The 138252-nt window shown below is 41.3% G+C and overlaps 16 protein-coding genes and 1 non-coding gene across 29 annotated transcripts in view; 8 read left to right on the top strand and 9 right to left on the bottom strand.

Moving 5' to 3' along the window:
• Positions 1–38359: 38359 nt before the first annotated feature.
• kif23 (kinesin family member 23) lies at positions 38360–49392 on the bottom strand. Of its 4 annotated transcripts, XM_034535097.1 has the most exons (24): positions 49085–49392; positions 48787–48850; positions 48121–48249; positions 47329–47434; positions 47052–47188; positions 46827–46936; positions 46486–46656; positions 46236–46280; positions 45267–45379; positions 44880–45001; positions 44681–44783; positions 44522–44601; positions 44320–44439; positions 44058–44217; positions 43570–43731; positions 42774–42940; positions 42510–42683; positions 42129–42332; positions 40976–41314; positions 40515–40748; positions 39782–39870; positions 39609–39687; positions 38880–38950; positions 38360–38797 (listed from the first exon to the last, which is right to left on the bottom strand). In XM_034535097.1, the coding sequence occupies exons 1-24, from the start codon at positions 49096–49098 to the stop codon at positions 38782–38784; spliced, it is 3009 nt and encodes a 1002-aa protein (XP_034390988.1). In that variant the 5' UTR covers positions 49099–49392; the 3' UTR covers positions 38360–38781. The 4 variants fall into 4 exon arrangements, with proteins under 4 accessions (XP_034390988.1, XP_034390989.1, XP_034390990.1 ...); XM_034535098.1 differs by lacking the exon at positions 46236–46280 and having other exon boundaries at positions 49085–49368; XM_034535099.1 differs by lacking the exon at positions 40976–41314 and having other exon boundaries at positions 49085–49207.
• On the bottom strand, positions 45096–45192 carry LOC117732930. Its single transcript, XR_004609664.1, has one exon. It is a non-coding gene; the product is annotated as a Z30 small nucleolar RNA (small nucleolar RNA).
• ddb2 (damage-specific DNA binding protein 2) lies at positions 49282–53563 on the top strand. 3 transcript variants are annotated; one of them, XM_034535102.1, is made up of 11 exons: positions 49282–49316; positions 50035–50158; positions 50236–50342; positions 50487–50678; positions 51143–51309; positions 51745–51844; positions 52117–52294; positions 52458–52603; positions 52852–53007; positions 53091–53136; positions 53246–53563. In XM_034535102.1, the coding sequence occupies exons 2-11, from the start codon at positions 50044–50046 to the stop codon at positions 53488–53490; spliced, it is 1452 nt and encodes a 483-aa protein (XP_034390993.1). In that variant the 5' UTR covers positions 49282–49316; positions 50035–50043; the 3' UTR covers positions 53491–53563. The 3 variants fall into 3 exon arrangements, with proteins under 3 accessions (XP_034390993.1, XP_034390992.1, XP_034390994.1); XM_034535101.1 differs by lacking the exon at positions 49282–49316 and adding an exon at positions 49849–49964; XM_034535103.1 differs by lacking the exons at positions 49282–49316; positions 51143–51309 and adding an exon at positions 50838–50983 and having other exon boundaries at positions 49849–50158.
• A 127-nt stretch (positions 53564–53690) lies between these two features.
• On the bottom strand, positions 53691–54443 carry LOC117732868 (protein FAM180B). Its single transcript, XM_034536095.1, has 3 exons — positions 54377–54443; positions 54138–54211; positions 53691–54041 (listed from the first exon to the last, which is right to left on the bottom strand). Exons 1-3 carry the CDS (start codon positions 54441–54443, stop codon positions 53691–53693), a joined length of 492 nt encoding a protein of 163 aa, XP_034391986.1.
• Positions 54444–55428: 985 nt separating this feature from the next.
• On the top strand, positions 55429–58866 carry kbtbd4 (kelch repeat and BTB (POZ) domain containing 4). Its single transcript, XM_034536021.1, has 5 exons — positions 55429–55516; positions 56366–56840; positions 56922–57063; positions 57239–57345; positions 57435–58866. Exons 2-5 carry the CDS (start codon positions 56379–56381, stop codon positions 58293–58295), a joined length of 1572 nt encoding a protein of 523 aa, XP_034391912.1. The 5' UTR covers positions 55429–55516; positions 56366–56378; the 3' UTR covers positions 58296–58866.
• Positions 58867–59166: 300 nt separating this feature from the next.
• Positions 59167–66814, top strand: rapsn (receptor-associated protein of the synapse, 43kD). Of its 2 annotated transcripts, XM_034535245.1 has the most exons (8): positions 59167–60331; positions 60975–61313; positions 62167–62325; positions 63164–63262; positions 63425–63547; positions 63645–63698; positions 64327–64526; positions 64710–66814. In XM_034535245.1, the coding sequence occupies exons 1-8, from the start codon at positions 60107–60109 to the stop codon at positions 64780–64782; spliced, it is 1272 nt and encodes a 423-aa protein (XP_034391136.1). In that variant the 5' UTR covers positions 59167–60106; the 3' UTR covers positions 64783–66814. The 2 variants fall into 2 exon arrangements, with proteins under 2 accessions (XP_034391136.1, XP_034391137.1); XM_034535246.1 differs by lacking the exons at positions 63425–63547; positions 63645–63698.
• A 273-nt stretch (positions 66815–67087) lies between these two features.
• LOC117732530 (zinc-binding protein A33-like) lies at positions 67088–69601 on the top strand. The gene is made up of 6 exons (XM_034535533.1): positions 67088–67515; positions 67918–68013; positions 68210–68440; positions 68664–68686; positions 68764–68882; positions 68963–69601. Exons 1-6 carry the CDS (start codon positions 67126–67128, stop codon positions 69511–69513), a joined length of 1410 nt encoding a protein of 469 aa, XP_034391424.1. The 5' UTR covers positions 67088–67125; the 3' UTR covers positions 69514–69601.
• A 110-nt stretch (positions 69602–69711) lies between these two features.
• Positions 69712–75965, bottom strand: ighmbp2 (immunoglobulin mu DNA binding protein 2). Of its 3 annotated transcripts, XM_034535531.1 has the most exons (17): positions 75757–75965; positions 75158–75240; positions 74837–75006; positions 74549–74744; positions 74363–74460; positions 74047–74210; positions 73719–73919; positions 73484–73631; positions 73220–73394; positions 72503–72685; positions 72286–72404; positions 72111–72205; positions 71796–71919; positions 71036–71712; positions 70777–70984; positions 70484–70683; positions 69712–69983 (listed from the first exon to the last, which is right to left on the bottom strand). In XM_034535531.1, exons 2-17 carry the CDS (start codon positions 75232–75234, stop codon positions 69786–69788), a joined length of 3033 nt encoding a protein of 1010 aa, XP_034391422.1. In that variant the 5' UTR covers positions 75235–75240; positions 75757–75965; the 3' UTR covers positions 69712–69785. The 3 variants fall into 3 exon arrangements, with proteins under 3 accessions (XP_034391422.1, XP_034391421.1, XP_034391423.1); XM_034535530.1 differs by having other exon boundaries at positions 70777–71712; XM_034535532.1 differs by lacking the exons at positions 74837–75006; positions 75158–75240; positions 75757–75965 and having other exon boundaries at positions 74047–74169; positions 74549–74666.
• Positions 75966–76025: 60 nt separating this feature from the next.
• chid1 (chitinase domain containing 1) lies at positions 76026–80228 on the top strand. Its single transcript, XM_034535810.1, has 12 exons — positions 76026–76408; positions 76617–76760; positions 77473–77605; positions 77690–77734; positions 77839–77945; positions 78022–78083; positions 78205–78294; positions 78395–78496; positions 78633–78782; positions 79072–79152; positions 79241–79283; positions 79382–80228. Exons 1-12 carry the CDS (start codon positions 76301–76303, stop codon positions 79478–79480), a joined length of 1164 nt encoding a protein of 387 aa, XP_034391701.1. The 5' UTR covers positions 76026–76300; the 3' UTR covers positions 79481–80228.
• On the bottom strand, positions 79754–81809 carry gatd1 (glutamine amidotransferase like class 1 domain containing 1). The gene is made up of 7 exons (XM_034535811.1): positions 81649–81809; positions 81310–81386; positions 81010–81115; positions 80813–80920; positions 80638–80729; positions 80453–80546; positions 79754–80364 (listed from the first exon to the last, which is right to left on the bottom strand). Exons 1-7 carry the CDS (start codon positions 81695–81697, stop codon positions 80249–80251), a joined length of 642 nt encoding a protein of 213 aa, XP_034391702.1. The 5' UTR covers positions 81698–81809; the 3' UTR covers positions 79754–80248.
• Positions 81810–81983: 174 nt separating this feature from the next.
• cd151 (CD151 molecule) lies at positions 81984–86372 on the bottom strand. Its single transcript, XM_034535370.1, has 8 exons — positions 86265–86372; positions 85358–85442; positions 84684–84875; positions 83939–84013; positions 83029–83133; positions 82643–82798; positions 82474–82560; positions 81984–82331 (listed from the first exon to the last, which is right to left on the bottom strand). Exons 2-8 carry the CDS (start codon positions 85439–85441, stop codon positions 82272–82274), a joined length of 759 nt encoding a protein of 252 aa, XP_034391261.1. The 5' UTR covers position 85442; positions 86265–86372; the 3' UTR covers positions 81984–82271.
• A 265-nt stretch (positions 86373–86637) lies between these two features.
• On the bottom strand, positions 86638–96619 carry cracr2b (calcium release activated channel regulator 2B). 3 transcript variants are annotated; one of them, XM_034536097.1, is made up of 18 exons: positions 96508–96619; positions 92978–93261; positions 92787–92898; positions 92541–92685; positions 91546–91692; positions 91332–91422; positions 91148–91240; positions 90894–91072; positions 90014–90085; positions 89887–89941; positions 88851–88930; positions 88638–88755; positions 88308–88434; positions 88135–88216; positions 87857–87971; positions 87534–87641; positions 87324–87400; positions 86638–86817 (listed from the first exon to the last, which is right to left on the bottom strand). In XM_034536097.1, the coding sequence occupies exons 2-18, from the start codon at positions 93257–93259 to the stop codon at positions 86733–86735; spliced, it is 1968 nt and encodes a 655-aa protein (XP_034391988.1). In that variant the 5' UTR covers positions 93260–93261; positions 96508–96619; the 3' UTR covers positions 86638–86732. The 3 variants fall into 3 exon arrangements, 2 of the variants coding, with proteins under 2 accessions (XP_034391988.1, XP_034391989.1); XM_034536098.1 differs by having other exon boundaries at positions 87534–87635; XR_004609641.1 differs by lacking the exons at positions 86638–86817; positions 87324–87400 and having other exon boundaries at positions 87857–87997.
• Positions 96620–96905: 286 nt separating this feature from the next.
• On the top strand, positions 96906–99912 carry tmem138 (transmembrane protein 138). 3 transcript variants are annotated; one of them, XM_034536001.1, is made up of 6 exons: positions 96906–97041; positions 97584–97806; positions 97927–98123; positions 98826–98997; positions 99131–99206; positions 99288–99912. In XM_034536001.1, exons 3-6 carry the CDS (start codon positions 97996–97998, stop codon positions 99398–99400), a joined length of 489 nt encoding a protein of 162 aa, XP_034391892.1. In that variant the 5' UTR covers positions 96906–97041; positions 97584–97806; positions 97927–97995; the 3' UTR covers positions 99401–99912. The 3 variants fall into 3 exon arrangements, with proteins under 3 accessions (XP_034391892.1, XP_034391891.1, XP_034391893.1); XM_034536002.1 differs by having other exon boundaries at positions 96932–97041; positions 97584–97722; positions 97856–98123; XM_034536000.1 differs by having other exon boundaries at positions 97584–98123.
• A 184-nt stretch (positions 99913–100096) lies between these two features.
• Positions 100097–101758, bottom strand: tmem258 (transmembrane protein 258). Its single transcript, XM_034536003.1, has 4 exons — positions 101642–101758; positions 101205–101314; positions 100416–100544; positions 100097–100327 (listed from the first exon to the last, which is right to left on the bottom strand). Exons 1-3 carry the CDS (start codon positions 101642–101644, stop codon positions 100418–100420), a joined length of 240 nt encoding a protein of 79 aa, XP_034391894.1. The 5' UTR covers positions 101645–101758; the 3' UTR covers positions 100097–100327; positions 100416–100417.
• Positions 101759–104252: 2494 nt separating this feature from the next.
• Positions 104253–122816, bottom strand: myrf (myelin regulatory factor). Its single transcript, XM_034535371.1, has 27 exons — positions 122581–122816; positions 113852–113942; positions 113356–113721; positions 112772–112833; positions 111825–112047; positions 111613–111713; positions 111334–111448; positions 110390–110585; positions 110224–110300; positions 110023–110133; positions 109828–109933; positions 108713–108913; positions 108326–108434; positions 107728–107837; positions 107488–107648; positions 107289–107361; positions 107116–107198; positions 106942–107010; positions 106751–106834; positions 106480–106547; positions 106296–106361; positions 105988–106218; positions 105717–105810; positions 105223–105285; positions 104656–104761; positions 104418–104492; positions 104253–104333 (listed from the first exon to the last, which is right to left on the bottom strand). The coding sequence occupies exons 1-27, from the start codon at positions 122624–122626 to the stop codon at positions 104253–104255; spliced, it is 3168 nt and encodes a 1055-aa protein (XP_034391262.1). The 5' UTR covers positions 122627–122816.
• Positions 122817–125608: 2792 nt separating this feature from the next.
• Positions 125609–128363, top strand: si:rp71-1d10.5 (transmembrane protein 216). Its single transcript, XM_034535529.1, has 6 exons — positions 125609–125652; positions 125890–125906; positions 125981–126074; positions 126163–126255; positions 127148–127349; positions 128045–128363. Exons 1-6 carry the CDS (start codon positions 125634–125636, stop codon positions 128052–128054), a joined length of 435 nt encoding a protein of 144 aa, XP_034391420.1. The 5' UTR covers positions 125609–125633; the 3' UTR covers positions 128055–128363.
• A 1477-nt stretch (positions 128364–129840) lies between these two features.
• The window catches only part of eps8l2 (EPS8 like 2), a 25240-nt gene continuing 16828 nt past the window's right edge, over positions 129841–138252 (top strand). Inside the window, exons 1-3 of the mRNA XM_034535276.1 lie at positions 129841–130051; positions 133220–133270; positions 133739–133785. Coding sequence (XP_034391167.1) covers positions 133236–133270; positions 133739–133785 — 82 coding nt within the window. The 5' untranslated portion in view covers positions 129841–130051; positions 133220–133235. The remainder of the gene's footprint in view (positions 130052–133219; positions 133271–133738; positions 133786–138252) is intronic.

Below are 138252 nucleotides of genomic sequence, written 5' to 3'. Positions count from 1 at the left end.
CATCCATAACTCCCAGTGCTCCATTCATCACCACACAAAGCTATATGTGAAAACAGACACAGATAAGGACAACAAGATGTTCAGACGTCATTCAGAGCACATCATAAATTAGTTACATTGAGATGAGGTTATAGGAAACTGATATTTGCTGATATTGATTTGTTAAAGGTTAGTCATTACTTTCATTACTCACAAAAATAGTTACGGCTGTTCTGATCACAAGTAGAATAAAGTGTAACACAACAAGTTCCATTTGCTTAGATCCCATCAGGAAGTAGTAAGGTGTACATATTGTATATAATAATGTATAATGTGGTCCAGCACAGCAGCCCTGCAGTACTGGGGTTCAGTGTTGGCTCAGGTCTGTGGAAAGGAAACTGTAACTGGTTATTTGCATGTTCAGAAGCAAAGTTGTGATTCAAGGGATCATTTAGATACATTCTCAATGCGTTGTGCTAATTTGTGTCAGTCTGGACACAAGACACTACGTCTGCAGAGGGCCAAAGATGTGATACTGTACCTTCAGAAAGGCAGCTTACGTTCACGGCTTCTTCTGGTCATTTGCATTTATGAGGACAGAAAATCACTTTGTGTTTGTCTTACTGACTGTAAATGAGAAGCAGTGACAGGTCAGACTGTGTGTTGACTCAGGCTAATCCGTCTAATGGCTTTGACTTTCACTCATAATCCAGTTAGTAAAACCTGACACCTCTGTTGGAACAGTTTTATGGGTCCTGTGTTTCGCCTTTCTGCAACTTTATTCAGTTTAGTGAGCCAACTCACAGCCCTCCTTATTGCCACAAAAAGACAAAGCGCTGCATGTTTTCTGATCCAATGCACACAAATCACTCCCATACTCATTAACTGTGAATAAATAGTATAAAGTAATAGTTTGATTGAGGCATTAAATCATCCATAGAAACCAGCCTTCCCTGAAAGTCTGAGTTCATACGAGTTATTGGATATTTAAGGAGGAGGACATGGTTGTGTGGTAGCAAAAAGACTAATAATAAAATATTTACAGCGTACTAGCAGTAACTATTGCAATAACTACTTCCTGGGGAGTGCACATACATACACACTGAAATAGACATGCCAGCTATTTTCTTCGCTTACAACTAAGCCAAAGGACACACTAAACAAATGATGTTGAAGCTGGAGAGATACTTTTAGTCAAACATCAATATCTTTGCAAAATATAAGTTCAATGGCAGTGTTTTTTTTATCAATACAAGTTTGCTTATAATAAACATCTCACTTCCTGCAATACCTGCACAACTACAATGTGGTTAGTTTAGGGAAGACTTATTCTTATGGTAAATGAAAGAGGCTTTAGGCTGCAAAACACTTCAAGGGAGGGAAAGTCAGGTGGTTCCAGTAACTTTGACAGGTGGCAAACAATATAGACCCCTTTTCTGTTTAGATATGATGACGTATTTCTGTGGGTGGAGGCAAAATAATTCTCTGAATACATTAACGCTGGCGAGCAGGTTTTGTTGGCTTTTTCTTTTCTTTTTTTTAAAAAAATGGCTGAAAGTACAATTCTCCGGGCTGTGATATGCATATGTCGTAGCTTGCTGGAGCCTAGAATCACAGTTTCTAATCTCAAATGCATGACATATCATTTCTGGCACTGAACCATTCAGCAGGATGACATCTTTGATGGGTAACTTCAGCCCACTACTCTGAAATAATTATTGTTTGCCTCCAGTCTCTCCTTTGTTTTGCCTCCAGCCCCATTGCCAGATCACTGCTCGTTGTAAAAAACCACAAAACAATTACATGTGCCATAGAAAACACGTCATATGCATACAACGCTTCATTTCTGCATCAAATAACCAAACAAAAAATGTTAAATAAATAGGATGTGGGTATTATAGTACATGTGAACTAACTGAATGACTGCAATGACTCCATTGGGCCGAGAGAAACGGCACAAGACATGGAACAGTAAGTTTACTCAATGAAGTAAAGGAGACCCCAAACTAAGGAAAAGTGAACTACTGCTGTAACCTTTTTTATGGTTTGTGTCTTTGGACACGTACATTATTCAAAACTTCTCAGAATTATTTTCTCATCAAGAGATCCTGGATTTTTAGTTTTCTCAGTTTGTGAAACAATACATTGATTTGCAGTGGACGTAGATGAACTGCATTAGTGCCCTCGTAGGAGAATTAGTTTGTGCCCTTCTGCTTGTATTTGATTCTGGTTTATTGCATTGATGGCAGCTTTCAATTTTCCTCAGTTCCCTTTGGTTTCAGAACTAAGCTGCGTAAAAAAGGATTAAGATTATGCTTTGAACGAGTCATCACTTTAAACTACAGATGGAGTTTACAGTTCAAAGGGGATTATAAATATTAAAAAGGCCTTTTTTTGTTGCTTTCAAATGATTGGGTTTTGCTCCAGTGCATTGCTGAATCACACAGCATACACACATTCAAAGGATTAACATAAATCTTCAAGGTATCTCTTATGACGAGGTATGTATTTGAATTACCGCTGAATAATATCCAATTAAATAATTCATTGTTTCTGAGACAAACAGTCCTGTCACAGAGGCTGAGAGGGGGAAGTCCACAGATAATCGTTGTGCTTTGATTTGCAGAGAGCTTCATCTGATCAAACGGCCCGGGACCTTTTTGTTGTTTTTTGTGAGATTTGAAGTACAGGCTGTTGAACAAAAGCCTCATTTCCAGTGACATCATCTCCACAATAGTAAAGTGCCCAGTTAGATGTGTTTCTTTTTGTAAACATTGTAGAACGTTGCACATTGGTAGGAACTTGGGATGAAAGTTTAGGTGGAAACTCAGAATGAGGGACTTTTATTTTGACAATGTTATTTTCTGTAATACACCTTTTCCAAAGCACTGGCGTGATTAATAACATTAATCAATAACACCACTTGCATAACCATAAGCTTTGTAGGTGGGCCTTTGTATTTGTAGCCCCAAAGCTTTGAACAAGTTGCCTCTGCATGTTGGGTAAGCCCCTACACTGCCTATCTTTAAATCCCATCTTAAAACACATATTTCTTCCAATTGGCTCGCCTTATTGCTTTTATTGTTTGGTTGTCCTTTTGTCTTTTAAGATGGTATTTGTTTGTTTTGTTATGTTTTATGGTTTTAGTTTTTGATTGAACAGCACTTTGCTCAATTGTTTTGTTTTTTAATGTGCTTTATAAATGATTTCGGAATTTGGATTGGATAATCACAACTTGTCTTTTTCAATTTTCATCTTTTGTATGGATTAACAAAACAACATATAAAGTTATTTTGTGAGTTTTAGGGGTGCTGCCAAGCTAGCTCTTCCCTGTGTTTCTAGTCTTTATGCTAAGCTAAGGTAATCACCTGCTGGGCGTAGTGAGATTTTCTCAACAACTGGCAAATACTTATGTTGGATCATGGCCTCAGACGTATTTAGATTGTATTGAATCACTGAAGCCTCAGCTTGAGGTGAGTGTAAAGGTACACACCATCATGAAATAGAAACCTCATATCTCAAATCTGTTTGGGAGCAAATTACTGGCCGGGTCGATGACTAGTAAGCACATGAATGGATCAATATCTTCACTCTGAGGGAACAATCTTCACTTATAATGACAATGTATTGACTTTTTAATAACCGCTCATGTTTCAGCACTGCTAATCATTTTGCTTCCCCTGAAAATGGATCCTTAACTCCCTCTCTGTCTGTCTGTCTGTCTGTCTGTGTGTGTGTGTGTGTGTGTGTGTGTGTGTGTGTGTGTGTGTGTGTGTGTGTGTGTGTGTGTGTGTGCATGCATGCATGCATAACAGGCAGCATGTACCTGTTGTGTGTGTCACATCTGTCTGAGGCTGAATGGATAAGTACAAGTGTGTGCATGTGTGTCAACATGTGTCTGGGTCCCATTTATGGAATAAGTCGAACGTGAGACGACTAATTGCCCCATTCTAGCTGTCAAATATCTTACCAGCTGCTTCAATTAAACAGCTTGCGGCTGTAAAACGAGATGCTTCTGTTAATTGAGAGCCACAGGTCACTGTGACTGTTCAGGTATTATGATCCTTGAACCGGCTGTTCGCTGGTCCTGAGCTGCAGGTTTGGAGGTACAGTGGCCAACATGAGCCATCCTGTTCTGACAGACTGCCCCCTATGAATAAATGATGGAGTGTGTGCGCAACGGTCAATGACTGAAATAGCAGCACTGCTGACGTGCTGCTGCATTCATCTCTCGCCTTGTTTCAACAGCTGGGAGGAGCCGGCTGCTCAAACAATTTCACTTAGACAAGATCTTTTGTTAGAGGTTTACAGAACAATCAATACAGCAGCTAGTTGGAGGATTTACGACATATGTTATCAAGTGTAAGGTTATTTTTTTCAGCTTTGTCTTACCATTGGTATTTCTGTGTGTGTGTGTGTGTCTGTTTTTTAAGTGAAAGAAATACATCTATTTTAAAACATTGGCACGTTTTTACTCACAGAAATGTATCCGTCAGTCAGATGGTCTGTTGGTCCACCACTTTGGCTCGGGCTAAATTATCTCATCATCCAAGATTTGTAGCAATAACTAAATTACTGCATGTTGTAGATGTCCCAGAACATTGTTTTGTATGCTATCCACGTAATCTATAATGTTACACGTGTTGCCGACTTTCGTAGGAATACACATAAATGAGGAGTAACTTTCCATAAGATATTCTAACCGTTCTATGAGGATACGTGGACTAGATGGATTGGTGTTATGCACAGGCACTCATGGTCCCCAGAGGAACAATCATCCAGACGTTGGTGATCCCCTGACTTTACCTCTAGTGCACACATGAAGTTGAACTTTGTGGATATTTTGTGAAATTTTATGTGAAATGTCTTTTAGCTATTAAGTATTAATTCATGTCCACCTATTAAATATTAACTCATGTCCCCCTCATGATGATTTATTAAAAACATTGGTGATCCCTTTCTATAGATCAACATTCAACATTTTAATATGTCCAACACCGAATATCTGCACAACTAATGCAGTCAGCTGTACTTTGTGTTAAGTGCTAATAAGCAAGTGTCCCCATGCTAACACGCTAAACTAAGACGGTGAACATTGTAAACATTTTATACAACGAGTGTTGACATTATTTGTATTTTGTTTTTTCAGAATTATTTCAAGGATTCTATAATGACAAAACACACTACACATAATTGCTTTGAATTTCCTTTTTATTGACAGGTCAAAAATTATATTTGGATCTTTTTGTGCATGTTTTTTATCGACAGTTCATGAACATAAAATAGAGGTACAAGATGTTTGAAAGCTGTGACCTTATTATGTTGTCATGGGAGGAAGGAAAGGAGGAATTACTAAACTGCATACATCCCTCACACTGTGTTTCTCATCATTATTGGGAGGATAGTTTGTGTCATGAGGCAGGGGTGGTGTTTTTTTGCATGAAAATCTAATCATTTCAATTTTGAATGAGGTACATAGATAAGTAGTGCTGCTTTGTTATCTAGCTTTAGGAGCTGTCCATCTGCCTCTTACACTGGTGTCTAAGCCTTGAAGGTTTCGCACTATAATAGAAGAGAAGAATTCATCTGATTTGAATGTGACAACAACTAAGCAGGCATTTGTCTGAGAGGCTCTGAAATTTCTAGACGTATAAACTAAATGTTTGAATAGATTCCTGCGTAGGCTTGAAAGTACCGGCCTAATCTCACTTGCAAATTTGGAGAACTCATTCCTTCCGAAATCAAAAATCATTCGCTCTGAGTATTTACACAGAAAGCAAACAACCTTTTGTAATTTAGAAAGTGTTACACCACTCTCCATTTTATCTTCTAAGTGTAACCTGAGTGACGGATGGATTTGTACATATAGGTGAAAAGCAAATACAACACAAAGGGCAATTTTCCTTTCCACTTGTGTCTTCCTCATTGAGGCATTCCGAGAGAGGAGAGGAGAGAGAGGCTCTGTGTTAAGTGTCTTATTAGTGGGAAATGACTGCAGTGTCAGACGAACCCAGGCTGTCACAGTGCAGCCGTCATTAGAATAAGCACCAGAAGCTCTTGTCGGGGATGGAATCGTATTTTAATCCCCACCACATTATTACTGTGGTGAGGAAGGTCAGCACTCAGGCACATTTAAGCTGGAATAAACCCCCTTGAGAGCTTATGATAATGTCTTCCCTCAATGGGAAATATTGGTCATATTTTAGTTTCAAGCTTTTTGTAGAATACGGCACGGCTAATGAAGAGCCTAATGTAATGCAGCTGTGCGGGCCGCCATGGTAACCATGAATAATTCAGCCTACTTGTTCTTTGGTTTCCTGGTCTCAGGAGGGTTCTGCCTATATTGTCCATTATGACAGGCCATTATCCAGCCTTCAGCCTGCTAGCTCTCAGATGGTGCGCACAGCCCATTTGTTACCCCTCTTGCCCCTGGTAACCTTCAACCAGCTGGAGAGAATGATTGAGACTATACTGTTATATAAACATGAGAGCAAGAGGTGCAAGAGGCAAGCAAACCAAGAGACCCCTCCACACCAGGGAATTCAAGGAGGCCTTTCCATTTCATTACAAGTGCATATTACATCTGCCTCCAAAGCCATCAGTTACTCTTTGAATACAAATTGCACCAACAGGCCACTGGGATATATTAATGTGCATTGTGCATTTCTTATATTGAGCAGTGGTGGAATACATATTCAGATGCTTTACATAAGTAAAAGTAGCAATACTGCTCTTCAAACAAGTGAAAGTCCTGTGTTTAAGTGTCAGAAGTAAATATACTCATAGTGAAGAATGTCTTCCGTCAATGTTAACATTTTAAAATATAATTGATTTGTTAAAAGCAGAGATTGAAAGGGGAACACTGGTTTTGCACATCAAAGTCTGTTTACAGGTTTGGCAAGTACATGTGTCTTTTGTGGCGCCGCAAAATCTGACAGGTTTGAAGACAACACGTTTGAATATTAAAAAGAAGTGAGCTTACCAGAGCTCTGTAGGATGCGCCTCATCTCTGCTTGATGCTAGCGGCTTGAGACCACATTAGACACTAGCATAACCCAACTGGCAGTGGTTGAGATGTATTGTGGGTAATATCGGTGGCAGGTTTGAATAAAGAAAAATTAAGATATTTAAGTAAATAGCAAGGTTAATAATAATAATAATAATAATACAACGATATACTACAAGGAAATACTTAAGTACAAGCAATTCAAAATTGTCCTGAAATACATTACTTAGTTACTGTTCTTGTGCCACTGGTTCTGAGCTGTTTTTTTTCTAGCAGTGTGACTGTCATTTCATTCTTGGAGAATATCAATGATCAAATCACTTCCTATGGATTAAAGTGAAGAAGGAGCCACGAATAATTTCAGTAGTCTAAAAGGGAATTAGATGGGTGATTGTATTTGGTCTGGAATGTTGTCAGTATTGGACCGGCCAGTTGAGGAGGTGTGATGCATTTGATCTAGTCATTAAGACGGGCAGGGGGCTCTGCGCCTGGTACCTCAGCCATTTCAAATCAATGCCTGTGGCGGGTCTTAAATCAATGAGCGTGTTGCATCTCAGAGACTCATCAGTGGGCAGTCCCCAGAGAGAGATTGGATAGCAAGGAGGAAGGAGAGGGAGATAGACAATGGGAAAGAGGAGGGAGGGAGGGGGTACACTCTTAGCTACTGACCTCCGTAATTATCCTGTGCTACTCCCTGAATCCAAATGTGACCCGATTGAGATAATTGCCTCGTGGAAACACCATTGAACCTCACTCCAGTCACAGCTCTCGCTGATCTCTGCCTGGACAATCCTGAACCTGTGTCATGCTGTGGCCGAGCTGCCGCTGTGCTAAAGCCTGATATTTAGCAGAGGAGTAAATTGAGACTGATGTTTGTGTTCTTGTGATTCCAGCCCAGCCATTGTCCCAAGGGCAGGGCAGTGTAATCAGGGCCGTGATAGCATCTCTTGGGGAAAAGGAGGAGGAAGTAGGGCCTGTGGGCTGATCCAGAGGGCAGATATATTTATCTAGGTAATGAGAGCCCAAACACTGTGGCTCTGTGGGGAGGGCCGGGGACATGGCCTAGTGCGCTGAGAGACCCGCCAATGCCATGGCGGCGCGGTCCCCGTGCTGCTCATTAAACTTCCATCAGCGTGTGGTCACCATGTTCCTGCCAGGCCTCCAAAGTGCCCGTTATTAATTCATGAAAGCACACTGCACATGTGATTGAGTCTGGCGAGCAGTGAAGCATTGAAGCATGAGAGATGGGGGAAATATTGTCTGTGTCTGAACACCCAACCCTCCAACAAGCCCCTCCCACACTTTCCCTCTGGCAGTGTGCCCTTGAAAAAAAAAAAAAATCAGACAGAGACACAAATACACTATGTTGTGAAACATTAATAGTCACTGCTGCAGTTTGCCTACAGCTGGAAAGAGAGCAATGCAGGTGTGTGTGTGTGTGTGTGTGTGTGTGTGTGTGTGTGTGTGTGTGTGTGTGTGTGTGTGTGTGTGTGTGTGTGTGCGTATGTGTGCGTGTGTGTGTGTGTATGTGAATGTATATGCGTCAGGGTGTGCATGCATGTTTTGTGCCCATTTGCTTTAGTGTTTTATAAATGTGGGGGAGGTGGTTGTTTTTTTGTCAAGACATTCTGTGTGAATATATTATCAACAGACGCAGTATTGTTATGGGACGGGACGCTTGTCTATATGGTGAGCCAGACGCTTTTATCTTCGCTCCACAGACGTGCTCTCAAAGCTTGCGTTGGGAGGGCTGCCTTTTAAAAAGGAGACCGTAAATTGGCCTGGATATGGATTGTTGCAATTGAATTTAAAACATTAGCTCCAGGATAATAAGGGTTGCTATAGAGAAAATCTAGGAAATGCATTTGGTCGTTAGAGCATGGAGGGATGGGGCTAATGGTGCACGGGGGTGGGCTGGGGGTGGAGGCAAAAAAAAGAGAACGATGAAAACCACTTTTAGGATGAATGGGTTATTTCAGGGAGACAGCGAGAAAGACAGGGAGGGAGTGGAAGGGAAATAGAATAGGGGAGACGAGGGAGACGAGGGAGACGAGGGAGACAAGGGAGACGAGGGAGACAGCGAGAGAGAGAGGGGTGCTACATGATTTCAAATTAACCATTATTGTAGGCTGTGACATGTATTATGTCTCCTGAGGCTTTGGATCTTGAGCTCATTTTCACGGAAAAGAGGAGAATAAGAGTCCACTGTCACAGTTTGAACGTGTACAGCTGGCTTGAGCGCCTCATCTTAATGCCAATTATAGCTCCTCTCTTCCAAATCCTTCACCCAGCTCTCCAAGGCAAATCTCACCATGCATAGCTTATTGTTAGCCTCACTCGATGTCCAATTAACAGAATGTTCCTCTCACTTCCTCCCGCCCCCCTGCAGTGGAAAATAAGACATGGCAAAGCTGTGTTAAGCTGCAGCACTCTTCATCAATATAATGATAAGATAGTAGCAGTGGGAATATTGAAATGGTATTATGTCAAAGTAAGGAGGAAAACATTCTAATTGTATAATAATTTCTTGATATAGACATGCTGTTGCTATTACAAGTGGGAAGTTATTAACACTGTTCTTGTTCTGTTTGCATCATAATTAAATTTACAGATGAGAGACTATATAGTATACCTTTTATCAACACAGGCAGTATGTGAATGAAAATAGTATCACTTTTGAATGACTTCTCATGAATCAACAGTTCATATCTGCTTTTTCTGTCAGTATTGAGCCCTTCTCTGTGGTATGAGCCTCAAGTTATGCATCTACGTTAGCTCATCGCATCATTGACGTTGTGAGCGACAGAAGAATTAGACAGAAAATGAAATTGACCTTGTCCTAGCCTTCGAGGAAGATGAAAATACCTCTGCATCAGCTTACCTTACATGGAGAAAAGACACAATGGCAACTGTCCAGAGAGAGACCAATAGTCACTGCATTACATGAGTGTGTGTTTAAGGTCTTGAAATGGGAAAGGCAGTGGTACTAATGTGCTGCTGTCCAGCCCAGGAGCATCTCTGTCCGAATTCATCAGAGTGCATTTAATAAGAGAGGCGGAAGAAGCTCTTCTCGTATTAATAGCTGCATTAGACTCCAGTGTGATATCATTAGACCAGTATGTGGTGTCATTACCAGATGGGTGGAAAATGTAGCACTACATAAATACATAGAGATTTCAGTCTAGTGTGAAACAAGCTATACTTACGACATTAATTTCATTACAGACCTAATCAGCTATTCTTAGTTGTTTATCTGTGACATTAATTGCATTTGGATGTTGTTTCATGGTTTCTTCAAGCACATCAGCACCAAGGACCTTGCCCCCTTGTTTTCCACTCTGGTTAGCCAGTTATAGATACAAGAATACAGCATCGAAGCCAAAACAGTGTGCCGTGATTAGACGCCCATATCTCTAATTTAACTGCTCATGTGACCTACAAATGTGGTAAAAAATGACAGGGCAAATCCTTCTAGCAGAGCCAGGGTCACGGTGTTGTGAAGTGATAACTAGGATTTCTAACGGTGATTATGAGCTTTTTTTTCAATCGTAGATCAAGATGACACTAGCAGGCTAAGGGATGTTGTCCATTCACCCCCCAGATGTATTTGTTTATTTTATTTTGCAATATAATCATGAGAAACAGAAGACATTGTGACGCGAAAGTCTTTCTGACTTTATCTTGGTAAACTAATCTCAGCTACATTTGAGTTGGTAAATCAATGCCAGCAAGTACAATTGATAAATGTTTGATTTCTTGGTTAATGTGAGTGTAAAATGCTTGTTCCGGGATCCCAATATCTCCAAGTCCCTTAAAGTGTACCAGGAAAATGTCTTGCTACTGTCAAACATGTTTCACTCTCATTAACTTGGAAATTGACACATTTACATCCTTTCCACAATTATTGACCAATGAGCAGAACTGGAAACTAAGCTAGATGTGACAAACATCAGCGTGTTGTTGTAATGTCTACGTTGTAGATAATGATCATAGTTTTGCACCGTCATAAAAACAACTTATTTCCAGTTTATTTTCAAAAGGCCTCGATGTTGTTCAGGCTCAAGCAAACCAGTCCCTGCTTTAGCAGTATTTGTGAAGCCGATATCTATTTATAGCCCAAAAGAGATGCAAAAAAAGGTGCATGTTTTCTACAGTAGTGGGTGTGAGCCTCAGGGTTTGGGACCTCGACAAGTAAAAATCAGTTTCTAACATCTTTCTTATGGAATATTGTAGAACTTTATCTTCAGGCATCGGAACATCCTGAAATCAAACAAAATTAAATCTCCAAGATTGAACTGCTTCCAGACATGCAACGCTCTGAGCCAAATTTTTAATTTGGGATATTGGGCTATACAAATTGAATTGAATTGAATTGAACCTGTGACAGGGCAAGTTGATACAGCTACATAATAATGGGTCAAGGGCACAAAGGTTCCTCAGTACAGGTTCTGAGATATTTGGAAGTCAACTTGAGACCCAGAACCACTGCTGGGTGAAACATCTGGGGTGTTCTCAGTCAATTTTTTAGGCTTTTTTATTTTTATTGCAGAATGACTTATTTCCAAGACACGTCTCTGGTATACAGAGTAAAAATTAGAGTGATGGGTTTCTTTTCAGCTTGGAGAGAAGCGTTGACTTCTGCCCTGCCTGTCTGCCACCAGAGCTGCTGCCCAACAGGAGCCTTAGTGGTCCTCTCTGCGACGCTGTCGCCGCTCTCTGTGGACATCGTCGTCCTTTTAGGTTAACGCTCATTATGAAGTAAGAAGTATATTTTATATGTTGCGGTGCTGTACAAACATGTTAATGACGGCGAAGCATCCTGTTGTTATTTTAGCTTTCAAAGTGCTCCTCCAGACAGTCTGCTAAGTTGCTAGGAAGCAGGACTTCCTGCAGCAGAAGGACATTGGTGTTATATGTGTCAGAAATGTGTTAGTTATGTAGTTGTCGCAAGAGGCGCTGTGGAGGAACAAGTCCCACTGGGAGACAGATGGCAGTGGCCACAGAAGTACGAGGCGTGCGCTGGCTCTGCACATTCACTGTAGGGCCAGATCTCAACACCTCACCCTTTCCGATTAATCAAGCCTGTCGTGGTTATTTAAGGCCCCCGATTAATCATGCGGGATAACTGAGTTGATAGATTAGGGTTAAAGGAAAGTTTTGGGGGATTTGAAAATAAAAGGGTTTATTCAGGGTTAGCCTGGCACTGCAGCCAGCAATCATTTGACTGAGAGGGTGCAATTAAGGTATGAAGACCTTTTCGTGCGGTGAGTTTATGTATCCATCACTGAGACAAATTCTCTTCAGTCATCATTAGTAATATGATAATTTCACTCAGTGAGCTGTGTCAGTGATGTATGTCCATACGATCGAGGTCACCGACCACAGGATTCACTTAGGTTACCTCTCTTTCTTTGCAAAATGGGAATGATACTGCCGGGGGGAGAGGTGTTAATATGGGGGAGTGCCCTTTTCAAATTCATTATGAAGAAATTCTGTAAACCTTCCTTAAATTCGTTTTTTTTTTTTTTAATCAGAGGTGACATGAGTGTCATTCTAATAGGGAAGTGAGGCAGCAAAGCTTGAGAGCACAGCTCTTCAAGCTTCTTCACTGGTAATGTAACTGCAGTATGTGAGAGGATATGCATACATCAACACTCAACACCTCAACACTTGCGATTGGCGGGGACTCGGGGTATGTGTGTCTTTCTGCAGCTCAGCAGAACGTTGGCATTGAATCTGCACCAGGAGCCCTCAGAATAACATTTCAGTCCCTGACTTCGTTAATGATAGCTGATGTTAAGAATTGAGAAATCAAGATTGCAATTTGAAAATGTGTTTCATGCCTCCTTTTAAGCAGCAGGCCTGTCAGTGTAATCACAGCATTAGGTTGTAGTGAATAATGTATTCTTCCCTATGCACTGCAATAACAAGTCCTTGGTTTGCTAATAAGCGTCTAAAGTCTGGTGTGCTGTTAAATGGCAGGGAGAGCTGCGAGGATCTTATTCTAACACTTAAAGCTGACTTGATCTTCTGTCTTTACTCCTGCCAGCTGCTCTTTGCTCCGACAGACACAAGCACATTCCTTGGAAAGAATATTCTGGTTGAGCCATTTACCTGCCAATCAAAACCGGAGGGGTTAACCCCCCCGGGGGGTAGCATGCTCTCACAGCCTCAGCTCGTCATGCACTGTGGGTCTCCAGATGAACCCTGCCGCATGTGTTGATGTAGGATCATTTGAGCATGTCAGCCTGTAGGCCAGCACACAGCGAGTACACCACGTCTATAAGGGGCCACAGTTAAGTTTACACTAATTTAAGGGGCTGACGTTTTCAAGGCAATGCATAGCTTTCCAAGCAGCAGGAACACAATTCTATATTTAAATCTTACAAGCAGCAAGATTATTTATAGCTGGGAACATTATCCAACACTCAACTTTGCTGAATCCCAATGATAACTGCCACATGAGTTCACAGATTGTATAGGAGACTTTGAGGGAAGCTGGTTCACACCAGAGGATACTTTAAAATGTATTTGTATGTATATACATTATTATTATTAATGTATTAACAGGCTCTCAATCTTATGGTTGGTCAACTGCTTTATATACTTATGGGTGGTTAAATATACAACAGCACTTTACATTTTTAAGCTGATCATGTGCTTTTGTGTTAATGTTTCATCTGTAAAGTTTGTTGTAGAATCCGACTGGCTGATATCATCAGCTGATATTAGCTTATCACACATTTATTAATATTAGCAGATGGCCGTCAACTATGATGTTGTTTTAAGGTGCCATTTTGGTTGTGTCTATAGGATGAAATATATTGAGTGGTTGTATTTCATTTATGCTTTTATAATAGCAAATCTATTTCATTCTGATTAGGCATAACTTGTGTTGTCTGTCCCATGCTGTTTGTCTGTAACTCAATGTTATTGCTGCGTATCTTAGCAAGGACATGTCATTTTCATTTCAGTGAGGATTGAATGTACTATATATATATACATATGTTTATATATATATATATATATATACATATGTCTATATATATATATATATATATATATATATATATATATATGTATATAGGAAGGATTCTGTGACATTTCACAATAGCGGTCTAATCTGGGCTAACGCTCCTAAACAATGTAGCACCTGATTGTTGGCTTATCCCAGGGCCCGTGGTCACTGAGGCCTGTCGTCCAGCCGGAGCTCTGCTCTTTGGGGGCTTTAGTGAAAAACTACTGCTGGGAAGAGAAAGGGGGGGGAATGCCTGCTGAGAGGGGAGGAGGGCACAGCGAGGCAGGGGTGCTGAAATCTGTGCTCTCATAAGACTCTCTCCCTCTCCCCTTCACGGCGGGGCCCTGTTGTCACCTCCCCCTCAGCCTGTGGCCCCCCCCTGCTCCTCCCACATGACAGAGGAGCCGCCGGAGCAGCTGGGGTTAGGGATACTTGTCAGCAGGGCGATAGTGTGTCCTCTGAGTCTGTCCCCTGTCTGTCCCATAGCCACGTCAACTGACAGCCAGCATCAGCTGATTATCGCCACTGTGGCAGTAAAAGAAACCCACTTTGGCTGTGACAGGCTTATGACCTGCAAGAGATACTCATATTGAGTAACCAACACTTCATCCAGAGGCCCAGGCTGTGTTACCATAGCCTTGAGAACACACTACTGGGAAGATAGTCTGACACATTAGCAATCTGTTTAAGGTTAAAGGATCAAATCATAACCACGGTCATAAATTGTATCTGTTACCCGTACAAGATGTTTATGTGTTTGTATGCTGTAATTTAACTTTATTGCTTCTTTGATACACAGAGTGGAGCAATTGCACCGGGCTAAATGTGATTCTTATCATATCTACAATGTCTTTGTCTAGTTAATGATCAAACCTAAAGGTTTACTCATCATTAAACTGATGCGTTTCTATGTTTGAATAAGTTATATTGCTGACCGAAGGAAAGTGTGGAAACGACAGTATATGAGCATGGCATTCAGAAAAGTTATTTTAATCCCTCCTGGCCAGTCGTGCTTGGTGTTTGTGTATTTTGAGAATCTCTGAGAGGTTAACACCCCATGTGCTCAGAGGCTCAGACAGACTACTGGTGTCTGGTATCAAGCTGAATTAAAGCTATGTCAACACATTCAGTCAGCCAGGCTTACATGACAGAGGCCCCCATTCGTCTCTTATCTGAGGCACAGACATACAGTCAGCTACATTGAACACACACACACACACACACACACACACACACACAATGTGTGTGGGTTCCCGTGTTTATTCCCTAAATATTTTTATGAGTTTGGAAATATGTCTTATGTCTGCCATGAGGACATGGTTGCCTTGTTTACAATGCACAAATATTGGAAAGCACTGAGAGATATCATTTATTGATGGCATCAAATTAAAAGACTTACTCTTATACCCGATAGCATCAGCATTATATATTATATTCTAGATATATTATTATGTGTTGGGGTTTGTGTGCTGGCTGGAGTTTGGTTCTGGATCGGCAGGCATTGTAACTTCCTTACCTGACTCAGTGTGTTATTGGGTCACCGGCCTCTGGCCCCCGTGCTGCAGAGTAACAGTAACTGACTAGCTCTGCTTATGCTGTTATGTAAAGAAACCCGGTCCGATGGGAGACTGCTGCCTGCCCGCCTGGCAAAGGCAGCGTGAATGAGGCGACGTTGATGTTGTCCTCAGACTCCTGCTGTTCTGTTGATTGCCTGTGTGTGTGCGGCTTGTTAGGCTGCTAAAAGCATTGTGTTTAGCCCCAGAGATGGTGGCTTGAAGGTGACATCTGTCTGGGAGGTGGAGGGTAGAGGAGAGGGGAGTGCAGCGCCATGCTGCTATAAATACGCACCGGCCGTGACAGCTCACAGAGGAAGCAGCTGAGAAGAGGAGCTTTGCTATGCTGCATACCTCCCAGTGACCCTGTCACTTCCACAGAGGTCTTAATTATTCTGCATTGGCAGCTCCCCTCTGCTCACTGCTGAAGCTGTGACACGCAAGGCCCTGTCGGAGGAAATGGCCCCACTGTTCACTGAACATACTGCACCCACAGAACATGTACACAGCAGTTTGGGTCAGTGTATGAGCACAGTACTCCCTACACAAATCTGTCATTTAGCTTTTAAATTGACATGCCCTTGTGTACTCCAGCACAACTTTTTTACTTTTTTACTTACTCCCAAGATAGCGTACTGCTTGCACACATAATTTGTCATTGTAACAGGTTTCCCTGTTACCCGGTGAGTGTCGGACTTGCACAGAGGCAGCACACAGATCGAGGTAGTTCCAAAATGCTTTTAATACCAACAAACACACATACAGGCTCGGTGACGCTCCTCGCTCTTTTTCTCTCGCCTCTCAGTCCCTCCTGCTCTTTATTGAGAAGAGACAAACCGATTAACCCCAGCTGAGGCTGATTAACCCTCAGCCCCAGCTGAGACTGATTAGACATCATTCCGGCACTGTTCCCTGAGCCACACCCCCGCTCCACCCACTCTACAGCTGAGTCTAACCACACCCCACTGCCACAGTCATATATTGGCTCTCAATTTCAGTTCAATTCAGTGGCTTTTTGTGTCTGATATTGCAATTTCATATTCTTTGTTCCCTTTCTATTTATTTGTATACATCCATTACTTATGATTACACCTGTTGTATTTACTCTAACAAGCTCTTTCTTCTTGCTGTTTGTTTTCACATGTGACTACAGAAATTATTCAGTTAGATGTGCAGTTTCTAATCTTGTACTCAGGGTTGCAGTCCATAAAACAAGTCATTTTTTAGCATAGTGTGAGTGACCTCCGTTACCCTGCGAATGACGCGAGTGGCTTTAACGGCTGTTACTGGAATGGAGTTACATCTTTATCAGCTTTGCAGGCTTCATGGCAACTTATAAATGGGGCTAGTGTTTCCACACTCAGGTTTCAGTGTGGTCAAGGTCACACAGTTCTTGTTACACATGCAAAAAAACACTCATAGAGTATGCACCTTTCAAGTTTGTGTATTTTTTTTGTCAGGGAGTCTAGGCTTCTCATAATTATTTTCTCCACATTTTGTTACACTTACTGCTGGTAAGATAAGTGCCACTACTTACCATGAAATAATTCCTTGTGTTGTCCCTACTCTGCCATAACCAGCTCTCGGCCCCAACAATGGCTGCTACTGTCAAGTTGCCTTTATCTGGGCTCATGCATAAGTGTGTGTGCATGTGTGTGTGTGCGTGTGTGTGTGCTACTAACTGGCACCAGTGGATAGATTACCTAATACAGTCCAAGCACGTTATTAGACCCCAGGGCGCTGGCTAAGTCACTCTGAGTTCTGTTTCTGGCCTTTTAATTATTCATCAAGGTATTGCCTGGGATGTAACCTCAATTACTGTGGGCTGCGGGGCCAGGTCACGTGTTGTTAACACTGCGCTGTGATCAGAGCCACCACAGGGAAGGCTGCCAACGGGAAGAAGTGCTCTGTGGCTTGGCACTCCACCCACCACCCCTGATTGGCTCACATTTAGCAGGATGCTGGCTGCACTGAGGGCAGAGAGGGGAGGGGCAGTCCTCAGATTCCCCGTAGCCACAATGGGGACAGGAGGATGGTGTAAATACTGTAAATCAAAGCTTGATTGGTGTGATCAGCGTGGTGTGAGCAGCCGTGTGAGGCTGTAGGAGGTGGGGGGGGGAAGGAACAGCTGAAGGTTTTAATGAGCCAAGAGGAGGGTGAGATGTGAGCTCTCTCTTTTGGGCCCACCTGTAGTGGGCAGACAGGCTGTGCACCTGCAGTCCTGGGGGCCCCAGCGCACAGAGCAGAGGAGGAGGAACTGGCAACCCAGCAACACTTGACAGAAGGACACAGGGATGAGAGGCTCGTCTGATTTGAGTGGCTGGAAGGTGCCACAGATGTTGTTCATCACATGCTCGTGTTTTAAGTGTTGTCATGTTGAAATTACATTCTAATCTCATCTGCCTCCTTTGTGTTTAAAAAGGAAACAGGAAAATATACTCAACTGAGTGCTTTTGCCTCTTAATTTGCAACTTAATAAGGCATCTGTGTTTCTGTTTGTAACGTCCATAAAGTTGAGCAGCCTGAGCTGAATTTCTGTACTTCCATCAGATCTGGGGAGAGTGATCAGACATCCCATATTTCCTCTGATTTGTAGCGATCATGTGTGGCAGTCCCCTGTGCTTGCGTCGCTCTGACAACCATGCCATGCATATTCAGGTAGAGATAATGAGAGCTGCTGTCATGGCGATCTATGACTAACAGCAGTTTCATGCTGTGTTAAATCAGGGCTGCTGCCTGTTACAGTCCCTCAGGCCACACCTACTTTTACCATCTGATAATGAGGCCTCCAAATCCCACGAATTAGTATATAAAAAGATGGTTATCATAAGGTGACAAATGTAGAGATATTTTTACTGAGTGTGTTATCCACACACACACACACTCACACACACACTCACACACAATAGCACAAATAATCCCCCGTCCCCTGATGTTTCACTGCAGTGATCCAGCATGACAGCTGCTAATTCTGCTGCTGTGAACCCTGTGCACTGGTTGGATATACAGTACACTAAACATTACTGGTAGGGTCCATTACTTCATTAGTCAATCATCAGAAAATGTATCTGCAACCATTTTAATGATGAAAATTCCAAACATTCTCTGATCTCTCTTTGGATTTAGGATTTGTGGTTCTCACTATATCACAACATTTTATAGACCGACCGGTTGATCTTGAAAATGATTGACGATGAATCAATCAATTCAATGTCAATCAATCAATCAAGTGTGACAGTTTGATCGGAGTCCACAGTGATTAACAGCTGCGTTTTTTTTCTCCTTGTGCGCAGTGGAATCTTTCACTTGCCATTAGGAGCACTAAAATATTTCATACTGTGAGGGTAGAGTGACAGTTTGAGCAAATGTGACGAAACAAGTTATTTTTTATTAAAGTTACCAACCGTAGCTTTAATTGACTAGCTCTAGATTTAATGATCAGCAAGAAAATATTCAATAGTTGCCGAATTTAATATCTAATATAGCAACATGTCTGGAGACAAACTGTTTTGTTTGAGCTGAAGCTCCGCTGCTGTGGGGGACTGTATTGCATTACACCCAGAGGAGAAGAGCAGATGTCCCAGAGAAGTGCTACTAGAGAGCTCCAGGCAGCCCATCCTCGAAAGGGGGGGGGGGGGGGGGGGGGGGGGGGGGGGTAGCAGACAGGAAGCAGCTCCAGATGGGACATCCTGTGTCATAAATATTGTGTGAATTGTGAAATTCACATGCCTACTTCTGCCATGCTTCCGTGTAACCTTGACTGGGGATTTACAAGTGCGGACATAAATTGCGGTGATTGATTTAGAGGCCGCGAGAGGGTTCAGTGAAACACGTGGACCATGGTTAAAGTTAGGCAGGCGAATGACACAGTACTTTTAATTTCTAAAGTTTTCCAACATTATTGTATCTTGTTTAGTAGAAGTAGATGCAAGTTGTGTTACAGAGTAACTATAATAACCATGCCTACGCGGAAATACACATATTAATTTACTACCCTGAAGCTTTTCATTTTTTATCTGGAGGTTTAATTATTTCTTCTCTCTAAAGGTCTTGTTTAGATAATGTAGTAGGTGCTAATTAACCGGCTTGCTCTCCCACTTGTAGCTAGGTCACGATATTGCTTTGTTCATGTTGATCCAGCAGCTAAGCCACAGCGCTCTGCTTTCCATTATGCTTAAAACCAGAGAGCGCTGAAGTAAACCTACAAAATGAATTCTGGGTTAAGAAATGCAAACGCTATGCGAGCCGTGTGAGCTGAGTGGATTATCTATAGCTGCAGTCCTGCTGCTTCTCTGGGATAGAGCCCTTTATTATGGAGTGTTTTATTGCTGCCGGGAGTTTAGCTGACAAGGAAGAGGCAGCTATTAAATGAAGCTTCCCATTCTTGGTCGTCTGCCACCTCCTAGCTCTGCAGTCTGTATATGTATGTTCATGTGTACTGTATGTGCATGCAAGGTATTGATGTGCATTGGGAGCTTTTTCATTTGTTCAGTTGGTAAAAGATGAGTCTCTAAAATAAATAAGGCATCGGTGATTACTCTTGTGTCACTGTAATCTATGTGTCTCTGAAACCTAATCGGTCCTGTCCTGTACTCCACTGCATACCAGAGTTTATGTGTAGAACAGCATCAGTAGGAAGTTTGAGAAAAGATTCATTTTAATATGCTGCCACATCTGTTTTGGGGCTGACAGAGCTTTGGCTAAAATGAAGTGTACCAAATATTTTTCCAGAACCCACAATGAGCTAATGGCCCCATGAATAAAACCACAATTAAGCAATGCTGTATATCAGTGAAGTTAGCTTTTTACTTCTTATCTCAATTAGTCCAAAACATCAGAATGACTGGTTACAGCTTCCCTGGAGGACAGTGGGACACATCCAGGGACATTTTTCCAAGCTGTGTGAGTGTGTGTAAGTGTGTGTGACAGCGTGTGGATGACCACCTTCACATGCTTTGCAGTGGGGAGCAGCAGGGATCAGTGGTAGCACAGCGCTGACAGGTTGACCCATACCAAAGCCCTCCGTCATTACAGAGATCAAACTGTTCAAGGCCACAGACTTTCACTTGTACTCCTCCCAGTGAAAAAATGCCCCTCCTGCCCTTCTCAATCATACGAGACAGTTACATGACCGTGCAGTTCGAGGACCACATCGGTGTGTAATTTTGGCCTCTCGACATTACTGTAAATGGTCCCTGTCTTTAGCAAACTGCCATTCATGTGGGAAACACTCTGCGAGGCTTCAAAGTTGCCCGGCATCCATCATTTTACCCTCGTAAAAATTATGCAGATGCTTATTTTTGAACACATTACTGTATTGCTCTGCAACTACAGGTTGAAGTTTTGCGCAGAGATTATTAAATCTCTTCTACTTTTAGGGCTTCCAAGAATTTAATTTTTTTTTCTTTTTTGCTGCATCGGCCAAAACGCCTCTGGCCTGCTCTCATTGAGCTTTCTATGCAGGAAAAATAAAGACAGATGTTAAGTCCTCCAAATGTCTTCCAACGCAGTTGATATCATTTCCCTGCCCTGTGTCATATAAATTACTTTTAAATATTGCAGATTTTTTTGTAAAATATGTTTAGATGGAAACATTATTGCTGGCTGGTAGTCAATGTTTTTTTTCCCAGTAAAGGAAGTGTTTCTTGTCCCGCACAGAAGTCAGAATGGCCCCCCATTTGATCGGATATTGACCCAGGGTCCCCCTGTCTGATAGGATCTTGGCATTTAGATGTTTTATAATAGGACATGCCAAAATACTCATACTGTTGGTCATAGTGTAACTTATGAATGGAAATATAATGGAAATAAATGATTCCCCTTTTTGCTCCCCGGATGACATTTTAAGTACTACTGGGTTAGACCACTAACACTGTTTGTTTAAGGACAGTGAAAGATTGTGGTTTTAGTTGAATAATGTAAAATGTGACATTTGAAGTCGCATGTCAATATTGTATTTTTTTCTTCTTCTTTATTTAACCACAGACCACAAGCTTTTCTTAACCTTCACCAAGTGCTCTGAGTGCCTTAAACATAACCATAAACAAGACTGGGAGGCTGCAGACATGCTCGTGGCTCTGTGGAGCTGTACTTAGACACAGAGGTACTTTGGCTAAATGCTAACATCTGCATGCTAACATGCTCACAATGACATGGCCAACATTGAGTTTAGTTATAAACGCAAACATTGGAGAGAGTGATGGGGGAACTAGATGAAGTCAGTCAGATAAGTAGGTCGGATTCATCCTCTGGGGAACCTGCGTGTGTGTACAACATCTCATCCAGTAGTTGTTGAGCTATTTCTGTATGAATTGAAGTGGTGGGCGGACCGACATTGCCATCCCAAGAGCCACGCCCCTAGCATGGTTAGCAATGTTAGCATTCTGTAGAGTTGTTAGGCGCAGACATTTTAAATTAAATGGGAAATCGTCAGGAAATGTTTTGACAAAGTTGCGACTATGCAGAAACGTTAAACCAGTGCTTCCCAAAATGAACAACCATCGCGACCAAATTAATATTAGACCTTATTAAATTGTCAGAAGAGACGATTTGTGCTTAAATACAGTTCTCGGCCACTTCTACTGTACTTTTGGACATTCAATCAGAGATTTGTGGTATATCACAACGTCATGTTATTCATGTGTAATTGAAAACATATACTTGTGTTAAATACCTAACAAATGAGACCATATAAATGCATTTCAGGAGAGTTGACACATGCTTGTTTTTTTTCCTCTGATCAGTAAAACAAACCTTTCATGTTAGATTCAATGTTCCGTTCAGACAATACGAACATTCAGTCTCCCTCATGTGGCTCAAATGTGTCCTGCAGATATAAGTCTGAAAGGAAAGACATGATTATCTTGTTAAAAACTGTAATTGGGGCGACATTACACTTCTCTCAAACCATATCTGTGTTGCTAATTAGTAGTACATACACATGATCACGGTTTCTGTTTTGCAAGTATGTTAAGTGTAGCTAAAGAATTAAAAAACTTCACTGAGTGGTATTTATATATACATAACAGGTGCCATGGCAGAGTAAGTTACGTGTGTACGTATGTGTTTGTCTGTTTGTGTTTTCTAGTAGAGGGAAAAGTAAGGTGTCTGTTCCGAGAAAGCAGGTTTTCTCTCCTCTCTCCTTCTCTGATTACTGCTGTTTTGGCAGCTGACGCCTAGTAATGGAGACCTGGCTGTCAGGAAAATGTGTAGCTGTCTGCCGTAGTGCAGCTCTTCATTCCAATCAGCAGCTGTCAACCCAGCCGAGGCCGTTATTAATGACGGCCACTAACTGCCTCACAAATTCTCGGCACTATTTGAGAGCTGGCGTGAAATAAGGTTACACTCTCCCGGTGTGCTGCTGTGGGTTAATGGAGAGGTCTCGAATATCAAACAACACTACAAACTAGTTCTGAGCCTCCTACTTCGGAGCTCGTGCAACATATGAAGCAATAGTTTGGGATCGTTGAATGAAACCATAATAAAAACCAAACAACTAAAAGTGTTGGCCTTGAGAATAGTTCAGCTGTTAGAACATTTCGCTCTTAAAGTTATTGTTATCATGCTGATGGGAGCGTCATCATTTCAGGGTGTGCTTGACTGAGGTAGTCTCGCTGCTTGATTATCTGAGATAACGCCATTATAAAACCTACCTTATACCTTTGTGTGGTAGAGGTTGCACTAATAGAATTGTGTTTGAGGCCATAAATGCGACCGGAGCAGAAAAAGCTTGTGTTTGTCAGCTGTTAAACGTGGGCCACGGGCATTCACAACGGCACACTGGGGAACAGCTGCCATATAAATCACTCACCTTTAAAATGCTGCGATGAGCTCTCCGCCCTCAGCGTCACTCCACGGGTGAACAGAGGAGCGATTCAGGGCAGGGAGCGGCTGACACCGAGCACGTGACACCACCTCCATCTGCCTGGCAGGCAAGGCGGCAGAGAACACCATCTTTCGTCAGGTTCCTGGCAGCTTGAGCTTGCTGTAACCATGAATCCTTTTGTGCCCGAGGAAAAACGGTGTGGTGCGGCAACACCCAGAATTAAACAAAGAATTGTACCACAAGTCACTTCTCTCCGTTGTTGCGTTGACTCACGTGGTTTCCACTCCTATCTTTCATCTGCCAGCATACTTATCCACCCTTTTAGGTTGATGAGTTACACCACAAATAAGATTGACGCTCTTGGCTATTATGGGGCCTTGTAAAAGAGAAGAGAGGATTCTTGTCCTGTGACAGGTAGCAATTAAGTCTTAAAGAGGTGTACGGACTTGGATTATCCTTGTCAGAGAGGTCATATCAAAGAACAGCATGTCTGCTACTTGTGAGTTGCTATAAAAGGGTGAAGTAGATGGAGTAGAGATTGTTGTGTATTTTTCTTTTATCTGACCTTTGGTTCACAGGTAATCCTTATCTCTAGGATCTTGATCCTCAAAGGTACGGCTGTTTCCTACCCTCATTCACAGGACAATCTCTCCCATCATCACCCATCCACAGTCTGCAAAGGAATGCTCACACCTGTAGCACTTCACCCCAATGTGAAGCCTGTTGTGGGAATCCGGCCGGGCAAACCTTATTCTGCTAGCACATGCTGATCCCTTCTCAGATAACAAGCTGTTGTTTTGGCAACAGACAGATTATCGAAGCAATGAGAGAGCAAGAGAAGGAATGATAGTCATAATGATAATGACGATAATAATAGTCACTGTTATATGAGGTGCTGGCGCCCTCGACTCCTGCGGCTGTTTGTGCTTAATTCAGACCTGTTCTCCCGCTGCTCTGGTGTTGAGCAGCATTCCTCCGCGTGTTAAGTTGTTTGTTAGTGGCATGTGAAGGGCGGAGAAAGGGATACGTGAGTCAAAAGCACCATTGATCTTGAATTGAGGAAAGAGCTGTGTGACATACAGCTAACCTCAACCTGTTACCAACCCGCCCTGTAGGACCATCACTGGGGAAATTGTTGACAATTACGGGATACTGTAGATACTATTTCTCTAGAAGGAGGAGCGAACATTTCTTCAAGTATTCTGAGGTATTTGACCCGCAGTGTCGGGTTTATGATTTAAGTGCTGTTGCGTCAGGCTGATGCTTCTCTGTGGATTCATCCCCCCTCGGCTGGAGAGTGACAGGACAAGAAAAGGCTGGCAGAATGTCTCCAAACTTGAAGTATTTAGGTTATTAACCCCTCTCACGTTTGCTCAAGACATGCAGTGCATAGCAGTCGAGCTAGAGATTACAGGAGCCTGAAGGCACGCTCGTCTTCGAGCATTACAGGTCAGCTGCATAGTTGTCTTGCATTGTCGATCAGTTTGACTAATTTTTTATACATACCAAATACAAGCGTATGAAGTTTGCTGTTTGCCTCCTCATTCTGGTTTGTGGTGCAGTCAGACCTGTAACACGATCCTACGATGAAAGGAGAGAGTGATGGGACAGAAGGTCACAGAGTCTGAGGCAGCGCTTCACACTTTGTTACTTGTCCACAGCCAAACAAGTTCATGAATGTGTTCTTTGTTTGTTTTCCTCTGGCCTGTGCTGTGACCAGATGGGTCAATGAGCGTTGGATATTGGCACGTTGATGAGAAAGATCCAGTCTACGGATACATGAACACAAGTGGCTCGACCAAAGTTCACGGCAGTCCATCCAATAATTGTCGAGATAACGACTCTAATGTAACAGGAATGCTGAATTATTTCAGGAATGGGTAGAATTATATTATGTTTTTCTTATTATAGCTGAAATAATCTTTTGTATTGTTACATTAAAATATACAATATTAAAATTGCTTGCATAATGTAGATGCGCTTCTTTGTTAATTAACTCTCAGAATCCTCCATAGAGCAAATATGAGTGACGCTAGGATCTGCTAAATCCATCAGCCTTTGCGAATGTAACACCAGAATGTCAGGGGAAATGGTAAACCTCACTTTTGTACATGTCAAATATAACATGATGAACAGCCATAAAGTCGCACAGCATTAAAAGTTCACTTTTCCCACAGTGCAGGGCACGTCTGCAGAACCACAACACCATAACTCATGCAAGCTCTATAAACTAATCACTTCCCGGGTTTCCTCACACTGAGGCGAGACTCTTTCATCTCTGAGCAGATGAAAAATCTGTGGTTGTGAAATTTACACTGAGCTTATTCTTGAATTCTCTGTGGACTAAAAAAGCGCAAAAAACTATTTCATAAGGGAGCTGTTATGTTCGCAGAGTCACCTCTCTTCTGTGCACTTTTATGGATCTAGTTTCAGATCCATGAAATAAGACTCCTCTGTCTGGGTGAGACCTAGACATGGGTGTCTGTCGATGTAGAAATTGAACATCTGTGTGGCTGGGAAGTAGTTTCAGCCCAGGTCTCCAGAGGAAACGCAGCAGTTAACGGGTGCTGTCTCACAAAAGGCAGATCTGAGTAACTGCTTCAAACTTCGTCACAGTGATTTTAAAAAGTGTGACTTACTCCTCCTTCATCCACCAGAGCAGCATGAAGGTCATCGATGTATTCATGGAGACACCGGATTGTTCACACTCTGAACATGATGTGAGCTGTGGAGAATCACATAGGTCACATCCAGTGTATCAGAAGACCCGTACTGAATATCAAGTCAACGTACCATCTACATAGTTTAATGACTTTTAATGGCAAAATCTCAACAAGGCCCGCAGCTCTTCTGGAGCTGTCGATCACATCACGTTGAAACGTTGAACACATGGAAGCTCAACTTTTTAAAGCTGTCATGGATGAGAAAAAGCTCAGAAACCAAATGGAAAAATATAAACAACAAAATCTACAATTTCATGTTAACTTGGCGAACTCTATCTGCTTATCATGACCGTGATGTGATTGAAAGCTCTAGAGCAGCTGTTAAATAGATCTGCATGTCTTGTCAAAGTTAAGATGTGCTTTTCAGACGGAAGTTAGGAAAAGTAATGAAATTATGCAAAGATTTGGCATGAAGCACAAAAAAACCAAAGCAAAATGAAGGCGTGAAATTCTAGTCACAGCCAAGAACAATTCAAAAGAGGCAAATAAAATCAGATTAAAATACACAATAAAGCAAAGCCATAGGGTTTAAATATTTTAAAAGGTGATAAAATAAACTGCCAGAAGGAATTATCAGAAGACATTGTTCTCTCACCTTTTATTGTTATGGCTGCAGCTGGATCTCTGCCTATGTTTAGGCCCATAAGGGGTTAGAATACAAAAAGATTTGAGGCTAGAACTAATTGTAAACACTAGTGAACATGTAATCTATAAATTGCCTCAATGCCTTAGCCCCTTAAGTGTCTATCCTATTTTTTTTCTCAGCAATTAGCAGTTATTTTAATCAATTTGTTAACTGCAATTATTAAAAAAAACATGTGTAGCCTATCAGAAAAGCCTGTACGCACAAGACAGTGTCTCCATTTTGTGAAACTCCCAATGGCGACGTGTGCTCAACTTTCACTTCAAGTCCCTCGTGGCCTATGTAGCATAAATTGGCTAATGGATTTCTGCCAGATCATAAACTCAGTTGTAAAATTAACAGGAATCTGAAAAGAGGATAATATGGCTGCTAATATGTCTCCTAATCCTCGTTAAAAGTATGGTTGTGATTAACCTCATTGTAGTCGTTTCATGGATTATATCACATTGTTCCAGCACACATTTTAAGATGGGTTCCCAAAATGCACACGCATTTATCACGGAGGGAGCACTCACTGTGTGTACAGCCTGTTAGGATTTCATGACAGAGTCCATGATGGAGCGTCATGCTGAAACAGGCTTTGTAGAAAGGCTCCCACAAATATAGCAGCCTGTTTCCCTGACGGAGCGTTTTGAGGTGACATGGCTATAAAATGTGGGCAAGAAAATGGATCGTGTGAAACGCGTTGAGGCCGACAGAGTGATACTGAATATCTGTCCATTTCATACACTGCGAGAGAAAACTCAAAACAAGAAAAAGGAAACCATGGAAATTAACAATTTTGTGGCTAAGCTATTAGTGGGCTTTTTGGCTGGCAATGCTAAAGATGGATAGCTTATCTGACTTTAATAGCTGGCACAGCAGCATTAGTGCTGAGCTGGAGCGAGGAGAGGAACAATACGGCACATTAGAGGAGCAGCCAGCACACGCCAGAAACTGCTCCAGACTTCTAATTAGCATTCATTAACAGTAGGGGAAAGAGCGATTATGGTCTTTAAGTAGTGCATTAGCTAATGTTGCTTTTTCTCATGTCAGCAGATTTAGATAGCGAGGAGTGTGCTGCCACATCAGAGCCCCGGTTTTGTGCTGACTGGGAGGTTTTGGTTGATGTTTGTGATGACCTTAAAATACACCGCTGCTGTTTGTTTACACTAGTTATTACTGCTAACAAGGCCAGAGGCTCAGTCAAACATGACGGACGGCCTTCTACCATCACGGCTTTTATGTTGCTTCTTTGCAGACTTGCCAGACAGATGTACTTCTGTCTTTGTGATCTATTAGCCTGATTTTAGACCTCCGAGTTGCTCCTCAAATCTCCGATTCAGACGATCAATAATGAAGTGAAATGGTAGATAAGTTTAATTATCTGGCCTGGGACCTACAATTTACAATATGTTTCAAATATTTTTTCCTTTTGCCGTCATGGACATCTCAAACTTAAATTAGAAAATTGCATTTAGGTTGTTAAAGCAACTAAAAATAGTTTTCATTGTTTTTTTAAATGTATTTATTTAGGCAGCGCAAAAAAAAAAATGTAGAAGTTGATAAGACAAACACAGTTATTTATTAACATGTTGAGTTGGTGTCCACCTGACTAATTTAAATCCAATATTCACACACAAGTTATGAGCAGGCTAAGCAAATACTGGTTATTCCTTTATTTAATTGCAATATTTGTACAGGTTTAAAGACATACATATCACTTAGATTGTCAGATGCAGAAGCTCAATATGTATATTATATTATAAGTTTGTTTTCCAGAATCTCCTGCAGATTGAATTGTGCTGGTTGGTGAATCCTGAACAAACAGAAGGTGCTGCAATCTGATGGGTTTATAATTTCCTCTTTTTTTACAACTGCGAATAAGGCAAAACGGAAACATTATTCAGCTGCTCCCTGTAATTAAAGCTTTATTCAGCCACAAGTACGCTTTATGCCACTGCATGTTTTATGTGGAGAAATCACAGTTAATGGCCTTTAGAACTGACTCCACTTTAATGTGTATTCATCCACATGATGAATGTAAGGTTTAATTTAGTAGTTAAGCAATTTGATCTGGAAAATATCATAATTAGGCTGTTGATATTGGCAGCAGCTTGACCTTGAATGAACTGAATAAAAAAAAAAAACTCTCCTTCAAGAGCGAAACCATCTGAAGTGTTGAGCCGTTCATGTATGACTGTCAGCAAGTCCAAGCTCGACTGCACAGAGCGCCGGAGGCCGGCAGAGTCTGACATCTCACAACTACTTCCACATGAAAGACACGCAGTGAAAGAAATGTCACTCTTGTCAAACACCGAAGCCACTGAGGCAAAAAGTAAGCAGGAGTTTGCTTTCTTCCGTTTTCTTATTATCTTTATTATTATTACTGCACCGGGCGGTCAGGGTTCACTGACAGAGCACACTTCACCACGTATCCTGTCACACACCCACACACACACACGCACACACACACGCACACACACACGCACACACACACACGCACACGCGCACACGCACACGCACACGCACACACACACACACACACACACACACACACACACACACACACATAACTCTCTGTCTCTCTCACACACCAGTCCTGCTCTGTGTGCTCAGCTAATATTGACTCTCCTGACTAACACTGCCTCTATTGAGTCAAACACAGGACTGTTTGACTAGAATTAGAACATCATTGAGATAACAGCCGCGGACCTGTCCGGGCCGGAGCTGCGGTGCTAATGTGAAGCAGAGCAGGGAAACCGCAGCTCGTGATTGTCGTGAGTGAGCTGAAGGTGCAGAGGTGGGGCTCGCAATCTGGTCCCTACACAAATGTTTTCTCTGCAACTTTAATCGGCAACGCACAATAACAGCCACTTGTGAAACGTCTTCTTGTGAAATCACACACACCCAGCGCTCTTGTTCGGTGTGGGAAAAGCTGTGTTTATGTGCGTGTGGTTTTTCTGTCATTAAGCTCACTGAGTCCTCGAGGTTGTAAAACTGGCTGGTCACTGGGGCCCATTGTGTCGTTTGTACCACCGCAACGAAAACAATGTGCCGTCAAACTTGTTGGCAGCAGGAATAAAAGCTTTGCATAGTGTGCCAAAGCACATTTTTAATCTGAACACAGGTATTAAATTCTTATCTTCTGTTACACATTGCTGCCAAAATGTTAACAGCTCTACGCAGCCATAAAACACATACACACAAAGGACACATAAGTAAACCTACTAGACTACTCAGCACTCACAGGCCTACTCACTACTCGCTCTTTATCTCTCTCACTTACACATTTCCCAAACTCAGGCTGTGTTTGAAATCACTTCTTGTTTACTATGTAGTACATTATATTTACCCTCCGACATTTTCCTTGTGTGTAATTTATGAAGTGAGAGAAAAATGGCCTCAATGCCATGAAAAAAAAGCAGCCTCCATATAACTTTTTTTTCTGCAAACATTATCATCACAATGCAATGTGTTGCCTTTTATAGATGGCAAAGAAAATCTGTGACGACGCAAAGCACGTGATAAGTGTCTGAAAGAGTTTTTTAACAAGGGAGTTATTTTGGACACTTTCTACATTTAGTCTAGTGTTAAATTGATTAGTTAAGCCCCGCCCACCACAGTTACTGTTGCTAACCCTGTCCAGCTATTGGTTCTCGCACAGCACTTATACAGTTTACAAAGATTTACAACTGAAAATAATGATTTTAATTTTGCTCCTTGATTACACACTGAGGGAGACAGTTCTAGCTGGTGACGACGCATTTAGCATCTTATATCTGCCGTGGTAGATTTAATCAGCTGTGGGTAGGGTAGCAGGTAGATTGAGCTAAAGTTAAGCTAATGCATTTTCAATGAGTGGGCTGACCTTTTAATAAAATCCCAGCTGACTTGTTTTAAATGAGAATCTTGTAAAAACACCCACTTGATGGCTTCATACAATACGTGCAAAAATTAGCATGCTCTTCAGTTGCTCATTTATATGGAAATAGCATTTAGCTGTAGAGCTAGTTAGTCCGAATATGATGGCGGAAAAATTATTTTGACGAAACATTTGTCTTTGCACACACGTTACCACTTTTATCGTTCGTAAGATAAAACGTATTACGGATGAGGATTTATTAATGAGTTTTGCAAACCCAATGCTTCCGTCTGGTAGTGTTGGCCGGGCTTAATGGAGTACAACTTTGCCAAATCCATTAAAGAGCAAGACAGAGCTTTCATTATCTTAAACTCTGATAGCATCCAGGGCCGGCTTCCACACAGTGGGGATTTACTACTTACTGGATGTGGTTGTTGTTAACAGGTTTTTGTTGTCGCGGCCATAGCTAGAGTCCTTATCAATTCATACATTTTTCTTCAAATCAGGCACAAGCATCTACATGAACGCAAGGATGAACTGGTTAAGATTTGGCGGTCAGAGGTCACTGCGACGTCACAAAAAACTTTTTGTGCCATAACTCAAGAATTCCTGTGCTAATTATGACAATTTCATACAAATGTCTGATAGAATAAATTGATGAAGTGATGACATTTGGACGGACATGGATCTAAACTGCAACATGGCTAGTCAAGTCATTTTAGTTGGTCTTGTGTTTTTGGTTTTAGATCCTTTTAACTCAAGTAAGTCTCTTTCTACGGCCCCGTGTGAGGAAACCGTTGTTGGGCCCACAATTCCGCGTGAGGGTCCGGCCATGTTTGTCAACCCCGTGAAAAGGGAAGAGCAGAATAAAACGCTGCTGCAGATGACAGTGTAAAATCTTTTCTGCCTATGTGGTTTCATTTTATGCCCTCGTGGTATTTTGAATGGCCCTGGGTTATGTATTCACTCGTTCATGTAAGCTAAATGAACCATCCATAATGTAAATGAGAAAGAAAGAGAGATTGAGACAGAGACAGGGATGTAAATGTAGTGGTGCCCCTGGTGTTGGGAGGGAAGAGCAGAGATATGTCAGCAGTTTCCAATATTTCCCTTTTAAATGAGCTTACAGCTGAATGGAGATGCTAAACTACACCAAATAGTGCAATTACTTACCAAAAAAGTCAAAAGCATCACAAATGTGGTTTATTGTGTGAATTTAAAGAAAGGGTATCTCGTCCTTGTCTCGGATTTGCATGTAGAGAGATGATTCCTTTACACAGTAAAGTGATGTGCATTTGTGTTTATTGTTGTTGAAGCTCCACCCCCATTTCTGTTACACCCTAGCACACCAAGTCCCAGATGCACTGTTTACTCATTTAGCAGACGAAAAGCACCTTTTCGAATAGTTAATAGCTTTCCAGGGACACGGGTCGTGTTTTGAGTGCAGAATGATCAACTGTTGACATTTTTTTCTGCCTGTTCAAGTTACAACACAAAGTAACCACAAAACAACACTGCTTCTGTCTGCACTCCATCTCATTTCAATCAGTAATTACCCGGCATATTTGCACTTGGCACTGCGAAACATGATCCAAGTTATTTTGTGTCCTGGATCGAGAAATATTTCCTGGCATTTCACTGCCTCCAAAGTGTTACGGCCAATTTGATATTAGATAAATATTTGAGCTGGCATGCAATGAAGCGTATGTCATTTGAGCAAAAAGCACTGGCACTATGGATGCATTTCGCTGCTCAAAGGGAGGAAAAAGACAAGGGAGAGGCCTTGTCTGTTCTCCATTAGATTCCACTCAGTTCCTCTACAAACAGAGTGGATGCTAGCCAAACAAGCTTATTCAAGGGGGTTCTGTGTGGACCGTGTTAGCTCAGCAAATCCAGCTCCACAAACATGCTTCAAAGAATCCTGCTATCTCTGCAGAGCCTTTGATGTGGGTATTGATCATGCAGTGGTCTGTGAGAAAGACGGATGCAGTGGAGGTTTAATATTGTGTCCTGGCTCAGATAGAATAGATAATAGCAAAAGCATGCACTCCCATCACGTCGCGCTGGGCTTCAGTTATAACAGCTGCACAACCATTTTCTGGATCTGAGGTAGATGCGATTAAGAGTAAAAGACAAGGGAAGAGCAAATCAGATCATTTGCCCTGAGGACAGGTCACAGCGCATTATGTTAACCACAGTAGAGGAGCCTGAACAGAATACAAATACAGTGAAACATGAGTTGACAGACACACCTCCAGGTGACAGTATAAACAGTCTGAGATTTGTCCACCCACTTCTAAAAGCATGAATACGTTCCCATTGTTTAAGGTCACCTCAGTCTCAGGAGGGGAACATGAACAGTAACACTTTTAGAAAGTTCCGAGTGTCGCACTACTGTGGCAAGAAAAGCAAACACAAACAAAGCCAACATATTCAGAATCACACAGTCACGCTGTAGAAAGACAAACATAGTCGATTCTTCTTAGCGCGCTAAAACAAGCACCCACAGCCTCGCTACTGTCTCCCACTGAGACCATTAGTCACGATGATTTCTCTGCCAGCTGTCCTGGTGTTTGCGTAAGCTAGCCTCGCAGGCAGGTTGAGCCTCATTTTCATTCTCACTTCTCAGTTTATTAGGCATGAGGTGGATCATTAGTATCCAGTAAGGAAGGACCATGTAGATGTGTTCCTTAGGTAATGTTCAAATGCAAATCGGAACGGCCATTAATCATGCGGATAAACAGAGCATTGAAATTGCATGCTCCGTGAATTATATGAACCTACGTTCATCCAGTGTTTTTGCTTTTTGGAACAACTGTCCCGGTCACCTTGTAAACAGCGGTCGCAGCCAGCGCTCTAATCTTATTTGTGCACATGGACGCTGAGATCTGAGCCTTCATACTTATACCTGGCCCTGGGTGATAAAAGTAGCAGCTTTATTAGAATGAATGAACTTTGCAACGTAGCCATATCTAATGAATTAAGTAACAACTCCTTAATGTGCCATGTCAAATGGCCTACCATTTACAAAGTGCAAAGTGCACAGTACTGGACAAGAACAGCAGTGTGGCAGTCTATTAAAAGATAAACAGCTGACGTGTGCTTTCAAAGAGACTTTTATGTTTGCTTTTGCGTGGGATTTTGTGAGTAGGGACCTGATTGAGCCTTATGCAGATATAAAAATCATGTGGCGCTATTTCACCCTGTTCCAAATGCCACCGATGATTGTTCACAGATAAGCCAGTTCCAGTGTGAGTAATTTGCATGAAGGCTTTGGCAGGACTAAGGTTTGAAGAAATACCACTCTCTTTCCCACTGTAGCAAACAAGGACTCACAGATATCAGTTTTGCGGGTTAATGAGAGGTGTTTTAACGCTCATTTATTCTTTGTACTTGCCGAACTGAAGCTAGAAGATTCATGCGATGCGAGAAAGTTGAGTCAATCTCCACCACATCCCAAATACCATTTAGTCATTGTGCATCATCCTGCATTGTGCCATTGTCAGGTCAATCATTTCTGGCATCTCCTCTCCTTTCATTTCATCAGCAAAAAGCTTGGAGCGCTGCTTAAATAATCAGCCAACTGCACGCAAAGCCCGGTTACGCTGCAGCGTTAACTAGATGAGATCAACCACTTGGTAAAAAAAAAACAGTCGGATTTCTCTGTGAGGGACACATTGTGGTTACAATGGAAGTGAGTCAATGGAAATCAGTCATGGCATACTGTCACCACGGTAAGGACACAGCCAGCTAAAAGTGAAGCCAAGCCACATAGTCTTGGCAAAGAGAATACACTCAACTGACAGCTGCAAGCACTTAGTCGGCTGCGAAGAACAAAGACGGGGGGGGAAAAACTATTCAATTTGCCCATAATGGGCCTGCACAACAATGGCTTCCAATATTTTTAAGAAGAAATCAGTCATGTCTTGAATTATGTTTGTCAGAGGTCAACTCTCTTAATGTTGATGTGTAACCACAACAACAAGCATGAGGACTAATGGATTCTTCATTACAACTCGAACTCTAAATGATAACGTCAGGAAATGAAATGGACGGTGACGGACTCAACATCTGTTTAAATCATCGTTGGGAAAGAAACGTCATCAACGGCATGAAGTAAGAAATCAGATCAGCTCGTTGCAGACGAGTGGAGAAGCTAAGTGACATATCGGACTAAAAAGGGCAGAGGAGGAGGAGGAGGAGGAGGTGGAGGTGGAGCAGATGGGATGAGGTCTTCTGAACCACTAACCACATGTGCTTAAGGGTCAGAGCAATTCTCATCCAATGTGCTTCTAAACAGCTGAAAAAACAAACGTTACCTCCGGGAGTCTCTGCGAGCTTGTGACTCTTTGACCCATCTGCTCGTCACAGCCGCACCAGCAGAAAAGAGAGCGTGGGAGCTTCTACCTTTTTATTAACGCTGAACACGGGGCCTCGTGCCTCCACTGTGCCTTTTAGTATGCATCGAGGCAGAGGAGCGTGAGGTGAGCGAGCAGTGAAGAGGAGCAACAACAAAAAAAAGAAGAGAGGAGAAAAAAAAGCCAGATGAGTCCCGAGAGGCCGGGAGATGGGCTGAATGACAATTGACTGGCTGTCAACACTCATCTGCATTCGCATATCTTTCTGGCCCGACACATTTCGCTGGCAGGCAGCCACGGCCTTGACATATGAAGACGTAGTGCACAGACACGCTCGGAGCTTTGGTTTGCAAAGCTCTGCTCTCATGCAGTATTTACTTGTGTTTCCCACTAATTGGCTTTCATTGTCAGGATGTTGTTATCCTCGCCACTAAAAGAAGGTAGAAGCCTTTGTAATGGGTTCTGGTTTAAAGGACAGCTGTGGCTGTGATTGAGCTACTTGCTTCGACATGCCCTTCAAATCAGCCACCATTCAGTTGGTATGATACCGCTTTGGAAGCAACTGAAACAGGCATCATACTTTGAATGCTCCGTACAGCCAAGTTTAGAGTGCCACTGGGTAAGGTTACACTTTCATCACACCTATTTAAACATGCCCACTTTTCACAGGCTGACTCAGTACAGCATGTTAATCATGGGAGCAGAAAGAGGTCACAAACCTCTCTGCTCAAGTCAAATATAGCAAAAATATAGTAAAGATATAGATTATAGCTGCTTTAAAGCAGCTATATTTTATATTAATAGATCAAATGACTGCGTGGGGTGAAATGTGTCCCTCACAGTGAAAAAGGTCAGGCCGACGGAGCTTTAAAGTGTCTTTTGGCTCATTGTTTTGATTGTTGCCCACAACTTGACTGTTTTGGTTCACTCTAACCGCGATATTTTTAGCTGCAGCTGTTTCCAGTAAAACATCTTTTAAATCTCAGTGAACACACACCTGTTCAGCACCAAACAACAGACTGACAAAGTCAGCATCTAACTGATGAACACAGTGAGCATTGAAGAGCTGAAGAGACAGATATTTCCCTCAGGACTAAGTGTGGATTATATTGGACTAACATGAAGGGGTGGACAGAAACATGTCTCCCCTCGAAGGCTAATGTGCTCAGTGTCCGCTGGATGTTTCATAACAAGTTTGCCAAATCAACTTGAAAGTTGATGCTATGTCACTGTTGTTAATAGCGTGTTTTTTGCCGTAACGCAGCCACAAAAATGGTTTACGCAGCTTCAAATTATATATAAAAGGGTGCAAAACAGCTTCATTCTATCAACAGCAGAACCACATTTTGTAAAGAAGGGAATTCAAACAGCTTTTGAGCTGTGAGTGAGTAAAATCAATAATTATATGACAGGTAAAATAGCGGACAGTGTGATTTTAAACCACTGAATTATGAGCGGCCCTCATCCACATCATAGATTGGTGCGAAAAATGAATTCATCCTGCCTGTAGCAGCTTAAGACCTCTTTATCAGAGTCATTCAAGCAAAGAGTCAATAAAACATTGCAATTAGGCTTGCTCTTTAAAAATCCGAGATGGTCTAATTGACTGTGTATTCAAGTAGAACATCAGAATCCCCTCCAGCAAGTTTAATAACATTGATAAGCGTAATGCGTAATCATAAGCCCGAAGCTCTGAAATACAGAATGATGTATTCTTACCCTGCAGTTGGATGAACGTTGTCTTTAAAGCCTTTGTGTGCAGTTTTCATTTATTTCCCTCAAGTGTCTCTTTGAAACCGGTGATGTTGATCAGGAGCTCCACAGGAGTTTCATAATAACATCTTTATAATGTTCGCGCCACTTGTTGTGAAGGGCTTGCAGTGAGGAGCCGAGGATGACAGCACACCAAACAGAGCCCGGTCAAAAAGCAGAGCACTCAATATCTCATAGGAGTGAATTTAATGGCCACTGGTTGCTCTGGGCTCTTGACCCTCTCCAAGAGGCTCCATGTTAGTCACTCTCCAGTGCTTTCCAATTGAAACGCAGCCAGACTGGTAGTTGATGAGATTTCAAATGTCTCCTCAAAGCCCGGATGACTGTACCACGAGCTTCAGCTGCCATTACACTGGCGATGCTCAGACGATCAGATGGTGAAACTGGATGCTGACATTTTAGCACGTGGAGGTTTTGAGTGACATGAGTGGGAGAAAAACCCTGAACTTCAAGGGTTTTCTCACACTCCATGTTTGCTTCTAGTGGTTTGTTGTAGATTGTTATTCAGGCAGTGATTTACAATTTACGGAAAACATAGCCAAAAACACAAATAAAGTGGTGCAAAGTTATCAAGTACTTTGACTCTAATCCTCTTAATTAGAAACATATTTGAGGTACTTGTACTTTTGAGTACTTCCATTCTAGGCTACTTAATACCTCAGAGGGAAACGTTGTACGTTTACATTTATTTGACACACATAGTTATTAGATTGAAATTTTACATATGATCAGTATATGAAGTGTGATGCATTGTGATGATTAATCCCAGACAATATACATATTAGTCATCAGTTGATCATAGTGCTGCTCATCTCATTTAACAGGCTAGTTTGTAACCAATGAATACTTTTACTTGCGTTGTTTTGTCGTGTGGTATTGTTATTTTAATACTTTTTCCTCAAATACCAATATTGTCTGTTGTTCGTTCGTTTGCAGACAAAACGTCGAACCAGTGAAAACAATAGACGCTTGTGGGTTGTGACCAAGCCCCCAAACCTGAGATGGGAACAAACCACCAAACAGTTAAGACCAGGACGTACTCGGGCTTTTTAATAGCTGGGACCTGAAGGCAGCCAACCAGACTAACTTAATGTGGATTTATATACGAATAGTCTTGTTAACATATTGCATATCTAATCAAGCATGAGCACAAGAAAGAAATTCCTGCAAAGAAATGGAAAGCGGACTTTGTTTATATGACAGAATATTGCCCCACTCTTGACCCAGCACTCTAAATCTCTTTTCCAGCATTATTTTAAAACAAGCAGGCAGACTCTCCTTATTGGCCCATCAACACTTCTGACTGCTAATCGGTTTTAAAGCAGCACAAAATTGACCCTTGAAACTGCAACGCTGCTATTATTTTTCACAGGCACTTAAACTCCGTGCTTCTCTTCAGTGACATTCATTAAGTCAGCATTTCTTGTCAAAATGTTAACATGCTTACAGACAGTGTGATGCGAGTCAGGCATCATGCGCCTCAAGTATTACTGCAGTGCTCAGCACATATAATGTACTGCTGTCCTCTACTGCCATCTGGTGGTCGGAAATTAGCCTGGCACTAATTGCCAGGAACATTATTATGGACTAAACTGTCAAATGTGCACTGTTTTTACTTTGTATACACGACAAACTGGTGCTTCAAAGGAATTTTATTCCTGAGTGTACAGTGAATGCAGGAGAGCTTCATTCTATCAACAGCAGAACCACATTTTGTAAAGAAGGGAATTCAAAATAACTTGATTATTCACTGTAAGCTCGATATAATTTACCCATTCAGAGCGAAAAAGTATGGAGCAGATGAAAATCAATATTTGTGGCAGCGTCACAAATGACTCCTCATGTGCCAAGTAAAAAATATGCAAGCAGAATCACAGAATACTTGTTATCTATTGGTTCAAATACAACGTATACAATATTTTTACAAAACAGCTTTGGTGACCCATGTATATACACTGAATATATAAAAGCGTGGAAAATGTTTAAATATAAAAAGTTGAGACTATTGCACAACAGCCGGGTAAGAGGGAGTGATCACTGGAGCAGATGGCAGCTGCTTTTAGGGTTTTCTGCGCCTGAAAAAGAAAGAAAATCAAATACTGTACAGCTATCGCAAAAGGAAATGTTATTATTGGATGTGATCTATGGACAGCTCACTTGGTGATCCCATGATGCTCAAAGCCAGGACCCATGTTGGATCCAGCCCTCATCTCCATAGCCACAGAACACTGCCAACAAAAGACAAATTAGGACCCCAATCTACTCTGAAGCGCTGTGTTTACGTTAGTCTGTGTCGTTTGTTAATGCATCTTTCAAAGATGGACACTTTGTTGCTTCTTTATCAAACGTCGGTCTCTGCCTGCAATCGCGGTACAAGAATTGACCTGGGGCGAATGATGTGAATGAACTGGTGCAACTCCTGCAATAAATCCAATGTCAGAGCTGTACCGATTTGACTTTAGTGTAATTTCTAGTTTGAGGGTATTATATTCAGTTCAAATGATAAATCACCCGAGACAAATGAATCAGCAACTTTATTAATTGTTAATGTCATTTTTACTACTTTTGTCATCTGTGATTTATTAGCGTTGAAATCTTTTGGATTTTGGTTTGTTGGCGTGTTGTAACCAGCAAATTGATGTTTTATTTAAATATAGTTTCCTGTGTTAATGGGGAAAATAAACGGATAATGGAGAATGAAAATAATGTTGTTTGTGTCACACAAGTAGGTTAATTATGACAAATTGTATCCAATCATTTTCTCACTAAAAGAACAAGAGATACAGATGTTCTGCCTTCTATACAAATGCAAAGTTCATTACATGATCCATCCAAAACCAGTGATAGCGGTAGTTTATTGGAGACTAATCAATATAATCATCCTACCCTCGTCTCCACATCAGTCCAAGCACCATCTGTTCCATCTCCAATGGCAGGTTCACCTTCTGATGATTTTCTTTTACGCCTTCAGACACAAATTTAAAGTGACAGAGAAAATGTTTAAACATCATTATAAAGGCCGACTAATCTGCCGCTCCTAACTGGCTGTCGGCTGCTACCTGGGGACTGTGGTGAGCTCCTGCCTCAGTGTCTCGATGTCAGTGAACTGGACAGCCTGTCCTCCTCCTCGTGTTTTAATCACCTCACCCTGTTAAATGAAGAATATATATGACGTAATAGCTCATTAGAAGTAGTTCATTCAGGTTTATATAACACAAAATGAGATAACAAGTGCAGCGCATGGTTCTAATATTTTAAAACAGTTAGATATTGTTGATCACTCCCTTGCCTCTAACCAATGTTTTATCCCCAACATGCAATATGTAGCAAACCAAAACTGGCACGGAAAAGACATAGCAGCTTTATAGATGACAGCGTTGCCTCATTTAATCAAACTTTTCAAAGGCCCGCCACTTCAGATATCTACAGATCAGAGGCGTAAGATGCTGCAGGAGACACTGAACATGTTGTAGAATATGCAGCAGACTTTGCTGGTGGGATAAAGAGTGGGGATGTTATCTTCCTCCGTCTACGTTGAGTGAATTTACAGAAATTAAGTACGACTGACATCTTCCTTTGATGAATGTGAAACAGAGGCGACAGTAGTTTAAAACTTGAACTGCTCCCAAGACCAGTTATAGCAACTTCTGCTGTGACTGTGATGTTAGTGGATACCCAATTCACTATTGATTTGTTTTCTAATAGAAACCTTGCAGCCAACATGTTAGCGGACTGATAATCAGAATTAATGTTTTTTTGGTTCCATTGGATCTAAATTTGCAGCGTACTCACCTTAATGAGTTTGGTCTGTATTTCCCCATCAGAGGCGATCTCCTGGTGCGTCAACACGTATCTGTCACACTTCGACAGGGCCTTCTCACTCGGTGCAGACACCTGGATGGAATTGGGGATGACGGGCTGCAGAACTGTACCCAAGTCCAAGCTGGACGAAGGCTTGTGGTCAACCCACTTCTCGCCGCCAGCAGAGCGAGAGCGACGGTGCAGCGGCCGCACCGGCGTCGCCGTCTACAAAGCAGATAAGCAATTGAAAAAGAAGAAATAAGATAAGTAAGTAATAAGTAGGATCACACTGACAAAGATATGCATCATTCATAAATGGTTGGAGATGACTGCAGTTGTAGGAACTAAAATCTGGGGAAAACTGTTAAATATTGTCCCTGACGATGCAGACACTTATAGTCTAATCAGACACTATGAAACCTCAAACTGCCTCCTGTAGCTAACTCACTGACCAGGTAGCTCCTCTCAATTAGGTCTAGATCAAATGAATTGGAGTTTGCCTCGTCCTCCTCTCGAACCCAAAACAGAGCTCTCCTCCTGCTCCGGAGGGCTGAGGAGCCGGCTGGGGACTGGGCTCTCGTGGGCGTACTAGGGGACTGGTAACCCTGCCTGCTGTCCTGGTCCGCCTGCTGCTCCCATGCAGATACGCAGTGAGACACAGACAAAGAGCTACTGCTGCTGGGGACGGGGCAGGCGGGCCTCGGGTTCATCTCAACCTCCTCAACTCTAGTGGCACTGACTGGCCTGACACTGGGAGGGTCAACGGGGCACTGGGAAGCAAAGTGGGCAGACTGCACAATGCACGGTTAGATTAGTTAGTACAAAGAAATCACACAAGAGTGAAATGTTACTGGTGGAATGGAGCAGCAGATATTCTGATTCTGTTACATTTATGAAACCGTGTGAAGTTGTTGCAACTCAACTCGCTTGCCTCATCAATTAATCATTTGGGTTATTGTAAGAGCAAAGAATCAGTTTCTCGAATGGTAAAATGTACTCTATTAAATATAATGTATAACAAAATAAGGCAATACGCCTTATTTTGTTATACAGTACTTTGCAGTTTTGGACTGTTGTTCGACCAAAACTTAACATCTGATTATGTCACTATGTGCCAAAGGATTGTGATCTTTTGAAGGATTAATATTGTATAGACCACGTGAGAAAGAACAAAAGTCAGTCACATGCCTACTGTATGTAAATGTGGTTACAAATTAACACTTGAATATATTCCAATGTTCCATATATCAATCAAAGTTGTTGCCAGTTTGATCCAATCTTTAATTTTAGGATTTGCTTTTTGTCTATCTTTCTTTGCAAATTGAATATTTGGGACTTAATATTTGAAGATGACATTGCGTCCTTTTTCAACATCATCTGAGATTAATCAATAACGAAAATGATTGTGAGTTGCAGTACCTATTCTAATGCAACTCAACATCACATCACCTAAATATACATTATACTCTATAATGCACAGGTGTTTATGATCCTACATCTACTGCATCACAATGGGATTAGTAATGTTAGTCCAGTGAGGAAAACAGATATATTAAATCGGGAGCGAGGCAGGTGCTCTCGATGTGCATCTTCAACACAACATACAGGGACGGGTGAGGGCGAGGCGGATCTCTTTGCAGGCAGCCGCTCCTCTCTGGAAGGCCGCTGAGGCTGCGTCTGACGTGGTGGAGGATCGGGGCGACCAGGAGTCTTGCTCTCCGTCACAATGGCCTTGAGCTGCTTCAGCTTCTCGTCTTTCACCCAAAGCTTGTTTTGCATCTCCAGCTGCATCGCATTAACGCGTCGGTCCTGCACAGCAAGAGTCATAATGTTAAAGTTCAACGCCACAGACTGTATTAACGATCATTGGGAAAATTGGGGCATGACAAACTAAATAATCCATGACTTGCCACTCTAGAAAAGCTACCACACACACACACGGCTACCAAATGGATCAGTCTCCGTGTTATTCGAGGAGCAACTCACACATTCTTTCGCCCACTTGTGCTGGGTGTCTGTGACCACGCCATGCATGCGCTGCTCCATGCGTTTCTTGTCAGTCAGCTCCCTCTGCAGCCTCTGTTCTCTGGTTTCCAGTTCATACTTCATAGAGCGCTTGTCGTCCTCATAGATTTTAGTCGTTTTCTGCAGGATGTCAATCTGGAACAGGACCGTGTTGGACGTTAAAGAAACATATCTACTAAAGAAACTGAGCATTCTCTGGGAGGTTTTAATGTTTTCGTCTGTCACCTTGTGTTCTTGCATCCTGTTTTTCTTCTCCAAGCGTTCGATCTCTGTCTTGTTGTTCTGGATGATTTTGTCCTTATCCACCAGTTTGCCATTTTGTTCATGAATTAAATCGTCTTTGGAAATTTGGTTGTTGTCCAAGTCCTGAAGCATGGACTTCATCCTGTTGGCTAAATAACACAAAGGAGTGAACATAAGAGTTAAGAAACTTTTCAAGTAACCTGAACAATAACATAATATTAATAATAATAATAAATAATAATAAAAAGTGCATTTATAGTGCACTTATCAGACAAAAAAGGTCACAGTGCTGTACAGGGGACGCGAAAAACACAAACAAAACAAGCCAAAGTGACCATAACAGACATTACAACAGGTAAGAAAGCATAATAAAATACACGTTAAAAGGTGGTGTATTAAAATACACAATAAAAACAATAAATGAAAAAAAAAACCAATAAAGCAAGCCGTTTTTAATTGGTGTCTAAATGAAGTGACAGAACATTCCAAAGCGTTGGTGCTACTGCCTCAAAAGCTCGGTCTCCGCGGGTCTTAAGACGAGTGTGTGGGACGGACAAAAGATGTAACTGGTTGGACCTCTGATTGTGGGCTGGTGAATATGGGAGAAGTAGTTCAGCCACATATGAAGGATTCTGACCGTGTAGTGCCTTGTAAGTGAGGGTGAGGATTTTAAAGTGAATCCTATATTCTACAAGGAGCCAGTGAAGAGATCTGAGTATGGGGGTGATATGAGACCGCCTACAATCAAAGCTGTGGGGTGAGGGTTGAGCTCAGGCACCTGCATTGTTGTATTCGTCAATCATCATCTGCCTGATCCTGTGTCTGTTCTGCAGAGCTTCGATCAGCCTGGGGAGGGTGATGTCATCGTGGGGGTCGGTCAGCTCAGAGGAAGGTAGAGGAGGGAGGCTTTGCACCAGGTGGTTTATAACTAAGGGCACATCTAAAGAAAATTAAGAGAATTAACACAACTGCTCTTTTCTATTCCAAATATTTTTTTAGGTTTACAAAAATAAATAAAATAGAGATGGACCAACACCTGAATCTTCTGCTTCACCCTGATCCTCTTTGAGGTGGTATAATTACAATTAGAAAGGTCAATGGGCTACGGTTCAATTAAATAACTTAACTGAATGTTTTCCTTTTTTGTTTTATAAAATAATATTTCTACCATAATCAGGCTCATCTTACATTTCTTCCCACATTACATTATATGAAATATTCTTTATTCACTACATACAGATATTTTACAGATTAGCTTCTACTTACCTTTATCTATCGGACCACCGCGCTCGTCCAGCTTGCGAGACAGTTCCTCTTTGAAGGCCTGGTTTCTATGGCGACGGCCCGGGGTGAAGCCACAGATGGGCCTGTCCACTGGCCGAGCCACTTCCACCTCCTGGGTCATCTCTGCAAACCGCATCACCAGCTGGACAAACAGAGAGCATCGTTAGAGAGCCAGACGGAAAACAACTCGCATGTTCATTCAAACAACAAAAAGGGCCGCAGTGAAGGTGCAGGGCGAACGTACCAAGGTCTCCTCGTAGTCGTCAGCTTTGGGATTGACACAGACAACCATTCTGACTTTTCCCTCTCCGTCAAAGTAGTTCTTGAACAGATGGGTCACTTTAGAGTCTCTGTAGGGGACCATCTGTAGGAGAGAACTTGCATTACCAACATGGTTCATCAGTAAATGTAATGACAGCATTCCGGTTTGTTCTGGGGATTCATACCCTATTTGTGCCACACATCTGGTTTTCTCGAAGTATCTCAATGCACGTTCGCAGATTCAGCAGAGACTGATTAATGTTACCTGCGAGGTAAAAATATAATTTAATCTCATGCAACTTCAGTGACAAATAAAACCTAATTTTGATGTTTTAGTAGCAAACCTGCTTCTCGTATACGTGTGCCTTCTGCCCCCGTTCGCCCGGTGCGCTCACTTCCTGCCAAGTCCACCAGGCAGAGCTGACTAACAGTCACCTGGTTTCTATCCTGACAAACACGATCAAAAAAAATATTCAAAAATGGTGCTTGTAATTCATCCAAATATGAAATTGGGAGCAGAAATTTGGTTTCACGTCAACTGACCTGGAGAATGTTGTCGCCATCTGCATCAAGAGGAGCCTGAGCCAGTTTAACAATGAACACACTGTGGGAGCGACTGGACTCTCGGTTCAGGCGGGTGTTCGCGACCTTCCTCTTCTTCTGACCTGGAACATCATAATACAAGTGACTTTTACAAAACACATTTATTCACAGATGGCGTCTTCACATGCAATTTGAACTGTTCCAAACTATTTTAGGCGGCTCAGCGAGAAGATTAACTGAGGTCATATCCTGGCCAGGGCCGACCCGGAGGCCGGCAATGCCAGGTCAGTCACATCTGCTATCATCAGTGCAATGTTTTTCCACTTACTCTTTTTTCTTTTAATGCGACCGTTTTTACTACTAAACGCAGGTCTTGCACACACTTACCTCGCCAGAATACTTGAAAGGCCTCCTCAGCAGACTTGACTTCGACTTCCACACAACCAGACACATACATGGTGTGATTCTGATCCTCCCTCAGGGTTTTGGATTGAGGTGCTCTACGTTGAGAACATGAACGTGTTAGTCACTGACAACATGGAATTTCATTTTTCATGCAACAAATGTGGAGAATCAAACATTTGGAGAGAGGGCAATGAAGGGCAATACAAAGCATGAAGGGCAATACAAAGCAACAGACAGCAGGTTTACATTCAGGAGCTTCAACATAAAGACAACAAGCAGCTGAAGGGGTGATGCAATGATTTTTAGGGCTAAAAGAACACTCATCAACACTGGAGATATCACCTGGAGCGACCTGCAATCAATCAACTTTTCGGTAAAGCCGAGTTGCAGACCTCCATATTGTGTGGCCACTGACCAAATGTATCTGTGGCACAGAGTACCAAAATATGGCATTGCATGCTCGCAGACCATTTGACGTAAATTGGAATGTTGTTAATATTTTATATTTGTTTATTTATTTATATATTTATATATTTTCTAATATAAAAAATAAAGGCAATTACAAAGTCCTCGTGACATCTTCTAACAGCCTGTTCTCCTCAGTCCAAACCATTAAAATGTTCAGTATATTATCATACAAAACAAAGAAAAATGCTCTCAGTGCTGGAACTAGAGAATATTTGGCTCAATTGGTGCATTTTATAGATCCATATAAAAAATGTTTTGTCTGAAGCCCAGCTTTACGTCTGGGTAACCTCTTAGTTGTCCTGACAACTAGATTTTATTTTGAAATACAATAAGTTTCCATATCAAGTTTGTGAGTTTGAAAATGTCTCCAGTGTTGATTGGGTTATATTTACAATCTAGCCTGCAGCTTTTTGTGTAACAGGGAGAGTTCATCTTTATTAGACTACTAGTCTGATGATGTACGAGTATTCACTGGTCACATACATGAACTCAGTGTTCTGGCGCACAGGTGTGCCTCCACCATTCCACCTAGTAAACAGAAAAGACGATAATTGCCTTCCAGCTACTTTGAGAGAAAAATGAAATAAATAAAATAATCTCTACAATCCACTACACTTGATATATAACATTTGAATATCTCTGAAGATTTAAAACATGATGCCAATGAATCAATCTTTAAATGTATGTTTATATCTGAATTATGCTCCTTTCACTTTAAATTTCCTGGACTCACTTTGGTTTGATTGCATCATCTTGATTTTCCTCCAGGAGGTCATAGATGTAGTTGTTGTAGATTTCTATGTAGGAGACAAAGACGCTGTAGCTGCTGTCCTCGTCCACGCCATCAGTTTTGTAAGCCTCCTCTGACTTAATCATGTCAGCAATTTCCGGATCGAGCCTTTGTCTGAAATCAAAGTAGTGACACAGTTACAGAACACTCTCTCTGGTTTTTTAAAAATAAAAATAAATATATATATATATATATATATATATATATACATATATACATACATAATTATATAATATATAAATAACTGTAGCAAAACCCTAATGTTTAACAGGACTCAGACTTACCTGGAGGAGGATGATTTAGGAAAAGACACGTTTTCCCGCTTCTGGCGCTCCAGCAAAGCATCAACTTCATTCTGGACCTCCATGCCATTTTTGTCATCAGTCTTAAAAACCTGAAAAACCCAGGAGTAATTAAATTATACAAATCAATGCACTAATTTCCCAAAACATTGAATTGTGTGGGTACAAGAGACTATCAACAGCGCTCTTGAATGTTTACTCGCTTACATATCTTTTGGCCTGGTATGGTCCTATACTGTTGAAGATCATGTCAAGCGAGCGAGGTAGAAGTCCACCCTGGCCTGGAGAGCCAGTCATGGTGAACGTTTTTCCACTTCCTGTCACCCCGTACGTGAAGAGAAGACCTGCAACAACGAAGGACATCAAGTGGAAGAAAATGCAGCAGAATTACTGATATTTAGTATGGCAAATAGGGATATTGCTTTAGTTAAAACTGTTATTTGACAAATAAATGTGGCTTCTTTCTGAAGGCCATAACGCTTACCATTTCTTCCATTGATGAGGTCGTCGACTAGAGGTTTGGCCACATACTCAAACAGCTCCATCTGAGATATTGACACTCCAAATACCTTTTTAAAGGAATACTGTGTCTGAGAAGTGAAAAATACAAATTTTAATATTTATGGAGAAATATGTTACATTTAAGTACTAGGCTGACTATCATATTTTTACAGTCAAATGCCATAAAAACACTAAAGACAAACAAAAATAGATACCACAAAATATGTATTTCCAAAATCAGGTGTGCACTGTTGTTTTGAGATCATTTGATTAAATCAAGAACAGGCAATGCATTTGTCATCTATGGATAATACAATATAAATGTGGTACACCACTGGGTATTTATGTCAGCTGGATTGCGTTTGACTGTGTATTCTTGAAGTTTGTTCTTACGGTTGAATGGACTCTTTGTAAGTTGCTTTGGATAAAAGTGGCAGCTACATGAAATGTAATGTATATGGGATTGAATTGAGGAACATATCACACACAATTGATGCGTTTAAAAACCAATAGTGACCAATAGTGATCCATCAGACTTTGGCTACACGGACAATACTTGTGAATAGGAACCATGTGTGGTTGGTTTTGGCCTTTCCATGGGATTTGTTCACAAAAAGAAAAATGCAGACTGCCACCGGCGGTATCCTTTAAATTAAATTAGAGTCACGTGATCATTGAGTAAAGGGACGACAAATATCTCTGTTATTACCCCTCAAAAGTACTAGAACAAAAAGGAAGGGAAACAAAAAACTACTCGTTGCTCACAAGGTATTACCTCTTTGTACTCTCCATTGCGGTTTGTTTTAAAGCCTTCAGGGGCATGCAGCTGGATGGTGCTGCTGCTGATAACCTCGATACAGCATTCCTCGTCCTCCACACCCAGAGGTCGTACACGACAATACACCTGAGAAGAAGAGGTGGATGTGTTTATTCGTTCATTACTCCCGAGTTCATTGGGTGAAAAGTATCAACTGACCTTAGCAACTAGCCCAACGTCAACACATATCATACCCCAAGCATAATGAAATCTACAGTCTGTGCTGTTTGACAATTCTTGAACAAACTTCAGCAACACTGGAGACATCACCTGGAGCAGTGATCTGATAGTCAACTTGTGGGTAAGGCTGAGTTGCAGACCTCCATATTGTGTGACCACTGACCAAATGAGTCTGTGGCAGTGTACCAAAATCTGGCATTGAATGCTTGCAGACCATTTGATTTAAATTGGTATTTTGCCAAATATTTTATCAGGCAAAGTTCTTGTAAAGCTGCACGAGTTAAGAAAAGTAAGTAACGTTACAGGAGGTGGACGTTATTCCTTCACGACTCTCGAGTATATCCACTAACATTAGTAACAAGCGAAACGTTCACACATCGCACAGAATGAAAGCTACGGTTTGTGCTGTTCGACAAGTCTTGAACAAACTTCAGTGACACTCACCCCCACAGGGTCTTTCTGGGTATTGGACGGCTTTTTGGGAGGCCTGCGGGGGGTTCTACCCTTCCTGTAAAACAACCACACGTTATTAGTTAGCACAGTTGCCTCTGGCGTGAACAAAGCCCCCGGATAACGCCACGGCTAAGCTAACAGCTAACAGCTAGCTAGGTGACGGTGGGCTGTTTGGACTCCGTCGACATTCCGTAACTTAAACTGTTTCTCGGCATTTAGCCTCCGGGTAATACTTGAAGGTCGTGAACTTTAAAAAAAAGTTATTTAAAAACAAATCACATCTACTCACGCCTGTCTGATCATTGTAACTCGCTGCTTCTTGTTCTTGAGGTGGTTTTTTTTCGTCGTTCCTGTTCCGACGATTTTGAAAATTCCCTCCGCCTCAAATCAGAGGACGTTTGTTCAAAAACGAACCGCCAGCAGCCAATGAGATTTCACAACAAGCGAACACGTGTTTCCGCCTACACCTCCGAGCCTTTTGAGGAAACAACCGACATGTAAAGTATGTTACGCGTCATCAGGTAAACCCGTACGAGCAAGACCGCACGCCAAATTAGAAAAGCATAAGAAGCCATGCAAACGAAAATAAACAGCAACAAGGAGAAATGGAATGTTCACAATGACAATATTAATTAAAATAAACCCTTCTCGTTCAGTAGGAACCATTCATTCATACTATCTCATGCTCTAAATCAATGAGAAGGGGTTATTTCAGATTCCTGTGTGTATAAGTGAATTGTATTGTAGCCATTATCTAAAATAAAGAAAAAAAGAATACATTTGAGAAAGAAACAAACTAAAATATAGTGTATATAAATATATGCAATAGCTTATAGCACAGGTTTTTAACATGACAATATATTTTAAAATAGCTATCTATTAATCAACACTGGATTGTTTAGTATTATAGTATTATATAATCTTTGTTTGTGGGGGGGAGGGGCTACATACTCCAGTACGGTAGGTGGCGGTATGCATCTAAAAATATGTTAATTTATATATATATATATATATATATATATATACTAAAAGCAAAGAAGACAAATCTAAACGCCCACCAGCTGTAACCAAACACGTTACAAAACACCATCGTGCAGCCTTTGTCACGCTCACTGTTGCGTTATGCAAACACCAGGAGCTCCTGTGACATTAAACACGGAACAGCACAGGTTTGCAGTCTGGTCTAACACCACTCCTCCGTGTTGTGTTGTATAATAAGATTCGTCCTTTTTTTTAAAGGGGGAAAACATGAAAACAAGACAGACGAAGTCCGCAGAGGGAGCTGAATCAAAGGCTAAACTCAGGAAAAGAACCGGGGAAAGTTCACCACCGGACAGAAAAGATGGAGAAACATCCAAAGAAGGTGTGCAGAACTGTCAGACACGCTTCAGTACGTTGCACTTGAAGTGTTCTTGTCATGACAGTTGATTGGTCTTGCAGCTCCTGTTAAGTCCGCAGCAGTTCAGAAGAGAGGAGGGTACGGGAGCATCCTGCACTACATTTACAGGAGCACTCTGGGTCAAAGTCTTCACTTCCAGATGAGACAGGTGAGAGCAGTGCACATGCATGCTGTGACTGTATGTGAATTCATACGAGTTCTCTGAATTCATATCAATTTATTGACGTGTGCATCGTTTCTTCCTGCAAGTCGTGGGTGCAGTGTGCTCATTGAACTCTGTTGTCTCTTCCAGTGTCTGCAGGAACCTTTCGTTCGGTCGCTGTCGTCCTATCGTTTCCACGGCGCTACCAGCCCCTTCAACCGGAGAATCACCTGTCTGGAGTGGCACCCCACTCATCCCACCACCCTGGCTATGGGCTCTAAGGGAGGTGACATCTATCTGTGGGATTTTGAGGCACCTGCAAAAAAAGTATTCCTTCAAGGGGTGAGTTCCTGCACCAGATACTTGAATGGCCAAGACTACGAGTCGTTCAACAAGCGTTCCACTCTTTAGAGTGCTCCTTTTTGTAAATCGTGCAACGCTTTGAGGACTATGTCGATTTAGATTTACTTTACAACACCCTTGTATTGGTTCTCTGTCTAGATGGGAGTCGGAGACTCGGTTACAGACATGAAGTTTAACAAGTTAAATCACACTCAGCTGTTCACCACGTCTATGAGGGGTGTGACAGCACTTCGAGATTTCAATGGGACAACTTTAACACTGTTTGCCTACACAGACATTCTGAAGTAAGACATGGTCTGTTTTCCCTATGCTACAATCCAAGAGGGTTATAGGCCTGAGCATCAGTCTTCTTATCCGGTGGCCCTTATTGCTTTAATGCTAAACATTAGTGTGGGGCTGATAACTGCCCTGTGATAAGCCTGCGTATGTGTTCCTGTGCACAGAACGGAGCAGGGGACTTTATCGGAGGGATGACATTTTGCCCAACGGACCTTTCCCAAGTCTATGTGGCTTCTGGTGAGGGCACGTTGACTGTGCAGAGCTTTGAGGGCCGCACGCCCACCGTCCTGTCCAGAACTCAAGACTGTGGCCACGATCACCACAATGTTTGGTGAGAAGACTGATGCTCTGCTTAAAGAGATGCTTTGATCTTGTTAATGGTGTTGTGCTGAACGTGTAATGTTTGCATCTCTAACATTTCAACTTTTCATGAAATAAGAAAAACCTAAGAAAGGCAGAGTTACAACTCTTAAGACAGTTGTAACACTGCATCTCTTAGATAGTTTAGCCTCATACATAAGAGTGAACAATGTTAAATCCCCAAATAAAGAAATAGATGTCACTGGACAGCAATAAGAAGGAATATTACATTTATTCATGTAGTCTGCTTCTGATATTTAATTAACTTACATCCTGTGAATACAAAGAAAATGTAATAAAGATTTAGACATACAAAAAAAAAAATCAGAAATCATACAAGTGTTGTTGCACTAATTACTTGTTCCTCTTTTTATTCAGTGAACTTATGTTGTTCTGTTTTCTACAGTTGCTGGTACTGCTGTGTGGACGTGTCTGTAAGTCGACAGATGCTTGTGACAGGAGACAATGTGGGACAGCTTATCCTCCTGGGTTTGGATGGTCAAAAGGTTTGTGTCCATCCCCCAATGAAGTATTTATTACTAACCTGAACAAGTAGTTTTGTTGTCTAATCCTAAATGTGAAAATAGACTTCTCACAGGACTCGAAGCTCAAAAGTCTCCTGTGTGATAGTCCCCCATTTGACCCATTCATTCATCGCAATGTACTCCTTCAACATACTTTGTCGCTCTTTTTACCACTACTACTACTACTACTCAATCCGTTAAAAAGTGTGTATTTTTTATCGTTAATGCCGTTTTGATCTGTCTTGATGTTGTAGATTTTCAGTGCCAAGTTGCACAAAGCCAAAGTGACCCATGCCGAGTTCAACTCCTGCTGTGATTGGTTGTTGTCAACGGCCTCAGTGGACCACACAGTGAAACTTTGGGACCTGAGAAACATCAAAGACAAGAAGAGCTTCCTCCACGAGATGCCTCATGAGAGAGCTGTCAACTCGGGTAACATGCAAACAACTCTTTCTTACGTAATTTAGGTTTTGTCTTGTCGTCTTTACGTTTTGTTTTTAGAATATTCCGCAACAGTTGTGCAATATTCCTAATATACAAGTTGTACAGAAAATCTAGATTATTTTGTAAAGCTGGTACTGTCGTCTCCTCACAGCCTATTTCAACCCACTGGACTGCTCCAAGTTGCTCACCACGGATCAGTACGACCAGATCCGGGTCTACTCCTCTCCTGATTGGTCAAAACCTCATCATATCATCCGACATCCACATAGACAGTTCCAGCATCTCACACCCATCAAGGTTTGTTTTTTCTCCTGATGTGTATGTATCCTTCTGTAACTTATCCTCAAGGGATCATGTCGACCATAAAACTAAAGTAGTAGTGACACGTGTAGTCGCACGAACGATCGACGCGTGTACACAAACGGCGTGAATGCAAGACACGAACATCATCACATTTGTAGATAATGTTGAGCCAGGTGGTATTTACAAAGACATATCTTAGTGTGAGGATACTATTTGTGAACGCTGTTATTATTTGTCTGTAGGCCACTTGGCACCCTGTCTATGACCTCATCGTGGCGGGCCGTTACCCGGATGACCGGGTTTGCACTGGAGATCAGAGGACCATCGACGTCTTTGATGCCAACACGGCTGAGCTTGTGTGTCAGCTGCAAGATCCCAGTGCTACAGGAATCAAATCTGTGAGTGGGTTTTTTAAAACACTGGAAACAGCTTTTTTTTACTTGAATACTTAAGTTATTAACACATATCTATTTATTTATAGATCAACAAATTCAATCCAATGGGTGACGTGATTGGATCTGGAATGGGTGAGTTTTTCAAAAGCACATTTTTGATTTGATTGTACAATTTGATCAAAGCAGTTCAGCAAGTAGAGGTCAAAGTGTGTCACTTAAGCTGCTTGATGTTTACTCACAGGTGTGACGGTGCTGGTGTGGAATAGAGACAAGTCATTGAACGGTGATCAGCCCGAAGCGCAGGAGGAAACCTCAACCTCGGTGGATGGTTTAGGAGGCCGGCAGAGGAGTCGGCCGCGCTCCAGCAGGGACAGGAGAGCTCCTGCTGTGGATGCAAAGCTCAAGAAGAAACTGGCTTCTCTGGAAGAATTGGAGACCAAGACTGAGTACACCAAACAAAAACCAACGCGGATGAGGAAAAAGTAAACTGCGGATCTTAAAAGTCTGTGTGCAAAGAGTTTTTTCTACTGTAATATAATAAAAATGATCATGTTTCATACACGATTGTCATTTTTTTCCACCAATCTTTAATCACATGCATTATCATGAATACACATTACAGAAAGATTCAAGGCAAGGGATTTATTGCATTCATTTTGATCTCATACAGAATGGCAGTTTTGGAATCATGCATAACTAAAGAGATAGTTTCCACGTAGTTCATAGACTGTGTAGTTTGCCAGCTGATGAAGCACTTCACTCCAGGCCGTTCGTTCCTTTTTTCTCTCCTGATGCCGGGCTTGCTGCGCCGAGTACACCATGCTCAGAACAAGAGTGTCAAACTGATTCTGAGTCATCGGCCGTCCCCTCTTTTGACCTTCCAATGTGGTCGCCATGTGCAGCATGGAGCTCAGACTTCTTGGTATGTTGTCATTGATCTGAGACAGAAACGCCCGCCCTTGCCTCATCGATGCCATCTCCTCGTCGAGCATGACGATGTTGTTGTCTCGGTCCATCGCCACTCCGCGCAGCAAGAACTACACGCAGGATAGAAAAATTAAAATACATCATTAACTCTTCAAGTAAAATATGGCACAATATTTGATTGAACCTCATGCGGATACAGAAAGTACCTCAAACATCAGGTTTGCATCAGAGAAAGATGAGACAGTTTTTTCAGAAGTTGGACTTCTGCCTGCAGCCGCATCTAATGAAAAGAATACTGAAGTTTAACTAACATAATTGAAATGCAGAGAAACTAAGTGGCCGTATACAGTGTCGTGCATATTGATCAGTGCATGCAGTATCATTCTTTAACCTAAACATGTCTGTCCTCATCACAGTCCTGTTAGAAGATTGTCTGTCTACTTACCTTGCAGAACAAACAAAAGCCATAAAATTACCCAAAGGCAGATTTGAAGTTGTATTTTTATATTCATTATTCTTTTGATTATTCCTGAAAGACAAAACACTGCATCCTCCTCACGCACTTTTGTGAATGCAGGCAGGAGCAGCTCAGCCTGAATACATTTTTCCACCTTGGAAAAAAGAACCAAAAGCCAGATGGCTGTGATGCAGAACAGAGAGCGATGTCTTATAAATCCAGGATTTTAATCCATAGCGGTATGCAGAACTTTGAGCTCGCAGGACTTGAAGTTCACTACTGCCTAAATTAAGTGCACACAGATAAGTTTTTACTTGGATGATGCATTTTCCTTTACATTAATCTTACAAATACAAACCAAAAGACAGTATCAGTTAAGATAAGGGTCCTTCTCAACATTAATAGGTTCAAATTGTATTTACTTTGTTGTTTATATGTTATTTAACCATTTGTGTCCCATTAAGGGAAAATATAATAATATATATATAATATATATTATAATATTTTACAAGGGAGACCTGGCCAAGAATAGCAGCCAGGCAGAGTTTCAACAATGAACATAAAGCACACAGATTTGAGTAACAATAAAATGATTAGATAAAACATTTTCACATTGACAGCCTGCACTAAGTAGATTTCACCAACGTTGTAAACTCATTCAGGGTATTGATCACTCTGTAAATGTTTCTATGCAGTTGTCTCGGTAAATACAAATATTAAAGTTTATGGAAAAATATGGAAATTCAAAAAAACGTTCTATGATTAATATTGTGTTAAACAGTTTTTCAGGGCCCACCCATCACATTCCTCATTCAGTGGGTGAAACCATATCTGAAAACGTAACCAGGGAAGTCCTGGATCAAAATACTGGGAGTCACTATGTAACTAATTAAGTAATCAACTAACTTTCCAACATATACAGCGACTCCTCTCTATTGAAATTGCCTATTTGGTATCATTGACCAATTATATCCTTTGAGCTTTAATAACAGCTATAGTAACGCAGCTCCACCACGAGGGGGCAGCAGCTCCAGATGCGACTCGTCTCATCGCTGCACAGTGAAACAGTTTATTTACTTCCGGTGAAGAGTTCATCTGCGCCTGAATGGTGAAGTAGTGGAAACAAAGGTAACCACAATTTTGTACCAGTCATTTTTTAAAGCGTCGCGACTCTTTTGTCTAGTTTTCGGTACTAGTCATAACTAGTTCCACGAAATCGCGGTTAATGTGTGTCTCGAGGGAACCCTAGCCAGCCAGCTAGCTGCTGTGCTAAACATGTTCTAGCTAATGACGACCGTAAACACAACACCGCGTCAGCTTCTCAGGCTCCACATCAGTCTGTGTATGCGTCAGTGACTTTAACAACCTGTAACAGCCGCTCATTTAACAGCAGTATAACCAAGCTCTGGATCAGCTGTCATCTATTCAGAACGAATGCAGTCTAGCAGTCCTGCTGTTATTCCCACCTTTGTGATGATTATCATTGAGATGGTTTTAACTGTATCGGAGGTGTTTATTCGACTTAAGGGGGAATTTGGAGGCTGCATTTGTATTGTATTTTTTATTCAGTATGGTAGCTAATATTTTGTTTATTTTAGTTCAAATGTGATGGATAAATGATTAGAAAGACCTTTTTAAGATAACGCAACATTTTTCCATAAAACAAATTATCAGCTGGGGGGATAATCTTGTTGCGCCAAGAAATTGCAATACAGAAATAACACTTAAGACAACCAATTTATGATATATATATATATATATATATATATATATATATATATATATATATATATTTATTATTGGCCATAACATTTTTTTTTAACATTCCAATATCGGCTCTAGAACAATTTCAACAACTGAACATTATAACGTTAATGAAGGCAGGAATTTGTTTTAGATTATATTAGTTTTAACTTTACATACATTTTAAAATGGCAACTGAGTGTAAATGGAGGCTTTGTTTGGGGACGTTGTCAGGCGAGCAGCAAAGATGGAATCCAGCGAGGAGGGGGGCCTCAGTGTCGGGGGCTCTGTGGGAGAAGAGAACTACTTCCTGGGATACACCTTCACTGATCGCTCCCACTCCAGCCGGGTGGTGAAGAGCATCATGGACCTGTGTCTGGAGGACGGCCTGTTCGCTGATGTCGTCGTCACCGTGGATAGCAAAGAGTTTAACCTGCACCGGCTGGTGCTTTCGGCTCAGAGCAGTTTCTTCCGCTCCATGTTCACCTCCAACCTCAAAGAGTCCCACAACCGCTCTATTGAACTGAAGGATGTCAGTGCCACTGTCTTCCAGCTGCTGATTGACTACATCTATCACGGCACTATTAAATTGAGGGTGGAGGAGCTTCAGGACACCTATGAGATGGCAGATATGTACCAGCTCACTGCACTGTTTGAGGAATGTTCCCGCTTCCTCTCACGGACGGTAGAGGTGAAGAACTGCCTGCAGGTGACTCACTGTTTTCACAAGTCTCTGCTACTTAAGCATAATTGTGTCATATCAGTTTAATGATTACCTGTTTGTGTCCAGGTGATGTGGCTTGCAGACAGACACAGTGACCAGGAGTTGTATACTGCAGCAAAGCATTGTGCTAAAATCCACCTGGCGCAGCTGCATCAAACTGAGGAATTTCTTAATATGCCTCTCTGTCTGCTCCTGGACATCATCAAAGGTATTACCCATGGCTGTCGTATCACTATGTGCCATGCCGTCTGAAACAGTCTTTTTCCATTGGCTACAATGTGCTGTATTATTTACATTACTAAATGATGTTAGCTAGCAGTTATAACATATGCAGGAGCAGTTCTAGAAAACACATTTAATGAATGTGACTCATTTGTGTTCAGATGGAGTTCCGAGCTCCCAGAATCCAACAGTAGCCATCGAGTTGTGGATAAATCACAACAAGGTGGAGCGAGAGGAGTTTTCTTGTATCCTCCAAGAAAATCTCAAGGTACTGTTATTTCATCTGAGAGTGTTCTCTTTTTGTTTATTTCTCTTGTAAATATTTGTTTGTCTGATGTGTCTTTTGTATGTCTACAGGAAATCGGTGAGAATGTCCACATTTACCTGATTGGTAAAGAGGAGGCGCGGACTCACTCCCTGGCGGTGTCGCTTCACTGTGACGAGGACGATGCGATCAGCGTGAGCGGCCAGAACAGTTTATGCCATCAGATCACTGCAGCCTGTAAACACGGAGGGGACCTGTATGTGGTGGGGGGGTCCATTCCTCGCCGCATGTGGAAGTGCAACATGCACACCATGGACTGGGAGCGCTGCGCCCCACTGCCCAGAGACCGCCTCCATCATACCATGGTCTCTGTCTCTACTGAGGACGCTATCTACTCACTGGGAGGTAAGACACTGCAGGACACGCTCTCGAATGCTGTCATCTACTACACAGTGAAGGACAACATGTGGACCGAGACCAGCCAGCTGGACACGGCAGTGTCCGGTGCTGCTGGTGTTAACCTGGGAGGTACTATATACCTGCTTGGAGGGGAGGAGAATGACATGGACTTTTTTACTAAGCCATCTCGATTGATTCAGTGCTTTGACACCGCCTCCCAGAAGTGCACGATCAAACCATACATGCTGCCGTTCGCGGGCTGCATGCACGCCGCGGTCCACATGGACGTGATCTTCATTGTAGCCGAGGGAGACTCCCTGGTGTGCTACAACCCTCTGCTGGAGAGCTTCACCCGCCTGCGCTTCCCTGCGGTGTGGAGCTGCGTTCCTTCACTGTGGAAGATTGCCAGCTGTAATGGTTGCATATACGTCTTCAGGGACAAATGTAAGAAAGGTGACGCAAACACGTTAAAGTTTAACCCGGCCACATCTGTTGTCTCCGTTATCAGAGGTATAAAGATCCTCCTCACAAACTGGCAGTTCGTTTTGGCCTAAACTGTCCCTTGGATGTTCATACTGTGGTCGCCGCCACAGACAATCGGGAAGGACTGTTGGATAACTTACTATGACTCCACTGCTGAGACATTCGGTGAGGAGATCTGCTCTAAATGTATTTACTCAGCTGGTTTCTGTGTCACTCATTCCATTCAGACTTCAACCTCAGACCAGTAGAAATAGTGTTTCACTTGCTTGTATTATTCCAGTGAGTCCATTGTTGATCCCTTTAGCTCAGAAGTCACATGATTTGTAGTGATGCTGTGACCAGTGATGTACTAATCGACATTGTTTCCTGTGCACTGATTCATTCTTAACATGCATGCACAACTTCAGCTTAAAACTTTACTGAACATAAAACATTCTTCTGTATATTGTACGTTATTAAGTGTACCATGACATTGTGAGTTAAATATCCTCAGATGTCAAGTTTGAAGTCAATCGTGCATAAAGATGATAACAGAGGATGTTTTCTAAATTTTCAATTTTTCACAGTTTCTTGTCCTGTTTTTTTTATGTACATGTTAAAGTTAAACTGTTAACAGAAATGTCAAATATATTGCTGTAGCTACAAGCTGTCCGTTTCTTCTTATATGTATGGCTCTTAGCCTTTACACATTAATATCGCTCACTATTAATACTATGTTTATTACCAGGGATTTAGGATCTTTCATTTTTGCAATTAAACGGCGATGCATTTCCTTTGTTGCTGTGTAGCTATTTAAAGCTTTGCCTCAACAAAGACGTGTTTATCTTTGTATTGGTAATGCATCTTGTGAATGGTGAGGTGGTAAAGGTGCCTGTTTTGTCCTTTTGGGGGGGGCGGGAAGGGAGAGTTGAAGGGGAGAAAGCTACTACAGAGAGAGCAAAACGTTGATCCCATTGATGTGTTGCAGGAGGCTGTGCAGCTGAAACCCAAGCCCAGTAACATGTCAGACTTTGTGAACTATTCTAAGCATCAGTTGCTGACGCCAAGATGAGGGGTGGGGGTTTCTGTGGGCACATATGTACCTCCTATAAGAACTCCCAATAGGAACCGACTGCCTCTACGAGCACCATCTGACTTGCAGTGCCTTATTCATTTTGGACAATAATGTTGTTAATAGCTCCCATATCACAGCTCCCACTCCCACATGCGAGTCCGGTGAGATCAATTTGTGGGTGTGTATTTAATGCTCCAGAGGCCTGTAATGTAAAAATGTTTTGTCCAGTGTTTGGTCAGCGAGTGATTTTAGTGCAAAGGTAGATCGCTAGGAGCTGTAGTGACCTTGGGGCTGCTTGCTGAGGGCAGGACAGAATTCCTGAAGGGACACATGGTCTAGAGTGACAAGGCCATCTGCTGTAGCGCCAGCAGTAGGAGGAAGGTGGAGGGGGTTGGACACGGGGGTGTTGAGAATTCCTTTCGCTGGGGTGCAGAGGGAGTCGATATTCTGGGATACCACTGCTAGCACTCCGTCAAGAAACGTGTTTCTTTTGTCATTTTTCAAGCGCAAATCTGACGGAGAATTCTTGAACACTTTATGGTAAAAGGGGATCATTGCAGGGTTGAATGGGGAAGCTTTTTTTTTAAGGCCCTGCAGCTCTCCTAGAAGCGACTGGCGATAATGGTCTTGGTGTGTTGCCGTTTTACTTTGGTGGATTCAGTTTCCTCTCCATCTGAGCACAGCCGCAGCTGAGAGAGCGGGATCCGGTAGGCCTTCTGGCAGCGGCCTCTTGGAGGATCATCTTCAAGGGATCTTCTTTGGAGTTGTTCTGTGCATGGCAAGGATCTACTTTCTTGCTGCCTACCTGAAATTGCATGGCCTAAACGAATGAATATTTTTATGAGGCGCCTTGCACCAGAGATGGGCCAGGACCAAACCAAGCAGCAGATAGAGAAGGGCCTGAGGTTGTATCAGTCCAATCAGACAGACAAAGCCCTGCATGTCTGGACTAAAGTGCTGGAGAAGACCTCAGATCCTGGAGGGAAGTTTCGGGTGTTAGGCTGCCTGATAACGGCTCACTCAGAAATGGGAAAATATAAAGATATGCTCAAGGTAAGTCTCCCAAAGAACGGTATGTGACATACAATTACTGTAGATATATATATATATATATATATATATATATATATATATATATATATTTATTATTATAAATTTTTTATATAGATTTATTTGGTCGGTCCTGCTCAGTGTTGTCATTTGGTTTAGATAATTCATGTCAAGACAATCTCACATTTTCACTACAGTGTGATCATGTTTTGTGTCGCGAACAGCTGTACGTGTATGCCACTGATTATCCTATCGATTTGATATGTCACCATGTCCACTCAGAAGTGGGTACAGTTCATGCCGTAGTAGATTTCTACAACGATTAAGTGACTATTGAACGAGAAGAGGTCAAAGGTCACCCTCCTGGTTCCATTTACAGTTATCTTGAGAAGCAAGAGTTAATTTGTGGCTTCCACACGATGCAGAGTAAATAAGTGTCCTGCAACCCGAGTATCAGTGTGGGGTGTCTTGTTGACATAACCATCTTTACTCAAGCAGCATCCACTCTCTTTCACTTTGGGACTTTATAAAGTAGAGGCCCAATGGCTTTGAATAAATGCATCAAATAATTTGTCTTTTATTCAGCATCATTTTTTTTAATTTTGTATTTATTCACAATTTCCATCACCTTGCTCTCTCTTGTCAGTACGCTCTAGATCAAATTGACACAGCCAGAGAAATGGAGGACCCAGACTACCTGACAGAAGGCTACCTGAACTTGGCGCGCAGTAATGAGAAGCTGTGCGACTTCCAGAAAACGGTGTCCTACTGTAAGACATGCTTAAACATGCAGGGCACCACCGTCAGCCTGCAGCTCAACGGCCAGGTATGCCTGAGCATGGGCAACGCCTTCCTGGGCCTCAGTGTCTTCCAGAAAGCTCTGGAGAGCTACGAGAAGGCCCTGCGCTATGCACACAACAACGATGACAAGATGCTGGAGTGCAGAGTCTGCTGCAGTCTGGGAAACATTTATGTCCACCTTAAGGTACTTTTTATAGAATTAACCAGATTGTTCTGAAAGCTGATGCTTAGTATTACCTTCTCACCAAATAAGATAAGATAAGATAATCCTTTATTAGTCCCTCAGTGGGGAAATTACAGGATTACAGCAGCATTGCTCACAGTAATAAGTAAAACAAGTAGTATAATAACAGAAATAAGATAAAAGAGTAAAAAACAAGAAGAATATTATATATACAGACGGAGTAGAAATAGAATAAAGTGTATACAATAAATTAAAAAGTACTTAAACGTATTAGTATTGCACAACTAAATGTCTTTAGCAATCATTATTGAATGGCATATTACAGACACGGAGCCTGAATAAGAACTTTTCTTTTTCTGTGAAACCTATTTTGACTTCTTGGATTTTCTATTTGGATAAAACATTCGTTGGATTACACGTGTGACTTGATTGCAGAATCAATACTGAGGTGGCCAACGTATTTGCAGACTATGCTGACACTGCAGAGCATCCAAACAAATATCATCAATGGTTAGCTCATGTAGTACTGGGCATTGTGGAAGAAGGGCGGCGTGAGTGTTCATGTCGTACCTTTGACATCAGAGATGTGTAAGAGTAATCTCTTGGTTTCATAGGCAGGATTGGTTTCAACGGGATTGAGAGGAAGAGGTGTTTGGAAAATGCACTCATGTCACATTATTTTATTAAAAAAAAAAAGAAGATCATTTGTCTAATATAAAAAATACTCAAACATATGACAATTCAACCTATCACTTAATACTGTCAAACGTTGAATTGCCATCGGAAGGGAATAACAAACCTGAAAGCCATTTGACTATCGGAGGTCTTACTCATCAATAACTTCTGCCAACAGGACTATGAGAAAGCCCTGTTCTTCCCATGTAAAGCAGCTGAGCTTGTCAATGACTACGGCAAGGGTTGGAGCCTCAAGTATCGAGCCATGAGCCAGTACCACATGTCTGTCGCCTACAGGAAACTCGAGCGCCTGCCAGACGCCATGGAGTGCTGTGAGGTATTGTTTTATAGCTGTCCGACACTCAATAACTGGTCCAACTGAGAATCCGGACTCACAAACTCACATAGCTTGTGGAGAATGTCATAGTTGTTGTTTCCTCACAAAGTCCCCTCTCCCCTGATGTCTTTGGCCGTGTGTATGTCGGAGTTGCAAATACTGTAGATGTGCTGACAGGTGCAAGCGCCAGTTGTTCTGTTGTACCAGGCCGTAGACCTCGACAGAAATATGCTCATAGAGGGGCTGGTTTAAAGTGTTAATGAAGCTTTAGTCTTCACTCTGTTCTAATTATGTACTGAGGGTGAAAAATAGCTTGATGTCATTGCCTTGGAGTGCAAAAGTAAAGTAACAAGAGAGCAGGATGCATTTCAGATTTATTATTTATTCAGCCAAATTATTATTATTCACAAACAATTTACACATGTTGTCATATTTAGAATACCAATGCTGTAAAAGTAGTTTACTAAAATATGTCCTTCAGTTTCAGGATTTACGCATCTTTTTTTATTCTAAAGAAAACAAATAAATGCTCTCATTCACAGAATGTTTTAGTTAAATGTGTAAATATGTTTCATTCATAATAAGACTTCATTTTAATACGCATGTTCTACATTATGTTATATATATATATAGTTATAGTTCAATACTGCCATTTAATTTAAATATATATGCTGTCAATGAACCTGACTATTTTTGAAAGTCTAATTTCCAAATGATCCAAACATATTTTTGATAAGTTCCCATCATTATATTTAATAAGAGCTTTGCTCCTCACAGTTTGAGGGATTCGACAAAAATGATTTATTCTCGAAAACCTCTCTGTCTTCCACTTCAACAGGAATCAATGAAGATTGCTCTGCAGCACAGTGACCGTCCTCTGCAGGCTCTGTGCTTACTAAACTTTGCAGACATACACCGCTGCAGACGTGACGCTGATGTAAGATGTCGCCCTTTGAGCAGACTTGATTAGTTAAAGAGAATATGTTGTCTTTGGTGTATTTATCATTGCTTTCTCACAGAAAGTGTTTTCCTCAACTGTTTGTTGCACTGGCATCTAAAATGGTGAGCTTAATGTTGGTAATTCTCTTCATCCATCCAGAAAGCATTCCCTCGCTACGAGTCTGCACTGAGTATCATGACCGAGATTGGAAACCGTCTCGGACAATCACACGTCTACCTGGGAGTTGCAAAGTGTTGGCTTCTGCAGAAAGAATTTGACAAGGTACCTATAATTATATGTAAATATCACAGTCTTAAGACTGACATCATTGTTTTTTTGTTTCTTTTAATAAATGCCAGCTTTACTGTTTATTTTCCAGGCTCTTGATTCTTTGCAGCGAGCACAGGAATTGGCAGATGGGATGGGAAACAAGGTAACTGATATTACACAGGAAGTACAGTAGAGCTGCAACTATCAGTCCCTTAATCAATAAGTTATTTGCAGAATTAATTAAGTAGTATAATAATCAAATAATTGTATTAGTCATTTTTTAATCAATAATTAAAAACATTTGTATAAATAAGCGAGTTACAGACTGGATACAGGACTTTACACACAATATGAAACAGAAGGTAGTGGTAATTGATGCCACTTTAGGCTGGAAACCAGTGACCTTCGGAGTTCCTCAGGGATCCATGTTGGGCACTGTACCTTTTTTTTGTTGATGCAAATGTTTTGCTAAGTGTGATATAGCCCGAAGACACAAACATATTTAGAGCAGTTACTGAGGACACTGACATAGGTCTGGTGTCATTATAAGGTCAAAATAAGCATTATATGTTTGCTGTAGCTGGAAAAATGTATTTATTATTTCAATACATTTCAATAAATTGAAGACATTTTAAGACGTCAACTTCGAGGGAATGTTTTTGCTATATCTTGTCATTTTATAGATAAAACAATGACCTTTTCTTTAGTTACAGCCCTTCACTCAAGTGGTAGATAAATCATTCAAACAATCTACAGGTCACATAGACGTTTTTTTCTGATTTTGTCTGAAGCTGTGTTCGCTGAAGGTGCACTGCCTGAGTGAAGGGATTCATCGAACCCGGGGGCAGCAGGAGGAGCTCAGGGAGCAGGTGGTGAAGTTCCTGCAGTGTGTCGAGGAGCTGGAGCTCTACTGCGGCATGTGTGGAGAGTCCATCGGGGACAGGGACCAAAAACTGCAGGCCTTACCCTGTTCCCACATTTTCCATCTCAAGTGGGTGTACTACTACTATTCTTGATCATTGAGTGTGATTTTTTTTTTTATTTTATTGATGACAGTGAGGGGTCTTCAGATCTGGTGTCAAATATAAATCTACCTGCATTAATACATGTATTTCTTGATTTGTACACGTCTAAAGGCCGAAGAAGTTGACACTTGGCTGTTCTATTCTTTCAGGTGTCTGCAGACAAACGGCACGAAGGGTTGTCCCAAATGTTTCAAGTCCTCAATGAAGCCTGGATTTGTGTGATTGTGCGACTGCGTTTGTGCGTTGGATCTGCAGACGAAGCGTGACGCCTCACAGGCTCCTGACTATTCTGAGAGAAGCTGGCAGCCTCGGGATGTGCTGAAGATGTTTGAGGAGTAATAATTCACTGCTCTGTGAACAGGATGCTGAACTGAACCCCGAGCGTTGCAGACTGCGGCGCTGAGGACACGATCAAGGCATCCATCGTATTCACAGACATCAGTCTGTGAGTTACAGCTGACGGTGGAGGTGTAACGGACTGATTTCAATACAAGCTGAAGAAGTAAGAACCCACAGTGTCTCTGATGACTCTCTTTTTGTTGCAGGATTTAAATCTAGAGGAATATGGACCGCCCAAAGAGCATTTATAACTTGTATTTGCTATTTTATGCATTAGAATTGTTTTGTGAAATGATTAAATGATCTTCGGTGATCTTAGTCACAAGGTTTGTTCCAGTTCTCATAATACCTTTTACACAACATCCACTTTTTCTTTAATCAACAGTTTTCTGATTATTTATTTTTGTATCAGAGCACAGAGTCATTTCTGAATTTAATTGATTTCATACATGGTATATTTATTATTGTATTCATGTACATACTATTCTCATGTTCATTTGTTTTAAAGGTTTGATTTATTTGAGGTGTAAAACCTAAAAATGAGCTAAAAACTCTTAACCATTTAAAATCTAGTATGTTTTTACAGAACTGGTTCATGCAGCTGCTGTTTTCCCTTATTCATCAAGACTAAGGAGCCACATCAACACACATTGTGTTCATAGAAATTCCTTTTCTGTCCATGTTTTACTCTTAAGTCTGACATCAACATAGTATTGTTGCAATTTAAGGACAAATATTGTTGAGAAGGAAACCTATTGGGAAAGGATCTTTGACCAATCACACACTTGTCAGATAACCATTTAGAGGAGAAACATGTAGTATGTTTGAATGTGGTGCTTTCATATTTATAGTTATATGTAAATATTTATTAATTGGTCAAATGTATTGAGATTATTTACTTGCAGAGGCATTGTAATCTTAAGGTGGTTTTGAGGGAGAAAGACAAAAATCGTATCGGATCATGTTGCATGTTTTATTTCTAAGGAACAAAAAATGTCATCAAATTATGAATCCGTGTAACTGCATTTACTTATTTCGGAATTGTTTAATATAGTATTTCTTAATATTCAGTGGCTTTTACCATTCATATTCCTTATATATTTGTTCAATATATTGTTCAGTATATTCAAGTAATAATGTGATTTCGGGGATAAAAGCCTGTCAATTAAAACAGTCGTGGCTTAAACAAGGTTTTTCATACAGTAGAACAACTGTAAACTCCCCTTAAGTTTCTTTATAGTAAGACTGTAGTTGTAGTGTACAAAAATACTCTTTTAAAACATTGATGCAGGACATACATCCTTTCAGTGTTCAAAACAGGATCAATAGTTTCAACAATTACTATTAACACCTTTTAAAACATTCATAATTAAAGCAAAGATGTGACAACTTTTTCTCATCATTACACACAATACTGTAACATAAATATATAGTGTTCTCTCTGTATGAAAGGCAAGTAGAGTGGCAGCATGAAAGGAGAGAGAGCAACACATGTACTTCTACAGCTCAACACCAGTTTCTCACGCATCACTACGAGCACCTGGATCTGTTTTGAAGTTGTGCATCCAACATAATGTTGATTCCCTGTCTGTTGTTAACCTGTCGTAAGGTCAATGTATAACTTCTAAAGCATGGACATCTTCTACACTTTCTGTTCTTGGTTCTGGGTATAAATGAGATTTCACTGACAGCACTGCCTCTTCTTCAACGATTTAAACTACCTCGGTATTTGCCTCTAAGCTTTGTCCTACCCAGAGGAATTAATGCAGTAATAACACAACATTGAAATACATGTATTAGCATTCTTATGTTTTTCTAGACCTCATGTTGATAAAACTATGGTTAGAATTATTTAGAGGCTGACTAGAATGCATTGTTAATATATTTATGCATTGAGTCAAACCATGTTACTGTGTCGAATATGGAAACATTTCATAATGGAAAAATAAATGGCACTGAAAGTGAATATAAGTCTATTCTGTGATCTTAGTGCTGCTGGTGACTATTGTTTTATACATAAATGTGTGTGTGTGTATATATATTTGTCTGCTTCCATCAACTATTAGTAGCTGATTTAACGTATTATATAAGGAATACTTGACGCGTATACCAGTCGTACTGGTTTGCCAACATGCTTCTGGGTCGTATACAGCCTGCTGTCACAACACCTGAAGAGCAGGAAGGACGCGCTCCTGTTACCTCACTTTACGGGAACACTTTAGCCGGATGGCAGGGATTTCGTTCTCTGAAAAGGACTTACTTTGTCCTCAATGTACCGAGATTTATTACCTTCCTGTTCTTCTCAAATGTGGCCACAATATTTGCAGAGTTTGTTTACAGAAATTCTGGGAATGGAAAGGATGCAGAGAATGTCCTGTGTGTCGCGCCGTGTCCGTCCCTGGGAGGCCTCCTATCAATTTGGCACTAAAGATAGCTGCGGACCATCATCAAGTGCAAAAGACCATCAGGAATCAAGACTTTTGTGGTCTTCACAACGAGAAGTTGAAGATTTTTTGTCACAATGACCAGGAGCCTATCTGTCTTGTCTGCCAAACGTCAAAACAGCATAGAGTTCACGAGTGCTGCCCGGTGGAGGAGGCGGCCGACCAGAAAAAGGTAAAAATAGACCGAAATGACAGGAGGATTAACTACACACACACTCCAGTACAGGAAACACAATTAGTGAGAGCAAAGGTTTGTTGCTACTGGGGTTGAATTTATTTTATTTTAGGTGATAAATTAGGCTGCAAATAACAATTTATTTCATGTTCATTGTTTTTGCAATCAAATCATCAATCATTTAGTCTATTAAAAAGTCGACATCACAGTTTCCCAGACCAGCCAGTCTAAAAGTGAATCCAATTTAGTTTACAAGGATTTAAGGCACAGGAAAAAGTAACACATTGATTATTGACAGTTGCAAATACATAGTGTGTCTATTGACTACATTGTTTCATTGTAAACACTGCTTCAGCTCAAGATTGGAACTCATAATGATTATTTTGTTCATCATTTCAGAAGGAAATTTCTGAGATGCTAGAGTCCTTGAGGAAAAATCTCAGAAAACTGAACAAGACCAAAGTAGACTGGGAGGAAACCAACAACTATATACAGGTAAAAGTTAATAACTGAGTTTTCTTGTACCTCTACTCTGACTTGTATTCCTCTATTTATGGAGGTTAACAGGTTAATTCAGAATTCCTAGTTTCACTTGTTCTAATTTGTGCTCGGCCCAGAGAGTTAACACCCTGAGTTCGGCCCGCGGGCGTTCCTTTGGTCCACTGCCAAACATAACCAGCTTTCCCGACAGAGCCAAGCTCATCAAAGCGAGGAAGCCATTAAGGAGTCGTTCGAGAAGCTACGCCTCTTCCTTCAGGAGGAGGAGAACAGCAGACTGAAGGTGCTCAAAGAGGAAAAGGAAATCAAGACCCAGGTGATGGGCGAGAAGCTGGAAAACATCAAGGACCAGATCAAAAGCCTCTCTTCCACCATCAGTGATATTGAGGCATATCTCAGAGCAAAGGACTTACCATTTCTACAGGTACATTTTTACTGCTGTGTTTATGCAACTACATGGCAATTTAAACCATAAAATGAGAAGCGTATGTTATCATCCCAGTGATACAACAATCCCAGTTGGCTCTTCTTTAGGTCAAAATGTATTATGTTGTAATTACTCAGTATATACAATTGTTATAGAAATTGCCACATTTTGACCTGATGACGATGATGAAACGTTTTTTAACTTCCTTTTTTACCTTAAGGACTACAAGCAGATGAAGAAACGGTATGTGTAACTCATTATCTGCCATTATTAGCAAAGTCTTCATAAGACAATGTTGCAATTATTTGAACCTGTTTCAGGGCCAAATGCATTGTTCGAGAGCCAGAATGTATCCGAGATATCCTGATCACCTCTGCAAAGCATCTGGGATTACTTGGGTTTGGAATTTGGAAGAAGATGGCCAACATTGTCACATGTGGTGGGTGAGCACACAATGGCTTCACGATCAAGTTTATTCTGAGGCATTTTCAATCTACTGAATTTGGTTTATACTTCCAGTTCCCTTCACTCTGGATCCAAACACAGCCCAGTCCAACTTAACGTTTTCTAAAGAGCTGACCAGTGTACAATACAGCAGGAAGCAAATCCTACCTGACAACCCTGAACGCTGCACCAGTCGTGTGTGTGTGCTGGGAGCCACCGGCTTCACATCTGGGAAGCACAGCTGGACTGTGGAGGTGGGCCAGGGAAAAGACTGGTACATCGGAGTAGCTCAAGAGTCCATCAAAAGGAAGAGTACTGTCTTCCTCAACCCGACTGAGGGATTCTGGGTGATCGGCCTGTGCAACGGGGACTCAATTTGGGCTCAGACGTCGCCTCGCATCAAGCTTGTGTTAAAGCAGAAGCCTGAGAAGATTAAAGTCCAGCTGGACTATGACAAAGGAAAGGTGATTTTCATCAACGCTGCTGATTTGACAACAATGCACACATTCAAAAATAGATTCACAGAGAGGGTTTTTCCCTACTTTTCTCCTGGATTGAATGAAGATGGGAAAAACTCCACCCCACTGACAATCTGTCCTCTGACAGTCACAGTGGATGTAGAGTAGACTCACATGCAGTAGAAACAAGACAGTAGTTAAAGAGGACTTTGTTGAGCGTTTTAAAGCTGCTACAACTGATAACCACAATTGATAATCAATATGTATTTTAGGAAATTTTGTAGGAAATTGTTTAAAACCATATTGTATACTATGAAGGTTGGAAAGGCAACAAATATGTAAATTTGATCAAATGAGACGTTTTCAAACATTTTTATGGTTTAATTTTGTTCACAATAAAGACTCTAGTTATGTGAATTTACAGAGTTCATTTGCTAGCATTAACTGTCATTCTCTTTGTTTTTTGGTTTCCTCTGTGATGACATATCTTTCAATTTAGAGTCCAGTTTCCTTTGCAGATAGGCTTTCTTATTGGGGTCCATGGATTTGTCTTTCTTCCCACTTCCTGCGTACAGAACGCCTTCTTTGCTTATTCTCATCCGAGCATGAGACTTGGCTTTATCTCCACAGCCGTGGATCTGAAAAGGGTTTACAACATGATAACATGACAATCACAATCACAAAAACCCAATGTCCATACAACAAGGGACAGTTAACTCCCAAATCAAAAATACGTATTTATCCTCTTACACATGGTGCTATTTATCAATCTACATTGTTTTGGTTTGAGTTGCCTAGTTTGGGCAATATTTGCACGTGCACTAGAGGCCATACAGTGTAATTATATCCTTGAGAAGGTAGATGTCTTTATGGCATATCTCTCCAAAACTAGGCAACTTACACCTTAACAATCAATGTTGATAATTAACCCTACAGGTAACAAAACTAATATTTATGTTTGATTTTGGGGTGAACTGTCCCTTTAAGCTGTCACTTTTGGTGAAATCAATGCACAGGTTTAAAAAAAAAAAAAAAAGTACAGCCTTTCTTGGAACTGTATATGCATTTTGAATACAGCGTCTAATAAACACATCAACCAAAACAGCTGCTATTTGGTTGGGGTCTGCTCCTGTCTTACCTCCGGTATATGATGACTGAGACAATACTGCCTGTTGCAGAACAGGCAAAGCTGGCCAAGCATCAGCACAGAAGCTTTACACCTGACAAAGCTGCACACACGTTCAGCCTTTATGACAGCGTCGAGGAGCGTGTCAAAGTCCTCATCTGGAGCTGCAGCAGCAGCGATGCCGCAAGCGCCTGCCTTCATTCGGTTCTTTCCTGGGAGAGAAATGGTAAGAGTTGAATTGTTGCACACACATTGGAGCAGACAAGTTAAAACAACACTAAGAATGAGGTGTTTCCATTTCAAACCTTTAGCAGACTTGGGCTTCTTTGATGACTGGGCCTGAGCTGGTGGGAAGTTGTTCTGTTGCTGTTTTTTTTGAGCATGTTCTTCCCTCTTCTGCTGCTCCCTCTTCATTCGATCCAAATGTAAACTTTTCAGGTCTAATGTAGGTTGACACATCGGCTCGCTCTGGGGGTTGGGGATTGTTTCTTTTTCCTGAGGTTCTTCATTATCATCATCATCATCATCATCATCATCATCATCATCATCATCATCATCATCATCATCATCATCATCATCTTCTTCTTCTTCTTCTTCTTCTTCTTCTTCTTCTTCTTCTTGTGTTGGCCTCTCAGCTGGTGTTGACACCAGAGGCCTGGCCACCATGATACACCTGTCTTTGCCCTCACCTTTACTCTCATGCACGAGGCCCAGCTCCTCAGCGATCTGGTGGACCAGCAGGCGGTCATGAGAGTTAAATGATGATGGGAACTGTAGTTCTTTCTGACTTAAGTCCTTTAGAAAGCTCTCCACCTGCACTCTGATCTCAGCACATCTATTCTTCTTCTGCTCTTCCTCGGTCAGTGCCGTCATGCAGGACTTTGTGTGCTTCTCTGTAGCAGCAGCATTTTCATTACTGCTGCTACCAGGGCACTTCTTTTGTTGTTGCTTCGACCTGTTCGGAGGCTGATCTTTAACCTTCTGTTTGGTGGATGTGGAGCTGGTGGCAGACGTATTAGCCTTTGTGTCTTTGTGGTCCCGGGTGTAGTTCTGTGGCACGATGTCTTGGATGTACTCAAATGCTGTTCTGACCTCGCCAAACTCAGTCATATGCTTTATCAGGGACTTCAGGAAAGCATGAGTCTGGACAGTCTGAGTGTCGCACACAACAGCAATGTGACGTCTCGCACGTGTAACAGCCACATTAATCCTTCTGTCCTCTGCCAGAAATCCAACTACCCCTAAAATAAAGCAGTGAACAAATACATCAATGACTGCTGCAAACAATCAATTATGGCGTGCCAGACACAGCTAAATAAGTTACCCTTTCTGTTGGACCGAACTAGCGACAACACCACAGCCTCTTTCTCTCTGCCTTGAAATCCATCCACAGACTTTATCTCCAGCTCTGGATGCCTCGCAGAAAGTTTCTGACGCAGAAGATCGACCTTTACAGAGACAAGTCAGTTCATTATTTTGAGACATAACTGTAAGATCTTCTGATTTCACTTTTTAGATTTTGGGTATTTTATTTTCATTATGGGGAAAGTGTAGATTTAAATTGAATTTTCTATGACACAGTACAGTAGTATTAGTTGAGTTAATAAATATTTCACACTGCAGTACCTCCGTGACTTACTTGTAGATTGTATGGAGCAATAACAGCGATGTCTTTAGCTTTCACTCCAGCTTCAGTCAAGGCCTTTATGTGCAGTTCAACAATGTCGACCTCACCTGAGGAAAAAGTAAACTGTTAGATCCCACAGCACACTCACTGTAATAACATTTGATTTCTTGCAATAAAAATGACTAACCCTGGTTGCCTTTGGACTGCTCATCTGTGACCTCCATCTCACTCAGGCCGCAGCCTGCAGTGTCAATGAGGAGAAGTGGCGTGCTGGTCTCTTCAACACAGGCGACTCCTGGTAAATCTCTTTGGCATCAAAGAGATAATTTTTTTTACACTTTAATGATTTATCATTCACTGAAATTCAAACGTGACATACTTTCCATCATTAAGCTCGCACTCACTTTAACAGGTGTCGCTCTACAGAGCTGTGGGCTGTTAGTCTTCCCTGGTACATCTCTTTGGAGGCCCAGTTCATGATGGCACTGTTCATGCGGTACTGAACAGTGAGCATACGGACCACTGAGTCCCCGTACATCTGGATAAGTCTCTCCATGAGACTGAGCGACAGGCCTTTTGATGCAGCCCTGTGGAGCACAAAAAGAAAACAATGTGCAGCAAACTATGAATACATGTAACAACAAGATCTTATAAAAAGGCAGATAAAACAATGTTTCTTACTAAGGTTGATGGAGTCCAACAAGAACATACATTTTCTGCTAAAGTTAGAACAGTTTTCTTCATTTCATGAGATATTTCTGTATTTGAGTTTTTGTCTGTATTGTGTGTATGTGGTTTGATGTGGGCAATTTGATGTTTAGCATTGGATGAGTGTTGCTGACTTTCACTCATTACAATCTGATCAAACCCAAACAGTCCTGATGAAGCAGATCAGCAGTTTCTGAGTGTTAAAGCTCAGAAAGTGAGAAACAAAACATCCTATGTTGTTATTTAAGAGCTTAATCAGATATTTTTTTCTTACTTAGTCATAAATGAAAAAGTACTCTGGTATGTTTACAGGAGCTCTGAGGAAAATGTTAAAAGTTTTGTCCCAGGACAAATACTAAATCTTGAATGTTATTTGCATATGAATGAAAAGAGAGGAACGCCTGCTACTTTACTTTTGTGATTTAATAGTAGGTGGTAACTGCTTGTAGTCTCCAGCCAGAATGCACTTGCGTGCTCTGAGCAGGGCGATCCAACAACTGCTCTCCAGTGCCTGAGCGCACTCGTCTATCACCACCCAATCAAAATGCTCCGCTGGCAGGAACTTCAGCGGGCCACTGCCAGAAGCACCTGCAGACGCAAACAAGTGCACTGTGATTGCCTTTCATCATTACTGCAACCACTGAATTACATTTTCTTCACTCAAAGCCAATACTGACCAGTGTTGGTTGATAACACAACATCGGCTCTTTTTAGGATCTGGGATATGGCTGTCGCTTCCCTTGATTTCAGCTCTTTTCTAAGCTCCCCTATTTCTCTTTTGAAGTTCACCCGCTCTCCTTTTTCACGCATTTTCTTTATTCCAATCTTGAAAAGAAAAAGGGATTTATAAATACAAAAAAAACGGGTCACGATGGCACACATGCCAGTAGAAGCACACACTAACCTACTTACAAATGCTTTATCGATGTCTTTACGGATGTCAGCGATGATGTTTGCGTTGTCACTCTGTGCAAGGATGGCATCTAGTGAATGTTTCTGTATGGACTCCAGAAGTCTGGCAGGGTGACCCAGTCTGAGGACCTTTGCCTTGCACCGGGCTAACCTCTCCACTAAATTATCCACGGCGACGTTAGAGGGCGCACAGCAAAGGACCTACACAAACACAGAATCCAAATGTGAAAATGACCCTGTCTAGACTGACATGCAGCAACTACAGAACACAGTAAATGTAACTGAATTAATCAGTAGGAGAGAAATATTCACATATATACTTCTGCACCTTTTGGCCTTGTTTTACTGCTTGCAAGATGATCTCGACCACTGTGGTGGTTTTCCCAGTGCCTGGTGGTCCATGAATCACAGCCAGTTCTCTCTGAGACAGCGTAAAGGACACAGCTTCTCTCTGAGAATCGTCCAGGTTTGAGTTAAAGAATTTTACTTTATCTGATGAAACAAAATAACATACCCAGAATTGTATGTGGATTGTATGAAATTAGTGTAGAGTATGTTGCATACTTGTGTATAAGGTACCAACAAGCACAATTTCACAGAGCAACTATCTTTTGATTATATTTGCTTTGTAAAGTGTCACTTACTTGGCTGTGATTGCATGGATGGTTTTGAGTCTCCAAAAAGAACATTTATCAGATTGGCAGCTGGTCCATTGCTGTATCCATTTAATGTATTCAAGGCACTGCAAGCAAAAAACACACAGAGAAAATAACTTGTTTCAAGTTTTCATAATTCCCATGTATCCGTTTTACATAAAAAATCTCACTCACTTTTTCATCCGTTTGTAGGTGACGTCATTTGCCAACTTTAAGAGGTTGTGAAGCGCACCCGTATCAAAGCTGAGTCCATCATTTGAATCGTCGAAGGCCACACTTATAGAAACTTGGCTGACCCTCGTCACTATTCCCGTGCCGATCTGTGAGGCTGGGGTGCATCCACCAGTGTCATACAACCCAACTATGTCTCCTGTAACAAAAGACAAACATGTCACAATAAGCAAAATATTAAACTAAAGTCACAATGAAACCCACAGATCATGTTTTATTCTTCCATCTCACCGGGTCCAAAGCTGTTGCTTGGCAGAGATAAGAAACCAAGATGCTTTCTTGGCTCAAGGACGACGACTGTACGACCGTACAGGCCTGTGGACTGACTTCCTATCTGCAATTTCAGCAGGCAAACTCCTTTATTTTGAAGATCTTTGAGAGAGATGTTCTCCTGCCATATCCTGAAGGCAAAAAACAAGCCGCAGTCATTGTATAGTGCCATTATGGAGAGTGCTGGATCCTGTGTTCTTGGAGCTTGACCCATGTAATTGAAGTTGGGGAATAATGCCTTTATTAAGTAAAGTATCACAGTCTAAATGTTATGTTACATACCTGGTCTCCTCTATTTCAGCCTCCCTCTCCTCCTGGAGAAGCTCGAGTGTCTTTGACACAAATTGTTCAACCGCCATCACTCACTAGAAAGAACCAAAAGATGATCAGAACAACAGAACAACTAAACTATCAGTTGTTAAGTTTTAATGTTAAGCACCAGCTCAAATATGACTGATAAAACCTGTTGTTGTCATTTATAGATAGGTTAAATAGTCCTCCCATTAATGAGGGTGAAGCATACCAGTGCTGGAATGTAACAGACTACATGTATTAATGAAATTAAGGAAGTGATGCAAAGTTTAACCATGCATAACATACAATCATGCATCCAATACATAACCACATTATAAATCAGTATTATGTTGTATTATTTTGGGTACATTGGTGTTACTTCTACTTAAGTAACGTTATAAAGCATGTGCACTTCTTCCACCATCACAGCCATTACATTAGGTAACGTTACGTCACACATTGCTATGAAGAGTGACATGTACATGAGGAAAAACGAGCAGGCTAAAGCATCGTAGTTAAGAGAAATATATGCTAAAGCTTCATGAAAGCTAACGTTAGCTTGCCAACCAAGAAAGAAAGACACTCACCTGTTAATGATGATGTCAGTTAGCTAATTAGCTAACTAGATTATCTGAATAGAAAAGAGCCGACGACATAAAGGCTGCTGTTAATCACGCGGAACCACTTGGACAGTCTCTTGCTAACACCAGTGTGTGTGTGTGTGTGTGTGTGTGTTTTTTTGTCTTTCGTGATACTAGCCTGTCAGCCTTCCGGCTACACTGCCGCCTAACGACTCGGATGACGTCTCGTCACTCACGCGCGCACGTTTTATTTTGAAAAACACACAACGCGGAAGTTCGTTGACGCTCCGAAAAAAGAAAAAAGAAACACGTTGAGCTAAGTTGTCACTCAAACTGGCACAAGCCCGCCCGGCCGTCAGAACCACGTCGTTCACAATACATGTTGTGTTTCTGGCTCGTTGTGCTGTGTGACTGCAACGCGAAGCAGGACATGCTGGTTTTTAATCGACCACATCTCTGTCAGGAAGGAAGCGCGTGCACTACAAAATCCGCCGACTTTTAGCTAACCCGTTCTTATATTTAACTGTTCACTACGTTTTTTTTTTTGGAAATGAGAAAGACACTATCCCTGCTGCTGCACGCCATCTCATGCTGCTTGTTGGTCAGTGCCACTCTCTCAAAAACTGATGTAAAGAAGTCGCACAAAGCTGAGGCTGAGGTGAGTCTAAGACTAATGTATATGTTCTAACTTCCGGTCAGTACCATAGAATGGGTGTGAGCAGTTTCATGCTGTCACTTCACGGCACACAAGTCCTCCTCTGTCGGCCTGGCATGCTGCTGGACTGGCATCGTGTCCTCATGTCCAGTCCTAATTATGTCCCATCTGTCACTGAAATGTGCTGTTTTCATTTGCTCTCACTGTTTAGGCATCTCCAGCTGAGTTGTCTGTGCTGGAGAGAGGCCTTGTTGTGTCGGACCCGCCATGGAAAGACATAGTGAAGGAGGAAAAGAGACACTGGGCTCAGATCAAGAAAATCTTTCAAGGACCGGTGCTTGGATATGTCACGCCAGTAAGTCACCGACCTGTTTACTTTCTTCATTGTTGCTGCTCAGTGTTTGACGACACAGCATTAAAGGATAGAGACTATTTGAAGTCTGTCTAATTGCAACACTCGCATGCCCATATGTGCATCGGAAGTGTTCATCCCTGTGGTTTTCTTCCTCGCCAAACTGGCTTGACAGTGAAGGCCTGTGCACACCTTCAATTTCTTGGAGACACAGTAAAAAAGACTAACTTTGGTCGACCCAAAACCATTGGTTGACTAATGGATTCACAGAGAATTAATTAGTAACTGCCATGATAATGAATTCATCATTTAACTCCTTTTTCAAGCACAAATGCAAAATATTTTCTGATGCCAGGTTCTCTACAATAAAGATGTACTGCTTTCATATGTCTTATATGATGGCCAATTTAGTGTCTGAGTATTTTGATGGTCTTTTATTTTCTTCTTCTATATTTTCCGAGGTGATGAAACTGAACAATGAAAATGATTTCCACTTCTGGCCCTTTAACTTTAGAAGTAAACCTTATGTATGAGGACGTTAAAAGAGGAATGATTGCAGTGACCGATAACTCTTTTATCATGCATGTAGACATATAGGTGTTGAATTAAGACAGTCTTGAATCTTCCTTTTTAATGGGAACCCATCGTTTGTGTACAGTATGTTATTTTGACTAAATATCTCTAAATTGCATGTCTTATTTCTCTCATCCTCCAGTGGAATTCCCACGGTTATGATGTTGCCAAAATTTTTGGTGCTAAACTAACTTCGGTGTGCCCAGTTTGGCTTCAGCTGCACCGGCGGGGAGCAGAAACCTTCGAAGTTACAGGACTCCACGATCATGACCCAGGTAAAGGATCCACGTCACCGACAGTCAAATGGAAGCTGTTTTTTAGTGAATAATGTACATAAAGGAGTCTTTTTGTCTCCTCAGGCTGGGTCAAAGCCGTACGCAAGTCAAATAAAAAAGTCCGGATGGGTGAGTAGACCACAACTCAGATCTGTTAATGTGTGCAAGCGCTTTCAGATGAGACTCTATTGTTTGGTTCTTTGTTTGAGATGCTTCACTTTCTTCACTCTCAGTGCCTCGGCTGTTATTTGACGGCTGGTCTTACCAGGACTACATGTATGTGCTGGGGAGTGAAGATGAAATTGAGGAGCTGGGAAGTGAGCTGGTGGATGTTGCAAAGGTAAGTAGGTGTTGTGTTTAGCTCCCATGCAACAGTGTGTGTCCTGCATCCGTCTAATGAAGCTGTGGCCTTGCAGAATGAAGGTTTCGATGGTTTCACGTTGGAGTTGTGGAGCCAGCTCGGAGGTAACAAAAGGAAGTAAGTTCTTCTGTTGACACTGACATCTGTATCTGACCATCATATATACTGTATATATTTTTTCGTCTGAGGTGATGACGGAAATACAAATAATCAAATGTGTAACATCTTCTCTGTGCAGGGAGCTGGTCCATTTGGTGAAACACATATGTGAAACTTTGAAGGCAAAAAGATTAGACTGTATTCTTGTCATCCCACCTGCTGTGACAAGGTGAAATAAATTGGTTTTCTTTCAGCACCTATAAAATGTAAAAGTACACTTAAATTGGTGCTGACTTTCCTTCGTTCTTTTCCTTTTCCACCACTATCAGTGACGGCCAGCCGGGTATGTTTGGCAGGGAGGAGTTTGAGGAGTTGGCCCCGGCGGTGGACGGATTCAGCCTCATGACGTACGACTACTCCAGTGGTGCCAGGTGAGTCACAGACAAGTGATGGCCATAGATGCATTGTGGCAGCAATGGGAATGTTTCAGGGAAGTGACATGAGTAGAGTAACAGACGGCTACAAGAAGATGCACAGCATTAATGCTTCTTTAATGTTCTTTAATAGACCGGGCCCGAGCTCCCCCCTCCCCTGGGTGAGGGACTGTGTTCTCCAACTTGCTCCCAACACTCAGTGGAGGCAAAAGATCCTGCTTGGACTCAATTTGTATGGCCTGGATTTTGCAAGCCAGGAAACAGAGCCAACCCTCGGAGGAAGGTAAGACTTCTGTGACTACTGCTGTAAAACCTTATTTACATTTTTATGTTTCAATCTGATTTAGCATTGTCGGCATCCCAATGGATGCTTTAAAAAAAAAAAAAAAATTCTAAATAGATCGGAGAGATATTTTATGAACTGAACTGATCGGTGTTCCCAAGTACATGACATCACTTATTTCCAACTAAGCAGCAACAAAAACATAATTTCAATTATTTCACATGAAATTGGCATGAACAAATGACAGATCCCTGAACGTGGTCTTAAGTTTGTCTCTGATTTCCTGCAGGTACATCGAGATTTTGCGAGAACACAGGCCCAAACTTCTCTGGGACGAATATTCTGCAGAGCATTATTTCAGCTACAAGAGGTACTGATTTAATTAGTCAAAAAATCATGGCTTGAGTTTTAGACCTTCCCACAGCATCTTTTAACAATATTTGTGACATTAATTTCAGGAATAACGCAGTTAAGCATGTGGTGTACTATCCATCATTGAAGGTAAGCCTTATGCACATTTTAAGATCATTAAAGAAGTGTTTTCCTTATGTTTACTGCGACATGGGAGATTAAACATTTTTTTATTTACTTTTTTACAGTCACTCTACCTGAGGATCTCTTTAGCTACTGAACTTGGAACAGGGATTTCCTTATGGGAATTAGGACAAGGGCTGGACTATTTCTATGATCTCCTATGAGAGTTGGACTTGATAGAGAAGACTGTAGACTTTGGACCAGCAGCACATGGATTTTTCTTTTTTTTTTCTTTGAAGACTGAGCACCAAACATTCATGAGCTATATACACAGCTACAATTCTTCTGTTTTACAAGTTAGGGTAACATGAACTCTGAAACGAGCCGTTGACAGGATTTAGTTAATACTCAACTTGTTTGAGGGTCATGAAAGTGTTGAGAAATCTCCTCTACATCGGTATTTGTTGACTCAAACAATACTCGCAGCAGACACAAGGTACTTCAGTATGTTTTATTCCTCATCATTGTGGAAAACAATTCAACTTGTCCAGTTTAGTCAAAGTGCAGTGACTCGTCTCCCTTCAACAACAGAGGGTGCATGATAATCAATTTCTATAATGTTAAAATGAAAGGTTATATTCTGCTCTTGTCCACCAACCAGACATCAGCAGCCTCTACAGTCCAAATTCAGAAATCTGTTTTGTGCTCCATTGCCCACAAACATTTCTTCTCTTGGGTGCATGTGAATCCTTCTCTGACTTTGAACATCCTCAAAACTGCATCTGCGTTTTCTCTCTTGTATTTTTCGAATCATGACATTTGATTGTGTTTATAATAACAGCATTGAGAAGTTGTATTTACAGTGTTGCCAAACATCGGTTCTGACCCAGCATCTTCCAATATTTGTCCGAGATGAATGTTTGTTTGATTACATGAATATAAATGTGGAACAACTAAGCAGTTGAATTTGAATGCTCCTGATGTTTCTGTTCTTATTTTGCACTGGAGAGCAGGATTAGATTATGTACAGCAAGTGAGGTGGACTGCATATTCTGGCCTGTTATTAGGTGTCTGTCTATTACGACATGCACAGCATCTTCTTGACTTGCTGAAAAACAAAGACATACACATGAAGATTTCTTTTAAACGCTACATAAGTATTTACCAAATTGTCAGTGCTCTGCAGGTCAGCTTACCCGTGTATGATCCACCACTGTCTTTCACAAAGTCTTCCACGACCAAGGGCAGGTTGGCAAAGTCAGGCCTCCGCACCAGTTCAAACACTGACGGCTTTCAGCAGAAACAGTTACTGTTATTACAGACATTACCACATGAAGATATTTGTGTATATTGCCTTCATATTTACTCGAGGAAGACTAACCCCTGTTAAGCTGTAGCCATTGAAGATCCACCGCTGTCCCTCAGTGGCACAGCACAGCGCCGACACTCCTTGTCCCACTGCACAAACAGGCTCTGCATACAGAGATGCAAACGCATCACACATGGATTGCACACCGACCGCTTTAAAATACATTTTTAAAAAGCCTCACACTCACTTTGATGAGAGATGAAGTGTGTGAGGATGCGGTGCAGTGAGCCGCTGTGTGCCAGGTCATTCGGTGCTCCGGGACAGTCCGGGATGAGCAGCACTTGGTATCGAGCACCTGAAGAGGGTCATCGTGACACAACTGAGCAGAGTCCAACCAACGGCACACATTAAAAACCAAAATGACCATGAAATAAATATCCTCACCGTCTATAGATTCAAGTTTGGCAGGTGTTGCGTAGGGTTTCAGGTTGAAGTCCTGCACCCATCGAGCGGTGCTTTCATCGACTCCAACAAAGTCTATTGGCTTCCCCTGCAATTAAAAGAAACCCTCGATGAGGCCAAGCTCCTCCCTCTGTCAGTGCGGACGTTTCATAATGATGCCGACGCCACGCTCAGGTTAGAGGCGCATCTAAATGTTGGTTGAAGTGAAGGATGCAGCTTTTTGATTAGCACTGTAGAACAATACTTTAGTTGGGGTTTTTTTCCAGGTAGGAATGGCCTTACCCCAGGCGTGGCTGTCTGAAGATTAAACACGGAGGCACAAAGGCTGAAGGACTGATGGAAAGACGCCGCTGACACACCTGGAGAAACGAAACGCACCTGATTAAACACGAGCTCGTCTGTGCAGCAGAAACACGTCGCTTGGTTGTGACGCTAAGCTAGCTAGCAAGGGAGTTGACCAGAGCTAACAAGTTCATTAAAAACAACAACTAACGGTGGCTGAGCTCTAATTCACACAGAACTGTCTCGGTGAACTCAGCACTGCACTTTATCACATGAATTAACGTCACGGTATCACCAGTATTTGACTATAACGTCACTCGCACGCGCTCATGGACCCACCTTGAGGAGACGCACTCGCCACAATCAAACACGTGGGTTTAGCAGACATTTCATTTATCTTCGTGTTCCCTCAACAATAAATATGTTTAGCTGGTTTGACACGAATAAGTAATCATTCAGGGGAAATCCGCGAGGAGGAAGTAATGTCAGCTGACAACAACATCCGCTGAAGGATTTCAGAATAAAGGTAAATAAGCATTTTTATTTTCATTTCAGCAAACAAAATATATATTTTTTAATACTCATTATTTAGTTACAATTTTGGTTAACACTGTGATGCATAAAAAAGATAAACATATTGCAAATCTAGCCACAGCATTTTCATATTTCTCTGCTCTGTAAAATGTGTTTTTAGTTCATCCAAGTTCATCCAAACGTCATACTATTAATATAAAAAGGGACGATATTTAAAGCATACAATGCTATTTTGCAAAAAGAGAACATTGCTGTTCATCAGCATTACAGCATCTCATCTGTGTGTATTTTTTAAATCATGTCATAATTTGAGTTAACAGCTTCACAGCATCCAGAACTGTATAAATAACTTGGCTATTAAAATACCTATAACATATTTTACAATTCATGATGTGACACATTTTGCAATATTAAAACAAAGTCAAAAATCAGTATGGATCATCTTTCAAATTTTGATAAAGGCAGCAAGTAAACATCATCCCCACAAGCTGCAATAAAAAAGACACAAGGGACTTGTTAGTTCCACACTGCACATATAAACAACCATTGATCACAGTTCAGTTGCTGGTATTTTCCACAACATTAAAAGAGATGTTGATGTCAACTTGTACTCAGTGGTTAGTGCTTTACCTGTAGAAATGCAATCCCGATTCCCACTGCACCGATAATATACAACTGACTCAGGATGAACTCCTCTAACTTCATAATGCAGCCTCCCTGGAAGTACGAGAGAGGAAATAAATTAAGATACTGTTAATATTTAACAACTATTCACAGCCAAACGGACATGTCTCACTACCTCCACCTTGTAGATGTTGGAGGGATGGTCCCTGCGTCCACAGAGGTTACTGGGACTTTTACAGCAGCTATCAGGAACAAGCCGCTTGTTCTCTGCTGACTGGATCCACACACAGTCTCCCCAGTCTGAGGAGTTATGACTGCCGCAACACTTAAACTGAGAGGGAGACGATGCAGAGAGAAACAAGACAAACAATGTATGAGGGAAATTGTGCTTAACACTGAATTGTATTCACATGGAGGCTAAATGAGCCACACTGTCATTCCAAATGTAACATTATCTGATCAGACTGACACCTGACACTGAAGTAATTAGTGTAGTGTTTCTTCTCATCAGTCTGGCAGTTAACTCGGCTGTGATTTAAACATTTAGTATCACTTCCAGACCTCCTGCTGAAGTTTATCCACAGCCTGTGTGATGCTCTCCTCCCCCGGCTGCTGGTATTTCTGCTGCATTGTCACCTTCAGATTCTGTCTCATCTCCTCGTCAAGCTGTGAGACAGAAAGCTGCACTTAAGTGGTACTCAGGAGAACATCTGTTATCTGTTAATCTCCTCTCATCAATAAAAATAGCAATATTTTGTGTATTATATATATATATATATATATATATATATATATATATATATATATATATATATATATATAATTACATAGCTCCTCTGACTCCACTCCCTGCTCTACATGAGCATTCTTCACATTAATTTACAAATAAAGATAGTGTTGTTGCTTGACTGACAATGTGTAAACAAGCCATTTATATCAACCTGTTAGAGAGACAGTTTGATATTAAATGGAAACAGGTGGCAGGAGATTACCTGATAGCAGAAAGGGAAACACTGGAGCAAGAAAAGGGAGGAAGAAAGAGAGGTGTGAGAAAGATAGAAAACAGGACAAATGAAGAACATGCACAGAAAAGCATGCAGATAAGATTTCACAACATAAAATGCAACAGCTGAGCCATTTCGTGGGTGGTAAAAAAAAAAAAGAAGAAAAAAAAGTAAATAGAAATGATGGACAACAAGGAATGGTGTTTGAAATCACATTACGGGATTGTGGAATGAACAAAAATACACATTAAGTATATATAGAGACAAAAAAGGAGTGTCAGATTTGTAGTTGCTGCAGTGAAATTGAAAATAAATGGTGACTAGAATAGAAAACATACAATCAGCGTACAATCACATGGCGTATCAGAATTTACAAGGACATATTTCTATTTATATGAATAATATCTGTCACTCTCTTTTCAGCAAATATTTACAGCAAGAAACAAACAGAGGGTTAACCACTTCACCTCTTGGTAGGTAATGTAAGCCAGCACACCAGCAATGATTTCCAGCAGGAAGATACCGAGCAACAAGACCAAATACTGTCGAGGAGGGACATGAAATAAAAAAGAACACAACTGTGAATAAACTGAGGGAGAAAAATATGGATATTAAATATGGACATGAACAAGGCATGTTTCAAATATCTTTTCAGTATAATTCTTAGCTAAAATATGAAATTATTTCACATACAACATCATTATTGATCATCACTGTGCATGAGGTTAAATGATTAAACTCATTACAAAGGTTAAGTTGAAAATGAACATAATGTCACAGAGCTTGTGCAGTTTTACTTCTGCATTATATCCTCTCACTTGCGTCCGTCTCTCACACACACTCTTCAGTCCAAGCAGCCGCTTCTGATGCCCTTCATTCCTTGAGCATGAGCTGCACTCTAAATCTAAACTCTTAAAGACACACTCTGCATGGCTTTGTCTGTTATATTTGACAGTCATGCCTGTCTGACATAATGAGCTGCACTGAATGCAGGCGGACGTGACAGAAGGTCACTCAGGATTAACTTTCCAAACACGTCGACTCAGACCGGGTTGTGTGTGTGTGTGTGTGTGTGTGTGTGTATAAACAGGAACTCAAAAGTGCCTTTACTTGGTTTTTAAATCCACATAATTCAATGGGATTCATGCTTCAGTGGAGTGAAATAAACATTCCTCTGTCACAGGGCAGTGCTTTGTGTCTGATCCATCCTACCACGATCAAAAGACTCTTCATCTCCTTCAGAGTGGCACAGCATCCGATGATCCCCGTCACTATCACAATGACCCCGGCAGCGATCAGGATATAAGCCGAGACTGAGTAGAAGCTGGAGCTCAATAAACTGATGTATTCGCTCTTTTCCACCAAAGTCCAGACGCCGACTGCCAGCACAGCCCCTCCTGCCAGCTGAAAGAACCACCGTCATCAGCTTCACTCTTGATATGCTCATATGCTCATATCAAGAATGCACCACATTATGTTTTGCAGGCTATTAAAATATGCCAGCAAACAAGACAACGTCTTTCTCTTTCTCCGTTAGCCTCAAGAGATGTTCATGCATCTTAGTGCATACTTGGTTATACAAGATGGTTATACAATAAACGTTATATGTAGATATATCGTAGGATTGTCTCTTTCTTGTAACTCTTTGTCCATTGGAGTCACTAAATGATACTGTAAATGTAGTCTAACCATGAGAAACAATAGAGCTGTGAAGTGATTCCCTGTTGTAAATATCTGGCATCTGAAGCAAACAATACATTTAACATGTATATAAAAGTTAAATATTACTACTACTGTTAGTACTGTACTTATCACAATTGTCAGTAGAACAGAGAGACTGTGGTCTCAATTATAGATACAATCTTCACACTTCCTTATTAACTTACCCAAAAAAGAATATTAAAGAGAAAAAGTAGATATTTCAGACAAATTGTCCCACAGCTGAGTGGTTTTCCCCGCTGAGCTTCCATTCTGAAATAGAAACATGTATACGTCGGTAAACCGCAGGTTTGTGTCCACTCAGGGAGAGTTTTACCAAATGAAATACTTTCTGGAGAAGATTCAACAGCCCAGCAGCATCCTCACCTCGAGAATGAATACAAGATGCTCAGAGAGCAGGTCATACTATAGTGAAGATTATGATCCTACAATTTATCATCTTTATTCTCTCATGATTAGCAATTTCCTATTTCAGTCTATTTTAGCTCCACATTTGGGGTGGAAAGGTGATTTACTGGGTGGAGTACAAACCCACACTGGGCATACTTTTATCACATAACAGCAATGGAAAGAGCTCAAAGATTAAATCAAATGTGTTTTGGGGAAAACATACAAGCGTCATCCAGCAGTCAGATATATATATGCCCCCAATCCAAGTAACTTAACCTGATCTTTTTACATGCAAGTGATATACTGTCCACTATTAACTCTCGATGTTATGAATTCAGTCTGTTTTTATCCTGGCCTGAACTGAACTTTCCTCTGCTTCTATTTTAAGAAAGTTTGTGATTGAGCATCATGACAGATGTTGAGTTTAGGCATCAGTGAACACCATTTTAGGCATAAAAACAAATCCAAGAAACAGTTGAGCGACGATAACTATAAAACATTAAGGAATCTTAACACATGAGAAATGCTTCTTTTTTTTTCAAGCTGTGAGACACAATACTCCATGTGTAAATGTGATTGTCCAGCAGCAAAACAACATCTCCTAATGGCCATCAGAGTTATTTTTAACGCATTGTGTCATGGAAAAACTGCTCTCCCTTTCCGCTGAGACTGAAATACTCCTACCTGATTTTAGATGGTGGGCCTCAAAGGATGTAGATTATCGGGGTAATGTCTTCCCAGATCCCACCAACCCCGGTGTCAGTGTGCTGCTGTCTTTGAAGGTTAACTGCAACGGCACTGGTTCTCAGTTGACACTCAGACCAGCGCCTCCTACTCAAAGCGTCTGTACTCTTTTGGCTCGACCGCCAGCTCACCCTCTACATGCTACATGGGGGACATGGCTGCCCCCAGCTGGTTTCTCATGCATATGAGCGCCAACACAATTGTGCAGCTTGTAAAGATGGTGTTCAAAGAATAACACAAAAAAAGGACTAAGACAACAACAAAATTATTTGATTTTATTATAAAGTTCCATAACATTAGTGATACTCTTCTGTTCTCAGAACAATGCAGATTTGTGTGTCTTCAAAAGATCTGAGTGATCTTAGGACTCGGGGCTGGGAGCCGAAAGCCTCTTGGTCCTGCGTTCGTTCATGTGCAGCAGCCTCTCGTGGCCGTGCCCTCCGTCAGTAAAAGTGCATCTTCACATTGACGATCATGCTGGGAGACTAACATCCTGAAAGGGAGAACATTATTGAATCATTGCACAGCAGGAGCAACAACAACAACAACATTTGTCATTTACACAGTTGATCCGGCATTTATTTCATTTTTGTGTCAAAAATTGTGTGAGATGAACTACACTAATGTTGATCAGCTCCATCCCTTTTATATACATTAAAAGTAGACTAATGCTGAGACAATTAGTCGATAAATTAATGTCATTAATTGACAACAAATGTTTCACTTTTACTGGGATTTTATAGACTCTTGTTACAACGCAATACAATTCAAAAGCACCACAAACAATCAACCCTTAAAATGACTATAAAGTTGAATGAAAACCTCTCAAGTCACAATAACGTTCATGAAGGTACAACTGCTGTATTAGACTGCATATCTGATAAACTGGTAACGGAGTGTATTTCGGCTACAATGACAAATTGTGCCTACCAAATGACAAACATTTTGCAGGATCCAGAAGATTTGAATGACAAATAAAATAGAAATTAGATGCCTTACCCAGCTAGATAAGTCATCAGCTCCTCCACATTACGTCCAGTTTTTGCACTGCACTCGTAAAACAAAGCTTGGTGCTGCTGTATAAACAAGAAAGTAAAAAAAAACAAAAAAAAACATTTAATTTACTTTAAAGATAATATTTTGTCGTTAGCAATCACACTGCGAGTAAATCACTGTGGAAAGTAGTTTGAATATTCAAATGTGCCTCACATCTGCGAGTCTCTGCCCTTCCCCTGTTTTCACTTCTCTGCGGTGATCGCCTGCCAGATCCAGCTTGTTGGCCAGCAGCATCAGCACCGCGCCGTCACACATCTTCTCCTGGGACAGACACTTTGATTAGTGTTGAAAACTGAAGGTGAGAAATGCTATTACATTATCCACACAAACATCAGACCAAGATAACCTCGAAAATAAATAAATAACCTCAGTTGGCATTAATGTGGATAGGTTTCCTGGACCGTCAATCAGCTGCATGTGTATTCAAATTCCAACAAATGGTTTTGCATGTTGTTTTCCCATCCATTCCGTCTCACCTTCACAGAGTCCATCCAGGCTCTCACAGCAGCGAAGGAGGAGGATTTAGTTATGTCATACATGGCAAGGATACCGTCAGCTTGGCGGTAGTACTGCTCAGTTATGCTGCGAAACCTGAACAGGAATAAGAAAAATTACACCTAAAAAAAGCAAAATTTATTATCAGATGGCAAACAAAAAATAGTTCCTACAGCTCAGATGGTATAATGTAAAATATGAAAGGCCCCAAAAAAGCACACGGTTGGTAAACATGTGAATAAACTATGATACATCCGACCTCTCTTGTCCTGCAGTGTCCCACAGCTGGAGGGTGATGATGGTGGAGCCCAGAGTTAAAGTCTTCATCTGGAAATCGATACCTAGAGGAAACATAGACCCGTGACGTCATACTTTACTTATACATACACTGAGGAGCACGTTAATCACCGTGATACTAAAAGAAGAGCTTACCGACAGTAGCGTTCATTTTACTGTAGAAGTGTCCAGTGCAGTACTGCTGGATGAAGGAGCTCTTACCAGCGCCGGAGTCACCCAGGAAGACCACCTTGAACACTCGCTGAGGACGGACAGGTGCTCTCTAAGATTCAGGTAAAGGGACCAAACTCAACTTTACGACAGTCATGTTCACGTTGTCTGTGATGAAGAGGATGCAACTTTAATCTGTGCTCCTTACAGTACAGAAGCCTCAGAATATTTAAAAGTTATCCAGCTGCTGCAACTGTATAATAAAATTGAAGGATTTTGGATTAATGCATTTGTAAACCTAATATGTTCCCATACCTGAGTTTGCACCTGTTCAACATGTTCACACCCGACTCTACGTGGCGGTTGGCGTCTCTTGGATAAGTTTGTGACCTCTGAGTCTTTGTCCTGTTCCAACTCAGATGAGCTCAGCAGTCTTCAGAATCAATGAATACACACAATGAGTTGCTTCCTCTGGCAATCTGCCTTGCATTACTGCAAAATGATATCAGATGTGCAAGTCACACAAACCTTTTCAGTAGCTTGTCTTGCAGTACGTAGTTACCTATAATTGACCCTTTCTTCTGCAAAGGCGTTGTGACATTTGGATTCTACAAGGTTGTCATGAGAAGTGAGGCAGAAGAAATGAGTAGCATTAAGATTTTTATAATATACGTTGTATACAGTATAAATATATGGACGTGCTATGGTAAGTTTCCAAGGAACATTACCTGTATTTTTTATAGAAATACCAATTGTTTCACAAGGGGAAATTATATATATGCTAAAAAAAAAAGGCAAAACCTTTAGTGTTTGTCCAATAGTGACATTTATTCTGCTACAAAGTAGTTAAATATCACAATCACTTACCAGCAATACACTTATTTGATTATAATTTATACGGCAAGACAAAAGAATACTAGAAATATACGTGGTGTTCATTATGTAACGGTCCAAGCAGTGTCTTGAAAGAGTATTTTGTATTCTTGGTATATTACTTGTTCAGAAACGTTGATCAAGAGAGATGATTTTTAGTGCACAAAAATAAAAAAAAAATAATAAAAACATACTTACCACAGTTAACAGCTTTGGCAAAAATGCCATATATTTAAGAATGTGGATTAGACAAAGGAGAACCTGATAATAGATTATGACTCCTTTATGAATTTTGATAAACAAAAGGCTTTATTAGTTTAGTAAATACTGACACTTTAGTTCATAAATAGTGCTTTCATTAATAAACATATAAAACATTTATTTTTTTAAAATTGGTACAGATTAAATAAATGTCTATGCAACAAAATATTTCACTTCACTGACTAAATCTACAAAACAAAAAACACATTGCTGACATCGCACAAATCCCAAATAGGGTCAATGAACACACGTTCAATCAATAACAGCTACCCATATAAATAATCATTGTCCAGAGGAAGGAATAATGCATGAAGCCAATCCAAGACTTAGCTTAGGTTGGATAAATCTGCTGTGTCCACGGGGTACAAAGGTCCTCACTGAGGTAACAAGTGAGAGGCCGAGGAGGAAGGACAGAGCGACTGTGACTAACCCTCTTCTGAGACTGTTGGACATCCTTCTCATCTCGCAGCCTTTTGTTCATATCCCTAAAATAAAGAGATAACCATGAAGAACAAACATCCCACTGGTTGAATCAGACAGCAGCTGTGTCGCTGTACCTCAAGAGCTCCAGTTGTCTAAAGAGACTGTCCTTCTCTTTCTGCATGTTCCTTGACACCTTCATCACGTTTCTACAGTGACGCAAACAAACAATTGTTAAAGATTGCTCTTTATTCTTCTTATTGTACACAAATCCCAGGAAAAGACCAAAACCAACAATACATGGATTATTATAAGAGCTGCCTTTGTAACCAAAGCCTGACATAACTTTTAACTATTAAAATCCGTAAATGAGCCACTCTGTTGCTCTGGGCGACATGCTCTTTTATTATGATGAACTGGAGTTTATTTTGAGTCTAGCACACAAACACTGTCCTGCTTCCAGAAATACTCCCTAGAAAATACCAAATGTGTTTTAATCCACAACAAAAAGTTGTTTACAACAAAAACACTACTTACCTTTGAGTATAAGCTGACACAATTACAGGTCAGTTGTTAAGTTTATTACGTAACCACCTTTTTTCTTTTATGAAGCAATACATTACTGAACATTGAGCCTTTGTACAGTATGCTAGTATGTAAATAGATGTGTTTGTGTATGTATAGCTCATACATTTTTGTTGTTTTTATATTTATGTTAAGCACATGATATGGTGCTATGCAAATACATTGGAATTTAATATTTAAGAAATAATTCTTAATAGGGACAAATGTGGCTGAGTGGCTGCCACAGACAAGCAGATGAGCAAGATCTTGAAATTATTGAGTGAAAGATTAAAACATTGTTGGTTTGGGTTTTTTTATTGGGATTTGTTGAAAAAACTAAAATGCAAGCGTTCCTCTTAACTCCTGGTATTCTTGCAAATATGATTAGACCAGCTGCCAGGGCAGGAGCCATGTCTTTGTTGAACTCTGGTTCTGATGCAGTTCGCCACTCACCTCTGCGTGGCCACTTGTTCCTGGGCCTGCAGCAGGCTGAGCTGAGCCAGAGCGGCCTGCAGCTGCTCTCTGCTGCTCTCCACCTGCTCCTGTAGCTGGAAGTTGAGGCTCCGCAGCTGCTGGTTCTGCTCCTTGATGTTTGACTGTTCACAGCTTAGCTGCCGGATTCTGGTTTCCAGCTTAGGACAAAGACGGGTCTCATTCATTAAACTCAAACTCTTCAGGAAGAACAGTGGCACTCTGTGGACGTGTACCTCTCTCTGTTTGCTCAGTGTGTTCTCCAGCTCTTGCTCACGCAGCTTCAGCTCCTCAAGTTGTCTTCCTCTCTGCTTCTGTCCAATACTGTCCTTGATTTCACAATAGATTCATTAAAGGCTATTATGATGATCCCCTTTGTCAAACGGCACAACGTCTGGACTAAATAGCACAACTATGTACCTGAGCCAGACGTGTCTCTCTCTCCTCTCGGATTTGGTTTTCCATTTCTTCATATATGGACCGAACCACCTCATCATGTTCACTCTCCCGCCTGAAGCACAAAAGAATTACAGTTGAATGATTTTAGACAACTCAACACAGTGGGAATCCTCACAGTTGAACAGGGCACAATGAGTTGTTCCATATGCAGAGGACAGCGGGAGGAAGCCGTGACCTGCGTAGAGCTTGTTCCAGACCGTCTCTCTCTCTGAAGGAGTCCTGTAAATGAGACACTGCGTGGATCAGGACGCCGTCCAGGGCACTCAGCAGCTCCGGTTTGTCTCTCTGGAGTTCACACCACAGAGACGAGAGCTCCTGCTGACTGACACACAACAAACAACTATTAAAGCAACGAGCGCATCACAGAATCACTCATTTACGTCACAAAAAGGTTTTGAATAACAAACTGTTCATATACACTATCTGTGGATCAAGCTTCTCGTTTCCTTGGTTCCTATGAAGGTTATCTAGTTCAAAGATGTGTATTGTTTGCTCAAGAAACTAATAGTTAACATTTTTAAATAAGATATTGTATATGCAAAGTTGTATCGAAGTGGCAAAGAATCACCCTAAAATAAAACTACCGTTTTGTGGATATTTCCCCCGGTCGTGTATATTCACTTCTTTAAGATCACTTCCTTATCTATTTATCCATTTAAAACGTGCCTTACACATTAACACCTCACTATCCTTCAGCTTCTAGTAACTTGGCAGATGTGTCTATGTAACATGTTACACATAAAGCAAACATTCTACAGTAGTATTCATACCATCTTAACCACCCTTGTGCCAATATTTGAAGATAAGCTTTGCTAAAACATATGCAGTCTAATTCCACAGTCCTGTAATGAATCCTACCTTCAGGAAAGGTCATGATGTTGTGAGTCTAGGGAGATTTTGATTCAACTTTATGGTAGCATTTGAGGGTGCAGTTTGAATTGTATTGCTTTATCCTATGTTTCTACCATTTGTTCTGTCTTTTTTTGTCAACATTTATGAAAATAAAAGGAAGGCTGAATAACAGATCAACCGGTTTAAAACTGCATCAGTTCTAGCTATCGGTGTACCTACAAAACTGGAAACCGAGTGTATATAAGTCTATATTGTTGCAACTGTAGAACTCAGACTGTGTACAGTCTGATGGGAATGCCTTTAGGTCAGTGATCTTACTCCTTAAAAAGTGTGTCCGCTCCCAGCTCCATCAGTATGTTTATAAATCGGACTGCAAGTGCGTCCTGGGAGTAGTCTATCTGGTCCGTATCTTCCGATTCATTTTGACTTGGTTCAGTCGTGTCCTCCAGCCCCACCAACTCACCTGTACCACAGATGCAGAGACGCACAGAGGATTCGGTTCACACAGTGGCTTTTCCCCCATTGACGTCGTAGTGGATAATGGTTTCAAACCACAACACTTACCGAGTCCTGTGTTGAACTCGACAGGAGTGAGGAATCCGTTGCTCTCTCGGTCCAGACTATCAAACACCGTCTCCAGCTGTTCAGGGGACAGTGACAACTCCACCTGCAGCCTCTGAACAGAAGAATATGGAAAGTTTAACCCTCTACAATCAGCCTGACATTTTTGTTCTTCTACCACATCAGCTGCTCACCTGCATGTCCGACTTTGTGATGAAGCCCTTCCCCTGTTTGTCACACAGCAAAAACAGCTCTTTGGCCTTGCCCATGGTCTCTGCCTTCGGGCTTCCTGAACCTGCTTCTCCAGTTCTGGGGGAAGCAAGTGGACTACAAACACCCAGGCTGGAGCTCCCAGCTGATAGGCCTCGCAGTCTGGATCTCCCAGCTGATGAGCCTCGCAGTCTGGGGCTCACTGGTGCAGCCTCACCGCTGCCTTGACCCACCAGCACTTCGTCATCCTTCAGCCACTTAGACATTACTGCACACAGAAAGACAGCTGTGGGTGGGGAGTTGGTGTACATCGTCTTGTAATTGTTGTACTTGTTGACCTCTTGGTTTGGAATTGAATGCTTTCAAACTTTATTTGTTATGAGAAGTAGAGCTGAACCGTGAAACACAACAAATAATTGGCAACTATTTTGATAAATGATTAATTAAAAAAAATGTCAAACATAAATAGTCAAACAAAAAAGCCAAATGAGATGATTTACAGATTGTCTTTGTCAAATATTATTGTAAACTCATGATCTTGTGTTTTACTTATGTAAGGACATCACTGTGGTCTCAAGGAGGTTGTGATGGGCACATGTCCCCCTATTTATGGCATTGTATAGACGAAACTAATTGAAAGATTGTTAATGATAAATATATATATATTATACATATATATATATATATACCCATATCCCTGGCAGAGGTCGCTAAGGTAGTCAAAAAGCTCCTTGGTGGCAAGGCGCCAGGGGTGGATGAGATCCGCCCTGAGATGCTGAAAGCGCTGGACATTGTTGGGCTGTCTTGGTTGACACGCCTTTTCAGTGTCGCATGGGGGTCGGGAACAGTGCCCATGGACTGGCAGACCGGGGTGGTGGTTCCCATCTTCAAGAAGGGGGACCGAAGAGTGTGCTCGAACTATCGTGGTATCACACTGCTCAGCCTCCCGGGAAAAGCTTATGCCAGGGTGCTGGAGAGGAGGCTCCGACCGCTTGTCGAACCTCAGATTCAGGACGAACAGTGCGGATTCCGTCCCGGTCGTGGAACAGTGGACCAGCTCTTTACCCTCGCAAGATTACTGGAGGGGTCCTGGGAGTTTGCCCAACCAGTTTACATGTGCTTTGTAGACCTGGAGAAGGCTTTCGACCGGGTCCCTCTGGGGTTTTTGTGGGGGGTGCTGCGGGAGTATGGGGTGCCGGACCCGTTGGCACGGGCCATCCGGTCTCTGTACGCCTGCAGTAGGAGCTGTGTTCGTATCCTTGGTAGTAAGTCAGACACGTTCCCGGTGGGTGTTGGCCTCCGCCAGGGCTGCCCTTTATCACCGGTCCTGTTCGTGACCTTCATGGACAGGATATCTAGGCGCAGCCAGGGGGCGGAGAGGATCCGGTTCGGGAGTCTCGGGATCGCCTCTCTGCTGTTTGCGGATGATGTGGTCCTGTTTGCCTCCTCGGACCGTGACCTCTAGCATTCACTGGGGCGTTTTGCAGCCGAGTGCGAAGCGGCAGGGATGAGAGTTAGCACATCCAAATCTGAGGCCATGGTGCTCTGCCGGAAACCGGCGGATTGCTCCCTCCAGGTGGGGGCAAACTGCCTACCCCAAGCGAAGGAGTTCAAGTATCTCGGGGTCTTGTTCACGAGTGAGGGTAAGGTGGAGCGGGAGATCGATAGGCGGATCGGTGCGGCTGCAGCAGTAAAACAGGCGCTGTACCGGTCCGTCTTAGTGAAGAGGGAGCTGAGCCGGAAGGCAAAGCTCTCCATTTACTGGTCGGTCTACGTTCCAACCCTCACCTATGGTCACGAACTCTGGGTCATGACCGAAAGAACGAGATCTCGGATACAAGCGGCCGAAATGAGCTTCCTCCGTAGGGTGGCCGGGCTCAGCCTTAGAGATAGGGTAAGGAGCTCGGACATCAGGGGGGAGCTTGGAGTCGAGTCGCTGCTCCTTCGTGTCGAAAGGAGTCAGCTGAGGTGGTTCGGGCATCTAGTCAGGATGCCTCCTGGACGCCTCCCATTAGAGGTTTTCCGGGCACGTCCAACTGGTAGGAGGCCCCGGGGAAGACCGAGGACACGCTGGAGGGATTCGGGATCCCCCAGAATGAGCTGGAAAGTGTTGCGGGTGAGAGGGAAGCCTGGGTCGGCCTGCTGAACCTGCTGCCACCGCGACCCGACCCCGGATAAGCGGGTGATAATGGATGGATGGATGTTAATGATAAACTGGATTTCTGGATGCCACCAGTCTGAGACATTCACTTTTAGTTTCTTGAAGAACATCAATGAAAAGACACTTTGGATCTTGTCTCTTGTGACATTGTGAGAAGCTGCCCTACAGGTCCTCCCTTGTCAAACACGAGAAGCAGAACAACTACGCTGTGACTTGTCACATTATCTACAGCTGCTGTGATCAGGTGGCTGACATGTTTACACTCATTAAGATGGGCTGTTGTGTCACTGCTAGGAACGCCATGTCTGAGCACCAGGATGTGTTGAGGGTAAAAAACAGGATGGTATCGTGCGAGAAGAGTTTCTGTGTACTCGAAAGGGAGGGCGGATTGCCAGGGGTGAGGAGATGCAAATAAAACATTTGCAGTTGTTTGCATTGTCAGAAATACCACAATTGCAAACAAAGTTCACTCTTTAAGGACTACATGGGAACTATTGTTCAGTTCCTTTACGGACATTCATAAAACTGTGATTTATGATACCAGCAGCACACATTATCCGTCTTCAGGTTAGATGGCATTTCTATTACACAGGAAGAGCATATCCACAAACATCATAAATGTTTTAATTTATGTAGAGTTAGAAACAGAGATGTTTCTAGAGATCTTCAGTCAAAGATGCACTCCGTTTGTGTTAATATGACTACCTCTCCTTCATAACCCTGCAGTCATGAAATCTATGATCATAAAACCTCCAAAATATGTACTGGTAATGGCTAGTAAAGATGATGGTTTATGATCTATGAAAGCATACTTATAACATGAGATATGGTGGAATCTCAGATAAAAGACTATGTAAACACATGTTAAGGATTTTGTATTAGCCAGTTAGCCGACAGCCAAAGGTCAAATAAACTTACACACCTAACACACATATTGCACACGGTTGGTGTGTGAAGCAAGGAGAGTCTCTCTCACATTCAGGGAAAGGGACTTCACAAAGTGTACAACCTGATATCGGTTACAAACTGTCAGTCAAACTTAAAGACTTCACAGAAAGACTGCGCTTTCGGAGAAATGTCAACATGAGACAACACTCACACTTTGTGACATGCAGATAAGCGTTTTGCGACTGTACCAAACAAGCACTCCGCTCAGAAACTTACAGAGAAGAAAATGGCTTACATGCGACCAATTTTGAAGCATTAACGTCAGCTGATGTAACCAAAAACCAAAAAGAATGAAGTAATCTAACGCCCACATTTATTATTAAAGAACAAAAACCCCACACTCTCGTTAGTCGCGATCGTTAATGCATCATAACGGAGAGAGTGAACTACTAGTAAAGTACTTACGTTATTGTATTCCGTGTCAATTCATCGACGTTGCAGAAACTTTGACGACTCAGCCACACAGCGTGCTGGACGCAGGTGTCTGCTACCTTTGATCAGCTCGCAGTACTTCAATCACGTAGTACTCGCGTTAGCCGCTGGGTGGCAGTAAGCCTCGCATGTGATGCACGTTTACCGTAATGATTGATGTAGCTCTCGAATTGAGCCCAACAGTCCCCCGTCCCCCCACCCCCCAAATGGCCATTAGTTGTTTTAACATTCACACAGCAGCTACGTTGAGGAAATAACAGTCACTGCAAGTAATACAACGACAAAATATACCGTTAACTCTTTAGAAATGTTTTGAGGAATATTCGTTGAACCTGTACGTCTGGTCTTACGGTAAGTAGTGGCGTTACCATGGAATTCACGGAAATACATGCTGAAAAATAGGAGTTGCCGCTCCAAGTGAGAGCATTGTCTGCCGATAAAAGTAGGGATGTGAGCAGTGTGCCGGTTCTTCGAGACGAGGTTTCACTCCTCACACGTTTCTTTCTGGTGAGTAGGTGTTACGTGGTATTTGTGAAGTCGACTTAATCGACAGTGCGCACTGCAGAGTCAATGTTGTGATGGTGAAACTAGCAAACGTGTCTGGAGGGAGTTCCAAGAAGTTAAACAAACCCGAGCTGTGCACCGCCAGCCGAGAGATCTGTTGTTGTGGAATTGAGCTTGCGAGACAGTTCGTAGCTATACTAGTTAACTATATTACGGTCTCCGTGATTATCCGCTGCCAGGGCTAAATTACTTGAGGCTATACCGTCGTAGACGACGTTAAATTAGGCGCGTGGAAAGAAATAAACAACAAAGAGATCCCGCGAACGTGAGTTGTGTTCGCGTAACGTTAGGAGAAATAAACCTCATCCCAGTTTGGACCTTTCCATGCGTACCTGTGTATACTGCTAATTTAGCTCTCTGCGACAGACACGCCGTTTTACATCAGCACCTCATCCGCAGAGATGTCTGGAGGATAAACGAGTTACTGCCGTGCCACTCCTTCCACACCACACACACCTCACAGCTTTTCTGTTTCTTCCTCCCAGGACACGCAGACAAGGAGACTCTCTCCATCAAACATGTCAGCATGTCCAATCTGCCATTTTGGACTGCCTGCAATCATCACCAAGAACCCTTTTCCGGGAGGACAACAATCAACATGTTTATGAACAGAGGGACAACCTGGTGTGAAGAAAACATAAAGCAACAGAACATTTCAGGGGAAAGCCCGCAGTTTCTTACCATGTGAATGGACACGTTGTGAAGCCAGTACGTCTGCCTACTGTTAGACCTCTGCAGTGTTTTGTTTTTATTCTAGTATGTAGAGGCAGAATCCAGACCGAATAGACGTGTGTCACCATCAAGTACCTGCGTGTTGCACGTGTGCAGAGAAGCAGCCGGAAGCGAGCAGGTGAACAGACTGGGAGCGGTGGTGGTTTGCAGCATCAGCCCCTGAAGATGCTCCAGGCTGGTAACTACTCACTGGTGCTGCTGATCCAGCTGACCCTGTTGGCCTATGACCTCTTCGTCAACTCTTTCAGTGAACTCCTGAGGGGAGCGCCTGTCATCCAACTAGTCCTTTTCATGTAAGTCATTGAACCACATCGAGTCAGCTTGTTCAAGTCAAAACATCTACAACTCTCTGGATACATCTTCTAACATGTGCAGACTTTCTGTGTTTTCTTCACTTCATGTCATTTATCATAAAGTTGATACATCATAATACATTTGAATCGGTATACAATTAATCTCATTTGGGAGAGATGGCCTAAAACCAAATGTTTTATGGCTGAAAATAACAGTAATTTATGATTTAATAAACTAATCCCCCAATTGAATTGCTAAAAAAGGCAGCCAGACATTCAGAATAGTTGCTCACAAACATACTTACTTTACTATGACAGTCTTTGCACTTTTTGTGTGGTGTATCATCCTTGAGGCTGTAAATTGATGTACTTTCTCAGTAACTGGTAATCTCAAAACTCCACTTTACTTGTTTAATTATTTGCAATGGGGTCAGCAGCTCTGATGTCTTTATTATAATAACTATAGACCAACCATTTATATTCTGAATGAAGCCTTGTCTTAACTACAGCAAATTAGTTTGAGTTGTCAGTAGCCATACTTCATTCATTTGACATAAGACCTTTGTTTAGAAACCTGGTAACATAAGTCGTTCACCATATCCTTCTCTCTAACATGGTCACATGTATTTTTCTTTTGTTAAGCGTTATTCACACCATCAGAAACCACTCTTACAAATAAACCAGTACAATTTGTGTCTCTAGCATCCAGGACATCGCCATCTTGTTCAACGTGATCATCATTCTGCTGATGATGTTCAACACCTACGTGTTCCAGGTCGGCCTGGTGTCCGTGCTCCTGGAGAGGTTCAGGGCTCTGCTGATGTTCTCCGCTCTTTACCTGACGCTCAGCATCTGCTTCCACTGCTGGGTGTTGGTAAGTTTTGTCACACCACCTGACAAAACTGTCCCATTTTTACATACAAGTAAAATATTGATAACCAATGCAATCTTATATAGTACATGTAGAGAATGTTGATCTATACAAACTGGTAGTATCTTTTTTCTAGAACCTTAGATGGTTCGAGTCAAACAGTTTCGTTTGGACAGATGGTCTTCAAGCCCTTTTTGTTTTCCAGAGGACAGGTAATTGGTGGATTAATTCGGAGGTGCATTTTCCATCGCAACTAATCTATTTTATGTAACTGTACTTCTTTCTATTAACAGGGGCAGTGATGTATTACTACTTATACAAACGAACAGCAGAGTACATGGGAGACCCGAGGCTGTATGAGGACTCTCTGTGGCTTCGGGATGCCTTTGCCAAAGCTCGTCAGTGAAAAAGAGAATTTTTGAGATTTTATGAGGCATAAAAGGATTATTTTCATGTTTAAAAAAGAAAATCAAGCTAAGGACGAAGCAAAGTCTAAAACGGTTTGTTTACTGGCTTTATGTAGCCAATAAAGCAATTAGTTAAATGGTTTACAGTGACGGGTTAAGCCAACCGTGGTAGTATTGCATTAAACAGGATTGTGAGTGTTAATCTGTGTGGCCTTTAAATCAATTTGAATTGCAGACAGAACATTGGAAAAATGGGAAGTTTGTTTTGATTCATGCTAATGTACCATTTAACATGTAATAGTTATATTGGAAAAGCTCTGTTCTTCCCCACAGAAGGAGGGAACATGTTGATTTATTTTTGCCTTATGGTTAGCATGCCGTTTACATGGTTAATGTCATTTTAATAAGCCAATGTCATGCAAATCCAGTTGTCTTTTAGTTGGGATCTTTGAAAAAAATTCCTGCTGTTTTTATTAAACAATCCTTCTCTAATCCTGGTGAAATCCTTCATTACTAGGATAGTCACTAATATCCCGAAGACGAGGTTAAACTGACTGCTCTATTTTTAACAAAGATTAATCAGGGATTTGGGTTTTAGGTGCCACTAGTGAAACGCACCAAAAATATTCAGTGCGTCAAAATAACTTCCTAATCAACACGGGCCAAGTTCCAGTGAACTTCAGGTCTCATCTCAATATTGTTTGTCAACATTTTATTGTTCCAATCTGTGATCCATGGATTATTGCATTTGTTTGATATCAGGTTGAACAAAGAAAGACAAAGTTATACAAATCCTCTTTACTTGTGACAAGAAAACCAGAGTCCATAAGATCCCAAAATGTCAGTGCAGTCCAATTAAACGGTCCATGTTGTGTTTGGTGTCCTTCGTTCCGATGGAATGTGTTGTTTAAGTCAGTCACATGAAACTGCAGGGAACGAGAGAAAGTTAACCACTACCAAACTGTTTCAGTGATTACAAATGAAAACTAGACCTAAATAAGATTTTAACTATACCTTTATACATAGATGCCAACCCAAAGTAGTAAGAACAGCACGCCAAAGCCCATGAAGAGGGACGCCACGAGGGAGATCAGCAGCTCTTTGTAGACATCTCTGGTGTATTTTGTTGACGTCACCTCGTAGCTGATGAGAAGTTAAGGGCCAACTCATAAAACAAGTACAACAGCCATGCCTCCTCCTGTGGAGCGTACTCCGATGACAGGAATTATATAATTGTCCATTATGTTGCTGTATCATATGCATCCTGTGTTCTTTAATTGACATTTACATATGATGGCAAAAGACAGTGAAAGATCTGCAAAAATAGAGTACAATTCAAACAAGTCTGTTTTACACCAGTTTAGTGCCAGAATCAATAAAAACATTTTTTTTTACAGATCTCCATCTTTGTTTAAATCATGGCTTTTATTTGTTTAACGTGTATGAGTCTGCTCATGTTTCTTGCCTTATACTGTAATACTCATTAACTATGTTCTGTCGTATTGTTAGCAATTAAAATGATGCCTGAATTAATAACTATAAACAGGTTTAATCAAAACAAACATCTAAAAACTTGTTGCATGGTTTGCTCATTGTGCTTGATGAGAAATGGCAAACCTGTTCCACTAACTTAGCTTCAACTAAGAGAGGCCACAACATGGAAAGGCACTGACTTGATCCATAACTTTATGCTGTAGGTTTTTACTGCAGGACACCTATTCCGTAGTACCCTAAAAGGTGTCGGGTAAGACCCCCTCTTCATGTTAACCACAGTGAACTGTGAAACACGCATTGAAAGGATACACGAAGAACCAGGCAGTGAAGAACATGCCGATGGCCAGAAGGACGACAGTGAGATGGGGGAACACAGCCGGGTTCACCGGGCTGGTGTATCTGGTCATAGCCTCGAGTTCCTGAAACCACAGCAAGGAGTTTAATACAAACCGGTTAGACACGCGTAATGTTACGTTAAAACATCTAACTAGTTAAACTGTATACCGTAATCATCGCGCATATAGGGTTACATTCGTGTGGAAACGCACTGAGCGGCTAAATCTGTGAATTTGACACGAGAAGCTAACGTTGCTCTGCTCGTCTGCAAACCCGCAGCGACACGAAGCACACTTCCACAGCGGACACGCATCGTTTGGTGAATGAAATTGTGAATAACGCGTACAGATAAACAGTGTGTCACCGTATACTAAAGTCTGAACTTGTATAAACGAGAGAAGGATTCTTACCATTGTTGCAATGATGCGGAGCTCCTCTTTCTGTGGCGCAAGATGATAAGGCCACGTACTGACTAGCACTTCCTGGTTTATTTTCGTGACGTACAGGTCACGTGGTTGTCATGCAAATTTGAGTCTAATCGCAACCAATAAATGTTACTTATACTGAGTTTAATAAAACATGTATGATAGTCTAAAGGTTTTCAAACTATGGACTCTAAATATTTATAATTAGAGTCTAATAATTGTTTTGTAATTGTTTTCAATTTGTACTTCGTCGGAAAAATCATGATAGTGTCCGACAGTTTTTCGCTTTACGCTGTGCGCGCGTGCCAGCATATCTGCGCGAGCGGGCACACGCGGCATTAACGCTGGTGGGAGACACTCCGCGACCTCAAAGGCACATTCAGGTCAGGCCGTTCGCCTCTATCCTCATCGTTAATAAATCATCTGCTGCCATCTAACGGGTAGAATGAGCAATATGGTTTCAGCTCATGAAGCAGACAAACACAACAGCAAATCCAATCACAAATGTATTTACTACATGCATTTACATCGTATTACAGGGCATTTGTTTTATATTTTGACATAAAGCTTTGAAAATGTAATGATAAAATGGGCAAAAAAGATAAAGTAGTGATATTAAAGTACTCATGTTTTAGTGTTATGGCATTTTATCATGACAAATAGTGCTAACATTAGAAATGTATTGGTGTGTGTGTGTGTGTGTGTGTGTGTGTGTGTGTGTGTGTGTGTGTGTGTTTGTGTTTACTTGCTGGTCAATCATTCCTGGGCTTCATTAGCAAAAAGTTAATATATTATTAACAATACAACAACCCACAAACATATCAACTATAAAAACAATATGATAAAACATATCAGATAAAAAGGAGCATTGGTAGTAACAAAATGAAGCTATACAGTTACATGTAATGCAGTTCTACCAGAGTATTGAAAACAGTCTGGTGCACTGGATCGAGCAAAAGCGTTCATATATACAGTGCAAAAAGTGCTACAGTGGTTTCATTATGCTAGCTGGTGCGTTATAAATAAGCTAAAATAGTACACTATACCCACTGAAGTCATCATACTTATACTGAAAGCATTGTACAGTTCCTTAATATTATGATAAATTCCATAAACCTTTGTCTGATGGCTGTTTCCTATTTAATATTGATTTTACATTTGAGATACACTGTTATGCTCTTTCCTTCTGAATACAGATAAGTATGTAATCTGGATTTGAAAACCAATTTTAACACAATTAAAAAGAGCATGGGGGTGAGAGTAAGTGGAACTTAAAAGAAGAAAAGATAATAAAAAAAGGAAACATCATACAAATCAGTTATCACTGCATATTCTTAATTGTATAGGCACGGGAAAAGTATTAAAAACATCCAGTGAAATACACAAAACAGTCCAGTGTATAATATCCAATTCTAACTCTGCAGTGTGCGTAAATAAATGCAACTCCCTCTCAGCTTGATCGAGCCATTAGAATAGAATTCCCATTGCTGAAGCAGCACTTAAGTTGCCTCTGAGCTGAGATGTATCATTTTAAAGAAATGATTGGGCATGCACCTGAAATGATGTATGCCATGTATTGTTTTGCCAGCATTCTGTCCAGTAAGCAACATTCAGTGTTTGCTATTCCAGTGTTCCTTGTAATATTGTCAGTAGGACTTGTTGCATTTCCACTATCAGATGCTAAGAACTGTCAGTGTTTCTACATTTTCATTTCCAGTGATTTGTTTACTTATCCAGTCTTATCGCATGTCTTCCAGTGAATCTGCTGAAATTAGTATGACTTCATTTTAGGAACGATAATAATAAGGCTTTCTGTGTGATAGTATGCATATGCATTACCATGTAATGTAACAGTTCCGTGTTTAATTCAATGTCACAATTGAGAAAGAAACCCTGCAAAGCATTTCCTTCTCTGTGCAGTGTTTAGTCAGATGTTGCATGAAGAGACAGCAGACAGTCGGTCGACTACAGCAGCCTCAAACACAATGCTCCACTGTAGAGACCCAGGGTTTGCCAGTGTGCACTACTGAGGTATATATTCAGTGCAAGTTGCAACCATTCACTGAAGCCTTCAGCAGAAGTCAATGATATTCTCTCCAGTGTATAAAAAGTGTTTTTGTTTTCACTTGACACTGGATTCAGTGTACATGCAGATTCATTGAATTGAAAAAAGCGACATAAATGTGTGCAGAGCCATCTAAAGTATCTTAGCCTGGGCTTCAATTAGAAACTTGAATTATGTTGAAAAGTAAGTATGGCTTGTATTGAGTATAGACTTGGGGATCATCAATTAAATGAGATTAAAACTCATCGACTCACTCAACACAACATGGTCGTCAATTACAGTGATCTAAAACATTTTCAGTGACAGAAAAAATAAATCCAGTGATCACAGCAAAAAGAGATGGCCTAATGCATAGACATATGAAGGGGATTGCAGTAGGGACAGTGGTATATAGCTTGTTCTGTTTGAATATCTTTAAAAAATAATGTACAATAATGAGACAACCGTATCCCATCACAACAGCGTACACATGGAACCACAAAGGGAAAAGGTGGTGTATTGTAACGGCCCTGGGACACGTCGTCTTCCTTCTCAAACACAGCTGCTTTGAATGAGAAAGTGGTAGTCGGAGTAGGAAGAGGTTTCTCCTTCAGTGGCACAGCTCACTTCACTCTGTCAACCGAAGTGGAGACAAAAGTCAATTAATTTATTCAAACTAAGTACAAAAATAATATTTTGGAGGCCGAATTTACTCACAGACAGAGAGACACGGAAGTGATAGGTGATGTCCTGGAAGGACAACAAGGGTACGGACCACAGGTGATGAGTCCCCTAAGAAAAAAGGATTGAGAATATAATGAATTCCAAAGTCATTTGCAGAAAGTCACTCTTGGGAAAATCCGTTTTGATGAATGATAATTCTACTTTCACATACCTGTCGTGGTACAAAAGGACAAAAGAAGGACATATGTTTGGATTATAAAATATTATGTACCTTTGTTGATGAACGCTGTCCCCCGTAGAGCTCTGTCTCTGTGTGGTTGGGGCATAAGCGTCCCTTGGTGGCTCCACATTGTCGTACCCATACGCTGTTCGTGGACCTGCAATAATTAATTATGCTTCATGTGGGGGCTACAGTTGACAGGTTGTTTTTTAGTGGCACAGATTGCACTTTGCTTTTGGATCTGTAATTTTCTGATAATTTCCTAATATTATTTCAATATAATTTGGAACTGCGCATTTTTGTTTCATGAAAGCTAGTTCAGAAATGAATTAGAATGTATTAATTGGAAGTGTACCAATTAAAGCCTGTCTCTATTTTAACTTAAAAACTTAACTTAAACTTAAACCGTATTTTATTGTCATATTACATTTTTACATATATATGAAATTTGTCCTCTGCATTTAACCCATCCTTAATTATTAAGGAGCAGTGGGCTGCTGTTTACAGTTATTGCCAAATTACATGGCTCTTTACAGATAACCTCTTTGGACATTATTAGGGATTTAGACCCGTGAAGTAAAGCATTGCATGTAGATAGTGTGATGTTTATATACTCACATCATGTGCAAAGTGATTTGTGATTTGGAGGAATTTCTGTTTCCATGGAGTGATACTGTGTAGCTAGAGTCAACATGAATAGAATTAGCATTAAACATCAGGACTTGAATTCAAAGCATAATTGGTGTAAAAGGCAAACATACAGAGAAGTAACAACTACATTTCATGAAAAACTTGAATACATTAATGGTTAAACATAACTCAGATACATCCTTACGGGTCATTATGTTTCACTGAATAGTTTGATGATTTGCAAGGCTGAACTCCTTTGAGAGACTTTGGACTGTTGAGTAATACAGTGCTCTCCACCACCTTCATCAAAACACCAAATTAAGGAATATCTTTTGGACAAATGGCCTTCATCCCTCCAGTAGAGGTACTTGGAGAATATATGCTAAGGAGGATTGGAGCTGCTTACAAGAACATTTCATGTTGCTTTTTTAATTTGTCACCCATAATGTCAACTCAAGACTAGTGCAATATTCATTACATACCTGCAGCTTTCAGGTGTGGAGCACTTGTGTGCTGAAATCTCTTGGTTTGTCTCTACGATATGTAGACTAGTCAGAGAGGGAGCTGACCTTCCTCCTGCAGAGGAAAGAAAAGCAGCACTTTGAGTGCCGAACCCATACCGTAGCATTCCATCGTACAGTATGCAGATAAGCTTTCTTTGCTGTTGTCAAACACATGCCTTCACTGTGTTTGCATACTGCATATTATATTGGTGAAGAAAGTGCCGTGTCTGGGCTGTGTTTGTGTATTTACCCTTTGTGTGTAGGCTGCGCTGTCTGCGTGGCAGTGGCGGCTGACCTGGAGGCAGACGGTTGGTACCTCCCATTTCGCCCAGGTCTGTCGTTGCTGGCCTCTTGGACTTGGCAAAGAACAACGGTGCTGAGGTGTGACTCAGACGGTTTCTATTGCGGCTGTCTTTGTCCATTGGTCTGGACTTGGCCTTCTTATTAATGGGTCCTGGTGTGGGAACCGGGCTGCCTAAATCTAGAGAAGGAAGACAATTGACCGACATTGAAGACATATTTACACCACAGGAAAAAATGTCATGTTTATTTCTTTACCTGGTGTGGATTGGTTGTTACTCAATGTAGCTGATTGGTTGTTTATGGCTGTAGTTGAACAGCAAGCTGCAGAAAAAAGGATCAGTCAAATATACTTACATTCTCTATACCCTGAGGGAGCTTGGTGATTACTGTGCTTTTCAAAACTACCAAATTTAATTCGGTGGTCAGTCACTCCACTCACCTGGTGCAGGGGTGGTGGACAATGGAGGATATGAACTCTTACGTGAGGATCCCAGTGCGACTCTGGACCTGCAACAAGCAGATGGGAGTACAGGAGGTCAAGAGCATGCTTTGGGTAAACAATATATAACCGAGTTGAGGTTGTAGTATAGTTGTAGATATGTGACTCATGGTCTACACACGCCCAACTAAGCAATCAAAGATAAGACAGAAAGAGTAGATCAGAAAAGGAAACAGGGAAGTAGCAAGAAAGGCAGGTGTTGAACACGTACCATGGGCAGACAGGTGGACAGAAAGTTACAGAGGCAGTGAAGATGGGCATCCAAGAGATGTAGAGAACACAGGAAGGAACATAGCTACAGAAAGCAGGAACACAGTGTATGGAAAGAAGTTAAGGAAGAAGAAGAAAATGTATTTATTTCACGTTAAAGCTCAAGTGTATTTCCCCCTCAAAAGTACATACCCATCTTTGTCTGTGACGTCTCCTCTATGGTGAAGAGTCAACACATAAAGGACGGACATGGAAATGACACTGTCGGGGGACAAATAAAGATCATGGCACTTCTGCACGCAGATGAAGCAGATATTTTTCATTTACCCACCATTCCCTCCCCAAACAGATTGTGTTCAGTCTAACCTGAAGGCCATGACAATGACCAGTGCCAATATGGTTCCCTGCATGAACCTCTGGCTGATGCAGCCTGGATCTGGAGCAGAATTCTGCAATAATAAAACACAGATTACACTAAAGTTGTAAATCCTGCTGTTCACTTATAACACATCATAATATACATGATTATCATCACAGACCTTGCTTCCAGGTTTGACTGTCTTCTTCCCGAGTGGGCCACTTCCTGTTCTGCTGAAATAACTCCCTGATTGGCTACATGGACAACAAAAAACAAAGTCATCTATAATTTATTTTCTAATCATATGCAATTATCTCTGTCAATGTGTAACACCTGCCTTGACACCCACATTGTAGGCACCTTCTGCTCATTGCTCTCACCTGACAGTGCTTCCACTCACAGTGCTCTTCATGCTGTCGAGACGACGCAGCTTGGCCAGTTTGCGGCTCCAGCGCTCCAGTTCGTCGATACGAGTCTCCAGGTTGTCCGTCAGCTTGCACAGCTCCTTCACCGCTCCCACGTTCTCCATGAAGATACGGTCCTTTGAAATGAGAGGGAGAGCTGTGAGTGTGTAGGGAAGGGATGTCTGTGTGCACGGTTTGTTTACGTGTCTTCGTTACCTTGTTGACCACTAACAGCTTGGGGATAGTTTCTCCGTTGGCGAACACGATATCACCCCCCTCCTTCACTGCTTCAGGCAAGATTCGCTGAAGATCTTGAGCGATCACTCCTGCAGGAGGATGTATCAGATTTTGAAGTGAATAAGAGCAGCGAAAGCACGACGCATGCACAGAAACAGGACATGCTGGCATAACAATGCACAACAATGCACATGGCCAAGATGGTTGTGACCAAAAGACAGAGGAAATATTAAAGTAATCATCTCGAAGATTTTCATTTAAATGTCTGTTAAGTCTCTATCTAATGCCGAATGAGGTAACACAACTGAGCCTATGGTCCACTGATGAAAGCCCTTGCATTTTCAGTATTACGAACTGTATGTCTGTCGTGACATTCTTGGGAAAAGTCAAAAGTTGCGATCTCTGGCAAATGAAATCTAGAAACACATCTGCATTTACCGCTTATCCTCATAGGTGCCGCCAAAGAGATCTTTGAGTTTTAACATGTGACATTACGATGATAACATGAAGTACAGTGTGTAAAGAAATGGAGATGATGGAGGCAAACATTTAATTGCGTTATTTATGAAGTTGTTACCGGTCTCTGGAGTTCTCTCTATGCCCACGGAGGCAGCAAACTCAGGCTTGTATTGATAATGGACCAGCCTCATCTGAGAAATCCGTTTCAAATTGTCTGTCGTGTTGACCTACACACAGACAGAATGACAATGACCTTCATGCAGATGGTATGATAACAAAATGTTCGTGTTGCAGATGAAAATGCTTGGATACAAGTACAATGAAAAGACACAACTTAGAGTTAAACTGCACAGTCAGCTGTGCTCAGCATTGACATTTGGATGATGATACGGGATGACAAGCACACAAGGCACACAGTGACACACTGACAGTTTGGAAACACACGCACACGCACAACATGCCCAAACACACACCCATATACATACACACTGAGTGTCATCCTGACCTCCTGGACATTTTCTTTGGCCCTGATGTCAGACGGGTGTACCAGTGAGCCCATGACCTTCAGGTTGCCATGGATAACAAGGGCTTCGTCCGGCCGGTCGGTGTTGATGCCGACTCTCCCTTGGTGGTAGACCGAGTCTGGCAGCTGGCCACGCTGCCACAGCACCTCGCTGTCACTTTCAAACTGGCCTGGGTTGGATGCCTGTAACAGGGAGACAAAGGAGAAAGTGCCCAAACAAACAGTAATTCAGATGTTTCTAAAAGATATGCCAAAATAAAGATCCAAATTATTTTAATATAAAAATATTAGAATTATTTGGAATAGGTTGAAATTCTGGAGAATTCAAATATTACTCTTCCAGACAAGCAGTAGGGACTCCAGGAGGTGCTCTGCACTGCTCCCAGTTAAGAATCGCTCTAACACACAACGCCTCGTAAAACCAGTGACCATTAGAGGTGCTGGGAAACAGAATTTGTTGATTTTTGTTTTGTTGGACAGAGACGGATATAAGGCAAGAAAGCAAATAGGGATATTACCCAAAATATTAACAATTAATTTAACACAAGCCTAAAATCTAAAGGTTTGACCTAACATTACACATTAAAGTGTTTACATTGACTGAATAATCGAAATTATTCACAAAATTGTGGTCTCATGTCAGCCCACTGGCTTAAAGTAAATAATTGGGTAGCTTTCAAATATCTCTAATAATTATTTAGCTAATGCAGTTAACTTTACACTGTAATTCCATGTTTTACACATCTGGAATAAGAACAATGCCATTGCTGTCCAGTGAAAACCATTTATCTTCATATTTCTTTCTTTAGATCAACTGTTAGGTCATATGTTAATTTATGGGTTAAGAAAATTATCGCAATTAAAAAAAGGTTGTTTTTCTTGACTCACAAAAGGTTTAAGTTTGGAAGATACATGGTTTTCACAACACAGTCAGAGTAGGTGTGCTGGCGATTACAGCCACGCAGATAAAGCAGGAAAGACAGTCAATGGAGAAGATAATGAGATATACAGTGATTTTGAAGTGCAGAGAGTTATGTAAAGTAGACCAAAGGTGTCACATTAACAAGGGATATGATTGTTGTAGGAGGCAGACAGACATGGCCAGACGTTACCCTGACGATGATCCTCTCAGACGCTTGAGCGGCCACAGTGTAGCTCTGACTGTGGGACTGAGCTTGCAGCGCCACCACCAACATGAAATACCTGCGAGGACAAAAACATCAGGAGTAGATGTGAGTGCTGGAGATTTGATCAACATGCTCATGTTGACATGTGATGGGCACGTCTTTCACCTTTGGTCAGGGTTGGGTTTGCCCTTCTTTCTCATGTTATTTGCCGTAGTCTCACTGAAGTGGAGCCGTCCCACTGTGACCTTTGTGACCTGCTCTGAGGGCAGGGTGATCCTGGGAGAACACAAATCTATTTAGAAAAAAAAATCTTTCTGCAGCTGTATACTGAGTCGAGAACGGATCCTTTAAAGGGCTCATACTCACATCACCGGCTTAAAGGGTCTCTTGCTGCGGTCAGACTGTGACTGCTCCACACTGATAGACTGATTCACTGCCTCCACCTGGCAATGAAGAGAGACATAAAAAATAAACTAAATACTGTCGCGCTTATTATCTGTCAAGTTGATGTCATGTTCACTATTTTGCACACCTTTACTCCGTTGAGTTTGAGATAGAAGCAGTCGATGGGCTGCAGGCCATCACTTGTCTTGATGTACTTGGGATCTCCCAGCATGCCTACATATACTGTGACCTGGAAATGATTCTTCTTCTGGCAAACAAAAGCATCATCAGCCAAGGAGAAGTTGAAGCCCTTGTCAGCATCGACACGGTAGGTTGGCATTGGACTGAAGACAGGGAAAGAGATTGTGACACATGAATAATGTGGATAGGACGCTTGCATTTGTTTTTAGAAAAGTGGAAAAACTGCTGCATAATGCAGAGTTCTGAGCCATCACCAGGGGGAGACTCTTGACTATATTACAGGGGGGCGTCCATAGGATTTTAGGTTCAAGCCCTCAGAGCATTGCATGTAATTTGGTAATTTATGGGGAGCAACAATGGAGATGGTGACTGACACCCCAACTATTTACTTTATGACTGAGGAATGAGATTGTTTGAAAGACTTAATAAATCTAATTTAAAACCAATGAAAACCGGCTGTGCCTTTACGTAGGTGTTGTGTGATAGAAATGGTGATGGGCAACCAGCTGGTTTTGATATCATAGTTGAAAGCTCTTGTGAGTTCATTTTAACCTTCCTCCCTATCTATACTTCTTTTTTTATTTTGGCATCGCAAAAGCACAAGTAGGTGTACACTAATTTCTCCCTTTGCCCCCTCCTAACGTTGTCTTTCTAAGCCGAAACCCTGCACTCGTTCACTCCCCCGCACAGCTCACCTCTGAGGAATTTGTAGACCTTTGCAACCCTGCTATTCCTTTGCCACTCCCGCTGTATACTTTGTTGAATTATTATTTGACCAATTATAACTTCTTTCATTTTTTGGCTCAATGCAGAGTGCTTTTAAGCTCTTTCCCCTCCCCCCAGAATAAAGACCTCAAGATGTACAGATATGTCCAAATAAATTCCACCCACAGTTCTTTGCAGTTTACGTCATACAGTGGTGTCCACTTGTTCTGCTGGTGAGGCTGCCATTTGATGCACTGATAGTTTGGGTCCATGTAGGAGTTGTCTGCATCCTGCATTAAACCTGTGTTGAAAAACAGATCAGCAATTAAAACGAAACAGTGGAACGCTAAGAATGTGTGCAACTGTTCTGTAGACGTGTTTATCTGTGCAAATGTTAAAGGTTAGGAAAGAGCAGGTCAGCATCAGGCAGAGAAGGTGAGGAAGAGAAGAAAGATGCCTGCCTACCTGGTTCTTGTTTGATGATACCTGTGAGGATTTGGGAATTGAGGGTGCTGTTTGGAGAGTCAGAGTGCTTCCTCTTCTTAGCCTGGTGAGCGGGGATGCTGCTGTGTGAGGAAATGGAAACAAAGTCAAAAGTTGCACATATTTGTGCTCCTTCCCATCATTCCATGTGCTGGACACAACAACCCTCCCTCTCTCCCTCCAGTATAACTCACTCCTGCCCCTGAGGATGCTGCAGCAGCTGATGGAGCATCTGAGTCTGCTGCAAGTCTCCACTTCCGCTTGTCGCTGGACCAATAGAATACTGTGATATCATGGGCTCAGGCTTCAGGTACATGTCCCGATGCATGCTGGGATAGTGCCCATGTGGTGGGACGGGTGGCGTTGGAGTCATGTGACACATGTTCTCTGGTGTCATGGTCCTGATCATGTGAGGATCTAAAAGACACAACGAGGTTGAAGCATAATATCTAAACGACTTTTCCAATTACACTTGATCACACACAGGCCGCAGCTTTTTCTCCTCAAAAATCTATCTGTCCGTCTGCATTTCAGACTCTAGTTTATTCTACTTCCCTCTAAACTGAGCTAAATGTTTTCCATTGTTTCAAACTGGAGAACGGGAAGGATGCCCATCAGATAACACTCTTCCACACCTTTTCACACCTGGGCGAGAACAACACAGGTGTGTGAGTGGCAAGAAGTACAGAATGACTTTGAGTACCTTTGGTGTTCAACTTGAATGTAAAAACAAGCCGAACATACGTGGGTTCATTCTCTGAAGAAACACTTGAAATCAAAGCTAATAAAGCTGAGTTCAGAACATGTAATGTAGGAGATTAAATCAATTTTCCAGACAAATGATGTAAACTTGGTTGATTAATAAATGACAGATACACGCTGCATTCAATATATTGACTAGTTTACACGTGGACTTGTTTTTGTCTTTACGCTCTGTTTAAATACAACAAAGGGATGAGTAACAGATATTGATTTGACTGTGACCCACATACATCTTGAATGAATCAGTGGCTTCCTCTGGCTGTGGGTCTGCATGCGGTCGACAGATTAAAGCACCATTTCTGTCAGTTTTATCTTCTCTTTTGTGTGTGCTGTTCGTCACGAAATGAGGAGGTTCAGGAAAAACAAATGAGTCACTTACCATTCACCTGCTGAGGAGAGTACGGCTCTGAGCTGGAGTCTGGAGGGGACTCAGGTAGTGTCCTAAAAAACACAACGCAGTAGATGTTAGATTCACAAACACAGTAATATTTGACATTAAAATCATAAAAGTCCTTAAAGAAATACCATGCTTAGAGTTGAGAAGACCTCCCTTGTATTTCCTTCTTATTTTCTAAACTGCCATTATATTAAAGGGAGAAACTCTCCTTTGGGATCAGAGTAAGTGTACACGTTCTTTACACAAGATTGTGCACGTCAGAATATTTTTTGCAGAATGTAATTTGACTCTCACTCTCTATCTGTTATCAGTCTCCCTCCCCCTCTTGACCAGCTAGTGTTTTACTTGTACAAATGAAGCTAAATCAAGTATTGATTGCATAATGGGCCCGTAGTAGGGTGTGTGTGTGTGGTTTCATTGCATTGCTACAACTTCTGCCTGATTTCATGTTTAACATGACAGTTTTGGGAGAATCTTGACTCTGAGAACATACTTAGGTACCAGCTCATTTGATACTTTGTCCTTTTTGTACCTTTATCCATCTACCTCTGTGGTATTGTGCTTACCCCGGAGCGTAGTGGCCCCTGTGCTCAGGCGAGACGTGCGCCTGCTGTTGCTGCTGTTGCTGCTGTTGCTGCTGTTGCTGCTGTTGGTGCTGTTGCTGCTGTTGCTGCTGGTGCTGCTGCTGGTGCTGTTGTTGGTGTTGCTCCTGCTGCTGTTGTTGCTGCCCCAGGCAGAGGTAGTTGTGTCGGAGGCCCAGGGATGGACCTGGGGGGTAGGCGTTCTGACAGTTAGGAGGCCCAGGCAGAGGGGCTCCTTGGCGAAGTGGAATAGGAGGGCTCACACCACACACCAACCCCCCAGAGGAGGACACTCCTGCCTGGGGAGATGAGTAATTTGGTCCTGGGGTGCTGTGGACCTCTGAGAAACAGCTGGGAGAAAGAAGAAGAAAAAAGAGATTAGCCTTATCTGAAAAAACAAATTCCTTTGTAACGACATGATCTGATTTGGTTGGTGCATGTTGTTTTGACGTTGCTGGGTTGGTTTGGAGTCCCTACTGACATGTCAGTGCTATCGTCCTCCTTGCTGATGTACTCTTCCAGGATACTGGTGTCAATGTTGGCTGGCTCCAGAGAACTGATAATATCATGACCTGTGGTGAAGGGAGGGTCGGGAACACAGGGAGATGGAGAGCATCTGGGAATTAGCAATGGTATCTCTCAGCAACAATAGCTCTAGTTTCAACACAAGCTTATGTTGAAACAATTCCCTGTAAGACAATCTATCTATCAAATAACATATTATTACCAAATTATTTCTAGCTTTTTCAGCATATTTCAAATAACTTGATTACATTGTATCAATGTATTTGTATCTGAACACATAATTAAGGTGATGTACATTTTTTTTAAAAGAGCTGTATTTGATTTCTGAGAATTTAAAGATTAAGGAGTGACACAGTCTAAATATGTGTTAGTAGTCTCTAATTGCTTACACACATAGACTGGAATGGCTCTGGTTGAAAGTTACTATTTTGTACCTCAGCTGCCTTTCCCCATAAAAAAAGAACCACAGTTAACATAATTAATATTCATAAATTTCAACTAAACGTGTCTCTCCATTGTCTTTGTTCACTACAATTAACATATATCAGGAAGATTAACTAAATCTAAAAGATTTCCTCATCATGTGTGGTGTGATTTTAAGTATGTTTATATAATGATATATATTAGTTATTTCATAATTGTTCCCCAATGCTCCCCTTACTTCACCCCAGGGTCATTTTTAGCCTTTGATAGCCAAAGCCTCACAAATCCCAAACACATGACCCCACTTAAACTTTAAAACACCAACATGCAGAACAAGGACTTGCTTGTGCATATATTTAGAAACGATTAAATATCTGTATTTGAACTGACTTTTCCTATTGCTTCCATTCAACTTAAATGTTAGATGAAATACATTTTCTTTGAAGCTGTCACTAGTTGTTCCAGAATGCAGATGCTGAACCAGAGTGAGTGAGGGAGGAGAGGGGGGAGGAGGATGGAGGGGGTGAAGCAGAGGGTAAGGACCTGGTATATAGTGGGTGGGCAGGCAAGTAAAGTCTTTCTCTTTTTCTTTATTCCTTTCTCTCTCTCTCTCTCTCACTCACACACACACACACACACACACACACACATACACAGACACACACACACACACACACACACACACACACACGTTCTCTGATAGATTAAGCAGCTACTCAGTTGGGAATGCAAGGAATTTGTGTTAGCAATGGAAAAGAGTCTCCTTTTCTCTCTTTTTTGTATGCCACTAATGCTTCACTCTTCATCAAAAACACAACTTAATTGTCACAGTTCCTCTCTTAACCCTCTCCACCCATTGCTACTGTTCACCACTAATTATTAAATGGACTGTATCATCTCGGGACTAATATGTGCTGTGTCCTATCCGCACAGAGTTGTTGGCATAAACATAAACACTTTACAACTTTCAATCATTAAATTTACAAACCAAACCACTATTCCGTAACTAATTAAACTAAGAACACCCAAAAGTATATTGTTTAACATTGTAGAGTCTCACATTACAATGTTTTTAGAGAAAACTAGCATGTTTACGCTGTAAAGAAGCAGATGGTTAATGTCTCTTAATACGTGCCAGTGCAAGGGGAGAAAAGCAGGATGGTTCCCCTTAAATAAGATCCAGATGTGCACCCCACCCAAATAGGCAGTAAATTTAAGCTGGCAGGCCTGATAACGGAAAATAGAGAGATGGAGGGAAAGGGGAGGGTAGATAGATAGAGGTTGAGGAGAGCGGGGGGCAAGAAGGACAGAATACAAGTTTGATGTTCAAGGATGGAATGATAGAGGGAAAAACCTACAGTGATGGGGAGAGAATATGAAACAGGGCTGCAAACAAGTGTCCAAGAGAAGTCCAAGACCGAGCGCAGTTGAGTCCAAGTCAAGAATGGCAGTTGATTGACCTTGATTGAAAATCAAGTCCTTCCCCAAGACCTATTTGTGTATTTTCAATATCTTTTAATCTGGCAAAGTAAGACATATAGCTATACTTGGAAATAAATTATATTAACAGCTCCATATACATATGTACTATCAGCTAATCCCTTTTTGGAGAATTTGACATTCAAACATTTTAATTACTTAAATCTGCAATAACAGATAATTTGTTGGCCACTTGGGGGCAGCGGAAACAAATTGTGAACATAGAACTGACATATTAAGTTGTAACAGTTTCTGATTTTCACATCCAGAAGAGAGGAAGGAATATCATCATTCATTTAGAGTTGTGTTTCTGTCTACCTAATGATTGCCGTGCCAATGTTCACTTTAATGTTCACTCTAACAACTCTATTTGCTGCACAGGCAAACAATGAGCTGAAACTCGCTATAAAGCTCTGTCAAGCCGAGGAGACGTTTGGTAATAACATTGTCTCATTGTTTTAACATTGCCATTTGATATATTGTTAAAGCAAAATATATAGATTATAGTGATGATTTAATTAGATGCACTTCAACTTTTCAAGGGTTGAAGCATGAGAAAATATATGTTTCAGATACCGATGCCTTTAAATATGTATGTGCATCCATTTTCAGTGGAGCAACAGTAACATTTACACGGTTAACACTTTCTGAAAACAGATAAAAACACATTATGATTGCCCAATGGAGCACAAAGGTGTATGGGGATCTTATTTGTAGCCTCATGTATCCACCTGCATGTACCCCATTGTATAGGGTCTGCTGCTGCTTATATTAATACAAGTTATATTCCTTGAAAATAGTGAACCGAATAAAGCACAGTTAGTTAAGTTTATGTGTAGGCAAAGTTAAGACTGAAAGGATTAAATTAACAGGCGTACAGTTCACAGGGTGAATGAAGGTGAGACTACACTGTGAAAGTAGGATTTCAATAGGGAGTTAAAACCACATGTCCACTGGACTGATGTGTCAAAAACTAAAAACAGATTTTAAAATACCTTCCAAACCTACAAAGCCAAGGCAATAATTTGTGTTCACAAGTCTTTCATAACTCTGCAGCATATGTTCATTGAGAACAATACATATGTGTGTTGCTTCTTGAAGAAACTTTTCACAGAGAGATGGGTCGATACTGACTCAAACAGTTGGATCAGATATTGATGACGATTATTAATTAATTAAATTATATGTTATAGAACACACTTTTGATAATTAATTTAAATTTAGATGTATTATGGTTCCATTTAGTTTTACAAAGTGAGGAAAGCAATGTTTAAGTTAAGTTATTGGATCGGTGCTCTGGATCAGGCGATACCCAAAGCTCCCGGGTAACAGTGCATCCCGACTTTCACCACTTTTGTAACCATCTACTAACAAGTGAGTTTTTGCCTTTATAGTGTGACATTTGTAATTATTAAAGTAACGTTACGGGTCACGCTGTCATTGAATGCTATTCTGTTCTGGGTAAGGAATAATAGAAACATAAATTAAGTAATTGTAACTGTCAAATCACTGCATCAGTTAAGTTTAATTGCTGTGATCTGGATGTGTAAATTCCCCCACCCTCTTTGTTTTCCTCTGTCCAGCTGTGTTCGACAAGGAACAGTGAAATGATTGTCAGTCCAACTTCGATACAGACTGGCCTTTTGAGAGATTAGGGGCTCAGAGGGGAGTGTGTGTGTCTGTGTGTGTGTGTGTGTGTGTGTGTGTGTGTGTGTGTGTGTGTGTGTGTGTGTGTGTGTATGCCTGTTAGCATAAGTGTGTTTGTTTGTGTGTGTGTGAGTGTGTTATGCCACCATTTCAATGCCTGGGTTGTCAGCAGAGTCATAATCTAGAATGAACACACACAGAGGACCAAGTGTGCGAGTGATGATTTGATTTATATGGTCAATCTGATGCACAGCTTTTCCTAACATAGTTCTTTTAAAAAGTAGGGTATGATGTAAGTATCCTCCTGTAGAATTATTACACTATTATTAAGGGCAAAGACAGGTAATAAATCAGAGTTGAGGGAACAAAACTACATTTAACAAAACTACATTTTACACAGATGTTTTGCTTCCGAATGAGATTTTTTTAAGGACTCACATATGTATGTTAATAATTAAACACCTTCAGAGGAGGAACAAAGTCCATCTGACTATCAAACAGTTAGACCTGAATGAACTTGGCCGCACACCCACAATACTTATACACACAAATAGTGCAGGCAGGGAATACACTTTCAAAAATAATCAATTTAAAGACTAAACTAATAATTTAAAAAAGTTTTGCAACCACATTAAAATGGATGTTTGTAGAATCACTCAAGGTATTCTATAACAGATAGATATTTAAAGTAAATTAACAGGTATGTGCTTTTGGAGATACTTATCACAAAAATCAACTAAAAATAACCTGACGGATCTGAGTGATGTTAATATAATCAATGTAAAGGAGCAAACAACCTCTCAGTTGTTCTTAAATATGCACACAATACAGAGAGTGTACCTACCATGTACAATCCAACACACATAGAGACACAAATAGTAAATGAAAGGAAAGAAAATGTGTCAAATCTACACTAGAAAGTGTTAGAGAGCGCTCACATAGCCTGAGAGTTACAGAACTTCTCCATTTGTTTACAATACAAAGTTACTAGTAAACGAGTAAAGAGCATCACTATCATGCAGACATTATTCAAGAAGTGAATACAGATAGAAAGCCCCTCATCAGGGAGGAAATAAATCACAGCTAAAGAGAAGCAGAGCGGACAGAGCGGCAGAGTACCTGCGCGTAGCCAAAGCATGTTGATGTCCTTGAGATGAAAGCCCCTGAAACAGAAGATGAGAAGAACAATTCCTCTCGAATTTTTCACATGTTTCGCTACTCAGGCTGAAAGACTTTCTTCACTAGATCTGAGAGCCACAGATCAGGGTAACAGATGTGTGTGAGTGTGAGTGTGAGTGTGAGTGTGTGTGTGTGTGTGTCTGCGCGTGCATGCCTATGTGTTAAAGCATATGTGTGCGAGCGTGTGTGAGAAAGGCTCGGAGAGTGTTCTAATGAGGATTATTCCCCAGTCATGAGAAAAGGCTGTACCAGGCTACCACACACAGCCCTTGTCGCACACAAGCACTGGGCGCACCGGCGGACCTGGCTCAGGAGATTACAGGAGTGACAAGGCTGGGACCGGGACATGAAGAGAGGCTGGAAAAAACACGAAACACTGCTAATGTGAGGTTTGAGGGCCAGCACTCGACAGCATTACAGAGCATGGCGGGAGAGAGAGACGGTGTAAGAAGATATCAAGGAGGAAAAAGAAGAGGAGGGAAGAAAGGAAGAAAGGCCAAAAGTAGAGTAGAAGAAAGAAGATGTTGAGCAACACGAAGAAGCAGGAGAAGTGGAAAAACTGGCTCATATTCAGAATTGAGGCAGTCAAATGGACGATCTCATAGATGAATATAAACAGTGTTTTAAACTATCACATTAGAGCAACTCTGATAAACACCTGCAGTCTGGGTTTAAATTACATGTCTGTGACAATGGCTAATAATATACAGAATACAGGATGCATACACACATCCCCTAGCATGAGTTATTTCCATTAACAGCCTTTCTTGAAGTTATAACAAACACACACAAACATAAAAAAAAGTGAATTAATCTCTTGAAGGCCAGGTCAACCACAAACAACATGCACCGGATGAGGATTACTCGGTTGGCAGTCAGAACTGATGGGAGTGAGGCACAACAATGAATAATAAAACCTACTCGTAAGCACCGTAAGCCTGACTGCTCAAAAACAATACATTCCTCGAACTGCAGTTCACTGCTAAACCTGTAAATCAGAGGAACCGTCCAATCTTCGCTCCGTTTCACACAGGTTTTCCAAGATGGACGACAGCCTTCCCGTCCATGATTCACAACTTATGTGGGAGTGCAGCAGGACGTTTGATATAGTAACACGTGTGATGAGTTGTTCCTCTTTTAAGGGCAATATGGAGTAAGAACGTGATTAATTCCCCTTTTGACTCAAAGTTTTATTTCTGGCGCATGCAGTTAGATAAAAGTATCTATGTACTAAGTTCATTGCAGGTTGAAGGGTTTTCATCCACATGAGCAGCGTGTCTCTGCGGATGGCAAAGTTCACAACTATTGTGATATTTTGTGATAGTTGAAACACAGTTCTCTGCCCACCCTTGGGTCCATTATCCAATGGGTTTGAAATCCTCTTCAACCAATTATCCTATGAAAATGATACACCTGTTGTAGGTTGACTATATATACGTTTGCCGTCTTTGTCCAGTGTGGATCTGATGAAGACACAGTAGAGTCAAAATTGAGTCTATTTGCAAATCAATCAGTGTGCTCAGCCCCCCTTTTCCCCCTTGGAATATGTTGATAACTTTTGGTTGGATTGTCGTGAAATATGGCACAAACATTCATGTTCCCCAGAGGATGAATCCTAACGACTTTGATGATTCCCTTCATCTCGTGCCACCATGAGATAAATATCTTGGAGATTACTAGATGGAGCCCTCCTCAGGATAAATTGAAAGAGCTTAAGTGATCCTGAAGCTGTTCAATACTTTGTCCAAAACTTTGGTTCATGACCAAAATGGCGTTAATGACATTGATGACGTTCCCTCAGCCTCAGCTGTACTTATAATTCCAACATACTAAACTAAGATGGTAAACATCATAGCATTTTAGAATTGTCATTGTGAGCATGTGATTATTCTGAATACAAACAAATAACTGATCAGTCAACAATAAATTAAACAGCAGCTTGGACAATGGTTAATTTTTTAGTTTTTGTTCCAGCTTCTCAAATGTGAGGATGTACTACTATACTGTTCATTCAATTGTTTTAGGATGAGGTATTACTTGAAATGAACACAACACAACAGCAATGAATGTCATGATTCTTTTATCTGCAAACACGGCTCTGTGCGTGAGTGAGCGACAGTTTGTTGTTTAAGTGAGTCATAGAGGAGAAGGTCAAGTTTTGGGGGAGGTTTGTGGTTTAACTGGGTTTCTCTCAACAGGTCAGTCTCCCTCCACCCTGAGTCTGCACTATCTCACCTCCTCACCCTGTCTGCTCACTGTCACTCTAATGGAATCAGAGAGCGAGCGCCTGGGGAAGGCCAAATACTTGAGGAGAAACACCAGTCTCACCTCATTGTGTTTTAACAGCCACCAGGGCTATGCCAGGAATGTACACTGTGCATTAGTGTGAATGTATACATATTTCACTAATCCTATAAAAACACAGTTTACCAGTGCCAAAATCCATTATAGTGCTGTGTGCGTGTGTGTGTGTGTGTGTGCGAGTGTGTGTCTCTTTCAGATAAAGGGCAAGATGAACACGGACACTAATTGTCTAATATATAAAACTGAAGGCTTATTGATCTTACTTTTTGTCACAAATTTAAATTCAAGGTCTTTTACCAAAAAGCCTGAGTCCAAGATCTGAGAGAGATATTTTTATAGAGCTCGATATCACTGGGTTAGAGAGAAAGTTAAATAGCAATAAGCATCTAAGGCGGCATGTACTGTATACTTCTCATGGACAAGTTGACATTTTAGTCCAAGCAAAGTGGCTGAAATAAAGCCAAAGTAAGAACATCGCTCTTACTCCCAAAGCAAGAATGTAAACACACTAAATTCCTGTCAGAGTGGCAAGGAACATCTGACAGTCATAGATGGCTGTGTATATTTAAGTCAACACTTTGTGTATACTATAATCAAGTGTTAAGTCTCTCTTCAGATAACTTATTGTACATGAACCACAGTATGTGTTTTATGTGCACTTGACTTCTGGAACATTTGACATTAAGTTTCTTTAAGAAAACCAAATTAGTAAGAAGTGAATTCTGTGGCGAGCTGTAAATCACAGAGTAAAAAAAACTCTTCAAACAAATGTGACAAAATGTAATTGTCTTGTCCGAGAAAGATGAACAAAATGGACAGAATAGGGTTCACAATGTCATGAATATTGTTAAATTGTGACGGATTACTTAAACAGAATTCAGTAAAGATCTTCAAGTCACACAAATATGATGTGGTAAAAAGAAATTGCGATGTAATACAGAAGAAACTTTTAGTATATGTTGGGAAAAAGTTTTTGAAGCTAAAAGTTTAATAATTTCAAGTCACAGTTTATATTAATCATGCTAAGTAAGCGGATAAACATACATCATGCTTTTCTGAACTATTTATGGTTGTTTTCCTTATGATGAGCAACACTACATCACTGGTTAAAATCCCATTGCTCATGTCTGTCTCCAACACACACATTGTGCCACAGCACCCTTGCAAAACACACCATTTATCTTGACTTGAATTCCTACACCCTTCCAACCCTCAACCCCACCCTCCTCCACCTCATTCTTTCTCAGGATTCCCCATTTAACTTGATCTGTTACCCATCAGCAGCACTTTTGCTCCCCTCACCCGTTAAACCTCCGGCCTTCTTTCATTTTTTTTATGAGGAACAGCCAAGATGAAAAGTGAAAAACAGAGTATTGCATTGTATTATGTTTTGGAAACTTTCACATAGAAGCCACAGATCCTATAAGATCACTGGCAAATACTATTATTATTGTGATGTTAACCACCTGCCATGTGTGGTGCACCAGAAAAGCAATGAAGTTAAACTTCATACAATACATGAGAGCTGACACTTAAACACAAAGTTTAAGTAACACAAAGCACACATTTTCTGCTTTACTATCAATTTACTGTGTACATTACATTTAATACTGAACTGCATCAATAAATATGATAAAAATAAGACATTCCTACCTTCAAAAAATCTCTGTAACGCTTCTGTTTCATCTACCACGTCCATCCTAGCAGGTCCCACATAAACAATCCATCCATTAAAGTCTCCCCTTGTCCGAACCAAATCAATTCGGATCGGGGAAACTTTCAAATAAACATCGCGGAATCCAGATTATATTCTTAGTGACGACTTCTTGTTTGAGTTGACATACATCCAACACTTCAAGAGGAGAACGTCTTTCTCCTGCTCACTTGGCACTGGATGGACCTGTCTGAGCCAAACGCCTCCGATGACGCGACAACACGGACTAGAACTTTACAACTATAGTCGGAGGAGTTTGATAATTAAGGTGCCGACAAAAATCCAAAGAAGAACAACGTTACAAGAATCGCCTTCAGGCGCGCCTTCATTTCAGCCACCACTAGCTTCATGGTGAACTGGCAAGAAAACAAACACACATAAGTGGGAAGAAATACCGAAAGAAAAATACTAGTCTGTTGAAATTTTTTTTTTAAATTAAAAAGTGCGTAAAAGTTGGCTTAACTTGACCAGAGTCCCTTCTGCTGCTTCTCTTCCTCCTTCGCCTCTCTCTTTCTCTCTCTCTCTCTCTCCCTCTCTCTCGCTCTCTCTCTCTCTCTCTCTCTCTCTCTCTCTCTCTCTCTCTCTCTCTCTCTCTCAGGATGTGTGCAGCTCGGAGTCGGAGGAGAGCAGCGCAGCAGGTGAGGGATGTGAGGCTGCGGCCAATATCCCCAAACTAAAAACAGGCCCAGTCAAGGCGCGTGTGTCTGTGACACTAAACATTTGGTTCATATCACCGTATCTTAGATTGTATCTTTACATTTTTTTGGACCATACTTAACTAAAGACCTCTATAAAAAGCTGCAGTGATTAGTCGATAGATTGATTGATTGGTCATGGAAAGAAAATTGATCGTCAACTATTATAAAAATTAGCACAAACGGTTGAAATTTGCTGGTTCAAGTATATTTCAAGTATGAGAGTTTGCCGTTTTTCTTTGTCATGAAGGCTGAAATAAATTTGAAGCATCACTTTGGGGTCCGCGATGGACATTTTTAATAATCAGGAATGGATAATCTTATCCAGCCCTAAACCTATATTGTATTAGACATATGGTTGATATTTGAAATAAACATATTTTTCCGAAGAGCAAGGACACTCTAAATGTTTTTTGGAAAATGTGAAAATTAGGGACACAATATAAACAGACTCGTGCTTGTTGTCATTGTATTATGTCAGTCTATTCTGTATATATGAAACTGAAATATGAAATATATATATTCACATCTCTCCTCTGTTGCTATGAGGTTTCTCCCTATTTTCTCTTAGTTTTTTTGTATATGGAGTTGTTTTAAGTGATATTCAAATAGAGGCTATGGATTTAAAAGCCAAATTGTCAATATTACATTTTATGAAAACACTTTATACAAAAAGCATGCAGTTAGGTCAGGCTTGAGGATGCTTTGGAAAAAAGCCTTTCGACCAACGTGATCTAATGTGCTGTCAAATTCAATTTTAACACTATACATGATTCATGGTCCTAACAATTAATATTGTCTCTCTTCCTGATCTAGCAGCGCAAAAACATTTGATCTAAAGTATGTTTTAGATCAGATGTGGTGCCTTTTTAAATTCCATCTTAAACAAACATACAGTAAGAGGAGTGTTTTGTGTCAAGGCAAGGGGAGGATTTGAGGGAATGATCCATTTCTCTCAACCTTATCAGCTGCATCCCACCCCCCCTTATAACAATGCCACTGTGTGCAGCCTCTGCAGCCTTGACGCCCCCCCCCCACCCCCCCACCCACATGTGAGATGCTGTTGTGTTGTCTTGTTCCCCCACAGCTGGAGCATCTCCCTCTCCACCCCCTTCACCCCTCTGCTTTTTCCTGCATTCAGCCCAGACAACGCCTCCGTTCTTTTAGCCACACTATGCAGATTGTTTCAGAGGACAAGCAAGAAAGAGAAACAGATAGAGGCTACAGGGGACAATGAAACAGCTGGCTATGCTAAAGCAGTTCATTTTGTCATTCTATATTTCTTATCCCATATAGCTAACTGCATGTGTGTATGTGTGTGAGTGTGGAGCCCACTTACTACACTGGCATGTTGTGTGGATATAAAGCCTGTGAACAAAGTCACATTAAGGAGACTCACCTTGTAACAGGTTATGGTTAAATATTAAACTGTATTAAGTTTGGGGGGGGGGGTGTTAAAGGTTATGGTTTGTATGGGGGGTGGGGGGAATACATGGTATGAAAAGCAATGTGCCCCTAAGCCTCAAAAAATAAGTTTGTATGTATATAATGCTGAATATATCTTTTGAAAATATATGTACTATTCAACTTTGTGGAGGGGGTTATTAGCCTCCAACTAATTATTTTCCTGTACAGTGAAGGTCTCTATAGCGACCTGTATTATTGCGAACGCTTGATGTCATTACCTCTTATTTTGTGATCATGTCTTTCAGTTATCATCCATCAATTTATTTATTTTTGGGGGGCATGCTGAACATGCTGAAATGAAAAACATCAACATATTGATGAAGTTGTTATCATAAACATGTTAGTAGATGTATTTACGAATCCAGCAGACGTGGAGCAACATTAGCAATAATTTATATTCACCTGCCAAAATAAGTAAATTAACTTTATGCTCTAAGAAAACCTTCTGCCTCATTAGCTGCTCGATACATGCTCATCAGCTACTCACTTGTTGAAGATGAGCATGTAGTGAACAGTAGCCTTTTAATTTATTTTTGACTGAAAACAGCTGCCTGCTGCTGCTGGATGGGGATACTAGTTTTAACAGTGACATGGAACTAAAGGGACTGTACATTATAGTTACCTGTAGTTTAGTCAAAAGCAATGCGGTCCAGTTGACAGACCATCAGGACTGTATACACTTCAGTCTGTATCTGCTTTGGTGTCAGAGTATTTAAACATACACTTATCCCACTTATTTGACCGAGCTGCTGTAGTTCATCTTGCGGCCAGTAGGCCGAGACGTTTCTTCTTTCTGGTCGGAAGTGAACGAGCTGAGGAGAGGAATCAAAATGGCGATGCCCAGAGCAGGTAGGGGGACGCGTTGCTATGGCTGCTATAGACACGCGTTTAACGAGGTGGCGCGACGTCAAACCGGCGTTAAATAATTCATTCATATTATTTACAGCCACTTTAAAAGAGAAAACACTCATCAATGCTTCTACGTTGGTTCATTTAGTTAGTTAATTCAAAGCTGGAAAGAAATTGAGATCACTTTTTCAAATTGCGCCCCCCCCCCCCCCTCTCTATCTCTCTCTCTCTCTCTAGGTCGATCAGGCAGTGTCGTATCCTTGTCATGTCGTCCTAAAGAGTCTCTCTGTGTCACTGACTGATGACAACACCTTAACTCTGCACCCAGCTGTCTTCTGTTACCTTCCAGCTGCTGCTGAACCTGACAACAGCGTACTTTGTTTTCTATTTCCTGTTCACTCTTGGCCTGATCGTCAGAAAGAGTGAGTGCTGAACACGTTAAACAATCCTGGTTTTTTTTCGAGTTTTCTTTTGACCCTAGAGAACAGTGAATGCGTCTGTTGCTCTCAGGCTTGGTGTTAACTTATCCCACTGATGCTCTGGTCTATGACGTCTGTCTGCTGTTCCTGCTGGCTGGTCTGGACTGCCTCCATTTATTATCTGGTGAGAGAACAGATTCACATATTAAAAGCATGGTTGATTTTCAAGCATGCCTCAATTGTGGGCATGCTGCCTTCTTCAGCAGAGAGCCCTGGACCATGCCAGTTTCTGCTTACGGTGCATGTATACTTGATTGCGTTATCATATGTTATTGCTTTCCATCCATTCCCTAAAGCATATCATAGTTTTCAGGGTTGACGACTGCATTTTATTTTTACCTTCCAGGCAGCCAATATTTTCAGTGTAGATGCATAAAGTGTTGCATAACTACACAAGACATACCTTTCCTCACCTTTATACCACATTTCAATGGGGAAACATGTCTATTTGTCTGCAAGTAAAATAAGAAATAAGCAGACAGAAAGAAGAAAAGTAATAAAAGGGACATTGCTCACATGTACTCAAAACTATGCGGTTCTTCTTACATCTAACACACAATAAATAACAGACCAGTTAATACCTCTTAATTAGTAGCTTTAGGACCACTGGCATTTGTAGTTTACTTAAACGTGGGGTATAAATTCAAGGCACATGGAAGAGATTCCAAACCGTCTTGAAATCCTCACCATGCAGCAATAACACAGTGTCTGACCAAAGATATACATATATGATTTTTCACTGTAATATGACTCTGCAAGTGTGATTTTGTAAAGTGCTAAAAGAAGTGGTGAGCAAGAGCTGCCTCTAGGTTGATAAAACAAATATATTGATCTAAAACCTGTGACATATCCTGATTTCAATTCCTAACATGGGTCAAGCTCCTGAAACACTGGGTCCAACATTTCTCATAATGCAATTAATAGCATAATGTATCATGTTATACATGTTTAGTAGTATTTTGAACAGAAAACAATAGATTTAACAGTAACTGACATCCCTCTTGCACCGTCTGCAGGTGTAAGGGGCCACCTGACGGAGAATGAGGGCCTTATTCTTACCAACCTCATTGTGACTGGGACAACTATCCTGCTGACGGTCTACTTCCTGGTATGGCAGACATATGTGATGCGGGCAGACGTGATCCTCAGCAGTGTCCTACTCTTTTTCTATGGCTTAGATGGAGTTCTGGCTTTCAGCACTTTAGCCCGACTGGCCAGGTCAGTTCTTCTCTTATTACTTTTCATCACAGACAGTTTATATTAAACCTCACCAGCCATGATAGATGGCTTTATCAGATCATGTGACATGTGAGAACACAAACAGGCTTTTTTTGACAGTTGCATGTCAGGATAAATAATAGACAGGTATATTAGAGTATCTCGTGTCATGCATAGATAACATGCTTTATTATCTCATGAAGAGATTGGCCTCCAATATAGTCTCCTTTTTAAAATTTACTAGCAAGATATGTCTTTGTAATTAGCATCTCATATGTATGTTTTGATATACCTGAACCCATTCAGCTTTTCTTTTGTTCATGCTTTTGCTCATTAATGAAGCCCTTGTTCTCTTTAGGACTGGTTTGAATAATTGATATGTGTGGTATTCATTTAAGTGATACTGTATACCTTCTACAATATAGTCACAGCCTCAAATGTTCCTCCCAAGATAGATCCAAGGACAATAATCCAATTTCCCAATCTGAAAAGATGGATGTTGTGTATTCAGGTGGCTGATGGCCGAAATGCATTCATAAAGCAATGGGACTGAAGAACTTAACTGAACCTGCAGTCATTTGCAGGATATATGTTGAACAACTAAACGTGGTTTCACACATGTCTTTGTCATTTATGGGTTTTAAGTTATTCAGCTACAGTTGAATAACAGATGTGTGTTTTTTTCTGTGTTTCAGTGACAAATGAGGAAGCCTTCTCTCCATTGTTTTATTATAGCTGAACTCACAACCCGTCTGCACTTCTTTGATACAACCTCAAATCAAAACAACTTTGTATTCAAGACAGTTTGTTCAACGCTCTGGTTTGTCTGTGTTGTGAGGATCTCTCATGGATTTCACTTGCCATAGACACACAGATTGCTCTTGTATTTAATATTTTCCTATGTTCTTTGGCTAATCTTTCTTTATTTTATTTTTTTACTTGTGTTTAAGATTAATATTTATATTTGTATTACAATTGCTTATTTATATTAAACAAACCACATTTGATACATTGTATAAAGTGTATGTTCATCTTTTCTCCAGTAGAGGGCAGAAGTGTTTTGAATATGATTTGAAGTGTTAGTGGAAACAGTGATTTTATTTAACATTTTCTTATTCCATTACTTCCATTTTTACAAGTCAATAACTTAGGTTAACTGGAGTTGGCTACAAATAAACTATAAAGTGGCTGTTCAAGTACCTGATGCAAACTTTAAAATGATTCTCGCGTAAGAATGAATGTTGTAGTTTGGCTTTAAATGTTACTTGCAGCCTACATATTTGATATCAGATCAACTCTGCTCCACTGCTATTCATTCAGGTAAATATCTCTGTTGGTAATTTCCAACACCATATTCTTCATACAGGTGATTTCTCAGCATTGACAGCTTAAGTTAATCATCAAACTGAATGGCATGGTTTCCAAAGTAACCAGCTTCAAAACAAATGACATTTCAGAGTGCTTTGGGTTGAGCAACAGCCGAGCACACGGACAAACACGTGTGCATGTTTCTGAATGTGAGTCAAGCATTCATATATTCCATTTTTAATCGTCCCTCACTGCTGGTTTTCTGGGGAGTGTGTGGTAATTTGTTTGCATTTTTGTCAATCAATCATTCAAGAGGTTGTTTCCATGCAGTTATATACCCATAAGAGGGCAACTGCATTATCTTCATGATTTTCTCTGCAGGGCCCGCTCACTGCAGACAAAGAGTGGTCCTTCTTACCAGCAGTGACATTGAAACCTGGGCAGTGTTCCACACTGTTGCTCTTCTTTCACCTGTTGAATCAAACTAGTTTAGACCAGTTACGGCTTTGCTGCTCAATCGGAAACATGTTCAAATATAATGATCCTACAATTTAAGAGCTTGATCAAATGTATTGAGGCCGATACATTTGGAAATCATAAGTACGTAGCATTTAAAAAAAGTATTTTTTGACAACCATATTAATGTCACCTATAGGGCATCTCATTAAAGGTCTTCTTGGGGCACTGGTGCTTTACAGTGGTGGTTCCCAACCGTCGGGTTGTGATCTGTCAATGGGTCCCAAGATAAATCAGAGGATCACAAAATGATTTTCTTGCAAAAATCTAAAATTTTTAAATAAAAATCATAAAGCCTTCAAATCACACTGTCTGAGCACGTAAAACGCATTTAGGTTAAAGTCCCAGTTAAATTCCCATTCGTATGTAATGCGGGGCCACACGTTTATTTTAAGGGGTCACAAAACATAAACGTTTGAAACCACCGCTTACTCCAAAGATATTAAAGCACAGCACACGGCAATACGAGGACAGAATAAATCACTATATGTTTTAAGCTGCACGCATGTGGGTTATTGTTGCTGTATGATGCCGGATAATAAAACCGATGAGTGAGTTGCATCACCAGCATGCACCCAAACCAAAGCATTCCGACTTACAGCGAAGTGAGTGAGTTTCTCTCCGCCCCCCCAACAAAGTGTCAGCGGAGCTCCGCCCCTTTCAGATTGAGTTACCTGCAGACTCACCTACCGACTGGCAACCGGTCCGTCTGCGCTCTGTTGGTTGACAACTGTGTAGTTTACAGTCTTGGATTTCAACGGTTCAACTGAACAACAAGCGGCTACAAATATCGACGAGTTGCTGATCGGGCTGCGATGGTGGGCTGATGCTGCTGCCCACGTCGGTCACCTCGCACACCCCGTCAGGAAAACCCCACTGTGAGTTCCGACCAGGGGTCAAATAGAGACTACTGCTGTTCTTTCTCTCCGTATTTTTTAATTACTCAGTCGTATATCATCCTCTGCCGTTGGAGTTGCCGTTTTATGGCTTAATTAAAGTAGAGATTGGTTGCACTTATTTTGTTTATGGAGATGATTTATTATTAATAATGTATTGTGTTATTATGAAATGTCTCCTAATAATTGTCAGCACATCATTCATGATCTGTGACCAAGGCTGAAGGTTTGATGTGATATTAATACACTCAAATTGTACGGTGATTAATTATTGGAGTAATTCACAACATTGCAACATTGAGTGTTGTTTATGGTTGTTGCAGAGCAGAAAACTACATGTTGTATCATATATTTATGTCTGATGTCACCTTCAGCCTTAATTACAGCATTTATCGCTTTGGTGAGATGAACGTGCTTTAATTTAGGTTAAGTTTAGGAATAACCTCATGCAGGCTACACATTAACAACCAAATGAGAAATACTAATTGCTAATTTGAGAAGTAAGTATTGTTTTGTCCTGGTATGAGATTTTTGATCTTCACATTATATAACATAAATGTGAGCAAAAAGGGATCACATCTGTGAAATCTGACCAGAGACCTGTATAGACAGATTAAACCTGTAACATCATTACCAGATATCATATCAGCTTGCTATGATTCTCCCAGATGGCTTGCAATGCTTTAAATACATAAATCAGACAACTGTTTTTACAAAATTATATTTCTTTAGACACAGTACATATTACTGTCAATATGTTCTAATTTTGTATTATGACAATGTTAAAATCTGTTTCACATTTGGTTCACATTTAATTGCTGAGATCTCAGCGCATTTTGATTATACGGGTGACGTAATCTAAAAGAAAAACCATGGTATAATATTGTGAACATGGTTTATTTCAACATTAATGTGAATGTCAGTTGTGATTCTTGTTGTCAGTCTTTCTCGCCTTTTTTTCGAAATCCTCTGATTAAGCTCCAGGTGTGTTATGGTAGATATTTATTGTGTTGTTTGGGAGGTTAAATGTATAATTTTGCTGCTTCGTACTAACAGAGTTATCACGTTGTGGCATTAAATGTGTTTTGGAGTCAAGCTGCTAAAAATCAGTTCTTTTGTTTTTGTTTACACTTGGTACATAAAATCAGATTGTTGTCATGCAAAACAGCTCGTGCATAAACTGATTGCAGAATCTCATGCCCAGTTGGACATTTGTTTGATCGGGGTTGCTAATCTTAAAAGTTGAAGTACATTACCAAAGATGAAACATTAGTGATCAGACATGCATGTCACTGTGATATATAGCTATTGATTAACTTGTTTTTTCAGGACTTATTGTCGGTTTTTATTCACTTTTAGAATATTAGATTATACAATTCTGAGTTTGTGAAAAAAAGAAACAACACAGATTATTTGGTTGACTTTCATTGTCACTCCCATCGCTCTGATTTGTTGCCACAGAACGCAGCATGCATAACCTCATCTCAATTGAAAATGAAACCAGTTAATTTGAGGAAATATAAAATATAAAATATGAGACATAGCTGCCTTTACGAGTAAGATAAGCATCTTGCACACTCAGCCTCTAATTTTGTGTAATTAGCGTTCTAATAATGTGTAATTACCTCTGAATAAAACATTGTCAGAACCTAAAGCTGAGTGCACGAGAGGTGTGCGGAGGGCCTCTTGCCAGGAGGTTGACAACACAAGACACCCAGCCGTCCCGCTCCGGCTTCACCTCCCTCCTGAAACCTGGCGGTGGACCAGAGCTGGGAACAACAGTGTGGAGGGAGGATGAGCAGAGAGATAAGGACAGAAAGAGGAAGTCTACCTTTTGTGGAGGCGAACTTAAGTAAATAGGATTAGTTTTCTTTGCTCATTTGCATTTCTCAGTAAGATTCTGTTGTAGATGATCCTTTAAGCCGGTTGTCTGGAGATACATGCGTGCGTCTGAATAAAACCATGTCTGCAGGAACACAGTAACTTCTGTTGATATCCGTGGAAGCGGTTGTTGTGATTTGTCCTCACTTTGTTTCAGCTGATATGAGCAGATAATCTGAGGGCGATTATGTTCATGATCTGCGGCAAGATAAGCTTGAGTGACAGCGCCCATAACCTGTAAACTGTGATACAGAGTATTTACCTTGTGAAGTTCACCGCTGTTCATTATGCAAAACAAATGCACAAGTGGTAACAGTCTGGTTAGAAAAGTACACTCAAATATTCAGAGGCACTCTGGGTAGCATACCTTGTGTCACGAGTTCAGTATCTCACAGGTTGGATTGTTCTTGCAGAGCACTTCAAATACTTGCTTGTGAAACAAAACCCAAACCTCTCGCTTCCAATTAATAATACAAACTGAAGGCATTGGCCAAAGCGATACATTTCTATCTTCAGTGTTAAATACAATTCACTTCAGCCATTAATGTGGGGACACTTATCAGTGGTTATGCAGTATAACGTATCGTAAAGGAAGTCTGGAGGAGCCCACACTGTTGTGTAACAGCTTGTTAGGGTTCACAGTTAGGCTAGCTAGTGTGTGTTTAGCCATAGTGTGTGCCGTAGACCTGATGTATTTTTTGACATAACCTCATCAGTACATGCCTTGTGAGAAAAGCCCGTCTCCACACCCGGAGGGAAAGGTGTGGGGGCGCTTCGTTTGTTCATTTCCTGCTCACGTTAACCAGATTTAGATGCCAATTATCAAATAGTTAGCATGGCTGAGTGTAAAGTCAAATTGAACTGCAGCTATGCAGGTACAGTCATCAACTTAGTGGATCTAATTACACAGTGCATATCAGCCTGCTGTCTGCCATTGTCCCAGATCAGTCCCTCGACTACCAGCAGTACAGGCCCAACACCTGGCTCTCCACAGTGGAAGAACAGGCTGTTTTGTAGGCTACGCCTCAACTTTGCATGCCATACAGCCACAATGAGGTTACCAATAGTTCTATAAGCTTTCACGTCATGGACTGTATATGAGAGCTCACCAAAATGATGCAACAGGCATTTAGAAGGTCTTTAAAGGGATAAATAATGCATGTTTTTTTTTGTTGGAAGCTGTTTGCTCTCCACTCCCAGCCACCTCCCTCCATCAACACCCACTCTCGTTCTTTCTCTGATTATCCTCCTCTCTGTTTCTTTCTCCAGGTGGATGCCTTAAACCATGAGTGTTCTGCGATCTCCGTCGAGGCGAGCCAAGTGAGTGTCGCACACATTCCTGCGTCCCCCCCCCCATATTTACCTTTCTGTGTGTTATGCTGAGTTACTGTCACACAGGCACGAGAGAATCACTAACCCAGTGTACAGAAGGTGGTGTGGGTCAGGGACCTCGGGCACAAAGCAGCTCTGTTGAGAATTGTTTGCCTTTGCCTGGGTTTTCCTGGCTCTAGCCTGCCCCACACACCTCCTTTTACCCTCCCCCGCTCTTCCTTTTCCACTCTCCCTCTCTCTCCCTGGCTGGTCCATATGCTCAGAATCTCAGGCTAATCTCATCCAGTGCGGGCCAGTCTGCTCTCTGCACATATCACTCCTATCGTGTGGTACTTGCGTGTATGAGAACTGACAGTGTGGGGGATTCAGAGGGTTTGTGACACTGACGTCCAGAGGTGGAGGGGTGAGGATGAAGAACATGCAGCGTAACCCCGTCTCCTCTTCTTGTCATTGCAGTGGAGTGGCCAGATCAGACAGCAAGATCAGCGCCAAGGCCCTCTACGGTAAGTGACTGCATGGAAGTGTGAAGGGAAGTTTCTGCCTAGTTAGAAGGAGAATTTCCTTGTTGGTCTGTTTTCAAGACTTTGCCTTTACATGCCCTTCACCTGTAATTACCTCTGCCCTTATTTCTGTGGCATGAGTCACTTCAGACAGGCGGTTGAGTCATTTAGGAGATGAGTCATTTGGGAGATCATACACTCTTAATTGTTAAGGAATAGTTCTGTTTTATTAAGTATGTTCTTCAACACCCATTATTATTTATATTCTTAAAGGCAGATATTGTATTCTATATTTTTCTAAAATCCTAGGAAAACAATATATTTAACGATTTATTCTACTTATACATATTGCCTCTGTAGTCAAAGCCTGATTGTTGACCTTCACTGTCGTCTATAAATGAGCCGCTCTGTTGCTGTGAGAGGAACAATGGACCTGCAGCACCGCAGTTAATTTTGAGTCAATCCCACATACACCGTCCGGCTGTTGTTAATATTCTCTCGCACAAAATCTGTATAAATCCACATGTGATAATGATCCCCAACAAATATGCTATTTCTAAAAATTACAGACCCCAACTGTTTACATTTATAAGCTAAAATCACAAAAATATTACATTTGCTATGCAAATGACTGTCAGGAAATCCAGCTCCCTCACTCGGCCGATTATTGCTGCAGCCTCGCGGCCTTGCTGGACTATCACAGTTCTCTCCCCAGAACACACACACACGGTGATAAGAGGGGGCCAAGGTCCTGCTGAGGGGCCCTGTCGTGCTCAGGCTGCTGACACCTCTGTCAGACGCTGAGTGACATGGGAGGGAGGCAGGGCTCCTGAAGGGAATTTCAGTTTCCAGCTCTATGCCAGGCCTGCACAGCATGGGGGGGGTGGTTGTCTGATGCGTCAATCTTTTGGTTGTTTGTCTGCACTTTTTAGTCACGTTTTGTGCAGCGGTATATTTATATTGTCCTTTAGTCTTTTGTGTATACTTTGAATTGTCAGGCTCTAATCTGTCAGTTCTCTGGTGAAACTCAATACTGCAGTTATGACATGATACTATCTTAGCATACCTGTGCTAGGGTGTGTATGTGTGTGCCTGTGTGCGTGTGTGCGTGTGTGTGTGTGTGTGTGTGTGTGTGTGTGTGTGTGTGTGTGTGCGTGTGCGTGTCTGTGACTGCAATGTGCAGGGTGTGCCTGTTTTTCATATGTGGTTGGAACAGGGTGGGGATGCCCATGTTTTGCAGGTGAATAAAAGATGCATTGAAAAGGGAAAAGGAAGAGGTGGTCTGACTCTCCGCGCTGCCTCAGACATTAGCTCACTGGCTCCTGCCAGCACCTCCCTCCACACCAACATAGAGGAACATTGTATAGCATAAACGATAGAAACCTACACTGAGGTTTGCCCGGCCAACCTGCTCTTGTGCATGGCTGCACTGTTCCAAATATAGAATGGCCTCAAATGACAGATAATGTATTGTAGGGAGGCAAGATGCTCTCGAAGCATCTGACTGTGCCCCTCGTTGCCTGTGAAGTACTTTTGTGCTGTAAGTCCACAGGACCCACCCACTCCTGTGATATCCCGCTGCAAGTGTGACGAGGCTCTGCTGTTTTTCATTGGCTCGTTGCATCTTGTGTGGCAGATGGTCACTTTTTACTGGAGGATGACAGCAGCAGGCCTGTCCTCCCGAACCACAGAGGCAGGATAGTGCACAATCTTGTGCACCATCCATAACAGTGGGAGATATTTGGATAGATAAAGGTTTGTTGCTGAGTAAACATGTAGAGGAACAGCAAAAGTCCCAGCTCAATATCTCGTTTGCAAAACTCCCCATCACTCACACAGTGCAGCACAAAGCAGATGCAAATGATGCACAGGTCCTCCCACCTGTTATCAGCAGTTTTGGTGTTAGAGCAGAGACGTGCCACATCAGATTCATCACCCCTGGACTTCAGACCATCCAGCAGCTTTCTTGAGTTTCTTGGTTTGTGGTTGAGGAGCATGTTTATGTCAGGTAAAATGCGTTTGGGCTGTGAGACTGAATTAACAGGTGTTAGTTATCACTTTGATATTGTCTAGCTCTGCTGTTTTTCTTTAAAGTCTGTGTATGGATAACATTCAATTGAATGTCTGATAGATTCAATAGTTGTAGTGTAATTCCAGTTATCAGTGGCTGTATTTTACAAAATGATGGTACGTGTTTGGCCTCTTACTGTTCCTGATAGACAAATGCATGATGTTAACTTGTATTCATTTGTTTAGTTTTAGAGGGCAACTCGGTAGTGAATCAGACTGTTTGTTGATATGATACATTTGATGACATAATCATTGTGGAAACAGCTGGACTTCTCCTCCACAATGCATATTGTGGCTCATTCAGCCTTTTTGGGCGATACGGGATTTAATTGTTTTTGTTAATTAAATTACAAAAGCAAAAAGTTTCAGTTTAACGGCATTGTATCAAAATGTTTTACTGCCTTTCTTTGGGGATGAGTCATCATATCGCAAATATCATGTCTCAGTTTGTTTAAAGGGCAGTTATTAGATTGTCCGATTGATCTGGGCCATGTATTGGTTTGGTAATCGGCCAGGCCGCTATGTTTATCACTGGTCATTGACTCTGGAGAGCCCTGAAGATCTGCCCATCCGCCTGCTAAGTGGCTCTTATTGCAAGCTGCAAGTGAATTGATTGGAGTAAATGTCAGTCCATTAATAAGACATGGGGCAAGCTCAACTTTCAGTACGACACTTGACGCTTGTGTTTCACATGTGTTGAGCCAAGCAGGAAGGAATCAGCAGAGAGGAAATAGCAGGAACATGCTTGCGACATTTGGGCAGCGGCAGCGGTTGCATACAAAAAAGCTGCTGGGATCATGGAAAAGGCTGAGCTCATGAATCATCACACTAAATCAACAATAAATAGATATTATGATATTTAGAGGCTTGGCACATATTGGTTAAGGGTTATACAAACAGCAGAGCTTTTGTGTCACAGTCACCAAAAAGCACATAAAGTGAAAAGTGGCTGAACGTCTGTATGGAGAGAACGCCTGTGCTGCATCAAAATGTTGACTCTATTGGGTGGGGGACATAAAGAGACCTGATATGGATCTGGAGCTGATAAGAACATGTTCTCATTTAACCGTAATTGTTACCTGCAGACTATTCAGCCGGTAAATAGGTCAATGAGCACACTGGTTTGAAGACAATGGTTGCAGCCAACGGTACATGCAGCGCTGTCAACAATTCCAATTGATTGGGATTTCAAATAGATTGTTTACAAATGACATTACAACTTTTAACAGGTCACCATTTTTAAATGTATTGTTCTAAATATTTTGTTTGGCATGTGGCAAGCTCCGGTGCTAAGAAATTATTTGCCAAAAACTGCAGTACCCCAAATAGCCACTTGAGAATGACATTAAAAGCAAGTCAATCTCCATAGACTACATGGTAAAATGCCCAACTTTACAGCAGAAGTAAACAGTAATTAAATGTATTGTTCAAAATATTTCTTTTGGCATGTGGCAAGCTCTGGTGCTGAGAAATTAAGTGCCAAAACTTGCAATACCCAAAATGGCCACTTGGGAATGACATCAAAAGCAAGTCAATCTCCATAGACTACATGGTAAAACTTTACAGCAGAAGTAAACAGTAATGTTTACAGTCAGGTACAAAAAAACGGTCTTGGCCTCTATATGTAATTTCCCCGTCCATGACAACTGTGAATTTTTATATAACTCACCCGTTTAAATTATATTTAGACTTAAAGTCCAGCTGATTTTTTCCGAAGCTGCCGGTGTATCATTAAATTGTGTGTGCAATGTCTAATTTATTTGTTGATATCATTACTAGGATAAGATGTAAAACTTCCTGCTTCAAATGCAACCAATAATGTAACTCACATCTAATTAGAATTGTTGTAAACGTTAACGGCTGTCACACATCGCCGCTCCATTCACACGTGGTAGACAGGAGAAAGCTGTGGCTGTCTGGAAAGAAATGTGTATACCTAGAAGAAGCAGCACTGGGACCCACACTGCTCTGGTTCTTGACTTGATCTTGGCTTGCCTTTGTCTGGACTTGGTCTTAACCCTTCAAAGTCTTGGTCTCTCAGTCTTGATGTACACTCTGGTCTTGGTCATGACCTAATTTTAGTTTAATACTGGACTTAAATTCACCAGATTCCCAGAAATAAAACTCCAAATGAATGATAATGTTGCTCCGTAATGGCCAGATGTGTAAATAAGCAACTGTTTGAAGGTTCCCCATACAAACTTAATAGTTGATAATATATCAATCTTGTGTGGATTCTGGATTTGTTTAGGGGGGAGTAGATGGGCTTTTTACATTTTTGTGCAAGTAGTTTTAAAAAATGTTATTTTGTGAACAAGTAAAATGTTATTATTCAGAGCAGAGTGTCGTATGTCTTAAAATATGTCTAGAGTAGGGTTGTCATGATAGCAAATTCGAACT

The sequence above is a fragment of the Cyclopterus lumpus genome, chromosome 6 (assembly GCF_009769545.1).
Source record: "Cyclopterus lumpus isolate fCycLum1 chromosome 6, fCycLum1.pri, whole genome shotgun sequence".
Lineage (NCBI taxonomy): Eukaryota > Metazoa > Chordata > Actinopteri > Perciformes > Cyclopteridae > Cyclopterus > Cyclopterus lumpus.
This window is presented reverse-complemented; position numbering and strand designations above follow the sequence as displayed.

Coding starts and splice junctions, on each gene's coding strand:
- LOC117732868 (XM_034536095.1), bottom strand. CDS start 54,443: ATGAATATAAAAATACAACTTCAAATCTGCCTTTGGGTAATTTTATGG. Junction 54,212..54,376: donor GCTTTTGTTTGTTCTGCAAG/GTAAGTAGACAG, acceptor TCTTTTCATTAG/ATGCGGCTGCAGGCAGAAGT. Junction 54,042..54,137: donor ATGCAAACCTGATGTTTGAG/GTACTTTCTGTA, acceptor TCCTGCGTGTAG/TTCTTGCTGCGCGGAGTGGC.
- si:rp71-1d10.5 (XM_034535529.1), top strand. Junction 126,075..126,162: donor TGGCCTGATCGTCAGAAAGA/GTGAGTGCTGAA, acceptor TGTTGCTCTCAG/GCTTGGTGTTAACTTATCCC. Junction 126,256..127,147: donor CTGCCTCCATTTATTATCTG/GTGAGAGAACAG, acceptor CACCGTCTGCAG/GTGTAAGGGGCCACCTGACG.
- kif23 (XM_034535097.1), bottom strand. Junction 48,250..48,786: donor CCCAGAAAGACCCTGTGGGG/GTGAGTGTCACT, acceptor TCTTCTTCTCAG/GTGTATTGTCGTGTACGACC. Junction 41,315..42,128: donor CCTCGCCCTCACCCGTCCCT/GTATGTTGTGTT, acceptor TGCATTGTGCAG/TCTGCCCACTTTGCTTCCCA.
- chid1 (XM_034535810.1), top strand. CDS start 76,301: ATGAGAAAGACACTATCCCTGCTGCTGCACGCCATCTCATGCTGCTTG. Junction 77,735..77,838: donor AAATAAAAAAGTCCGGATGG/GTGAGTAGACCA, acceptor CTTCACTCTCAG/TGCCTCGGCTGTTATTTGAC. Junction 78,497..78,632: donor GACTACTCCAGTGGTGCCAG/GTGAGTCACAGA, acceptor GTTCTTTAATAG/ACCGGGCCCGAGCTCCCCCC.
- cd151 (XM_034535370.1), bottom strand. CDS start 85,441: ATGGAAGCTCAGCGGGGAAAACCACTCAGCTGTGGGACAATTTGTCTG. Junction 83,134..83,938: donor CTTACATTACCTACCAAGAG/GTGAAGTGGTTA, acceptor TCTGTCTCACAG/CTTGACGAGGAGATGAGACA. Junction 82,332..82,473: donor TCGGGATTGCATTTCTACAG/GTAAAGCACTAA, acceptor TTTTTATTGCAG/CTTGTGGGGATGATGTTTAC.
- tmem138 (XM_034536001.1), top strand. CDS start 97,996: ATGCTCCAGGCTGGTAACTACTCACTGGTGCTGCTGATCCAGCTGACC. Junction 98,124..98,825: donor ATCCAACTAGTCCTTTTCAT/GTAAGTCATTGA, acceptor TTGTGTCTCTAG/CATCCAGGACATCGCCATCT. Junction 99,207..99,287: donor TTTTGTTTTCCAGAGGACAG/GTAATTGGTGGA, acceptor TTCTATTAACAG/GGGCAGTGATGTATTACTAC.
- rapsn (XM_034535245.1), top strand. CDS start 60,107: ATGAATATTTTTATGAGGCGCCTTGCACCAGAGATGGGCCAGGACCAA. Junction 60,332..60,974: donor AATATAAAGATATGCTCAAG/GTAAGTCTCCCA, acceptor CTCTCTTGTCAG/TACGCTCTAGATCAAATTGA. Junction 61,314..62,166: donor ACATTTATGTCCACCTTAAG/GTACTTTTTATA, acceptor TTCTGCCAACAG/GACTATGAGAAAGCCCTGTT.
- myrf (XM_034535371.1), bottom strand. CDS start 122,626: ATGGACGTGGTAGATGAAACAGAAGCGTTACAGAGATTTTTTGAAG. Junction 107,199..107,288: donor CAGTCAAACCTGGAAGCAAG/GTCTGTGATGAT, acceptor TTATTATTGCAG/AATTCTGCTCCAGATCCAGG. Junction 104,762..105,222: donor CAAATCACTTTGCACATGAT/GTGAGTATATAA, acceptor TAATTATTGCAG/GTCCACGAACAGCGTATGGG.
- kbtbd4 (XM_034536021.1), top strand. CDS start 56,379: ATGGAATCCAGCGAGGAGGGGGGCCTCAGTGTCGGGGGCTCTGTGGGA. Junction 56,841..56,921: donor AGGTGAAGAACTGCCTGCAG/GTGACTCACTGT, acceptor GTTTGTGTCCAG/GTGATGTGGCTTGCAGACAG. Junction 57,064..57,238: donor GCTCCTGGACATCATCAAAG/GTATTACCCATG, acceptor ATTTGTGTTCAG/ATGGAGTTCCGAGCTCCCAG.
- LOC117732530 (XM_034535533.1), top strand. CDS start 67,126: ATGGCAGGGATTTCGTTCTCTGAAAAGGACTTACTTTGTCCTCAATGT. Junction 68,014..68,209: donor AAACCAACAACTATATACAG/GTAAAAGTTAAT, acceptor CTTTCCCGACAG/AGCCAAGCTCATCAAAGCGA. Junction 68,687..68,763: donor TACAAGCAGATGAAGAAACG/GTATGTGTAACT, acceptor AACCTGTTTCAG/GGCCAAATGCATTGTTCGAG.
- ddb2 (XM_034535102.1), top strand. CDS start 50,044: ATGAAAACAAGACAGACGAAGTCCGCAGAGGGAGCTGAATCAAAGGCT. Junction 53,008..53,090: donor GTGCTACAGGAATCAAATCT/GTGAGTGGGTTT, acceptor ATTTATTTATAG/ATCAACAAATTCAATCCAAT. Junction 53,137..53,245: donor CGTGATTGGATCTGGAATGG/GTGAGTTTTTCA, acceptor GTTTACTCACAG/GTGTGACGGTGCTGGTGTGG.
- cracr2b (XM_034536097.1), bottom strand. CDS start 93,259: ATGTCTAAGTGGCTGAAGGATGACGAAGTGCTGGTGGGTCAAGGCAGC. Junction 92,899..92,977: donor TCACAAAGTCGGACATGCAG/GTGAGCAGCTGA, acceptor TCTTCTGTTCAG/AGGCTGCAGGTGGAGTTGTC. Junction 86,818..87,323: donor CTGATGACTTATCTAGCTGG/GTAAGGCATCTA, acceptor TCTCCCTTTCAG/GATGTTAGTCTCCCAGCATG.
- tmem258 (XM_034536003.1), bottom strand. Junction 100,545..101,204: donor TTCACTGCCTGGTTCTTCGT/GTATCCTTTCAA, acceptor ACTTCTCATCAG/CTACGAGGTGACGTCAACAA.
- gatd1 (XM_034535811.1), bottom strand. CDS start 81,697: ATGTCTGCTAAACCCACGTGTTTGATTGTGGCGAGTGCGTCTCCTCAA. Junction 81,387..81,648: donor GGCGAGTGCGTCTCCTCAAG/GTGGGTCCATGA, acceptor TCGTTTCTCCAG/GTGTGTCAGCGGCGTCTTTC. Junction 80,365..80,452: donor CAGTGGTGGATCATACACGG/GTAAGCTGACCT, acceptor TTTGTTTTTCAG/CAAGTCAAGAAGATGCTGTG.
- ighmbp2 (XM_034535530.1), bottom strand. CDS start 75,234: ATGGCGGTTGAACAATTTGTGTCAAAGACACTCGAGCTTCTCCAGGAG. Junction 74,211..74,362: donor ATCCATGCAATCACAGCCAA/GTAAGTGACACT, acceptor TTGTTTCATCAG/ATAAAGTAAAATTCTTTAAC. Junction 72,686..73,219: donor CCTACTATTAAATCACAAAA/GTAAAGTAGCAG, acceptor TGTGCTCCACAG/GGCTGCATCAAAAGGCCTGT.